At 44.0% G+C, this 144,179-nt stretch overlaps 2 protein-coding genes across 2 annotated transcripts; both read right to left on the bottom strand.

The window, feature by feature from the left end:
- Positions 1-49,410: 49,410 nt before the first annotated feature.
- On the bottom strand, positions 49,411-85,573 carry LOC141110426 (uncharacterized). The gene is made up of 5 exons (XM_073601771.1): positions 85,477-85,573; positions 67,507-67,626; positions 64,014-64,163; positions 57,527-57,667; positions 49,411-50,451 (listed from the first exon to the last, which is right to left on the bottom strand). The coding sequence occupies exons 1-5, from the start codon at positions 85,526-85,528 to the stop codon at positions 50,255-50,257; spliced, it is 660 nt and encodes a 219-aa protein (XP_073457872.1). The 5' UTR covers positions 85,529-85,573; the 3' UTR covers positions 49,411-50,254.
- A 17,690-nt stretch (positions 85,574-103,263) lies between these two features.
- Positions 103,264-116,312, bottom strand: LOC141110425 (uncharacterized). Its single transcript, XM_073601769.1, has 5 exons — positions 116,091-116,312; positions 111,812-111,928; positions 109,342-109,491; positions 106,894-107,034; positions 103,264-103,543 (listed from the first exon to the last, which is right to left on the bottom strand). Exons 1-5 carry the CDS (start codon positions 116,140-116,142, stop codon positions 103,341-103,343), a joined length of 663 nt encoding a protein of 220 aa, XP_073457870.1. The 5' UTR covers positions 116,143-116,312; the 3' UTR covers positions 103,264-103,340.
- Positions 116,313-144,179: the final 27,867 nt, after the last annotated feature.

The raw sequence follows: 144,179 nt of genomic DNA, 5'->3' as shown, positions 1-144,179 counted from the left end.
TCGGATCAACCACTACGGGGAAAGACTATTCTGTTAAACACTTTGTCACATGTTCTACGAGGTATATCGTGTATCTCATCACTTGCCCTTGTGGGAAGCAGTACGTGGGGAGGACCATTCGTACTTTTGCTATAAGGGTAAATGAACATATTAAATCTATTAAAAAAGGACGTACTAATCATAGTGTTCCTAACCATTATTTAGTTTGTCACAATCGAGATCCCACTGGCACCAAGTTCCAAATAATAGACAAATTTATCCCCCACTGGAGAGGGGAGTCATGTATAAGAGGAATATCAAAGCTTGAAACCTTTTGGATATACCAATTAAGATGTTTTACGCCACATGGGTTAAACGTTGAGTGGGACATCAATTCATTCATTAACCAATCTTGATTTTTCTTCCTATATTTTTTTCTTTTTTTTTTTTTTTTTTTCTTTTAGATTTACTCTTTATACTGGTTAATTAAAATTAGCTATATTGGTGCTAGATACTTTCGGGTTTTGCTTTTAATTAATAGTGTATGGTAGCTTTACACTTTTAGCGATTAGTTCCACATTCACTGATATGCTCATTTTACATATATGATTTATTTAATTTTATATAATTTACTTTTCATATTTATGAGAGACATGCTGTTAAATATGTATGAGTATTTTGTCTCCTTGTTTCTCTAGGGGGTAATTGCCTCCTATGTGCCATGATCTGACATGATTTAGATGGGTACTAAGGCATATAACTATTTTTTAGTACAAGAATGGTAGATGCCTTTTTAAATTTAAAATAATTTTTTCCAGTTCTATTGTTTATAATGTAACCTTAATGCCTGCTGACTTCCGGAATGTATATTGTAGTTTAATTAACAGGGTTATCTATTAGCATTCTAAACTTGGGTTTATATATCTATTCTGGGAGATTTTAATGATCACTATTTAGTTTAGATATATAATTTATCACTTCCTAATAGAAACCCTCAATGATCCATGTGGAACGCATTTGCGTTTCAATAGCCTCTGTGATGTGTGTTTCACTTCCGGTATAATACAATGATGTACACCTATCGGGATGTCAGACGCTGTCACATGATGAAGGTCGTGTGTACGTCGTGCGGCGTTGACTCTGATTGGGTGATTAACTGAGGAACGGACTCCTCCGTTCAAGGAGTGCGCACAACGTGACGAGATCCACATCGAGGCTTGGTGGATAGAGGCGGTGCTATTAGTTTGTTTCCCCATTGGCTAAGATGTTCACACGTGACTTCGTATGGAACGCACGCTTTGTATTCAGGAAGTCAGCGCGCACGACGCTGTAACAGCTGTGTGTAGGAAATCATTATTATGAATGTATATAAGCGTGGAGGTGGCGGGATGGCATATACCCCAGCCGAAGTCTTTTTAGACGAAACCGGTCGGGTTTCTTTGCTGTACCCAGCCACTTTTACCACGCTTACCAATTTTTATTCACCTTTTACTATTGGAATCGATTCTGCCTATTTTTAATTTCTATGGATTGCCTGATGATCTTGAGTGATCTAATAAATACCATTTGAATAATAATCTTTGGATTTACACCATGTGGAGGCTCCTTGTGTTTTCTTCATATATGGTCCATGCATGCTGAGAAAGACGGTGACTGTGCAGACCCTTTGGGGCAGGATCTTGGCCCCCCATCTGAAGAGGAACTCCTCCGGTGTATAAGTTGTCCCGACACTGTCATCCATCTTAAGACAGTACAAGCCTTACTGACTCACCGCTAACGGCCTGTGAGTCCACCCAAGTCGGTAAGAGTATTCCATCCCTTACTCAGATTCGGATTTGTAGTTGTGATGTTACCCGCCTGGGATTCAATTTGAGTCGATCACGCCATACATAATATGGACTAATGTATTATGTTTTTATGGTTCACTTGGGAGGCACATCTCCTCACTTGCACTGTGGACGTTTTTTTGATATTATATAATCTTTTCCACCACAGATGAGTTTTGATTGCTTATTAGTATATTTATGTTTTTCGTTTTTTGTGCTCTTTCTGACAAGATAGAGCTTTTTCATTTGGTCACAGGTGTGTTGTCATTGGATGTCATATCCTTATTCACTGCACCATTTAGCACACATACCTTTCAGGTTTGGGATCAGATAAGGTCATTTGCTTTTCCATTCAAAAAGATATCCTTTCTGTCCTATACCTTTACATTTATTTTTCCACTTTAGCGCTACACTTTTAATATACAGTTTACATGCACAAATCTAGTCGTTTTGTAGTGTTGGCTGCTGTTCTGACTTGTTGGATTGGCGCGGTATTTTCCTGATTTACTTATTGGGACGCCTGCCCTCACACACACATGAACTTTAATGGCATCCCAGTCTTAGCCTGTAGGGTTCAATATTGAGTTGGCCCACCCTTTGCAGCTATAACAGCTTCAACTTTTCTTGGAAGGCTGTCCAAAAGGTATGGGAGTGTTTGACCATTCTGCCAGAAGCACATTTTTGAGGTCAGGCACTGATGTTGGATGAGAAGGCCTGGCTCACAGTCTCCACTTTAATTCATCCCTGGTATCTGGTTGAGGTCAGGACTCTGTGCAGGCCAGTCAAGTTCCTCCACCCCAAACTCACTCATCCATGTCTTTATGGACCTTGCTTTGTGCACTGGTGCATAGTCATGTTGGAACAGGAAGGGGCCATCCCCAAACTGTTCCCACAAAGTTGGGAGCATGAAATTGTACAAAATGTCTTGATATGCTGACGCCTTAAGAGTTCCCTTCACTGGAACTAAGGGGCCAATCCAACCCCTGAAAAACAACCCCACACCATAATCCCCCCTCCACCAAATGATTTGGAGGGATGGCCCAACACTTTTGGCAACATATGGTGGGGATGAGCGAGTTTGGGGTGGAGGAACTTGACTGGACTACACAGAGTCCTGACCTTAATCCGATAGAACACCTTTTGGGATGAATTAGAGTGGAGACTGCGAGCCAGGCCTTCTCATCCACATCAGTGCCTGACCTCACAAATGCTCTTCTGGAAGAATGGTCAAACATTCCCATAGACACACTCCTAAACCTTGTGGACGGCCTTCTCAGAAGGGTTGAAGCTGTTATAGCTGCAAAGGGCGGGCCAACTCAATATTGAACCCTACGGACTAAGACTGGGATGCTATTAAATTTCATGTGTTTAAAGGCAGGTGTCCCAATACTTTTGGCAATGTAGTGTATCCATGGCCATTGGTACACCACTGGTTAACAAAAAAGAATGTGGGAAATGTCTTGAATCTAGATAACTTGATGGTTTAAATAGCTTCAGCAGTAGGGATGAGCTTCGTGTTCGAGTCAAACCCATGTTCGACTCGAACATCGGCTGTTCGATCGTTCGCCGAATTGCGAACGATATGGGCCGTTCGCGCCATATTCGTGTGGCGCGTCACGGCCCATAATTCACTGCGGCATTGCAGTGCATTGCTTGCTGATGATTGGCCAAGCATGCACTATGACCCGCATGCTTGGCCAATCACAGCGCCGCCTTAACAGAGAGCCATAATTGGCCAAAGCCAAGGAGGCTTTGGCCAATTATGGCTCAGGGGATTTAGTACACGCCCCACACTATATAAGGCCGCCTGCACAGCGGCCCTGTGCAGTGTGTTCCGGTGTGCTTAGAGAGAGAGAGAGAGAGAGAGAGACAGACAGTGTCATTTCATTTGAGTTAGCTAGATTAGGCAGGACAGTCAGTCAGTTAGCTGCACTTAAAGTGTATTGTGTATATATATGCATCCCAGGTGTTGCATATATATATATATATATACACTGTATTCAGTTTAGCTAGATCCGTTCCTGTTATCTTCTAGACTATTTACATTTAGTGCAGTGCGTCCTGCTCACAGTGTTCAGCTAGATCCGTTCCTGTTATAGTCCTACTGACAGGCAGGCTTGTCTTGTTACAGTATTTTGAAGAAAATTACTGGTGTTCTTTTGATCCTATTAGTACCACAGTCAGGCAGCTAGACTATTTACAGTTAGTGCAGTGCGTCCTGCCCACAGTGTTCTGCTAAACCTACAAGTTAGTGGGGTGCGTCCTGCTCACAGTGTTCAGCTAGATCCGTTTCTGTTATCTTCTTACTAACAGGCAGGCTTGTCTTGTTACAGTAAATACAGCTACCTGAAGAAAATTGCTGGTGTTCTTTTGATCCTATTAGTACCACAGTCAGGCAGCTAGACTATTTACAGTTAGTGCAGTGCGTCCTGCTCACAGTGTTCTGCTAAACCTACAAGTTAGTGGGGTGCGTCCTGCTCACAGTGTTCAGCTAAACCTACAAGTTAGTGGGGTGCGTCCACCTCACAGTGTTCAGCTAAACCTACAAGTTAGTGGGGTGCGTCCTGCTCACAGTGTTCAGCTAAACCTACAAGTTAGTGGGGTGCGTCCTGCTCACAGTGTTCAGCTAAACCTACAAGCTAGTGGGGTGCGTCCTGCTCACAGTGTTCAGCTAGATCCGTTCCTGTTATCTTCTTACTGACAGGCAGGCTTGTCTTGTTACAGTATTTTAAAGAAAATTGCTGGTGTTCTTTTGATCCTATTAGTACCACAGTCAGGCAGCTAGACTATTTACAGTTAGTGCAGTGCGTCCTGCTCACAGTGTTCTGCTAAACCTACAAGTTAGTGGGGTGCGCCCTGCTCACAGTGTTCAGCTAAACCTACAAGTTAGTGGGGTGCGTCCACCTCACAGTGTTCAGCTAAAGCTACCTGTAGAAGGTTGGTGGTGTTCTCATACTACAGGCAGGCAGTTGATTTTGCTAGCTGCAGTATCAGTACATATATATATATATATATATATATATATATATATATATATATATATCCCAGCTTAGTGCAGCTACAGGCCATTAGTATGTCTGGAAGGCCAAGAAGGAGAGGCAGACAGTCACAAGCCAATAAGAGAGGGCAAGCAGGCTCTGTGTCTAGTGCTGGTCGTGGAGACGGTGCATCCTCATCAGCACGTGGCCATGGGACACGCTTGGCCTTTTTTTCGGCAGCTGGCCATGTTGAGCCGCAACATGCGGAAGACTTGGTCGAGTGGATGACCAAGCCGTCCTCATCCTCCTCATCCTCTCACCCATGCCCAGGGTACTTTGTCTGGCAAAGCAGTGGCCTCTTCCCTTGGCTCAATGTCATCAGTGACTCCTTCCCTAGCCCCACCATGTCCTCCTGAGGAGTCCCTCGAACTGTTTGACCACAGTGTTGGGTACATGCTCCAGGAGGATGCCCAGCGTTTGGAAGGCTCTGATGATGATACTGAGCTCGATGAAGGCAGTAACACGAGCACGGACAGAGGGGGTGCCCAAGAAGGACAGCAATCTGGCAGTCATGCTCCCCCTGCTGCAGCATACTGCCAGGTTTGCTCCAGTGATGAGGAGGGAGGGGATGATGAGGTCACTGACTCAACGTGGGTGCCTGATAGGAGAGAGGAGGAGGAGGAGGAGGAGGAGGCGGCACATCACCAACGAGGCAGGATGCCCTCCAGGGGCCAGCCTAAGGGCAGCACATTGACTGCATCACACCCCAAAGCTCCACATGTGCAGGGCGCTGCAGTCTCTGCGCGTTATTCAAAAAGTTCTTTGGTGTGGGCCTTTTTTGAGACGAGTGCATCAGATCGCACCGCTGCTATTTGCAACATATGTCTCAAGCGTATCTCGCGTGGCCAAAACATCTCCCGCTTGGGTACCACATGCTTGACCAGACATATGTTGACCTGCCATGCAGTTCGTTGGCAAGCGTATCTAAAAGACCCACACCAAAGAACAAAGAGGACCTCTGCTTGCTCCTCATCAGCTGAGATTTCCAACCCCACTAGACCTTCAGTCCTCTCTGAGACCTGCACTGAGAGGAATGAAGGTGTAGAATTAGGTGTGTCACAGCCACGTACTTGTGGGCAATCTGATTTTGGTACACCGACGTCAGATTGTACCAGGCAAATTTCCCTGCCCCAGCTGCTGCACCGCCGAAAGAAGTTTGCTCCCAGCCATCCACATGCCCAACGGTTGAATGCTAGCTTGGCAAAATTGCTAGCACTTCAACTGCTGCCTTTTCAGTTGGTAGACTCTGCCCCCTTCCGTGAGTTTGTGGAATGTGCGGTTCCTCAGTGGCAGGTACCCAAACGCCACTTTTTCTCACGGAAGGCAATTCCGGCTCTCTACCAGCATGTGGAAGGCAATGTCCATGCCTCGCTGGACAGGGCGGTCAGCGGTAAGGTGCATATTACCGCTGACTCATGGTCCAGCAGGCATGGACAGGGACGTTACCTAAGTTTCACGGCGCATTGGGTGACTCTGCTGGCAGCTGGGAAGGATGCAGGACAAGGTGCAGTAGTGTTGGAGGTTGTTCCGCCACCACGCCTCCAAAATGCTAATGATTGTGACACACCTCTCTCCTCCACCCCCTCCTCTTCTTCTTCCTCCATGGCCTCTTCCTCGGAACCAGCGGTGCTCCGTAGTCATTCAAGGGGCTACGCAAGTACGCAGGCCAAAAGATGCCATGCGGTGCTTGAGCTGGTGTGCTTGGGGGACAGGAGCCACACTGGGGCAGAGGTTCTGTCAGCTCTGCAGGGGCAGGTTCAGAGGTGGTTGACGCCACGCCAACTTAAGGCAGGAATGGTGGTTTGCGACAATGGCACCAACCTCCTCTCTGCCCTCCGACAGGGACAAATGACCCATGTGCCCTGTTTGGCTCACGTCCTTAACTTGGTGGTGCAGCGGTTCTTGGGCAGGTACCCGGGCTTACAGGATGTCCTGAGGCAGGCCAGGAAAGTCTGTGTGCATTTCCGCCGGTCATATAATGCCAGTGCTCGGCTGACGGACCTCCAAAAGGAGTTTAACCTGCCCAAGAACCGCCTAATCTGTGACATGCCCACCAGGTGGAACTCAACGTTGGCCATGCTGCAGCGGCTGCACACGCAGCAGAGGGCCATCAATGAGTACCTGTGCGACTATGGCACCAGGACAGGGTCAGGGGAGCTTGGTTTTTTTTCCCCACGCCAGTGGGCCATGATCAGGGATGCATGCACTGTCCTGTCACCATTTGAGGAGGCCACGAGGATGGTGGGCAGTGACAGTGCATGCATCAGTGACACTGTCCCCCTTGTCCATCTGTTGGAGCACACGCTGCGTGGAATAATGGACAGGGCACTTGAGGCAGAACAGAGGCAGGAAGAGGAGGACTTCCTTAGCTCTCAAGGCCCCCTTTATCCAGACAGTGTTCCTGCGTGCCCGCCGATCACACAGGAAGAGGACGAGGAGGAAGAGGAGGAGGAGGAGGAGGAGGAAGATTGTGTCAGTATGGAGGTGGAGCTTGGCACTCAGCATCAGCAGCAGTCTTTAAGGGATCAGTCCCAAGAAACACATGGACTTGTACGTGGCTGGGAGGAGGTGGCTGCGGACCATGTCGTCCTTAGTGACCCAGAGGACTCCGGACCGAATGCCTCAGCAAACCTACGCTGCATGGCCTCCCTGATCCTGCAAAGCCTGCGTAAGGATCCTCGTATTCGTGGTATCAAGGAGAAGGACCAATACTGGCTGGCAACCCTCCTTGATCCACGTTACAAGGGTAAGGTTGCGGACCTTATCTTGCCATCGCAGAGGGAGCAGAGGATGAAACATCTTCGGGAGGCCTTGCAGAAAGGTCTGTGCAACGCGTTCCCAGAGACTGGGAGGTTACAAACTCCTGTTTCTGGACAACGTGTTGCTGAGGCTTCGGTCAGTCAAAGAAGGAGCGGTGGAGAAGGTGGCCGTCTGACCGATGCGTTCAGACAATTTTTTGGTCCGCAGCCCCAAGGTATGATCGGTTCCAGCAACCATCGCCAGCGTCTGTTTTACATGGTGCAGGAATACCTAGGGGCAAGATCAGACTTGGACACCTTTCCCACCGAAAATCCTCTGGGTTACTGGGTCTTGAGGATGGATCACTGGCCAGAGCTTGCACAGTATGCAATTGAGCTACTGGCCTGTCCTGCATCCAGCGTTCTTTCGGAACGCACATTCAGTGCTGCTGGAGGCGTGGTAACCGATCACAGGGTGCGTCTGTCCACTGACTCGGTCGATCGACTGACCTTCATAAAAATGAATGAGTCTTGGATCACCACCAGCTACCAAGCACCTGATGCTGATGTAACCGAATAATTTTTTTTGAAATCTCAGATCCCTTCAAAGACTGCCTATGCTGATGCTGAGTGACTATCCCTGAGTAATTATCCTCTTCCTCCTCAATCATCACGCTGATAGCTTGTAAGAACATTTTTGGTTCTGGGTGCCACCACCAGTGCCTAAGGCACAATTTTTCAGCCCCTGTTTAACAGGGGCGTGTAATTACGATTTTTGATGTAATACTTTGCAGCAGGGCTCGTTCCTGCATTCCAACTAGAGTGTCTGTGAGGGGTTGCAGTTTTGTGGCACCAGCACCAGTGCCTAAGGCCCAATTTTTCAGCCCTTGTTTAACAGGGGTGTGTAATTACAATTTTTGATGCAATACTTTGCAGCAGGGCTCGTTCCTGCATTCCAACTAGAGTGTCTGTGAGGGGTTGCAGTGTTGTGGCACCAGCACCAGTGCCTAAGGCCTAATTTTTCAGCTCCTGTTCAACAGGGGCATGTAATTACAATTCTTGATCTAATATTTCACAGCAGAGCCCTGTGAGGGCTTACAGTGTTGTGGCCACAGCAACACCTAAGGCCCAAATTTCTGCTGAGTATATCGGGCAGGACCCTACTTTCAAACAACTAACTTACAAACGACTCCTACTTGCAAACGGAAGGAGACAACAGGAAGTGAAATCTACCCCTAGGAAGGGAAATTCTCTCCTGTAAGAGTTAATATGGGAAAAACATTTCTCCTTTCCACTGATGCTTTCCAATCCATTGGGACAAAAAGTGAGGTGAAATCTTCTGAAGAGGAGGAAAGACAGCAAAACAAATGTCACAGGGGTGATAACCCTTCCCTATGTTTTCCAAAAAGCTTAAAAAAGATTTTTTGGCTGGAGCTAAACACGTTAAAAATGTACCCGTTCAAAATTACAAAGAGATTCTACTTAACAACAAACCTACAGCCTGTATACTGCTGTTCAGAGTATATAGGGCCTGGTGGCCCCACACCTTTCCTTATTTTAATTTGGGTGCGGGGTTCCCCTTAATATCCATACAAGACCCAAAGGGCCTGGTAATGGACTGGGGGGTACCCATGCCGTTTGTCTCACTGATTTTCATCCATATTGCCATGACCCGACATGACATTAAACCCGCAAGCAGTTTTAAATGAGATTTTTTCCTTTAAAAATGACATTTGGTGCAGGGACTGTTCTAAACATGGGAAACACGCGTCACTTTACAGGCATACTATAGACACCCCCCAGGTACGATATTTAAAGGAATATTTCACTTTTTTTTTTTTTTACTTTAAGCATCATTAAAATCACTGCTCCCGAAAAAACGGCCGTTTTTAAAAGTTTTTTTTGCATTGATACATGTCCCCTGGGGTAGGACCCGGGTCCCCAAACCCTTTTTAGGACAATACGATGCAAATTAGCCTTTAAAATGAGCACTTTTGATTTCGAACGTTGGAGTCCCATAGACGTCAATGGGGTTCTAACGTTCGTGCAAACTTTCGGTCCGTTCGCAGGTTCTGGTGCGAACCGAACTGGGGGGTGTTCGGCTCATCCCTATTCAGCAGGTTCAACAAACATAACAGGTTAAACAAGCCGTCCTAGAGATCCATTTTGTTTTATAAATAAGCTGACTTGCCCATTGTCGACTGTCTGAATTGTTCACATGGGTACATCTCCTACTTTTATTGGGAGCTGCTGTTTTTAAAGTTTGAGTCATTTCACACGGAGCAGTCCACCCGGCGGACTCAGCTTTGCTCACCGGGGGAGATCGATCTGTTGATCCCGGCAGAGCAGGCGGATGACAGGTCCATCTCCACCCACTACAGAGCGGAGACGGACAAAGTCCCGCTCTCCTCTATGGGGAGATCAGATGAAAACAGACCGCGTGTCCTATCAGACGGATAGAAAACGGGGTCACCATCCATCTGGTTTTCACGTATCGGATAGCAGCGGGTGTCAGTGGACGTGTCAGCGCTGACATTCCCCTCTCCATAGAGGTGAATGGAACATCCGATCTGGTCTGCCTGAAAAACTTGTGTGAACGGGGCCCAAGGAAGTCCAATTTATGTAAGAAATAGAAGCCTTGGGGAAAACTTGCTGCACAAGGGTGACTAGGATCAAAAAAATACAGAACCAAGTACTGTACAATTATGTATCCAAATTATTGTAACAAGCATAGTAAAAAAAATCCTCAGATGTCCATTAAGAAGTGCTCAATTCAACATCGGGGCAGCATCATGGCTAAGTGGTTAGCACTTCCACCTAGCAGCACCGGGGTCGTTGGTTCAAATCCCAACCATGGCACTACCTGCCGAGAGTTTGCATGTTCTCCCTGTGCCCTTCGTTGGTTTCCTCCCACACTGCATAGACATGCTGGAAGGTTAACTGGCTCCTGTCTAAATTAGTCCTAGTGTATGAATGTGAGATAGGGGGCCTTAGATTGTAAGCTCCTTGAGGGCAGGGACTGATGTGAATATACTGTATACATAAAGCACTGCATGAAATTATGGTGCTACTTGAGTACCTGTAATAAATAAATTTAAATAAAATCTTCTCAAAGCCTAAGTGCAGCCAAAGGTTAAAGAGGTAGTAAACTCCGCCTGGTTACTATTACCTGCAGGGAAGCTTATAATAGTGATTACCTGGAGGTAAAATGAATATCTCAATGTGCACTGTTTAGGAGACATTCACATGCACTGCATTTGAGGGTACAGTGAATGTGCCGACAACCCTGAGCTCTGTGCCGTGGCCGTGACTTCCACGTGCATGCCCGGGAGTGACGTCATCGAGGCTCCGCCATTCAAGCGGCTGGAGCCCGCGAACGAAGCCCAGGTGACAATGGAAGCCCTGACAGCGGTGACAACGCACTGCTGGAAGGCTTTATTTTCCAGGTTAGTCTTTCATAATTTGCAACGCATACTAGCACATTATGACATTACTTTGCAGGGGGGAATGTATGTATGTCCAAATACCACCAAAAGAGCTCTATTTTTGTGTGAAGCAAATGATAAATATTTTGTTTGCATGACTGCACAATTACCAGTTAAAATAGTAAAAAAAAAATGGCCTGGTCATGAAGGCAGTAAAACCTTCCACAGTTGAAGTGGTTAAAGGAAATCTGCTTTTTTTTTTTTCCCGGCTGGCCCCAACTGCAGGAGGCGGTGACATTGGGGCTCCAACCACTGAGCACAGGAATTCAGCACTCCCAGAAGTTTTCAGAGTCACCAAGATTTTCAATGGGTGTTTTCTAGCAGTCATTTTTAAATGTGTATTCTTATGGTAATAAGACATTTTAGATGTACTGTTTTAAAAAATACATTTGAGCTAATTTATCTTTTCTTTTTTTTTTTTTTAGGATTTTCACTCTCCTGCAATAAATGTATTACTTTTAGTAGCGCTAATTGCACAGGAAGCTTGGAGACCTGCCAGTGGGGATACAGTTGCGCTACCTCATTATCTGTGACAACATTAAGTATGTGAACTCAATTTATTAGCTTTTAATAGTATAATCTTGCTTTTTTTTTTTTTTCCCCCCCACACATGGCTAAAATGTAACTTTAGGACTGAAGATTAGTTAAAAACCCTATTTTATTTCTGAAAGCAGACACCCTGGAGAATAAAATGGAGATGGTCCAAATTTTTTAACCACATCCCCCCCAGCCTATAGTTAAATGCGGGGCGGGCGCTTTCCTATCCAGGCTGGACGCCCTGTCAGGAAGTGCCGATTACGGGGCCGCACCGCAGTACAATGTTACTGTGGTAAAATGATGTTGCTCTGCTTAATCCTAAAAAAAAAGTCACCGCCACACCAGTTATGACGCTGTACTGCACTGGTAAATGTACATTAATTTATTAATTTTGAAAATAACATGACAAAAAATTACAACTTCAAAAAACCAGCCATGCCTCTTACTAAATACCTTGGACTGTCTACTTTCAAAAATGGGTCATTTGGGGGTCTCTGTACTGTCCTGGCATTTGTGGGGCTTAATAAATAAGATGAGCCATTAGTACATCAGGATTGATCAATTTTCAGATATATCCGATAGTTTGTGGACTCTATAACTTTCCTACAGACTAAATAATATACACTGATTTGGGTTATTTTCACCAAAGACGTGTAGCAGAATATGTTTTTGGCTAAATTTATGAATTTGTGCGTGTATAGCAAAAATAAAAACCCCAGTGGTGATTAAATACCACCAAAAAGCTTTTGTGTGATCAAATTCAGGGGTCACAGAAAGCGACTGGGTCGATGTACAGTCGTCAGATTGCATTTCTTTGGAAAGCCAACGGTCAGCTTGCAGAGTGTGTAAAACCACCCACTACCATAAAATTGTACGGAGGTGGCAGTAAAAGGGTTAATGGTATTTCTTCCAGTGTGATTGCCAGCAGTTGGTTTGGCAGCATTTTAGGTAGGTGGATGTAGAGAAGGGTAATATATTACATGCCTAACAGTTCATGTAGAGGGCCAAGGGGAGGGGCAGAGGAGCTGGGCCAGCACTGAATTGAATTGGACACTCCCACGTGGGGAGAGGACAATGACCTTCAAAGAGGAAGAGGGGGGTGCTAGGGAATATAATCTTCTAAAGTTCGCAAGCAAGTTCAAAGGCACGTTGTACTGTAAGTAAAAAAAAAAAAAAAAAACTTGCTGTTACTGGCATTTTTTAGTCAGTGACAGGTTCTCTTTAAAATCAATATATGACTTTATGTGCAGTTTTTTTCTATCATGGGTGCATTGCTGACCGACTAATATTCACAAACTATTTGTATTCAGGTTCAGGCAGCGCGACTTCAACTCTCACTCGAGGATGCGCCCCCAACAACCAATGCAACATCACTGGAAGTCTAACCTTTACGGGCGGCAGAGTCGCAATCGCAACCGCGTGCTGTAACACCGACAACTGTGCGTCCGCCATACCGTCTGGTAAGTACATTCCTAAATTTTCTTTCTCTACCATAGATTGCATAGCTAGTAAGATTGAACAAAGACACCAGTCTAGCCAGTCTATCTACGCCCCATGAAATGCCAGTCTACAGCAAACTATTTTTTTTTTTTTTTTCCAGCATCGTGTATAATATATTTTTACAATTATTTTTTGGGTTTTTTTTTGCACCAAAACATAAAAACCCCAGTGGTGGTCAAATACCTCCAAAAAGCTCTATTTTTGGGAAAAATATTATAAATTTGTTTTGTGTACAGTGTTGCATGACCGCGCAATTGTCATTCAAAGAGTGACAGCGCTGAAAATTGGCCTGGGCAGAAAGTAAAAGTGCTCTGTATTGAAGGGGTTAAATTAAGTGTGTTTGTTTTTTTTCCTGCAGTGCCAGCAGTTAATAGTATCTTAAACAGTCTGAGCTGTAGTACCTGCGCCTCGAGTACAAGTGACTATTGTAGCTCCTCGAACACCCTGCAGTGCACCGGCCTTGAGACCCAATGTGGAGTAATGTCTACATCTCTTACAGGTACATTCTATGTTTTGTGACGTGCAGAAGCATGCCTTGGCTTCCAGGAGAATAATATGATGTTGTATAATGACATTGATGGGAATCTGTCTTCTGGGCACATGGGGCTGACCCTTCTTTAAATAAAAAATAAAAAAAAAGAAATCAAGTTGGATTTTAAAATAAGATTAAAAAAAAAGGTCAAAGATGGGGATTTTTCCACATGCCTGCCAACACAGCAGCAAGCTCATCAAGAATCTTGAAAGTCGGGACTTTTTCCAAACTCTTTTTTTTGGGGGGAAATTGGGAAATACTTTTATTTCATTAAAGTGTATTATATATACATATATATATATATATATATATATATATATATATATATATATATATATATATATATGTATATATATATATTTTTTGTTGCGCCGAGTCAATCGATATCTAACATTGATTGCATGCTTGTGGAATGGAGGCAAACTACAGTACTTAAAAATCTCCATAGGCAATGTTTTTAAGTTGGAGGAGGTCTAGTGCTATAATTACTCATTCTAACGTTCACAACGATACCTCCAGACATGTGGCACAAACTTTGTTTACATATGCGTACGCGACTTGCGTATGTGTTCGCTTCTGCACACAAGCATGGAAGGATGGGGGTGGGTGCTTTAATTTTTTATTTTTCTGTTTTACACTGTCCCCAATTTTTTTATTTATCCCTTTTACAAAGCATGTAAACATCCCTTGTAATAGAAATAAGGATGGCGGGTCCTCTTTATGGAGAGATCTGGGGTCAGAAAGACCCCAAATCTCCTCTTTACCTTTTTAAAAGCAAAAGATCCAAAAAATAGATCTTTTGCTTTTAAAAAAAAAAAAAAAAATTGTTTACTTCCACCCTAGACCAGAAATGACATCGCTCCAGTCCTCCAAGGCCATAGAGGCATTCAGAGGCCGCATGGTCAGATCGGTGAAAATGGTAAGCCCGAAAATGGTCGGTGAAAATGGTAAGCCCAAGAAACGCTAGTGAGCCACCGGGGGGGGGGTGGATTGGCGGCAATGTCCCTTCCCGCCGCTTTGGAAAGTGATCCATCGTCGAATGAGGCGCTCGCACTCCGTATTACTGAGAAAGCCAGCTGCCGGCTAAAAGATACTGGGTTTTGGTTGATGGCTTCAGCCATAACCCTGGTGAACCACTTGCAAACCCCAAAGTATTTATTTTATATGTAAACACATCCAAATACCAGCAAACAGCTAATATAAAGATATAAGTGAACAATCAAATGTATGGCAAAATACCTAACTACTGTATAATACAAGATATTCAAGATGAGGAACACGGGTCATAGGAAATACCAGAGATGTTAGGGATCCAGAACTGGGGTCAGGTACAAAGAGTAGAAATAAGGCAGAAGGGTGCAGGGTACAGAATGCAGGGCAAGAGCAAGTTCAGGAGCAGGATAAGTGGCAAGCAGCATCTGACTTGGCAAAACACTGACACAAAGTATACTAGCAGAGGAGAGAATAAATATCCTCCCAGCAACCAGCATCAGGTGGAGACTGATTACTAGAAACCGCTGGCTGCTGGGAGACACCCGCTGGTGGACACAAACTACAACTTTGTGCTCTGGGAAGCACTGTGCCACCAGCAGGTGACCCAGGTCCTGATGGTCTGTTTACTTACAATACCCACAACATATGAGGCCCACTAGATAGTCGCTGTTTGCCTGAGGAAGGGGGTGTTTAGGACCTCTCCAGACCAATTCTAGGTCACTGGAAGAATTTTTTTTTTGCAAGAGAATTGCTGAAAATATCAAGAATCCACCAGTTGCATAACTGTATCAACATTGAAATGGAACTGATGGAACAGCAAAATACACAGTTGTAATATATACACTATGGGGGTTATTTACTAAAGGCAAATCCACTTTGCACTAAAAGTACACTTGAAAGTGCAGTCGCTGTAGATCCGAGGGGGACATGCAAGGAAAATAAACAGCATTTTAGCTTGCTCATGATCAGATAATAAAATCAGCAGAGCTACCCCTCAGATTTACAGCGACTGCACTTTCAAGTGCACTTTTAGTGCAAAGTGGATTTGCCTTTCGTAAATAACCCCCTATATGACCAAATGTTCATGAATGCCTTACTATTCCATCAATATAAGCTTGTTGGATAGCCCATGTTGTATGATGACCTAGAAGGCCATCTGGATGTTTCTTCTGGGCACATGAAACTTGCATTGACCCCATTTTTAAAAAAAATTGAACCTTAAAATAGAACTAAAGGGGGGATTTGCCAGAGCAGCAGGCTCATTGAAAGTTCTTTATCTCAGAGATTCTCATGTGGTTGTCCTTATGGGGTCAGGGGGTACTTCTGCTTCTTGGTAAGTTCAAGTAAAAAAAAGTTTCAGCCAATACTGCCCTGTCCTTAGAGTCTGGGAGGCTGCTTGAGAGGAAAGTGGAGTGAGGACCTCCCTTGGAGGTCCTCTCACCTGGGACACCAAAAACCCGACCATCACACCGATATGAGCTTGTTGGACATCCCATTCTAAAACCATGATTAATATTATAGAGCTGGCCCCCTTTGCAGGTATAACATACCCCTTCTTATCTGGAAAGGCTTTCCACAGGATTAAGCAAAGTGTCTTTGGGAATCTTTGCCCATACACCCAAAAAGTATTGGTGAGGTCAGCTGCTGAGGTTGAACAGCCCTGACTCTCAATCAGTGTTCCAGTTCATCGCAAAGGTATTCAGTAGGGTTGAGGTCCGGGATTTGTACAGACCACTCTAGTTCCTTCACACCTAACGTGTCTAACCATCAACAGCTAATTTGGGTAACAGGCTGCATAGACAAGCCATATGGGGAAAAAGTCAAATATCTAATTATACATGTGAGTAATTTTATGTAAGTGGCATCTTTGTTGTAGCGTTATTGCCTTGCAAGTTTTTTTTTTTTTTACTTTTGTTTCATGTTTTTAACTCCACAGGATCATGGACATCAGCATCCACCATCCACGGCTGTGCCACGGCAAGTGTCTGTGACTTGCTCGGAAACCAGAAGGTGACATATGGAGATTATAATATAAACGCAGTCGTGACAACCTACTGCAGTAATGGCGGCTTCAACCTCCGCAGCTCATTTTATCTGCCCGCCTTCTTGGCTTTCTTCTTATTTAAATTCTTATTTTAAAGACTTTCTCGTGTCTATGCATACATATGGTAAAGGTAAATAGTTTAAAGTAAAAAACAATTGCTTAAAATACGGTATAACACTTCCCATTAAAGTGGAACTTTAGTTATAAAATGAAGTCCAGCTAGATCACTTCATGCTGGCCCCTTTTTGCAGGTATAGGTATGTAAAACAGAAGTGCCTCTACTGATTAAAATCTACTAATACACTGCCTTACCCTTCACTGCACATACTCAGTTGCCCTCTATTTTTCAGCACTGCCTTAACTTTAGAGGCCGGTCTGCTCACAGCCTAAAGATTTACTGCTGCTCAGGGGCTCTGGGCTTCAATAAATTGCAGCTTCAAGCAAGAAGAAACAGGAGCAATGCTGGAGGCAATTTACAGCATACACTAATGTTTGTAGCATTATTATTAATGTTCCTTGCTAAAGAACATTATTTTATCAAGTTCTTATGGAGAAAGTTCTGCTTTGAAGTCTAATTCAAGCCAAAATGTTGGAAAAAAATCTCTACAATGAGGACACAAAATAAAAATAAAAAGATGACAAAAGATGTTAATGGTAGAATAATCAACCATTTTTTGGAGAGAAAATGTACAGTGCTATATACCAAAAAGAACTATCCAAAACATGCTAAGGAATCAATAGGTTCCAACACTAGGAGACTTTAAAGGTTCTGTACCAGAGGTGAAAAAAACCAGGAAGTATAAAAATACAAATTTTCATTGATCACAATACATATTATAACAACCAATTGGAGTAATATACTTCCATGATTTCACAGGGCATCTTAAAATGGTGCACCAAAAGTGCTAAAAAGATGTGAACTTAGTCCATAGTGATATCATTTCGCATTCTTCAAGTTCCAAGTCCACCGTGTTTCAGAGCCTAAACGCTGCTTCTTCAGGGAAAGTCTGAACTCTTAACAGTAAGGTTTTATTAATACATGTGGAGTGTCACCCTGACATACTGTGGACCCCCATAAGGGAGCATTTGACGAGGATTGGTCTTATTGCTGGTTGATGTTTGCTTTGTTGCAGTCCCTGCTTTCCCTGTGTGTAGTCGTGGGAGAAAGATAGGGTCGTCCTTGCTGTTGGTGGCACTGTGATGCTAAGGGGCATTAATGAGACCTACTTGCTGTTAAGAGTTGAGACTTTCGCATTTGGTCCCTGAAGAAGCAGTATTTCAGCTGCGAAACACCATGGACTTGGAACTTGAAGAATGTGGAATAATATCACTATAGACTATGTTTAGATCTTTTTACCACTTATGGTGCACTATTTTAAATGTCATGTGAAATGGAAGAATATTAATTAATTTGGCATTTATTTTAACATATATTGTGATCAATTTTTTTTTTTTTTTTTCCGTACTTCTTAATTGTTGTTTTTGCCTCTGGTACAGATCCTTTAAAATCTTGTAGTGTTGGAACCTATTGGTTCCTTATAGTGTTTAGAAAGATTTTATCCCTTCTCAGCTCTGCCCAAAATAAAACCGTTTTGGCTGGAGTTCAGCTATTTTCGTAATGCAGTGTAAAATCTTTTATTATACCAAAACTAAGATTTATAGCAATATACATAAAGTGTAAAACATCTCCATACTTTGCATTTCGGGCTGTTTAAACCCTATCTTTGTTTCTCTAAAATTGTCTTTGACTGGTTTTGTGTTGATCAGTAAAGGGAATGTGTAGCGGTTTTTGTAAATGTATTTTTTATTTGTAATGCTCAGGGCTAAAACATAAAATGTTAAAGGTGTGTGTGGTGTGTTTAAATTTTTTTTTTTTTTTTTGCTTACACCTATTCTATGTGAGCTGCTGAAATCTAAGCTTTCCAGCCCTCTCAGAAGCGCCCCATTCTGTTAAAATTGAGCAAAATACCTGTGGGAGGGTCTACAGACTTTCATACAGTGTAATACTGACAATGGTCTGGCTCTGGAGTCTGGATCCTCCCACTTTCCTATCATTTTTGCTTGATTGATGTCCTCTGCTCGCTCCTGAGACTTCACAGAGTGTAGCTGCTCCGTCTTCCCTCCCCTTCTCCCCCGCAGCATGTTTCAATGGTCAGAAGAGTCGGCAGAGATAAGAGCACTTCAGTCAGTGACTAAGGTAGAAGAAGTCACTGATGGTGCTGTGTATGTAAATGTCCTCTACATAATACTATATTGATGTGACAGCACACAGGCATTCCATGCATTACTGGTATAGTAAAATAAAATCAGAGCTAACATCGTGACTGAATCCTTTTATTGACCATCTGTTTTTTTTTTTTTGAGACAATGAAACCTTCCATTCACATCTACTTGTATTTTCATACTAAAGCCCAGAGCTCCTCAGACATGGACAGAGCTTTGCTCCCCCATAATTAGTGTATTACCCAGTACCAATAATGTTCCCTTCATTGTAAATGGAGTATTACAGGATCACACATTCATTGCCGTATGGGGATGATGGGACTGTATAGGAGTACAGTGACAGAGGGCTGATTTGTATGTACAATAAAGGAGACATGGGGGGTCACTTAAGATATGGGGTTGTTAGTCTCCTCTCCTCTCCTATGTACTGTACACAGGTATGCTCTCTACACATAGCACTGTGTACATTTCAGAGAACAGACACAGGTCACTATGCTCCTCACCATGTCTCCTCTTCTGATATAACACAGTGCTATGTGTAGAGAGATTACCAGTGTTCATTTCTGGACATGAGAAGTGTTCAGTGCCTCTCCCCCCCTCCCCCCATTGGCTGGAGGAGACCCTGATACAGACTTTGAATGAGAAGGGGGAAGAATTCAGAGGACGCAGGAACATCAAAGCCCAGTGGAGAGGTGTTGGAGTCTTCCAGAGGAAAGCTTGCAGATAACAGCCAGGGAAAGGTGAGGATTTGCTTGTATCACACGGTCGCTCTGCTTCCGGGTTTTAGCTGGGGACACGCTGTCCTGGAAACTGAGGCATTGGAAGAACGTGCTCGTTCTAGATAGCAGCCTGGGTGTGCACCTCTTCACCAAACACACCCACATGTTCTCCAGAGGGAGGGATGAAGGAAGGGCTGGATTGTGGAGATGTTTGCACCCCCTGGAAACTTTTGAACTGAGAAAGAACCTTTAGAGGCTGATTCTGGGATCTTCAAAAGACTATTCTACAAAAACTAAAGGACTGGGGAAAGAAATGCAATGCAGGTATGAGAGTAGCATGTACTCCACTACTCAAATTTACACTAAATTTCTGTGTTCTTATAACCAGTCTAGGCTGGAGCCATTACAATTAAAGTGGTGGTAAACCCACACATATACCCAGTAAAGTGAATAGCCTCAGGTGATACAGAGATAACAAATCCTCCTACATAAGTTTTTTACTTGTTTATCTGAAGTCATCTTCTTTACCTTACACCTCTTCAAAAGGGCAGAAAAGTGTTAAAGGGGTAGTACAACACACCTTTAAAAAAAAAAAAAACACTTGCAAGGAAACAGCATAATGTTCTAGTATGCATCACATACTAGCATAAAATTATGAAATACTTGCCTTAGAACGAAGCCCTCTAGTGGCACGCTGACAGGGCTTCCAGCTTCACCTGGTCTTTCTTCTGGGTTTGTGCGCTCTGCGATGACGTCACTCTCTCTCATGCGCGGGAGTCACAGACCACGGCACGTATCTCTGAAGGGATGGTGTGGGTATGCTGTCCCTTCATAGTGCATGCGTCCGTCACACTACATATAGCCGGTGTTGTCACTCTCCTAAACAGTGCAAGTTTAGGAAATATTCACTGTACCTACAGTCAAGACTTATTATAGGCTTGCCTGTAGGTACAAATTTAATAAAAGAGTTTACTTTACATTTTAAAATTTTTCTGCATCTGGCAAGAGCAGAGAGGAGGGGGTTGGAGAGACTGCAGTAACAGTGTGTGAGAGCTGATTGGAGGAAAGGCACCCCCCCCACACACACACACACACACAGCAGAAGGACTGTGTTGTGAAAAGACAAGCTCCATTCTGAGCTCTTCCTCCCTCTCTTCTGACACAAATGTATCTCCTGTGTCAGGAAAACTTCTCAGAAGACGGAGTACCAGAGAGAAATGACACTTTGAGCTTTGGAAGGAGGTAAGTAAACACTACTGAAACATTTAAAATGACATGAATGTATTAAATCTTTTTAAAAAAAAAATATCTTAACAGAAGGATCACTGAGTGATCTTTTAATATCAAACTCTTCCTGTGGTAAGGTCACAAACGTTTCCCTATTGTGCTCCTGTGTTGCCACAGCAGTCTGTCTTATTTTTCAAGCTTAATTCTGGTCCTTTGGAAATGAGGACTTATGAGTTAAGTCCAAGGAGGTGCCTGACATCTCCTGGACTTAAGTCTATTGTTTAGATCTGACAGTTTCATTGCACTCCCAGAAGATGGCTATTGCTGTATTTCCAGGAGCATGAGGTGATCCTTCAGGTCTCAGCATCTTCAACATTAGAGTCAGTATGAGGAACAGAAATAAGGTGCAGATCTGGTGATCCTTATGGGGAAAACACACAACTATAAACAAGGCAATGAACACAGCAATAGTAAGCAAACAGTCCCTGCGTATTACTTTAGATAAAAAAGTTCATGTGTAACAAATGGAAAAAGTCTATCAAAGGCAATGTAGGGGGGAAGCCAGTCTATCACAAATGGCAGCCTCTGAGACAGACCTTGAAGTGGAATCAAATGGTAGTTCTATATACCTGACAAGACCAGCTAGGTATAATCATGGCAATTACCACACTCACAAGACCCTCTCTCAGTACTGAGGACAGTTCTCAGTACTTCTTGATGAACACAAAAGAGATGACTGCAAAGTCTAAATGTTCAAAGCTATCTGATTTAATTCTGGGCGGGTATACAAGTTATATACGTTATTATCAACCAATTATTGCATAGAACATGGGAGTGATTTGATACAGAGGTGTACATTTCACATCATTACATATCATTACATATAATAGTAATTATTTAGCCTTTTCATCATGTCAATACCCCCTTAGGTTCCCGAGGGGAACCATGCCCAGGTCATGTCCTTTTCCAAAAACACTGACCTGGCATAACGGTGTTTGAGGAGGCATTTAGGATGAACACTAGCCTTGAGCAAGTGACGTTCCTCACTGTCCCTGAAAACTCCCATTATCGGAACCAATGAGGCCAAGTAACACCATCTCTTGGGATCAATCAGAATCCATGGATGGCATGTTCTTCCACAACAAATGTACGTGCTGTTGCCCAAGGCCAGTGGCTGTCTGCCTAAGGACCAGTTGGGCACATTCAGAGACTCCTGCAAGGGCAAGCTGTGAGAATAGCCTAGCCATCTCAGTATGGGGGTCAGAGGCATGCATGAAGGTATATATAGTGTGATGTAGGGCACAATCTAAGGTGTCAAACACTGTGGAGTTCCCTCAGACCTTGAATACACATCCTAGCAGGTTCCAACTGGAGTTGTGAACAGAGATGGAGAGGCCCCTCTAAGTGTAGACTTAAAACATATTTATTGAGCACATCAATTAGCAACTCATGTTTTGTTAATGTAAAGCAGGCATATGGGAGGAGTGACATGAGGGGAGCCTTTAGTGATGTCTAGCATCCAGAAATGTCGGTAGCAGCCATGGTAGTACCGTATGTCCTTATTTCTGGAAGGCGGCCATACAATGAAAGGGATCCAGAAGGAAGGCTGAGGCACGTGTGGAGCATGGCGTAGGGTGTGATGACATCACTGGGCTTAATGTGACGCATTTCCTGAGCATTTGCACAGCATTTGTCACGGCAGCCGCGCTCCTTTCTCAAGCTTTTGACATGTTTTAAGTCTACACTTAGGCGCCTTTCACTCTCTGTTCACTACATTAGAGGCAATTCACCTGCTATGCCCATCCCTCCCTCCTCATTCACAAAATACAAAGGCTTCTCTGAATGGGCAGCAGAGAGGAGGGGAGGACATAACTGCTCTGTGTGCCTCTCTCCTTTCTTGAGTGTCAGTGTATGCTGCGGTAGAGCCATAAACCTGTCACATATAGATGATAGAGATGAGTTCAGGAGACGTCATGCACCTCCTTAGATTTAAAGTGGAGTTCCACCCAAAACTTAACTCTTAACCTGCTCCAGCCCCCCATTCCAAGCTTTATCTGTCTTACACTGTAAAGAAAATATCGCTATGCTTACCCATTCTGAAGCTGCTCTGGTCAGGTCTCCAGCGGCGGCTTCTGTATGCAGAGAGAAAACTGGCTGGAAAATGTACAGGAGATGACGTCACCCGTAGACTTACTATAGGGCATCCATTTCTGGCTGCCTCTGCTCTATACAGAAGCCAAAGCTGACAGCTCAGTGTGTCACCAGGGTGGCTTCAGAATAGGTAAGTACAGTATAGTGATCTTTTCTTGACAAGGTTAGATAGATTATGTTTAGAATGGGGGTGAGAATAGGTTTGAAGATAATTAGGTTTTGGGTGGAATTCCACTTTAACTCGTAGTGTACCTGCACATTTTACAAAGTGGCTGAATTCCTGGAATTCAGCTTTAAAAGTTTGTGCTTTGGTACGTTCCATTGTTTACAAAGAAAGCATCTCCAATGGGACTTTGTTGCAGCCAAAAAATATTATTTCAACCAATATATTTTAAAAGAAGGAATGTTTATTTGTACAAAAATTATTAAAAGTTTGGTCTATACATAAAACACTGGTCTTTAAACGCACAATGTCATCAACTTTTCCTCCCAACAAGGAATAATAATAACAAACACCATGCATAAGCAAAAAACTGTGTTGCCACCAATGTTTCAACGCGTTTCAATTGTAGACCATCATCTTCAGGGGATATCGAGTGGACCATGTATGAATAGTCCAGATCTGCAAAGTGCTGTGCTGCTACAGAGCATCTCAAGGGGGCCACATGTTAGGGTGGTACAGCCCTGTATCCCACAAGGGATCAGGAGGGATGGCCAGGTGGAGAAGACCCAATGTTTTATTGTTTTCCTCTCCTGTCTTCTACATTTTAGTATAGTTCTTAGAGAGACACTCCCAGTCTCGTCATGTTTTCTAGCTAGCTTCCGTTTTTTAGCGTTAAAGGTTCCTATACATTAAGCAGGCTTTTTTGTTGAAATGCTTTTTCACTTCTAAGAAAGGCAAGAAAAAATCCTCTTCAAAGCCTAAATAAAAATGTCTTTTTGATGGTTTGCATAGTTAGTCAGGTTGAAAAAAGACACACGTCCATCTAGTTGAACCAATTGACACGCCTGTGGATCTTGCTGAGCCAGCTCGTTACCAGTTAGTTGATAGTTTGCACAGAGCACGTCTCAGAAGGTATGTCTTTTGCATAAAGCCAGAAATGGTCCACCATTGTCACTATCAGGAAGCAATGACGTGCAGCCAATGCCATAGCTTACTCCATCACATCCCAGAATAGTTGTGTAGTCTGAAAACGTTGCACTCCACTTGAGTTGTTCATGCTGAGTGTAGACTAATACAGGTTCTTCTACTTGAAGGTATGGATATGCAAGTGACATGTCTTCCTACAGAACAAGCAGACATCACCAATATCATCATCATCAACCCACATCGTCAGGAGCTACCAAGCAAGAAACGTAATTGCCTATGACAACCACCACCACCTAAAGTGCTCTGTTAGCTAGCCTATCATCTTCATGCCTTCCAGGTAAAAGAGACACAGTATATTGGAAACTTCTGAATATATCTAAATTTTTTGTGTAGTGAATTTTTTTACTTTATTGACTTGGAGGTACATCAGTGGATTATTTTGAAAGGTCCATCAATGGTTGCTCACTGCTATTACTTTTGCTATGCTCTGGCACCTTCTACCACCACACAAAAACACCTATAAATAAAAAAAAAAATTATAATTATTAAGGGTATAAATCACACCTATATAGATGGATGTATTACAACAAAAAAATTAAAACTGAAATATGCAGTTAATCTACAAGCCACAAGAGGGAACTGTGGTATTCTGTGATTTTTTCCTTGTCAAAAGATTGTATTTAGTTCACAATAACAGGCATAACATACATGTTAATGAATATGTGATGACAGTTGGAATGAAGCTCATTATTACATGAGCAAATTAAAGTACAAAACGTAATATATTACTTTATAGAACCTGGAGTATTTGTGAAGAGATTTTAAGAGGGTACAATTTGAATAAAGATATTCAACCAATCCAACAGTAGTAGTTGCGGAGATTCTGTGGATGAAATACTTATACTGAAAAACAAAGAGCTTCAAAAATCATAAGAGGGACGGAAGAGAGAAGATGAGAAAAAAAGGGGAAGAAAAATGGAAAGAGAGGAGAGGGGAAGAGGGGAAGAGGGAAAGAGGGGAAGAATTTCACAATATTGATCCGAGTGCCAGTGTGTGGTAGAGTAAGGTCCTAAATCCATCAATTATAATCAACTACCATAGTAAGAGGACAGAGTCATCTAAGGATGATGGTAAGGAAAATGTACCCATGGGTGCCACGTGTTTTTGAATTTGGGGATTTGATTACAATCTATAGCTGCCATTAGGGATGAGCCAAACACCCCCCGGTTCGGTTCGCACCAGAACCCGCGAACGGACCGAAAGTTCGCACGAACGTTAGAACCCCATTGACGTCTATGGGACTCGAATGTTCGAAATCAAAAGTGCTCATTTTAAAGGCTAATTTGCATGGTATTGTCCTAAAAAGGGTTTGGGGACCCGGGTCCTACCCCAGGGGACATGTATCAATGCAAAAAAAACTTTTAAAAACGGCCGTTTTTTCAGGAGCAGTGATTTTAATGATGCTTAAAGTAAAAAAAAAAAAAAAGTGAAATATTCCTTTAAATATCGTACCTGGGGGGTGTCTATAGTATGCCTGTAAAGTGACGCGTGTTTCCCATGTTTAGAACAGTCCCTGCACCAAATGTCATTTTTAAAGGAAAAAATCTCATTTAAAACTGCTTGCGGGTTTAATGTCATGTCGGGTCATGGCAATATGGATGAAAATCAGTGAGACAAACGGCATGGGTACCCCCCAGTCCATTACCAGGCCCTTTGGGTCTTGTATGGATATTAAGGGGAACCCCGCACCCAAATTAAAATAAGGAAAGGTGTGGGGCCACCAGGCCCTATATACTCTGAACAGCAGTATACAGGCGGTGCAAACAAGACAGGGACTGTAGGTTTGTTGTTAAGTAGAATCTGTTTGTAATTTTGAACATTTTTAACGTGTTTAGCTCCAGCCAAAAAATCTTTTCTAAGCTTTTTGGAAAACATAGGGAAGGGTTATCACCCCTGTGACATTTGTTTTGCTGTCTTTCCTCCTCTTCAGAAGATTTCACCTCACTTTTTTGTCCCAATGAAAAATGTTTTTTGAAAATTTGGGTTTTTTTGTGGAACAAGGATTGGAAAGCATCAGTGGAAAGGAGAAATTGTTTTCCCATATTAACTCTTACAGGAGAGAATTTCCCTTCCTAGGGGTAGATTTCATCTCACTTCCTGTTGTCTCCTTCCGTTTGCAAGTAGGAGTCGTTTGTAAGTTAGATGTTTGAAAGTAGGGTCCTGCCCTATATACTCAGCAGAAATTTGGGCCTTAGGTGTTGCTGTGGCCACAACACTGTAAGCCCTCACAGGGCCCTGCTGTGAAATATTAGATCAAGAATTGTAATTACATGCCCCTGTTGAACAGGAGCTGAAAAATTAGGCCTTAGGCACTGGTGCTGGTGCCACAACACTGCAACCCCTCACAGACACTCTAGTTGGAACGCAGGAACGAGCCCTGCTGCAAAGTATTGCTTCAAAAATTGTAATTACACGCCCCTGTTAGACAGGGGCAGAAAAATTGGGCCTTAGGCACTGGTGCTGGTGCCACAACACTGCAACCCCTCACAGACACTCTAGTTGGAACGCAGGAACGAGCCCTGCTGCAAAGTATTGCATCAAAAATTGTAATTACACGCCCCTGTTAGACAGGGGCAGAAAAATTGGGCCTTAGGCACTGGTGCTGGTGCCACAACACTGCAACCCCTCACAGACACTCTAGTTGGAACGCAGGAACGAGCCCTGCTGCAAAGTATTGCATCAAAAATTGTAATTACACGCCCCTGTTAGACAGGGGCAGAAAAATTGGGCCTTAGGCACTGGTGCTGGTGCCACAACACTGCAACCCCTCACAGACACTCTAGTTGGAATGCAGGAACGAGCCCTGCTGCAAAGTATTACATCAAAAATTGTAATTACACGCCCCTGTTAAACAGGGGCTGAAAAATTGTGCCTTAGGCACTGGTGGTGGCGCCCAGAACCAAAAATGTTCTTACAAGCTATCAGCGTGATGATTGAGGAGGAAGAGGATAATTACTCAGGGATAGTCACTCAGCATCAGCATAGGCAGTCTTTGAAGGGATCTGAGATTTCAAAAAAAATTATTCGGTTACATCAGCATCAGGTGCTTGGTAGCTGGTGGTGATCCAAGACTCATTCATTTTTATGAAGGTCAGCCGATCGACCGAGTCGGTGGACAGACGCACCCTGTGATCGGTTACCACGCCTCCAGCAGCACTGAATGTGCGTTCCGAAAGAACGCTGGATGCAGGACAGGCCAGTAGCTCAATTGCATACTGTGCAAGCTCTGGCCAGTGATCCATCCTCAAGACCCAGTAACCCAGAGGATTTTCGGTGGGAAAGGTGTCCAAGTCTGATCTTGCCCCTAGGTATTCCTGCACCATGTAAAACAGACGCTGGCGATGGTTGCTGGAACCGATCATACCTTGGGGCTGCGGACCAAAAAATTGTCTGAACGCATCGGTCAGACGCCCACCTTCTCCACCGCTCCTTCTTTGACTGACCGAAGCCTCAGCAACACGTTGTCCAGAAACAGGAGTTTGTAACCTCCCAGTCTCTGGGAACGCGTTGCACAGACCTTTCTGCAAGGCCTCCCGAAGATGTTTCATCCTCTGCTCCCTCTGCGATGGCAAGATAAGGTCCGCAACCTTACCCTTGTAACGTGGATCAAGGAGGGTTGCCAGCCAGTATTGGTCCTTCTCCTTGATACCACGAATACGAGGATCCTTACGCAGGCTTTGCAGGATCAGGGAGGCCATGCAGCGTAGGTTTGCTGAGGCATTCGGTCCGGAGTCCTCTGGGTCACTAAGAACGACATGGTCCGCAGCCACCTCCTCCCAGCCACGTACAAGTCCATGTGTTTCTTGGGACTGATCCCTTAAAGACTGCTGCTGATGCTGAGTGCCAGGCTCCACCTCCATACTGACACAATCTTCCTCCTCCTCCTCTTCCTCCTCGTCCTCTTCCTGTGTGATCGGCGGGCACGCAGGAACACTGTCTGGATAAAGGGGGCCTTGAGAGCTAAGGAAGTCCTCCTCTTCCTGCCTCTGTTCTGCCTCAAGTGCCCTGTCCATTATTCCACGCAGCGTGTGCTCCAACAGGTGGACAAGGGGGACAGTGTCACTGATGCATGCACTGTCACTGCTCACCATCCTCGTGGCCTCCTCAAATGGTGACAGGACAGTGCATGCATCCCTGATCATGGCCCACTGGCGTGGGGAAAAAAAAACAAGCTCCCCTGACCCTGTCCTGGTGCCATAGTCGCACAGGTACTCATTTATGGCCCTCTGCTGCGTGTGCAGCCGCTGCAGCATGGCCAACGTTGAGTTCCACCTGGTGGGCATGTCACAGATTGGGCAGGTTAAACTCCTTTTGGAGGTCCGTCAGCCGAGCACTGGCATTATATGACCGGCGGAAATGCACACAGACTTTCCTGGCCTGCCTCAGGACATCCTGTAAGCCCGGGTACCTGCCCAAGAACCGCTGCACCACCAAGTTAAGGACGTGAGCCAAACAGGGCACATGGGTCATTTGTCCCTGTCGGAGGGCAGAGAGGAGGTTGGTGCCATTGTCGCAAACCACCATTCCTGCCTTAAGTTGGCGTGGCGTCAACCACCTCTGAACCTGCCCCTGCAGAGCTGACAGAACCTCTGCCCCAGTGTGGCTCCTGTCCCCCAAGCACACCAGCTCAAGCACCGCATGGCATCTTTTGGCCTGCGTACTTGCGTAGCCCCTTGAACGCCTACGGAGCACCGCTGGTTCCGAGGAAGAGGCCATGGAGGAAGAAGAAGAGGAGGGGGTGGAGGAGAGAGGTGTGTCACAATCATTAGCATTTTGGAGGCGTGGTGGCGGAACAACCTCCAACACTACTGCACCTTGTCCTGCATCCTTCCCAGCTGCCAGCAGAGTCACCCAATGCGCCGTGAAACTTAGGTAACGTCCCTGTCCATGCCTGCTGGACCATGAGTCAGCGGTAATATGCACCTTACCGCTGACCGCCCTGTCCAGCGAGGCATGGACATTGCCTTCCACATGCCGGTAGAGAGCCGGAATCGCCTTCCATGAGAAAAAGTGGCGTTTGGGTACCTGCCACTGAGGAACCGCACATTCCACAAACTCACGGAAGGGGGCAGAGTCTACCAACTGAAAAGGCAGCAGTTGAAGTGTTAGCAATTTTGCCAAGCTAGCATTCAACCGCTGGGCATGTGGATGGCTGGGAGCAAACTTCTTTCGGCGGTGCAGCAGCTGGGGCAGGGAAATTTGCCTGGTACAATCTGACGTCGGTGTACCAAAAGCAGATTGCCCACAAGTACTTGGCTGTGACACAATTCTACACCTTCATTCCTCTCACTGCAGGTCTCAGAGAGGACTGAAGGTCTAGTGGGGTTGGAAATCTCAGCTGATGAGGAGCAAGGAGAGATCCTCTTTGTTCTTTGGTGTGGGTCTTTTAGATACGCTTGCCAACGAACTGCATGGCAGGTCAACATATGTCTGGTCAAGCATGTGGTACCCAAGCGGGAGATGTTTTGGCCACGCGAGATACGCTTGAGACATATGTTGCAAATAGCAGCGGTGCGATCTGATGCACTCGTCTCAAAAAAGGCCCACACCAAAGAACTTTTTGAATAACGCGCAGAGACTGCAGCGCCCTGCACATGTGGAGCTTTGGGGTGTGATGCAGTCAATGTGCTGCCCTTAGGCTGGCCCCTGGAGGGCATCCTGCCTCGTTGGTGATGTGCCGCCGCCTCCTCCTCCTCCTCCTCCTCCTCCTCCTCTCTCCTATCAGGCACCCACGTTGAGTCAGTGACCTCATCATCCCCTCCCTCCTCATCACTGGAGCAAACCTGGCAGTATGCTGCAGCAGGGGGAGCATGACTGCCAGATTGCTGTCCTTCTTGGGCACCCCCTCTGTCCGTGCTCATGTTACTGCCTTCATCGAGCTCAGTATCGTCATCAGAGCCTTCCAAACGCTGGGCATCCTCCTGGAGCATGTACCCAACACTGTGGTCAAACAGTTCGAGGGAATCCTCATGAGGACATGGTGTAGCTAGGGAAGGAGTCACTGATGACATTGAGCTGAGGGAAGAGGCCGCTGCTTTGCCAGACAAAGCACCCTGGGCATGGGTGAGAGAGGATGAGGAGGATGAGGACGGCTTGGTCATCCACTCGACCAAGTCTTCCGCATGTTGCGGCTCAACACGGCCAGCTGCCGAAAAAAAGGCCAAGCGTGTCCCATGGCCACGTGCTGATGAGGATGCACCGTCTCCACGACCAGCACTAGACACAGAGCCTGCTTGCCCTCTCTTATTGGCTTGTGACTGTCTGCCTCTCCTTCTTGGCCTTCCAGACATACTAATGGCCTGTAGCTGCACTAAGCTGGGATAGAACACCTGTAATTTTCTTCAAGTAGCTTTATATACTGTAACCAGACAAGCCTGCCTGTCAGTAGGAAGATAACAGGAACGGATCTAGCTGAACACTGTGAGCAGGACGCACTGTACTAAATGTAAATAGTCTAGCTGCCTGACCGTGGTACTAATAGGATCAAATAGAACACCTGTAATTTTCTTCAGGTAGCTTTATATACTGTAACCAGACAAGCCTGCCTGTCAGTAGGAAGATAACAGGAACGGATCTAGCTGAACACTGTGAGCAGGACGCACTGTACTAAATGTAAATAGTCTAGCTGCCTGACCGTGGTACTAATAGGATCAAATAGAACACCTGTAATTTTCTTCAGGTAGCTTTATATACTGTAACCAGACAAGCCTGCCTGTCAGTAGGAATTTAACAGGAACGGATCTAGCTGAACACTGTGAGCAGGACGCACTGCACTAAATGTAAATAGTCTAGAAGATAACAGGAACGGATCTAGCTGAACACTGTGAGCAGGACGCACTGCACTAAATGTAAATAGTCTAGAAGATAACAGGAACGGATCTAGCTGAACACTGTGAGCAGGACGCACTGCACTAAATGTAAATAGTCTAGAAGATAACAGGAACGGATCTAGCTGAACACTGTGAGCAGGACGCACTGCACTAAATGTAAATAGCAGGAACGGATCTAGCTGAACACTGTGAGCAGGACGCACTGCACTAAATGTAAATAGTCTAGATAGAAGATAACAGGAACGGATCTAGCTAAACTGAATACAGTGTATATATATATATGCAACACCTGGGATGCATATATATACACAATACACTGTAAGTGCAGCTAACTGACTGACTGTTCTGCCTAATCTATCTAACTCAAATCAAATGACACTGTCTCTCTCTCTCTCTCTATCTCTCAGCACACCGGAACACACACTACACAGGGCCGCCGTGCAGGCGGCCTTATATAGTGTGGGGTGTGTACTAAATCCCCTGAGCCATAATTGGCCAAAGCCACCCTGGCTTTGGCCAATTACAGCTCTCTCTACTGACGGCGCTGTGATTGGCCAAGCATGCGGGTCATAGTGCATGCTTGGCCAATCATCAGCCAGCAATGCACTGCGATGCCGCAGTGAATTATGGGCCGTGACGCGCCACGCGAATTTAGCGCGAACGGCCCATAACGTTCGCAATTCGGCGAACGATCGAACAGCCGATGTTCGAGTCGAACATGGGTTCGACTCGAACACGAAGCTCATCCCTAGCTGCCATTTTAGGGTAAATCATGGAGTTATTCATTCTATGCAGTGTCTCAGCTACTACCAAAGAAGGGGATTTCCATGCTTTCTCCAGAGTTTGTTTAGCGGCTGTAAGGAGTTGGACAAAGAGCCTAAACTGTATATGAGTCAAATATACAGGCTTTAAGTTAAGTAATGGCGTAGTAGGGTCAGGTTGCATTGATATTTTGAACATTCTGGAGGCAATTGTAAATATTTCTTTCCAGAAGGTTTGGGCATTGGGGCAGGTCCACCAAACATGCATTTGCGTGCCCAAATCCGGACAACCTAGAAAACAAAGAGCTCAGCTGAGTAAGTTGCAATGTATTTAGTTAGCTATTCTAGAAGGTACAAGGTACCAATGGGTCAAAACTTTATAATTAGTTTCAACTGCTAAAATGTTAGGAGAGGTTGTTGCCAGCCAAATATCCGACCATTCTGTATCAATAAGTGTTTGCCCAAGGTCCTCCTTCTATTTCTGAGTGTAAGATGGTTTGTCTGAGTTGGGTTTAATTAGTAACTGGGAATAAAGAGAAGAGATTAGTCCTTTGGCATTTGGTTCTCTTTTTTCATGTGGCTTCGAAGCTTGTAACTTGATTTACAGGTGTGTCTGTGTTTTTATAAGGTGTGAAGAAGTTTTTGATTTGAAGGTATCGGAATATTTCCGATTGAGGTAATCCGAAAGTCTCGCGCAGATCCTGGAAAGGGATAATGTTTGAAGATGTGACAAATTTGTGTAATCTCAAAACTTCCAGTGAAGCCCATACTTTGAATGACTTGGGGGAGACCCTTGCTGGGTAAAAAGCAGGGTTTTTAAGGAAGGAGAGGAGAGGGTTTTGTGGGGATTGTAAGTGGTGCTTAAATTTAAGCTAGGGTTGTCCCGATACCGATACTAGTATCGGTATCGGCACCGATACCGAGCATTTGCCCAAGTACTTGTACTCGGGCAAATGCTCCCGATGCTTCCCCGATACCTAAAAGTCAGCTGTGATCGGCGCATGGGGGAGATACAAGCTTCTCCCCCAGCGGCTTTCAGCTGCTTTTAAGTGACACGGCGGTGATCGCTCACCGCTGACTGTCACTGCATTATCCTCTATGCCCCCTCCATTCCTCTGTGCCTCTCCGCTGTCCCCTCCGTTCTTCTCTCCTTTTCTGTCCCCCTCCGCTGTCCCCTTCGTTCCTCTTTCCTCCTCTGTGCCTCTCCGCTGTCCCCTCCGTTCTTCTCTCCTTTTCTGTCCCTCTCCGCTGTTCCCCTCCGTTCCTCTTTCCTTCCCTGTGCCTCTCCGCTGTCCCCTCCGTTCCCCCCTCCTTCTCTGTCCCCCTCCGTTCTCCCCCTCCGTTCCGCCGTCCTCCTCCTCCTTCCTTTGTGAATAGACAGAGTCAGCTGACTCTGTCCATTCTCATAACTGAAACATTGTAATCTCCTGTGATTACTATGTGTCAGTTTATGAATGGAGAGGAGCCGCTGTCTTCTCTCCATTAATTCTCAGTGCAGCTGAGGCTGCAGAGAAAGGGACTGGGGAATCTCTATCCTCTATCTCTTTCTCTGTCTCAAGGGGGAGATATCAGAGGTCTGTTAAGACCCCTGATATCTCACCAAAGCCCCCCAACAGGGCTGATTAAAAAAAAAACAAAAACAAAAAAAACACATATTGCAATAAAGAATAAAAAAAAAATTATTGTAAAAAATAAAAATTGTAAATTAAAAAAACAAAACAAAACACAACACACACACACACACACATACACCGTTCACCCCCCCCCAAAAAAAAAAAAAAAAAAAGCACTGTTAAAAAAAAAAATAAAAAGAAACACTGTCACGTGACATAAAAAAAAGTATCGGTATTCGGTATCGGCGAGTACTTGAAAAAAAGTATCGGTACTTGTACTCGGTCCTGAAAAAGTGGTATCGGGACAACCCTAATTTAAGCCTATCCCAAAGGGATATAAAGTGTTTAGTGATACGGTTACACAAACCAGGACGGTCTTTGGGGTGGAGCCATAGTAGATTTGAGACCGATAAGGGATCACAGTCAGTTGCTTCTATCATCACCCATAAGGGAGTTTCTTGGGTTGCATGATATTTGGGTAGGCTTGCAATATGAGCGGCTTTGTAGTATGATGCAAAGTTGGGAAAGCCAAGGCCACCTTTAGATTTGGGGAGTTTTAATGTGTGGAAAGGTATACGTGGTTTGGAGGATCTCCAAACAAATGTTGTCGCCCTTTTCTGAATTAGTCGTGTGAAGTAGGCAGGAATATAGATCGGTAGGACTCTGAACAAATATAGTAATTTGGGTAGGATCGACATTTTTATAGTATTAATTCTACCTATCCAAGATAGAGAAAGGTGTGACCATTGTTTCATTAAATTTGTTACGTTTTAGGGTAGATGGGTAGTTGGCTGAAAAGAGATCTGAAATGGAGGCTGTTAGGTGAATTCCTAGGTATGGGATTGTTTTCTCCGTCCAGGTAAAGGGAAGTGCTGATTTTACTGTCTCTATTTCTCTATCATATAGGGATATATTTAGTGCTAGGCACATTTTAGGATTGATTATTAGTCCTGAGATGTTGGCAAACTTGCTGAGGATAGGTAAGAGATTGGGGCCTGAGACCTGAGGAGATGATAAAAATAGTAAAATATCATCTGTAAGCAAAGTTTGTGGTGATAGCCTCCTAGTTCTATTCCAGTTATTGTTGGGTCCAATTTGATGTATTGAGCAAGTGGTTCTATTAAAAGGGCAAATAGGAGGGGGGGAGAGTGGGCATCCCTGAAGCGTGCCTCTTTCTATTTTAAAGGGGTCAGATTTGTAACCTGCGTATTTTATGTATGCTTGAGGTCTGTCATAGAGTGCAGCTATCCATTTAGTGAAGTGGGGGCCAAAACCCCATTTCTGAAGGGCGTGTTGCAAATAGGGCCAAGAAACAGAATCAAAAGCTTTCCTGATATCAGGGGAAAGGAAGCAAGAGGGGATGCGGCGAGTTTTGGCAATGTGCGCCAAAAGGACTGCTCAGCGCACCCGCTTGGCATGTAGGCATAAAGCCTACTTGATCCCGATGAACAAGATTGCCTATGATTTTGTTGAGGCGAATTGCCAGGATTTTTGCTAATATTTTTATGTCAAGGTTTAGAAGGAAAATGGGGCGATAATTCATTGTGTTTCTAAAGTACCTCTGATGAGGAACCTCTGAGGCTAAAGCAGGCGTCTGCATTGGTGGATACGTCGCGATTTACCTTTCTGCTTAACTGACACCTGTCATGGGTGGCCGATCAATCCGGTGAGTAGGATGTTTGCCTAAAACTGGTGGAAGACGGCACTTTCTATCTCCTGTCACTGAATTTATTCATCACTGTGCACTTGATTGAAGAATCGTCGGTGGTGGCTTATGGACTTTATTATTGAAAATGTATATTTATATTTGAACAATATTTGATTATATTATCGTTCTTTTGTTTGTTTTATTGTTCATATTACATTTGAGTGCGGTATGAGATGAATTAATAATTTAATGACTGTGTGTTGAGGTATTTTGAGGGGACAGCAAATTTACACTGTTATACAAGCGGTACACTCACTACTTTACATTGTAGGAAAGTGTCATTTCTTCAGTGTTGTCACATGAAAAGATATAATAAAATATTTATAAAAATGTGAAGGGTGTACTAACTTTTGTGAGATACTGTGTATATATATAGAGAGAGAGAGAGAGAGAGAGAGAGAGAGAGAGAGAGAGAGAGAGAGAGTTCAAATGGGATTGCTGCACAAAAATTCTTTTATTTAGAAAAAAAATCATCAAAAGGACATCAAAGAGACATCTGTATAATCAGGCAATCATGATAGAACAGTTTCAGGCTATTATAGATCACGCCCTTCTTCAGAAAATCATGCCTATACAATGATCACATATGTGACTGAATATATAGTTCACTAATAATTAATTAGAATGAACAAACAAGCTATCTGGAATCAATCAATCAATTAATGAATTCATTAAGACACCATTATGTAACATCAAGCTTGGATATACTGCGATCTTGGAATAAAAAGGTCACAGGCAGTAACGATAAACTCTCACACCATATGGGATATATCTATCATCAATCCTAAAAATAAATCAACAGATAATCAATTACCAAAAATGTGTCATAAAAACAATAAAAATATATACAGAGATGTCCAATGGTGTGATACAAATGTATATGCACGTCACTACGCATCAATAACCACCACTGTAGCATCACCTATGTGACAAATCGCATATGCAACTTCACGCTTACGATATGCAAAAAAATCACATATGCGACTGATGCCACAAATAAATAGTCAGTATGAATAATAAAAATAAAAATAAAATAAAGTGAGATGAAATGCCCTGAAGTTATTCAGAGATATAATCATCTGTTAATACTCAGAAATAAGAAATAAGTATAAGTCAAAGTCGGAATTTAACCCCTTCGGGATGAAGGGTGTCAAGCCGGTGTATCCAGCTAACCTCTCGCTTTCTTAATGCCAATTCCCTATTGCCCCCTCGTTTAGATTTGGGAATACCATCTACAGTGGAACCTCGGATTGCGAGTAACGCGGTTAACGGTCATTCGCAATACGAGCACTGTAGTTTTAAAAATAGTAACTTGGTTTGCGAGTGTTGTCTCGCAAAATGAACATGATTCAGGCCAAAGCGTGTGCAGTACCGCGTTTGGCCTGAGGTGGGGGGGCGCCAGAGCAGAGCGGTGCAATTCGCAGCCATTTGGAAATGCACGGAAAGGCCCGAGGACAGCTCGGCTGACCTTGTCAAACCTTGGGAACGGAGTCTTTCTGAGGTTTGCCGAGGTGTAGTCTGGCCTTTCCGGCCGTTTTTGAGAGGCTCTCCGGCACCCCCCCACCTCTGGCCACATGCGGTATTGCATGCCATTGAAGTCAATGCGGAACAAATTGTCTTAGTTTCCATTGACTTCAATGGGGAAAGTCGCTTTGATATGCGAGTACCTTGGATGACGAACATTCTCCTGGAACGGATTATGCTCGTAATCCGAGGTTCCACTGTATTACCATAAATCTAAGTTGTGATACTGTGTGTCCCTTTTCGATGAAATGTCAAGCCAAGGGACGCTTATCCAACTTGTCCCTAATTGAATATTTGTGTCTGGCTATACGGTCGTTAATTTTCTGTGTGGTCTTTCCTACATAAAGGAGACCACAGGGACATTTGATAATGTACACAACATAAGTCGATTGGCAGGTGTAATGATCTCTGATCGGTATATCATAACCTTTTTGGGGATGAGAGAAGCATTTACCTCTGATCATACTTGTACACTGTATGCAACAATGGCATGGAAATGAACTCGTATTTTTGGGACCTAAAAAGGTCACTCGTGAAATTGGTGCAGAATATTGGTCAGATTTCACTAGTTTATCGTAAATAGTCCCCCCCAATGGTATGAAGGTAGGAGGGGATTACAGAATTCAAGAACCAAAGGATAACTACTATGTAAAATAGACCAATGTTTCTTGATGATATTATTCATTTTATTGGAAAAAGGGTGAAATTGAGAAGTGAATTGCATTCTGTGACCCATATTTTTAATTGTAACATTATTATGTATAATAATACGTTCAGAATGAACTAAATCTGTGGGGTTACATAGTAGTTACATAGTTACATAGTAGGTGAGGTTGAAAAAAGACACAAGTCCATTAAGTCCAACCTGTGTGTGTGATTATGTGTCAGTATTACATTGTATATCCCTGTATGTTGCGGTCATTCAGGTGATTATCTAATAGTTTCTTGAAGCTATCAATGCTCCCCGCTGAGACCACCGCCTGTGGAAGGGAATTCCACATCCTTGCCGCTCTTACAGTAAAGAACCCTCTACGTAGTTTAAGGTTAAACCTCTTTTCCTCTAATTGTAATGAGTGGCCACGAGTCTTATTAAACTCTCTTCTGCGAAAAAGTTTTATCCCTATTGTGGGGTCACCAGTACAGTATTTGTAAATTGAAATCATATCCCCTCTCAAGCGTCTCTTCTCCAGAGAGAATAAGTTCAGTGCTTGCAACCTTTCCTCATAACTAAGATCCTCCAGACCCTTTATTAGCTTTGTTGCCCTTCTTTATACTCGCTCCATTTCCAGTACATCCTTCCTGAGGACTGGTGCCCAGAACTGGACAGCATGCTCCAGGTGCGGCCGGACCAGAGTCTTGTAGAGTGGGAGAATTATCGTTTTATCTCTTGCATTGATCCCCCTTTTAATGCCAATATTCTGTTTGCTTTATTAGCAGCAGCTTGGCATTGCATGCCATTGCTGAGCCTATCATCTACTAGGACCCCCAGGTCCTTTTCCATCCTAGATTCCCCCAGAGGTTCTCCCCCCAGTGTATAGATTGCATTCATATTTTTGCCACCCAAATGCATTATTTTACATTTTTCTACATTGAATCTCATTTGCCATGTAGTCGCCCACCCCATTAATTTGTTCAGGTCTTTTTGCAGGGTTTCCACATCCTGCGGAGAAGTTATTGCCCTGCTTAGCTTAGTATCGTCTGCAAATACAGAGATTGAACTGTTTATCCCATCCTCCAGGTCGTTTATAAACAAATTAAATAGGATTGGTCCCAGCACAGAACCCTGGGGAACCCCACTACCCACCCCTGACCATTCCGAGTACTCCCCATTTATCACCACCCTCTGAACTCGCCCTTGTAGCCAGTTTTCAATCCATGTACTCACCCTATGGTCCATGCCAGCGGACCTTATTTTGTACAGTAAACGTTTATGGGGAACTGTGTCAAATGCTTTTGCAAAATCCACATACACCACGTCTACGGGCCTTCCTTTATCTAGATGGCAACTCACCTCCTCATAGAAGGTTAATAGATTGGTTTGGCAAGAACGATTCTTCATGAATCCATGCTGATTACTGCTAATGATATCGTTCTTATTACTAAAATCTTGTATATAGTCCCTTATCATCCCCTCCAAGAGTTTACATACTATTGATGTTTTGCTAACTGGTCTGTAATTCCCAGGGATGTATTTTGGGCCCTTTTTAAATATTGGTGCTACATTGGCTTTTCTCCAATCAGCTGGTACCATTCCAGTCAGTAGACTGTCACTTGACTGAGTTCCCTAAGTACCCTCGGATGCAAGCCATCTGGTCCCGGTGATTTATTAATGTTAAGTTTCTCAAGTCTAATTTTAATTCTGTCCTCTGTTAACCATGGAGGTGCTTCCTGTGTTGTGTCATGAGGATAAACACTGCAGTTTTGGTTACTGAAGCCCCCCGATTCACTCGTGAAGACTGAGGAGAAGAATAAATTCAATACCTTTGCCATCTCCCCATCCTTTGTAACCAGATGTCCTTCCTCATTCTTTATGGGGCCAATATGGTCTGTCCTCCCTTTTTTACTGTTTACATACTTAAAGAATTTCTTGGGATTTTTTTTGCCCTCTTCCGCTATGTGTCTTTCATGTTCTATCTTAGCCGTCCTAATTGCACCCTTACATTTCTTATTGCATTCTTTATAAAGTCTGAATGCTGAGGATGATCCCTCAACCTTGTATTTTTTGAAGGCCTTCTCCTTTGCTTTTATATGCATTTTTACATTGGAGTTAAGTCATCCAGGATTTTTGTTCGCTCTTTTAAATTTATTACCCAATGGGATACATTGGCTAATGCTCTTATTTAATATGCTCTTAAAGCAAACCCATCTCTCCTCCGTATTCTTTGTTCCTAATATTTTATCCCAATTTATGCCTTTTAGCAAGGTTTGTAGTTTAGGGAAGTTGGCTCTTTTGAAATTCAGTGTCTTTGTGTTCCCTTCATGTTTCCTATTTGTGTGATTTATACTGAAACTAATTGACCTGTGATCGCTGTTACCTAAATTGCCCCGTATTTCCACATCTGTGATCAGGTCTGTATTGTTGGTAATCAGTAGATCCAGTAATGTTTTATTTCTAGTTGGTGCGTCTACCATCTGACCCATAAAATTGTCCTGCAAGACATTAAGGAACTGGCGAGCCTTAAATGAATGCGCGGTTCCCTCCGCCCAGTCTATGTCTGGATAATTAAAATCCCCCATTATGATAACACTTCCCATCCTTGCTGCTAATCCAGTTTGTGATAGGAGATCCGTCTCCACTTCCTCCCTCAGGTTAGGGGGCCTATAGCATACTCCCAGTAATTTTTTCCCCTTAGCTTCATCCCTTTGGAGCTCTACCCATAAGGATTCCACCTCCTCTCTAGCTCCTTCAGTGATGTCATCTCTCACATTCGCTTGTACATTATTCTTGATATATAGGCATACCCCTCCCCCTTTTTTACCCTCTCTATCCTTGCGGTATAGGGTATACCCTTGAATGTTTGCCAGCCAATCATGAGAGCTGTTGAACCAGGTCTCTGAAATTCCCACAAAATCCAAATCCTCCTTGTACAACAGTATCTCTAGTTCACCCATCTTGTCCGCCATGCTCCTGGCATTGGTGAACATGCCACATAGTTTAGACCGGTCGCATATTGTCCTCGTATTGGGCGTTTCAAGATTGCAACTAGGACTTGCTACTATACTCACCTTGTGTTTTTGTGCTTTGGTTAACCTACCACTAATGCCCCCAATACTACCCTCTGCCTGCACCTCTTTGTCTCCACCCGCCTCTGTGCTGGCCCCTGCCGGCACCTGCCGTGTACGTTCCTGGCTCTCCTTTAGTATGGAGGGACTTCTCAGTGCTGACAGTTGCTTCCCCAGATTCAGAACCTGGGCTTCCAGGGAAACAATGTGCTTACATTTTGCACAGCAGTATTCGCCCTCGATCGGATAATCAAGGAACGCATACATGCGGCAAGATGTACAAAGAGTCGCCTCTCCACACCCGCCGGGCATTGTACCTATTCAATTTAGTGAGGATTTGGGGATTTTACCCTGTCCAAATTACCTAACAGCTAGCTTCCTGGCACTAATACTCAAGACAATACACAGGTACACAACAAGACAATACACAGGTACTCACAGACCTACGTGCAATCGCAGAACAGTCGCAGACCTACGTGCACTCGCAATACTCAAGTATACAGTACACAATACACAAGTACTAACGATCCACACACACTACTCAGAAAACACTCAGGTACTCACACTGCACAGGTACTATGACCCCTGTTATAACCTCCTGTTTTAAACTCTGGTTTTTAACTCACCACTTATACCAGTTCCACTTACACAGAGTGCCACAGCCTCAGACTGAGCATGCTCAGACTGAGTCCTACACCCAGTTATATAGGCACCTGTGAGCAATTAACCACCCCCCTTAATTGATAGACTGAAGGAACCAGAGAAAAAAAAAAAAAAGCTATTTAAAAGGTGACAGAAAAGGTGATTGAAAAACTAAAAGGAAAAGCCCCAAAAATGCAACCCAGCAAACCCAGCAAACAAAAAGCAAGACTTGTTCACTCTCCCTCTGGTTTTTTATCACCACTTATACCAGTTCCACTTACACAGAGTGCCACAGCCTCAGACTGCGCACGCACAGACTGAGTCCTACACCCAGTTATATAGGCACCTGTGAGCAATTAACCACTCCCCTTAATTGATAGACTGAAGGAACCAGAGAAAAAAAAACAAAAAACAAAAACAAAAAAACAAAAAAAAAAACCTCGTTTTCACAGCCTGTCTTCCATCTCATTTAATCTAACATTGCAAGTATCTGTTTCACTGGTAATTCTAGTCACTCGTTTTAAGATTTAAATAGATAGATAGATTTAAAGACCCCTGGGGGATGAAAGCTAGAAAATAGCAATAATTGATTACGGTCGGTGGATTTCCTATAAAGATCACTGACAATATGTCCATCCTTAATAGATAAAGATGTATCCAAGAATGGAATAGTGTCAGTGTTAGTCGACATTTTAAACTTTAAACCTGGAATCAATAAATTCAAGTATGAATTGAATAAGGACAGTGAATTCAGGTCACTAGTCCATATAGCAAAGGCGTCATCAATGAACCTGTACCAAACTGTACAGTGTTCATTGACTAATGTACAGTGAAAAATAAAAGCTTGCTTAATCATATCCACGAACACCAGTGCTGAGACAAGGCCATCCGGCGCCCAGGGCGAAAATGGCAAACTGCGCCCTGGATTGGGCCAGTAGTGATTTAAGGTCTGTAATGTTTGTGACATGCACTGAAATAGTACTACCAGTGTTACACTCCAGCAACCTGGAGAGTTTAAAATTGGTGCACACATATCGGGTAGTGGTAGGTGGTGTCACTGGAAGGAAAGCTGTCCCAGCAGTGGTGGTGTTCCTGAGGAAAATTGTCCCTGCGTCTGTGGCGTCACTAGAAGAAAAAAATGTCCCTATGTTGATGGCATCACTGGGAAGGAAATATGTTGTTATGTTGTTGGTGCCAGTCTGGAGGGGAGGTGGACCCTGAGGGGTGCATGGTCCTAAAGGGATCTAGTGGGGCACTGAGGGGGTAAGGGGGGCTGAAAGGTCTCCAAGTGCTTGTTCAGACATGCGGCTATCATATTCGCAGATGATATTTTACTATTTTTATCATCTCCTCAGGTCTCGGCCCCAATCTCTTACCTATCCTCAGCAAGTTTGCCAACATCTCGTTACTAATAATCAATCCTAAAAAGTGCCTAGCACAAAATATATCCCTGTATGATAGAGAAATAGAGACAGTAAAATCAGCACTACCCTTTACCTGGGCAGAGAAAACAATCCCATACCTAGGAACTCACCTAACAGCCTCCATTTCAGATCTCTTTTCAGCCAACTACCCATCTACCCTATAACATGTAACAAATGTAATGAAACAATGGTCATACCTTCCTCTATCTTGGCTAGTTAGAATTAATACTATAAAACTGTCGATCCTACCCAAATTACTATATTTGTTCAGAGTCCTACCAATCCCTATTCCTGCCTACTTCACACGACTAATTCAGAAAAGGGCGACGACATTTGTTTGGAGAAAGCCGCTCCTATTGGAAGCTTACCCAAATATCATCCAACACAAGAAACTCCCTTATGGGTGATGATAGAAGCAACTGACTGTGATCCCTTATCGGTCACAAATCTACCATGGCTCCACCCCAAAGACCGTCCTGGTTTGCGTAACCCTATCACTAAACACTTTATATCCCTTTGGGATAGGCTTAAATTTAAGCACCATTTACAATCCCCCACACAACCCTCTCCTCTCCTTCCTTAGAAAACCCTGCTTTTTACCCAGCAAGGGTCTCCCCCAAGTCATTCAAAGTATGGGCTTCACTGGAAGTTTTGAGATTACACAAATTTGTCACATCTTCAAACATTATCCCTTTCCAGGATCTGCGCGAGACTTTCGGATTACCTCAATCGGAAATATTCCAATACCTTCAAATCAAAAACTTCTTCACACCTTATACAAACACAGACACACCTCTAAATCAAGTTACAAGCTTCGAAGCCACATGAAAAAAGAGAACCAAATGCCAAAGGACTAATCTCTTCTCTTTATTCCCAGTTACTAATTAAAACCAACTCAGACAAACCATCTTACACTCAGAAATAGAAGGAGGACCTTGGGCAAACACTTATTGATACAGAATGGTCGGATATTTGGCTGGCAACAACCTCTCCTAACATTTTAGCAGTTGAAACCAATTCTAAAGTTTTGACCCATTGGTACCTTGTACCTTCTAGAATAGCTAACTAAATACATTGCAACTTACTCAGCTCTTTGTTTTCGAGGTTGTCTGGATTTGGTCACGCAAATGCATGTTTGGTGGACCTGCCCCATAGCCCAAACCTTCTGGAAAGAAATATTTACAATTGCCTCCAGAATGTTCAAAATATCAATGCAACCTGACCCTACTACGGCATTACTTAACTTAAAACCTGTATATTTGACTCATATACATTTTAGGCTCTTTGTCCAACTCCTTACAGCCGCTAAACAAACTCTGGCGAAAGCATGGAAATCCCCTTCTTTGGTAGTAGCTGAGACACTGCATAGAATGAATAACTCCATGATTTACGCTAAAATGGCAGCTATAGATTGTAATCAAATCCCCAAATTCAAAAACATCCATAGATGACTCCGTCCTCCTGCCATGGTAGTTGATTATAATTGATGGATTTAGGACCTTACTCTACCACACACTGGCTCTCAGATCAACCTTGTGAACTTCTTCCCCTCTTTACTCCTCTCTTTCCCTTTTTCTTCCCTTTTTCTCATCTTCTCTCTCTCGTCCCTCTTATAATTTTTGAAGCTCTTTGTTTTTCAGTATAAGTATTTCATCCACAGAATCTCCGCAACTACTACTGTTGGATTGGTTGAATATCTTTATTCAAATTGTACCCTCTTACAATCCCTTCACAATACTCCAGGTTCTATAAAGTAATATTTTACATGTTTTGTACTTTAATTTGCTCATGTAATAACGAGCTTCATTCCAACTGTCATCACATATTCATTAACATGTATGTTATGCCTGTTATTGTGAACTAAATACAATCTTTTGACAAGGAAAAATTCACAGAATACCACAGCTCCCTCTGGTGGCTTGTAGTTTAACTGCATATTTCAGTTCTATTTTGGTTGTTGTAATACATCCATCTATATAGGTGTGATTTATACCCTTAATAATTATAATATTTTTTTATTTATAGGTGTTTTTGTGTGGTGGTAGACGGTGCCAGAGCATAGCAAAAGTAATAGCAGTGAGCAACCACTGATGGACCTTTCAAAATAATCCACTGATGTATCCACTGATGTACCTCCAAGTCAATAAAGTAAAAAAAAAAAAAAAAAAGAAAAATTCACTACACAAAAAATTTAGATATATTCAGAAGTTTCCAATATACTGAGTCTTTCAGCTGGAAGGCATGAAGATGATAGGCTAGCTAACAGAGCACTTTAGGTGGTGGTGGTTGTCATAGGCAATTACATTGCTTCCTTGGTAGTTCCTGACGTGGGTTGATGATGATGATATTGGTGATGTCTGTTTGTTCTGTAGGAAGACATGTCACTTGCATATCCATATCTGTATTAGTCTACACTCAGCATGAATATCTCAAGTGGAGTGCAACGTTTTCAGACTACACAACTATTCTGGTATGTGATGGAGTAAGCTATGGCATTGGCTGCACGTCATTGCTTCCTGATAGTGACAATGGTGGACCATTTCCGGCTTTATGCAGAAGACATACCTTCTGAGACCTGCTCTGTGCAAACTATCAACTAACTGGTAACTAGCTGGCTCAGCAAGATCCACAGGCGTGTCAATTGGTTGAACTAGATGGACGTGTGTCTTTTTTCAACCTGACTAACTATGCAACTCATCAAAAAGACGTTTTATTTAGGCATTGAAGAGGATTTTTTCTTGCCTTTCTTAGAAGTGAAAAAACATTTCAACCAAAAAGCCTGCTTAATGTATAGGAACCTTTAACACTAAAAACGAAAGCTAGCTAGAAAACATGATGAGACTGGGGGTGTCTCTCTAAAAACTATACTAACTTGTAGAAGACAGGAGAGGAAAACATTGGAACATTGGGTCTTCTCCGCCTGGCCATCCCTCCTGATCCCTTGTGGGATACAGGGCTGTACCGCCCTAACATGTGACCCCCCTTGAGATGCTCTGTAGCAGCACAGCACTTTGCATATCTGGACAATTTATACATGGTCCACTCGATATCCCCTGAAGATCATGGTCTACAATTGAAATGCGTTGGAACATTGGTTGCAACACAGTTTTTTGCTCATGCATGGTGTTTGTTATTATTATTCCTTGTTGGGAGGAAAAGTTGATGACTTGCACTGTTTAGGAGGTATTCACACTACATGCAGCCAGTAATTTCACTGACACATGCACTCAGAAGGGACAGCATACCTGCGCCGTCAGAGCTACGTGCCGTGGTCCGTGACTCCCGCACATGCATGAGTGGGAGCGACATCATCACAGCTCGGCCGGAGCAAACAAACCCGGAAGGATGACCAGGTGAAGTTGGAAGCCCTGTCAGCGCTCTGCTGGAGGGCTTTGTTCTAAAGCCTCGTAAACACGATCGGATTGTTGGCCAACAAAACTGTGGACTTTTGTCCGAAGGGCGTTGGCCCAAACTTGTCTTGCATAAAAAGGCAAGGAATTGTTGGCCAACAAATATGAACGTAGTGACGTAATGCGTTGTTTTTCAGCTCTTTAGTGCCACTCTTTGGGCTCCTTCTGCTAATTTTCGTGTTAGTAGAAGTTTGGTGAGTGTTGATTCACGCTTTTCAGTTAGTTTCTGAACAGCCGTTCATCAACCAGCCATGTTGTGGAATCTGAGGAGATAACCTTATTTATTATTGGCCTTGGAGTTATTGCTTTGACATTATCTTTTTGATTGAATAATGATTTGATTTGGTATATTTTTGGATACATAGAATGCACTTTTTGGTTAAGTTCTATTGGCAGGTAGCATGTCTAATTTTATTTGTTTTCTTTTCATGCACAATAAAAAAAAAAAAATAGTGGAGAATACTTGGCTATGCGTTTTACTTCAAATGGCAGTTTGGGAGTAGGCAGTTACATTTAAAAAAAAAAAATACAATGTAAAATTGACAAGGGACACCAACATAGTTGTATCTTTGAAAAACTACAGGATAATGGTGTTGTGATAAACCCCCCCCCCCCAAAAAAAAAGAGCCTTTGAAAATTCGTTTGCAATAACTCTATCAGTATCCCCAGCAAAGCAGCTTCATTATTCTCCCATTAAAGAAGAAAATTGTGCGCTGCATTTCGAGATTTCATAATTTGCCACGTCACGAATGTTAATTCTCCATTACGAACGCTAGTTTACAAGACCGACCGCTTCTGACTCGTCCTTGCTTCCGAGTATGCATGTTTGTACTTTGGACTTTTGTCTGACGGACTTGTGTACACACGCTCGGAAAATCTGACAGAAATTTGTCCGCGGAAAATTTTAAAACCTGCGATCCAACATTTGTCCGCGGAAAATTCGACAACAATTGTTCGATGGAGCGTACACACGGTCGGATTTACCGCCAACAGCCTGTCATCACACATTTCACGTCGGAAAATCAGATCGTGTGTACGAGACTTTAGACAAGTATTTCATAATTTTGTTCTAGTATGCATCACATACGAGCACATTATGCTGTTTCCTTGCAAGTTTTTTTTTTTTTAAAGGTGTGGTTTACTACCCCTTTAACACTTTTCTGAAGAAGTGTAAGGTAAAGAAGACGACTGCAGATAAACAAGTAAAAACTTATGTAGGAGGATTTGTCATCTCTGTGTATCACCTGAGGCTATTCACTTCACTGGGTATATATGTGAGGGTTTACCACCACTTTAATGGTAATGACTCCAGCCTAGACTGGTTATAAGAACACAGAAATTGTGTGTAAATTTCAGGGACGGAAGGGGGGGTAAGAAGGGGGGGAGGTTTAGAGAAACATTGGTTAGGTTGTAGCAAATGCAGAGACAATAGGGGTGATGGATCTTGACTTGAATTGCACAGCACAAAGGGAGAACACAAAAAATAAAGTAAACTTATGTAATATTAAAAGGAGAAGTATGGGAATGCAAAATTAGGTAGGACATGCTACCCTCATACCTGCATTGCATTTTTCACCAGTCCTTTAGTTTTTGTAGAATAACCCTGAATCAGCCTCTAACGGTTCTCTCAGTTCAAAAGTTTCCAGGGGGTGGAAACATCTCCACAATCCAGCCCCTTCTTCACTCCCTCCCTTTGGAGGACATGTGGGTGTGTTTGGTGCATATCTAGGATGAGCATGTTTTTTTTTTTTTTTTTCCCCCCAATTGGTTTTTATTGAAAAAAAAAATTCATATTACAATATATAAAGTACAAGTAGTACAAAAGTAAAAAGAAATAATAACATACAGATATACATTCAGCTGAATACAGTAGAGGGGTATTCTCAAGGTACAGATAATTGATTGCTCAACAGTAAGTAGATTAGACATAGTGGGGGCCAAATAGTCACCTTAATTGTCTCAACCTGAAAACAGGTGATCGTTGGCCCAAGAGGGTCTGTATTAAGGAATATTGTACTTAGAATGTCAATAGAGGAACAGCTGCACTCTGTGAAGTCTTAGGAGCGAGCAGAGAGAGGACATCAAGCAAAATGACAGGAAAGTGGGTGGATCAAGACTCCAGAGCCAGACCATTGTCGGTATTACACTGTATGAAATCTGTAGACCCTCCCACAGGTATTTAGCTCAATTTTTTTATTTATTTTTTTTTTAAACACCCCGCACACACCAACTTTAATATTTAATTTTTTTATTACAAATAATAATAAAAAAAAAAAAAAAAAATTTACAAAGCCGATACACATTCCCTTTACTGATCAACACAAAACCAGTCAAAGACAATTTTGGAGAAACAAAGATAGGCTTTATATAGCCCAAAATGCAAAGTATGGAGATGTTTAGCTACTTGTTTAGGTATATTGCTATAAATCTTAGTTTTGGTATATACTTTTTTTTTAGATTTTACACTGCATTAGGAAAATAGCTGAACTCCAGCCAAAACCGTTTCATTTTGGGCAGAGTTGAGAAGAGATAAAATCTTTCAAAACACTATAAGCAACCAATAGGTTTCAACACTAGAAGATTTTAAAGGATCTGTACCAGAGGCAAAAATAACACAATTAAGAAGTATGGAAAATAAAATAAAAGTATTGATCACAATATGTTAAAATAAAAGCCAAATTAATTAATATTCTTTCATGATTTCACATGACATGTAAAATAGCCCACCATGAGTGGTAAAAACATCTAAACATAGTCCACAGCAGTGGCGTCGGGGGGTGTTGTCGCCCCGAGTGTGCTACCAAAAAGCCTGGGTCTCAAAATCCCTAAGTGCATTGTTAGCCCTGAGCCGCAGCAACAGGGAACGATCTCCCGCCTGCGCGGCCGAGTGACGTACAAAAAGTCCCACCTCCGGGACCCGGCTCCTATGATGGACGTCACACTGGTCCAATGCTGAGACCGCGGGATGTGTGACATCCATCATAGGCACTGCTGTGTCCAGGAAGAGGCGGGAATGACACTGCGGCCGCACTGAGCACTGGGAGATCCCCACTGAGCCGCTCGCTCTGTGTAAATGGGTGGATGGCTCTGCTATCCTGGTGCCTGCAGGGCTGTCTGAGTGGTGGTGAATGCCGGGGGCCTGGGGTGAGTACTTGCACACTACCAGGTAAGGCTGAGAACCAACAATCTGTGTATGTCAGTCAGATCAGTGTATGTGTCAGGTAGATCAGTGCATGTATATCCCATGAATAAGTCTTGATGACGAAACATGTCGGGGTGTGGCTGTACAGCAACCATCTGTGACGCATGACATTTCACCGGATGTGACGTATCAATACTGACGAGTTAGCAAGTGAGGGTTAGATATAGAGGCTGCATTGTGTGTCCGCCGTGACCACAATACAGCAAGGATGACCCCATCTTTCTCCAAACAATAAGTAGGCAGGGGATGGCATAAGCACACGACTACACACAGGGGAAGCAGGGACTACAACAAAGCAAACATCAATCAGCAATAAGACCAATCCTCGTCAAATGCTCTCTTATGGGGGTCCACAGTATGTCAGGGTGACACGCCACATGTATTAAAAAAAAACCTTGCTGTTAAGAATTCTGAAGAAGCAGCGTTTAGGCTGTGAAACACGGTGGACTTTAAACTTGAGGAATGCAAAATTATATCACTGGACTAAGTTTATATCTTTTTAGCACATATGGTGCACCATTTTAAGATGCCCTGTGAAATCATGGAAGTATATTACTCCAATTGGTTGTTATAATATGTATTGTGATCAATGAAAATTTGTATTTTTATACTTCCTAACTGTTATTTTCGCCTCTGGTACAGAACCTTTAAAGTCTCCTAGCGTTGGAACCTATTGATTCCTTCCTTAGCATGTTTTGGATAAATAAATGGTTGATTATTCTACCATTAACATCTTTTGTCTTCTTTTATTTTGTGTCCTCATTGTAGAGATTTTTTCCAACATTTTGGCTTGCATTACACTTTAAAGCAGAACTTTCTCCATAACAACTTGATAAAATAATGTTCTTTAGCAAGGAACATACATTAATTATTATTATGCTACAAACATTGGTGTATGCTGTAAATTGCCTCCAGCATTGCTCCTGTTTCTTCTAGCTTGAAACTGCAATTTATTGAAGCACAGAGCCACCGAGCAGCAGTAAATCTTTAGGCTGTCAGCAGACCAGCCTCTAAAGTTAAGGCAGTGCTAAAAAATAGAGGGCAACTGTGCATTTACAGAGAAGGGTGAGGCAGTGTATTACTGGATTTTAATCAGTAGAGGCACTTCTGTTTTGCATAGCTATAACTGCAAAAGGGGCCAGCATGAAGTGATCTAGTGGGACTTCATTTTATAACTAAAGTTCCACTTTAATGGGAAGTGTTATACCGTATTTTAAGCAATTGGCTTTTACTGTAAACTATTTACCATATGTATGTGTAGACACAAGAAAGTCTTTAAAATAAAAATTTAAATAAGAAGAAAGCTAAGAAGGCGGGCAGATAAAATGAGCTGTGGAGGTTGAAGCCGCCATTACTGCAGTAGGTTGTCACAGCTATGTTTAGGTTTCCATATGCCACATTCTGGTTTCCGAGCAAGTTACAGACACTTGGCGTGGCACAGCCACGGCCGGTGGATGTTGATGTCATAGATCCTGTGAGGTTAAAAAGACAGTAAACAAAATGTAAAAATAAAAAAAAGCTTGCAAGGCAAAAACACTAAAAGATGCCACCTATATAAAATTACTCACATGTATAATTAGATATTTGACTTTTTCCCAATATGGCCTGTCTATGCAGCCTGTTACCCAAATTATCTGTTGATGGTTAGACACATTTGGTGTGAAGGAACTAGAGTGGTCTGCAGAAATCCCTGACCTCAACCCTACTGATCACCTTTGGGATGAATTGGAACACTGATTGAGAGAGTCAGGGCTGTTAATCCAACCTCAGCAGCTGACCTCACCAATGCATTTTTTGGGTGGATGGGCAAAGATTCCCAAAGACACTTTGCTAAATCCTGTGGAAAGCCTTTCCAGATAAGAAGGGGTATGTTATACCTGCAAAAGGGGGCCAGCTCTATAATATTAATCATGGTTTTAGACTGGGATGTCCAACAAGCTCATATCGGTGTGATGGTCGGGTTTTTGGTAGACTTGTGCAAAATGGAAAATTTTGTTTATTTTCGGTTCGTTGTCATTCGTAAAATACATAATTTTGTTCTGTTACGGTAATTTGTTTTCGGATAATTCGATATTTCTGTAGAGTGTCGTTATTCGTTATACTGAATCTCGATATTCATTCGTTATATCTGCTATAATTTCTTTCATATTAGTTTAAATTCGATACTTATGTATGTATATATATTCGTGATAATATCCTGGTATGTTATTTTTTACTTAACCGTCTGTAGACCTGTCCACATTACAATGCTTTAGTATCTCCCTTGTCTTACCCAAAATTATAGCCCGTTTAACTTTAGTGCCCTCTTGCTAGTCTGTTTCTGAATTAGGAATTTTGTCCTGTTAACCAGCCAAGCTTTATTACCTCCTGAGTGATAATTGAAATACACCCACACCCCACCCCACCCCTATCAGTATAAATATAAGCTTCTCTTGGGGGAAGCATTTGCAGGGGGCACACATTTGCAACTGGGCTCTTTCTCAAAGTGGCGATTTCTATAAGTAGAAGCACTTCTGACTCTGCACTTCAGCGAAGGGACACAAGATAAACACTTTGAAAAACACCACACAGACATCAGGTGACTTTGCTTACTCCTTTAGCTCTTTCTCCTTGTAACATGCACTCTCTACCACTCCTTTTGACAGCTCTGTTCTCTATCCTAAAACTACCTCTCCTTCACCCCTCTTCTCCCCCCCACAGCATATATGTATCACTCTCACTTCTGTCCCCTCCTTATTACTGCACCCACCAACTCCTGCTAATTCTAAATCCACACACACTAAAAATCTCCAAGACCCTGGGCCACGTCCCTTCATATAAATCTCACTCCCATATTACCTCCCTCACCCTCTTGCTTCTCCTAACCTCTGGAGATATATCCCCAAACCCTGGGCCTCCATCATTTAACTGTACCCCATGCACCCATCACCCTGCATGCTCTGGCAGCAGCCGCAATCAACACAATTTAGTTCCCATTTCTATTCTTCCCAAGACCAGACTCCCTTTCTCTTGTGCGCTTTGGAACTCCCGCTGTGTCTGCAACAAACTCACCTCTCCATGACCTCTTTATCGCCAACTCATTTAACCTACTCGCCATTACCGAAACCTGGCTCCATGAATCTGACACTGCGTCTTCTGCTGCCCTATCCCATGGTGGTCTTCTCTGGACTCACTCCCCCAGATCCAGTGGACGTAAGGGAGGAGGTGTCGGAATCCTTCTAGCTCCACATAGCACCTTTCAGGTACTTCAGCCACCTCTCTTTCTGTCACTCTCATCTTTTGAAGCACACTGTATTTGTCTTTTCACTCCAATTTCTCGAAGGATAGCCGTGATCTACAGGCCCCCTGGACCAGTATCAACCTTTCTTGATGACTTCTCTGCCTGGCTACCCTACTTTCTTTCCTCTGAAATCCCCACAATCATTCTCGGGGACTTCAACATCCTATTAATACTAATGCCCCGTACACACGGTCGGATTTTCCGATGGAAAATGTCCGATCGGAGCGTGTTGTCGGAAATTCCGACCATGTGTGGGCTCCATCGGACATTTTCCATCGGATTTTCCGACACACAAAGTTGGAGAGCAGGAGATAAAATTTTCCGACAACAAAATCCGTTGTCGGAAATTCCGATCGTGTGTACACAAATCCGACGGACAAAGTGCCACGCATGCTCAGAATAAATAAAGAGATGAAAGCTATTGGCCACTGCCCCGTTTATAGTCCCAACGTACGTGTTTTACGTCACCGCGTTCAGAACGATCGGATTTTCCGACAACTTTGTGTGACCGTGTTTATGCAAGACAAGTTTGAGCCAACATCCGTCGGAAAAAATCCTAGGATTTTGTTGTCGGAATGTCTGAACAAAGTCCGACCGTGTGTACGGGGCATAACACTCCTGCCCCTTCCAAACTTCTCAGCCAAACCTCCTCCTTTGACTTGAAGCAGTGGATACATGCTCCTACTCACTCCGAAGGCAATATCCTTGACCTCGTTTTCTCTCACCTTTGCACTCCATGCAACCTCTCTAACTATCCATTGCCTCTCTCTGATCACCACCTTATTAGTTTCACTCTCTCCCTTTCCTTCACCTCCTCTCCCTCCAACCGCCTTAAAGTTACCCGCAGAAATCTACATCATCTCAACCCTTCTCTTCTCTACTCTGCTATCGACAACCTCTACGACAAAATCTCACCTCTATCCTGCACCAACCTAGCCACTTCTGTCTACAACGCTTCACTTCTAGCCTCACTGGACTCACTGGCCACCCCCACTACACACAGAATCAAACCCCGACCCCTTCAACCCTGGCAAACAGATGATACTGGAAGTCTGAAAAAATGTAGTCGTGCTCTTGAGCGCCTGTGGCGTAAGATCAAGTCTCAGAGAGATTTCAACCAATATAAATCTGCCCTCCAAAAATACAATTCCAGCCTCCTCTCTGCCAAGCAGACCTATTTTACCACTCTCATTAGCAACTTATCATCCCGTCCCCATCAACTCTTCTCCACCTTCAACTCTCTACTTCGTCCTCCGCCGCCTCCACCCACCAACTCACTCACTGCCCAGGAGATCGCCAATCACTTCAAACAGAAGATTGATACTATTCGCGCGGAGATCTCCACTGTGCCGAAACCCTCCACGCTTTACACTTTACAGCCCGCTTTACAGCCCACAGGCACAATCATTACTTCCCTCTTACAACCCCACCACTACAGACGAAGTTGCTAAACTACTTGCTAATGTCCACCTTACCACCTGCCCTCTGGATCCTGTTCCCTCACAAATGCTACGTTCACCCTCTGGCCCTATGCTACACTCTCTAACCCACATCTTCAATCTCTCCCTCTCTTCTGGCATCTTCTCCAACTCTCTAAAACATGCACTTGTCAGACCCATACTTAAAAAGCCCTCATTGGACCCATCCAATCTTAACAACCTACACCCCATCTCCTTGCTCCCCTTCTTATCCAAACTCCTCGAATGTCTGGTCTACAACCGACTGAGCGTCCACCTCGCTGATAACCTTCTTGATCTCCTTCAGTCTGGATTTCATCCTCAACACTCCACAGAAACTGCTCTCCTAAAACTAACAAACGATCTACTAACGGCCAAAACCAATCAACACTATTCTGTGCTCCTACTCCTGGACCTCTCTGCTGCCTTTGATACGGTTGACCACCCCCTCCTCAAAAAAACGACACGCCTTTGGTCTCCGTGACTGTACACTTCGCTGGTTCTCTTCCTACTTATCCAACCGCACCTTTAGCGTTTCTTACAACTCTACTTCCTCCTCCCCTCTTCCTTTCTGTTGGGGTCCCCCAGGGTTCTGTTCTTGGATCTTTCCTATTTTCAATCTACACCGTCTCCCTGGGTCAATCTCTATCCAATACCACCTCTACGCTGACGACACCCAAATCTATTTCTCTACACTTCAGCTCACTCCCTCTGTCTCCTCACGTATCACTAATTTACTATCAGATATATCAGTCTGGATGTCACACCACTTCCTCAAACTCAATCTATCCAAAACCGAACTTATAATTTTTCCTCCCCCATATGCCCCTTCCCCCGATCTCTCTGTCAAAATCGGTGGCACAACTATAAGCCCATCCCCACATGCCAAGGTTCTAGGTGTAGTCCTAGACTCTGAACTCTCCTTCAAGCAACACATCCAATCACTGTCCAAATCCTGCCGCCTCAACCTCCGCAAAATCTCCAAAATACGCCCCTTTCTAACCAATGACACAACAAAGCTATTAATTCACTCATTCATTCAGTCATCTCTCGCCTCGACTACTGCAACTCCCTTTTTTATTGGCTTACCTCTACATAGTCTATCACCTCTTCACTCCATCATGAATGCCGCTGCCAGACTCATCCACCTTACCAATCGCTCTGTGTCTGCCACTCTTCTCTGTCAATCCCTCCACTGGCTTCCGTTCTAACAAATTCTAACAACTATGTACAAATCCATCCACAATTTCGCCCCCAGCTACATCACTATCTTAGTCTCTAAATACCAACCTACTCGTTCTTTGTTCCTCTCAAGGCCTCCTGCTCTCTAGCTCCTTCATCACCTCCTTTCATGCTTGCCTCCAGGACTTTTCCAAAGCCTCTCCAATCCTATGGAATGCTCTACCCCAATCTGTCCGCTTATCGCCTACTTTATTAGCTTTTAGACGATCCCTGAAAACCCTTCTCTTCAGAGAAGCCTACCCTACCCACACCTAACAACTGTATTTTCATTTTTTCCATCAGCTCATCTTTCACAGTTATTACCTTTTTGTTTCCACTTGACCCTCCCTTCTAGATTGTAAGCTCTAATGAGCAGGGCCCTCTGATCCCTTCTGTATAGATTTGTATTGTAAGTGTACTGTCTGCCCTCAAGTTGTAAAGCGTTGTGCAAACTGTTGGCGCTATATTAATCCTTTATAATAATAATAATAATAATAATAATAATAATAATTCATAGTTTGGAATGTTGTTTGTTGAATCTATTAACACACACAATGACAATATCTCTTCTCCTCTGCTCAAATACAACACCCTTCTCACTCAGTTCTCAGGAATGCACTGTCAGTAATCCAACCTCCATAACAAAATTAATCAGCTGATTGGACTGTAAGATTTACTTTGAGTTGACCTTTTGTTTCATTAGATCTTTAACGAACTACTGAATCATGTCAAATTCATTCGTTAGATTTGCTATAATTTCTTTCGTATTAGTTAAAATTCGTTAATTTTTTTTATCCGGATGCATCCGAATGAAGCAAAATTCCGCCGAATTTCGATTTGTTACGAAACGAATTGTACAAGTCTAGTTTTTGGTGTCCCAGGTGAGGACCTCCAGGAGCATATCTCCTCCTCAGTTCTCTTTAGTTTCATTTTAAAGTTCAACTTTTTTATAAAATGGGGTCAATGCAAGTTTCATGTGCCCAGAAGAAACCTCCAGGATGGCCTTCTAGGTCATCATACAACATGGGCTATCCAACAAGCTCATATTGATGGGATAGTAAGGTGTTCATGAACAGTTGGTCATATAGTGTATATATTACAACTGTGTACTTTGCTGTTCCATTTCAATGTTAAGGGTTTACAACTGGTGGATTCTTGATATTTTCATCAATTCTCTTGCAAAAAATGTTCTTCCAGTGACCTAGAATTGGTCTGAAGAGGTCCTAAACACCCCCTTCCTCAGGCAAACAGCGACTATCTAGTGGGCTACATATGTTTTGGGTATTGTAAGTAAACAGTCCATCAGAACCTGGGTCACCTGCTGGTGGCACAGTGCTTCCCAGAGCGGAAAGTTGTAGTTTGTGTCCACCAGCGGGTGTCTCTCAGCAGCCAGTGGTTTCTAGTAATCAGTCTCCACCTGATGCTGGTTGCTGGGAGGATGTTTATTCTCTCCTCTGCTAGTATACTTTGTGTCAGTGTTTTACCTAGCCAAGTCAGATGCCACTTGCCATTTACCCTCCTGCCTTATTTCTACTCTTTGTACCTGATCCCAGTCCTGGATCCCTAACATCTCTGGTATTTCCTGTGACTCGTGTTCCCCATCTTGAATATATGGTATTATAGTTAGGTACTGTATTTTGTCATATGTTTGATTGTTCTCTTATATCTTCATGTTAGCTGTTTGCTGGTGTTTGGATGTGTTTACCTATAAAATACATACTTTGGGGTTTGCAAGTGGTTTACCAGGGTTATGGCTAAAGCCATCAGCCAAAACCCAGTATCTTTTAGCCGGCAGCTGGCTTTCTCAGTAATACGGAGTGCAAGCGGCTCATTCACAGATGGATTGCTTTCCGAATTGGCAGTAAGGGACATGGCCGCCCCCCCGGCGGCTCACTAGTGTTTCTTGGGCTTACCATTTTCACCAGAGTGGCCTTGGAGGACTGGAGCAATGTAATTCCTGGTCTAGGGTGGAAGTAAACCATTTTTTTTTTTTTTTAAAGCAAAAGATCAATTTTTTGGATCTTTTGCTTTTTTTAAAAAAAAGGTAAAGCGGAGATTTGGGGTTTTTCTGACCCCAGATCTCTTCACAAAGAGGACCTGCCATCCTTATTTCTATTACAAGGGATGTTTACATTCTTTGTAATAGGGATAAAAAAAAAAAAAAATAAAAAATTGGGGACAGTGTAAAACAAAATAAAAAAAATGAAAGCACCCTCCCCCCCTTCCCCGCAGAAGCAAACACATACGCAAGTCGCGTACCCATATGTAAACGGAGTTTGTGCCACACATCTGAGGTATCGTCGTGAACGTTAGAATGAGTGTAATTATAGCGGAAAAAGTCCCAACTTTCAAGATTATTGATGAGCTTGCTGCTGTGTTGGCAGGCATTTGGAAAATCCCATCTTTGACCTTTTTTCTAATCTTATTTTAAAGCCCAACTTGATTATTTTGTTTTTTTATTTAAAGAGGGGTCAGCATCAGCCCCATGTGCCCAGAAGACAGATTCCCATCAATGTCATTATACAACATCATATTATTCTCCTGGAAGACAAGGCATGCTTCTGCACGTCACAAAAACATAAAATGTACCTGTAAGAGACGTAGACATTCGTCCGCATTGTGTCTCATTGCCTGTGCACTGCAGGGTGTTCGAGGAGCTACAATAGTCACTTGTAGTCGAGGAGCAGGTGCTACACGTCAGATTGTTTAAGGTACCAATAGCTGTTGGCACTGCAGAAAAAAAAATAAGAATTTGCAATGGTCAAAATTTGACTTTATGGTGACACAGAAGTTTTATTTCTAGTTTCACATTTGAAAAGTCTGATTTGGCTATAGATATTTAAAACTACGAATCAACTAAAATAGTCTGTTACCTGAGGCATCCATGAATTATAGCTAAAACCTACATATGCAAACAGGGCCGAGACAAGGGGTGGGCAGAAGGGGGGGCTGCCCTGGGCCCTGTGGTATCATGTGAGGTGGGGAGAGGGGTGCTGCCAAGAGATTTGCGTTGGGGAGGATTTGGGGGCAGCAGGAGGTAAGAATTGTTCTAGGAGGTAAAATGTGTTGGGATGGGGGGGGCATTTACTGTATCGGGCAGCACAGTGGTTAGCACATTCCCCTAGCAGCAATAGGGTCGCTGGTTCAAATCCAGATCACGACACCATCTGCCTGGAGTTTGCATGTTCTCCTTGTGCCTGTGTGGGTTTCCTCCGGTTTCCTCCCACACTCCAAAGACATGCAGGTAGGTTAATTAGATCCTGTCAAAAAATTGTCCAAATATGTGTATGTGTTGTAAGCGTGTCAGGACCCCATGGGGCAAAAGGACCTTGCTCTACTGCAGATGGACACTGGCAGCAAAAAAAAAAAAAAAGAGCCCTGAGGCGATTCAGTTTGCATAGGTAGCGCTATACAAGTCACTCATTCATTATGCTAGGAGGGTTGCGGACATAAAATGCTCATACATCTTGGGGGGGGGGGCACAGTTTGTTATGTTTGCCCTGGGCTGTAGATGACCTTGTCCCGGCACTGTATGAAAATGTTATATATTGCAGCTTACTGGTCCTTAGATGTGGCTTCATTATTATTCTTTTCTTTTTCATGCTAACAGCATTTTCCATAAATATTGAAAAATCCTGTGGATCCTGCAAGGGGTTGGTTTACTAAAAGGCCAATAGGCTGTTCACTTTGCATGGGAAATTGCACTTTGCAAAGGAATTGTCCCCAGAGCTTAGTAACTGGGTAATCTTTACAAAGTGAGATTTCACCACATGCAAAACCTGCAAAATAAAAAAGTGAAACTTACCATAAATTATATATGTTTGAGATATTTATGGTATGTTGCACGTTGCCGTTTTGCTTTGTCTTTTAATATTACTTTGCGATAAAGCATAAAAGCCTGTGCAGTATATTATTGTGCTAAACAAGAAAGCGTTACAAACTACTAACAACTTCAGGAAAATACACAACATACATAGTATTAAATAAATAAGCATACAATATACACAAGCTATCCTTCTCAGCAAATAAGCATTGAAAAAAAGAAAAAAAAAAAAAAAAAAAAAGTATGAAATAGACATACACTAAAAGCTAAAGTGTTACTAAACCCACAACAGTAAAATCAGTCTCTATATGCAGTAAAGCATGCTTGTGATACTCACTGTGGAACTTAAGATGTTAATCCTTTGCATTGTGTAAAAAAGCTGTTTGATCCTGTATGCACAGATCCCCCCCCCCCCCCCCTCTTGCATTGTCCCCAGGATAGGACAACGTTAGTGGAGTCAGCTTGCACATGCTCAGTTTGGTGTGTATTGCTAAAGAGTCTCTCTCCCCCCCCTTAGATTTTATAGATTTACTGTAATTGCACTTCCATGTACTGTGGGAGACCAGATATATACTGTGGGATATTTGAATCAGAAAAGGGCTGGCGACTTGGATGCTTTTGAATAAAACTCCTTTATTTGGTTACATGGGTACAGGCTAAGCTGACGCGTTTCGGCTAAGAAACCTTCATCAAAGCATCAGATATTTGGAAAATCATGGCTCAGGGGGACTAAGTCCACGCCCCACCCTAGATAAGGCTGCTTACACGGCGGCAGTGTGTAGTGTTGTTGGTGTGGACAGAGAGATAGCTTGATTTAGATTAGGCAGTTAGTGGCAGTGTAGTTGAAAAGATTATATATATATATGCATTCTAGGCATTAATGTGAAAAACCTCTTGTGCTGCAGCTGCCCCCCCCCCAGCCCCCGTTTTAACTTACCTGAACCCGATCTGTCCAGCGACAGAGAGGAGCACAGCAGCTTCAACTGCTGTCTCGGGCCCTCATTGGATAGGTTAATAGCAGCAGGAGCCATTGGCTCCCGCCGCTGTCAATCAAATCCAGTGACACGGGAGCCGAGGCCAACTCCTGCTGTCTGTGTCAATGGACTCAGCAGCAGGACTCGGGAGCACGCCCGCATGAGTGCCCCCAGGGAAAGCGGCTTTCAGAGGGAGCACAAAAAAAAAAAAAGTGATATATATATATATATATATATCTATCTTACCCAGAGGCGGCTCTCTAATTAGGCAGTCGCCTAAGGCCTCACCCTCCCAAGGGCCATCTAATTTGCCTAACGCGTGTAGGGTGTGTGGGGAATGTTCTCCGGTCGGTGTCCCCAGGGTCTTCTTTAACGTGGTGCCCCCAACTAGTTTTCCCTGGCCAGGGGTAGACTGACCACTACCCGGTCTCAGGGTCATTGGGTAGCTCCATGTACTCTCCTCCCCCGGCCCCTCCCCTTCTGCCACGCTCTGCGAATCACCTGCAATGTGCAGAGCGTGGATAATGCCAGCAGCGTCTGAGCAGCTCTCTGATCTCCTCTCCAGGATGGATGGTCTCTGAATGGGAGGATTTGCCAGAGCTGACGGATGACAGTCATCGAGGAGCCAGTCTGCCACAGCCTCAAGGTACTGTCTGACGGTCCTGCCTGACACTACAGCATCCTGTGATGTCACCTCCTGAGCGAAGGCGCCCCAAAAATCACTATTGCCAGCTCCCCCGACCTTATACACAGCCCTGATGATATGTATGCAATCTGGCATATGATCCCACCTACTGACGAGCTCCCTGTCATAATTATTATCCTCCTCATCATTCCCCTGTTCCTGGCATCCTACATCCAGTCATCATACTTCCTACCAACTTACCTCCTGTCATCATTTCTATTCTTATCATAATCCCCCTGTGCCTGGCATCCTACTACCCCACCCTTGTCATCTTCATCCCCCTGTACCCCACTGCCAGCTTCCTACCACCCCACCCCCTGTCATCTTCATCCCCTTATACCCCACTGCCAGCTTCCTACCATCCCCTGTCATCTTTATCCCCCTGTACCCCACTGCCAGCTTCCTACCACCCACCCCTGTCATCTTCACCCCCCTGTACCCCACTGCCAGCTTCTTACCACCCCACCCCCTGTACCCCACTGCCAGCTTCCTACCACCCCACCCGCTGTCATCTTCATCCCCCTGTACCCCACTGCCAGCTTCCTACCACCCCACCCCTGTCATCTTCATCCCCCTGTACCCCACTTCCAGCTTCCTACTACCCCACCCCCTGTCATCTTCATCCCCTGTACCCCACTGCCAGCTTCCTACCACCCCCTGTCATATTCATTCCCCTGTACCCCACTGCCAGCTTCCTACCACCCCACCCCCTGTCATCTTAATCCCCCTGTACCCCACTGCCAGTTTCCTACCACACACCCCCTGTCATCTTCATCCCCTGTACCAGTTTTCTACCACCCCACCCCCTGTCATCTTCATCCCCCTGTACCCCACTGCCAGTTTCCTACCACCCCCTGTCATCTTCATCCCCCTGTACCCCACTGCCAGCTTCCTACCACCCCCTGTACCCCACTGCCAGATTTCTACCACCCCACCCCTGTCATCTTCACCCCACTGCCAGCTTCCTACCAACCTCCCCACTGCCAGCTTCCTACCACCTCACCATCTTCAACCCCCCCGCCAACTTCCTACCACCCCACCCCCTGCCATCATCATCTCCCTTTGCTGACATCCTACCACCCCACACATTGTCATCAACATTCCCATCATCCCTCTATACCCCACCTCTGGCACCCTGCCACCCCACTCCCCGTCATCATCCTCCTGTACCCCACCTCTGGCATCCTACCACCCTGCCTCCTGTCATTATCATCCTCATCCCTCCTGTACACCACCTCTGGCATCCTATCACTCTACCCCCTATAATTATAGGGGAGATATGATATGATCTGAGCCTCTCACCCCAATGCTGCCACCATCACCCCAAACTGCATCCTGTCATCCAACCAGCTGTACCCTAACAGTTGAATCACACACCACAATACTGCCTGGCCACCCAGTGAGAGGTAATGATATGCTATAACCTCTGGCAAACAAGCAGTGAGCTATAATGATAAGCAGTAACCCATAGCAATCAGTGAGTGTGAACCAGATCTTTATGTATATATTATTAAAGTTTTTTTTTTAGATACTGTTAGTCTGTGTGGGTTTGTTTTTTGGGATGTTGAGGTGGAGAGTGAAATTGCTAGGGGTGGGGGGGCCCAGAAATTTTTTTCTCAGGGTCCAATCAGTATTAAAAAAGACGGCCCAGGGAGTCCCCAGGTTGGCAGGGTGAGTGGGCCGGCACATACTAGGGTAAAGCCATGGAGGTTTCAGCCAGCTGTAACACCCCCCTCACACGTAGAACATCTCATCAACTGCAACCAATAGCAGGCTCTACCGCTGTCCTAGCCTTCTCCCAAAGCCTGCACCACATAGCATGGCAGGATTTGCAGTTCTCCACACCACACACTAAACTTGGCCCGCAGTCTCATGTCTGCAGTCTCTGACCATCTCCTGTATCATGTCTGCACAGTCTCTGACCATCTCCTGTATTATGTCTGCACAGTCTCTGACCATCTCTTGTATCCTGTCTGCACAGTCTCGGACCATTGCTAGTATTATGTCTGCAGTCTCTGACCATCTCTTGTATAATATCTGCACAGTAACTGACCATTGCTTGTAATATAGCTGCACAGTCTGACCATCTCTTGTATCATATCTGCAGTCTCTGACCATCTCTTGTATCATGTCTGCAAGGCCAGTCTAAGGCTAATGATATTTGATTAAAGAGTAATTGGTTAGAGAAAGATTTAGAAACTGTGAAAATTCATAGTTCATAGGATTTAAGGCTCCTAATATATGCAATTCATACAGTTAATTTCCATCACTTGAATTATTTTTCCCATTGTGGAGGTGAGTGGGGCCTCATGTCTAAGATTTACCTAAGGCCTCAAAAGCCGCCTTTGCACTATATATATATATATATATATATATATATATATATATATATATATATATATATATATATATATATATATATATACATATACATATATATATATATATATATATATATATATATTACTCGAGTATAAGCCGAGTTTTTCAGCACATTTTTTTGTGCTGAAAGTGCCCCCCTCGGCTTATACTCGAATCAAGCACTTTTCTGGTGCAAAGAATGACATTTGGGGCCCCGTATCTCAGGGCCACTTGGTGGTAGGAACCTCAAATTTGGTGTGCAAACCCATTGAAACTAGCACTACAACATATCCAATGTTGGGATGCTGGGGTTCCTAGCATCAAGTGGCCCCGAGATATGGGGCCCCAAAGTCAGTTCAGAAAATGTCATTCTCTGCTGCAGAAAAGTGCTTGACATTTTCCGAACCGACTTTGGGGCCCCCGTATCCTGGGGGTCACTTGGTGCTAGGAACCCCAGCTTTGGATATGTTGTAGTACTAGCTCCACTGGGTTTGCACATCAAATTTGGGGTTCCTAGCACCAAGTGAACCCGAAATACAGGGCCCCAAAGTCGGTCAACTGTGTCCACCTGCAGCAATGTCATTTCGGGACCCTTTGGGTCCAAAGACCCCAAATTTTGGCTGCAGCTAGGGGGCATCTAGGAACCCTTAACTACCAAGTTTGAATTTGGGGGGACCTATGGCTGCAAATGGGCACAGTGAGGCTTCAAATGGCCATTGTTGACCCTCTTTTCCACTTACAGTAGCTGGGCATTACTCACCCTAAGCTTATACTCGAGTCAATAAGTTTTCCCAGTTTTTTGTGGTAAAATTAGGTGCCTCGGCTTATATTCGGGTCGGCTTATACTCAAGTATATACGGTAATTTAACCACTTCAATACAGAGCACTTTTACTTCCTTCCTGCCCAGGCCAATTTTCAGTCTTCATCGCTGTCACTCTTTGAATGACAATTGCGTGGTCATACTACACTGTACCCAAAATTACATTTATAATATATTATTTCAACCAAAAATAGAGCTTTCTTTTGGAGGTATTTGATCACCTCTGGGGTTTTTATTTTTTGCGCTACAAAAAAAATAAATAATTGTAGAAATATATTACACACACGATGCTGGAAAAAAAAATGTTTGCTGTAGACTGGCTTTTTATGGGGAGTAGGTAGACTGGCGTCTTTGTTCAACCTTACCAGCTATGCAACTATGACAGCGAAAGAAAATTTAGGAATGTACTTACCAGACGGTATGGCGGACGTACAGTTGTCAGTGTCACAGCACGCGGTTGCGATTGAGACATTGCCGCCTGTAAAGGTTAGACTTCCAGTGATGTTGCATTGGTTGTTGGGGACGCATCCTCGTGTGAGAGTTGAAGACACGCTGCCTGAAGCTGAATACAAATAGTTTGTGAATATTAGTCCGAGAGCAATGCACCCATGATAGAAAAAAACTGCACATAAGTTATATATTGACTTTAAAGAGACCGTCACTGACTAAAAAAATGCCAGTAACAGCACAGAAAAATCAAAATCAAGTGTTTTCTTTACTTACAGTACAATGTGCCTTTGAATTTGCTTGCAAACTTTAGAAGATTATATTCCCTAGCACCCCCCTCTTCCTCTTTGAATATCATTGTCCTCTCCCCACGTGGGAGTGTCTAATTCAGTGCTGGCCCAGCTCCTCTGCCCTTCCCCTTAGCCCTCTCCATGAACTGTTAGGCATGTAATATATTACCCTTCTCTACATCCACCTACCTAAAATGCTGCCAAACCAGCTGCTGGCAATCACACTGGAAGAAATACTATTAACCCTTTTACTGCCACCTCCATACATTGTATGGCTGTGGGTGGTTTTACACACTCTGCAAGCTGACCGTTGGCTTTCCAAAGAAATGCAATCTGGCGACTAAACATCGACCCAAGCGCTTTCTGTGACCCCTAAATTTGTTCACACAAATAGAGCTCTCTTTTGGTGGCATTTATTCACCACTGGGGTTTTTTTATTTTCTGCCATATCATACTTCCCAACTTTGAGATGGGAATGAGGGACACCTATCAGCAAAAGTATGCAGGCATAGGACACACCCCCTGCCACACCCCCTTAAAGGAGAATAGGACAAAAAAACAAGACTGGTTAAACCCACACATGCTTTTTTACCACTACTATTCCTTTTTTATTGGCTTTTGGAATTTACAAATGCAGCAATTTAGAAATCAGATGAAAAGTTTAGCGCTGAGAAACACTTTTTTGATAGATAAAAAGTGCATTTTATATACATCTATATAGATCAGACCAAAATGAGGGACAAATGAGGAGGAATGAGGGACAGAGGGACATTGCTCCAAATCAGGGACAGTTGAGAGCTATGCTATATAAACAAAAAAACAAACCCACACACATAAAATATTCATAAATTTAGCCAAAAATATATTCTGCTACGTGTCTTTGGTGGTAAATAACCCAAATCAGTGTATATTATTTAGTCTGTAGGAAAGTTTTAGAGTCCACAAACTATGGGATAGAACTGAAAATTGATCAATCCTGATGTACTAATGGCCTCTCTCATTTATTAAATCCCACAAATGCCAGGACAGTACAGATACCCCCCAAATGACCCCCTTTTTGAAAGTAGACAGTCCAAGGTATTTAGTAAGAGGCATGGCTGGTTTTTTGAAGTTGTAATTTTTTGTCATGTTATTTTCAAAATTAAGAAATTAATGTACATTCACCAGTGCAGTACAGCGTCATCATATAACTGGTGTGGCGGTGAGGAGGGACATTTCTTTAGGATTAACCAAAGCAATATACTTTTACTACAGTAACATTGTACTACGCTAGGGAAGTGATCAGAATTTTTTTTTTTTTTTTTTAACCACTTGCTGACCGGCCGCAGTACACATAATGCGGCCGGTCGGCTCTACTGTGCGACATATCAGTACATCATTTTGTGCAAAAGCCAGCGGAGGCAGGCACGGTGGTTATGACTAAGGCCTTATAGGCTGAAACGCGTCAACTGTTCTCATTTGCGTTTGGTCACTGTGGCTTGTCAATAAATATTACACTTTTTAAGAGCAATCACCGGAGTGCGGATCATCTTTTCCTCATTTCCCTACTCAGCCAGCGACTGTGGATCGAGCACCCGGGATCTCTGCTTTCTATGTGATGTATGGGTAGTAGCACTGACTTTTTTGTTTATATTACGCACGCTGATTGGCCAGAGGGGGAGCCAATCAGCGGGTCTGGAGGACACGATGTCCGCCGGCCACCACTCCCAGGAGAGACAGAACGGTGATCTGCAATGTAAACAAGGCAGATTGCCGTCAGGTATAAACAGAGATCTTGTGTTCCTGCTAAGCAGGAACACGGATCTCTGATCATACAGTCAGTCCTTCCCCCACAGTGAGCAAGCACCTCCTAGGGACAAGCTTAACCCTTTGATCACCCCTTCCCTGCTATTAGACAGTAACCGTGCAAATTTTTAGCACTGATCACTGTAATAATGTCACTGGTTCCCAAAAAAGTGTCAGCTAGGTGTCCGATCAGTCCACCGCAATCCCACAAAAAAAAAAAAAAAAAAAAAAGAAAAAACCTGGATTGCTGCCAATACTAGTTAAAAAAAAAAAAAAATATCTGCAATAAAAATATCGCTTATTGGGATTTTTTTTTACCAAAAGCATGTAGCAGAATACATATTGGCCTAAATTTATGAAGAAATTTGCTTTCCATTTTTTATTGGATATGTTTTATAGCAGAAAGAATTGTCGGCTTTTGTTTATAAAGCAAAAAAAAAAAAAAGGGAGGTACTCAAATACCACCAAAAGATTATTTGTGGGGGGAAGAAAAAAAGTATACAAAAACAATTTGGGTACAATGTCGCACGCCCGCACAACTGTCAGTTAAAGTAACACGGTGCCGTATTGGAAAAAATGGCCTGGTCATGATGGGGGGGGGGGGTAAATCCTTCTGGTCCTTAATTGGTTAACACATTATGTAATTTACGGCTATAAGCAAACATTTCTATAAGCAAGCACTTTACTCGGTCTTTTTTTGTGATTAGCAGTGATTGGTCTAAGCCAATCACATGGTACAGGTGGGCTGTGATTGGCCCTGTTTGTACCATGTGATCAAACCGACCAATCACAGCTAGCAACACAATTGTACCTAACGGCGGTCATATGGTACCGGCAGCAAGCCGATACACTGATCAGGCACCAGCGGACACAACCAGTAAGAGAGCGCTGTGCGGCCCCGTAATCGGCACTTTCTGACTGGATGTCCAGCCTGGATAGGAAAGCACCCGCCCCCCCGGCCATTTGACTATAGGCTTTGTGGGACGTGAATAAAAAATTTGGACTATCTCCATTTTATTCTCCAGGGGGTCTGCTTTCAGAAATAAAATAGGGTTTTTAACTAATCTTCAGTCCTAAATTTACATTTTAGCCATGTGTGGGGAAAAAAAAAAAATCTGGCAGTGAAAGGATTAAAGGGCCAGTTTACTTCTAGTCCATTCACAATGTTTTCAATCAAGCCTTGATGGAGAGGTTGTTTTTGGACCCCTGAAATGATTTGGATACTCTTTGGGTTGCCCCCTCCCCCGACTTAGCAGTGCTGTGGCTGTCTTATGTTGAAATGAATGACGTAATGACAGGAGACACACAGAAGGGAAACACAAATAAATACAAATTTAAAGCTCGATTATACTATTGAAAGATAATAAAATTGAGTTCACATACTTAATGTTGTCACAGATAATGAGGTAGCGCAACTGTATCCCGACTGGCAGGTCTCTGAGCTTCCTGTGCACATGGTGCTGCTAAAATTAATACATTTAATGCAGGAGGAGAGTGAAAACCCTGAAAAAAAAGAAATAAATACATTTTTAAGCTTAAATGTATTTTTTAAACCAGCACATCTAAATGTCTAATTACCATAAAAATGCACATTTAAAATGACTGCTAGAAAACACCCAACGAAAACTTCTGGGAGTGCTGAATTCCTGTGCTCAGTGGTTGGAGCCCCAATGTCACCTCCTCCTGTAGTTGGATACATACATACACAATCCCCCTGCAAAGTAATGTCATAATGTGCTAGTATGCGTTGCACATAATGAAAGACTACCCCGGAAAATGAAGCCTTCCAGCAGTGCGTTGTCACCGCTGTCAGGGCTTCCATCATCACTTGACCTTCCTTCCAGGTTGGCGGGCTCCGGTAGCTTGAATGGCGGAAACTCGATGACGTCACTCCCGGGCATGCACGTGGAAGTCACGGCCACGGCACAGAGCTCAGGGTTGTCGGCTCATTCACTGTACCCTGGAATGCAGTGCATGTGAATGTCTCCTAAACAGTGCAGGTTGAGGAGATATTCATTTTACCTCCAGGTAATCACTATTATAGTAACTGTAGGGAATAGTAACCAAGCAGAGTTTACTACCTCTTTAACCTTTGGCTGCACTTAGGCTTTGAGAAGATTTTATTTTATTTCAGGTACTCAAATAGCACCATAATTTCATGCAGTGCTTTATGTTTATAGTACATTCACATCAGTCCCTGCCCTCAAGGAGCTTACAATCTAAGGCCCCCTATCTCACATTTATACACTAGGACCAATTTAGACAGGAGCCAGTTAACCTTCCAGCATGTCTATGGAGTGTGGGAGGAACCCATGAAGGGCACAGGGAGAACATGCAAACTCTAGGCAGGAAGTGCCATGGTTGGGATTTGAACCGATGGCCCCAGAGCACTTCTTAATGGACATCTGAGGATTTATTTTACTATGCTTGTTACAATGATTTGGATTCATAATTGTACAGTACTTGTTTCTTTTGGTTCTGTATTTTTTCGATCCTAGTCACCCTTGTGCAGCAAGTTCTCCCCGAGGCTTCTATTTCTTACATAAATAGGACTTCCTTGGGCCCCTTTCACACAAGTTTTTCAGGTGGACCTGATCGGACGTTCCATTCACCTCTATTGAGAGGCGGATGTCAGAGGTGACATGTCCACCGACACCCGCTGCTATCTGATCCTTGAAATCCAGATGGATGGTGACCCCATTTTCCATCTGTCGGATCGGACAGGCGGTCTGTTTTTATCTGATCTCCCCATAGAGGAGAGTGGGAGAGCTGAGTCCACCAGGTGGACTGCTCCGTGTGAAAAGACTCAAACGTTGAAAACAGCAGCTCACAATAAAGGTAGGAGATGTGAACATGTGAACAATTCAGACCATTTATAAAACAAAATGGATCTCTAGGACGGCTTGTTTTACCTGTTAAGTTTGTTGAACCTGCTGAAGCTATTTAAACCATCAAGTTAGCTAGATTCAAGACATTTCCCACATTGTTTTTTGTTAACCAGTGGTGTACCAATGGCCATAGATACACTATTACCAAAAGTATTGGGACGCCTGCCTTTACATGCACATGAACTTTAATGGCATCCCAGTCTTAGTCCGTAGGGTTCAATATTGAGTTGGCCCACCCTTTGCAGCTATAACAGCTTGAACTCTTCTGGGAGAGCTATCCACAAGGTTTAGGAGTGTGTCTATGGGAATGTTTGACCATTCTCCTAGAAGAGCATTTGTGAGGTCAGGCACTGATGTGGACTAGAAGGACCGGCACGCAGTCTCCGCTCTAATTCATCCCAAAGGTGTTCTATCCATGTTATCTGCATGCCAGTCAAGTTCCTCTACCCCAAACTCACTCATCTACACTATATTGCCAAAAGTGTTGGGCCACCCCCCCCCCCAAATCATTTTGTAAAGGGGATATTATGCTGTGGGGTTGTTTCTCAGGGGTTGGGCTTGGCCCCTTCTAGTGAAGGGAACTCTTAAGGCATCAGCATACCAAGACATTTTGGACAATTCCATGCTCCCAACTTTGGGGGAACAGTTTGGGGATGGCCCCTTCCTGTTCCAACATGACTGCGCACCAGTGCACAAAGCAAGGTCCATAAAGACATGGACGGGCGAGTTTGGGGTGGAGGAACTTGACTGGCCTGCACCGAGTCCTGACCTCAACCCAATAGAACACCTTTGGGATGAATTAGAGCAGAGACTGTGAGCCAGACCTTCTCATCCAACAGCAGTGCCTGACCTCACGAATGTGCTTCTGGAAGAATGGTCAAACACTCCCATACCTTGTGGACAGCCTTCCAAGAGTTGAAGCTGTTAAAGCTACAAAGGGTGGGCCAACTCAATATTGAGCCCTACGGACTAAGACTGGGATGCCATTAAAGTTCATGTGCGTGTAAAGGCAGGCGTCCCAATACTTTTTGGTAATATAGTGTATATGCCAAAAGAATTCACGCCATAGGAATAAAATAGTGTTGGCTTCTCCACCGGTTCAGATGGGTCTTGGAGCAGCTAACAATGGCCATAGTAGCTAATGCAGCGGGGTGGAAGGGGGCCCATTAGGGAATCTGTTAAGGTAATTTAAATCTGGAAAAATCTGTGTCCATTTGAAGATAACAAATTCAGTACTGTATTATTATTAAAATGATATTTTAATCATGTTATACTTCACTGTTCTGTATAGTGGTTTTGCACAGAGCAGCCCCGATCCTCCTCTTGAGTCCTCCACCAGCCTTCCTGGCCCCTCCCTCCTGCCAGGTGCTCACAGAGCAAGCAGCTTGTAATAGGGGCACCCAAGCAGGCACGCTCCCAAGCTGTGGCTCTGTGTCCATTCACACAGAGCCATGGTTTGTCCCTGCCCCCTCTCCTCACTGGCTGTGATTGACAGCAGTGGGAGCCATTGGCTCCCACTGCTGTCTTAGCCAATGAAGAGGGAGTCCCCGGAGAGCTCTTGTGCACATCACTGGAGGAAGATCGGGCTCAGGTTAGTATTGGGGGCAATGCTGTATACTGGCCTAGGCCGACAAGGCCCAGGCCTAGGGCAGCACTTTGCAGGGGGGCAGCACAGACAGAGTCCCTGCCGCCTTGCGCTACACTGTTAGTGTAGCGCCAGTTTTATGGGGCGGACAGGGCTGAGAGGCAGATTAGTCTAGCTCCCCCATAAAGTGGCCACACTGCTTCTGGTATGCTGGCGGCCGGCATTCCACAACTGTGGGGGGGGTGCCGCTTCTAATTTTGTGTTATGTTTTTTTGCTGCACCATTGGCATGGTTGTATCTTCTTAGTCCTCTCCATAAAATTATCAGAAATTTGTGGTTAACCACTTGCCGCCCGCCATATAAGCAAAATGACGGCTGCAAAGTGGTTTCAATACCCTGACTGGACGTCAGGGGGTCGGGGGCGCACAGCGGCTTAATATCCTGACGTCCGAAGTAAACAGGAAGAGCCGTTGATTGGCTTTTCCTCACTCGAGTCTGACAGACGCGAGTAGAGGAGAGTCGATTGGCTGCTCTCCTGACGGGGGGGGGTCTGTGCTGATTGTTTATCAGTACAGCCCCCCCTTGGATCCCACCCAGGACCACCAGGGAAGCCACCCAGGACCACCACCACATGGACCACCAGGTATGCCCCCTAGACCCTCAGGGAAATACTAATCTGTGCCCAGGCAGCTGACAATCAGTGCCCACTCACAATGCCTACCACTGCCAGTGCCACCAGGGATGCCTATCAGTGCCGTGTATCAGTGCCCATCAGTGCCGCCTATCAGTGCCATCCATTAGAACCCATCTTTGCAGCCTTTCAGTGCCAGTGTCGCCTATCAGTGCCCACCAGTGCCACCCATGAGTGCCCATCAGTGCCGCCTATCAATGCCCAGTGCTGTATATCAGTGCCACCCATTAGTATGGTCTACCAGTGCCCATCAGTGCCGCATATCAGTGCCCGTCAGTGACCGCTCATTGGTGCCACCTCATCGGTGCCGCCTTATCAGTGCCCATCAGTGAAGGAGAAAACTTACTTATTTACAAAAATTTGTAACAGAAACAAAAAGCAAAACTTTTATTTTTTTCAAAATTTTCGGTCTTTTTTATTTGTTTAGCAAAAAATAAAAACTGCAGAGGTGATCAAATACCACCAAAAGAAAGCTCTATTTGTGGGAAGAAAATTCTAAAAAAAAATTTAGTTTGGGTACAGTGTTGTATGACCGCGCAATTGTCATTTAAACTGCGAGAGCGCTGAAAGCTGAAAATTGGTCTGGGCAGGAAGGTGTACAAGTGCCCTGTATTGAAGTGGTTAAAGTAGAACTATAGGCAACACTTTTTTCATTTTGGATTGAATAAGGGAGGGTTATAACCCCTGTCAGTTTACTTTTTACCATCCCTGTCCCATTGCAGAGATTTACCCTTCACTTCCTGCCCCATAGCCAAACAGGAAGTGAGAGAAAATCTATGCAAATTAAGGCAATCCTTTGCCGCCCCCCCAGGCCCCCACTAGAAATTTTTAGGCTTAAACAGCAAGGGGTGTGGCCTTGACAGGAAGGGGTGGGTCATATTTAAATTTTAGTCAGGCCTAGGGCAGCACAAAACCTAAATACACTACTGATTGGGGGGGGGGGGAGGGGAACTACTACACAGAAGGTTTATCTTCATGCATGAAGGTAAAAAAACATTAAGCCTTTACAACCACTTTAAGGACTACAGTAGTTGCTAATCACATTTCCAATCAAGAAAAGTCGGCATCACCTCTACAGGAGGAAACATCAGGATCATGACATTGTAGGACTTAAGCCCATTTACTTAATACCATCCTACCCATACATACCCTCCCTCCAAAAACATCAGGGATGACTCGGACTAGTTTTTGGAGTAAAATGGCCTTGCGGCCTTTTATTTAAAACATATAAATTAACATAAATATATAAATAACTGTATTTCCTTAACTAACTTGTTAAGGTAACTTACTCAGTAAGAACTGTGACTATGAACTAGGTCACTGGTACAACCTCGTTAATTTAAAACCTGCCAGTCGGAAACCCCGGACACGGCATTATAACCACATACCCCAGTGACCTAGCATATTAACTCCTGCAGGTTAACCCTTAGGGCCTGAAGGTACCAACTACAATCCCCATCCTTCCATGTATGGGTACCAGCAAAACTCCCATCATCTGGATGGGTACAATCAAACAACCCCCCATCCTTGGATGGGTACACATGTTACAACTTGTAACAGAACATTATCCTATTCCAGGAACAAACAACTACTGCCACAGCGCGAAAGGGGTAACCCCTTACCCTTGCGAGCACCTCCACACACTAAGCCCTCTTTGTATGCCTTCTTGCAAGCCCAAAGACCATAGGTCCGTGCCCACCTCATTGAGATGTACACCATCGCTGCGCAAATAACGCCATGTGTCAACCTCCAACTCCCTGTGACGGATGGCCAAGCCACCATTTCTTATAAAAAACCGACTCACTTCCTTATTAACCTTTATCCTGGCCCTATTCACTTTTTTATCTGATAGAGCCCAGCGCCACGATAGCCTGCCTACCATGTCAGACCACACCAAGATCATCTTGGGATAAGAGGCCTTTAAACGCAGGAAATCACACTTGATGTCCCTGATAAGGTCCCTCATGGATCTAGCTCCCATGTCATTACCACCCACGTGTAATAACAATACATCAGGGGCCCTGTCCAGGCGGGAGAATCTATACACTTCCCCCAGCACTCTATTCCACTGCATGCCCGGAACCCCAATCCACCTGATGAGGGCCTCTTGTCTGGGGATGCGAAGTTGTCTGCCGTTCGGCCGAACGTCCGCTCTCTTGGCCCCCCAAAACACGTAGGAATGACCGAGTATCCAAACCAGACATGCATCTTGACCTGTAGACAAATTGGATAATAATAATACAACCTCAGAACTTTAAACCCCAACGCCCACTCATCAACAACCCCAGCTAACATTACATTTGAACCATGTTAGGGCGGACATACAGTTTGAATCTGTCCGAATCCCATCTGCCAATACGTCTGATCACTTCCTGACTCAAACCTGCCCTGGCCGCCTCTGTGGCTGCCCCAATCCTAAAAGAATGTGATGAAAATTGTGAAGGGTCACATCCCACCCTGGCCACGCATTTCCTAAAAACCGTTACAAATTGATATTTTGAAAGACACAAACCGTCCACATGTATCAAGAAAGGGCCATTAACGGCAGGCCTAACCGTCATAAAAGCTCCCACAAGCCTGACCGGGCATATGTCCTGCTCTGCAATCTTCCCAAACTCCAGATATCTGCCTCTCCCTGCTTGATCCGTTTTTGACCTATGAATCCATATGCGGACTCTATCTACCAGTACTTCAACTTCCCCGTGGAAAAGACCGCCTGGAGCCGTCTTTGACGGGCTCACCAACTCACTTATTCTCAGTGCCCCAAAAAAGGCCAGCGCGAACGCTGCTTTGAATAATGCGCATTCGTACTTTGATCTGCTGACCCCTTCCAAACTAAGCATTAACTGCTTGAGCATTTCAAAAGAGACCGGGCACCTCCCATCCCTCTGTTTATAAGCTTTTCTATAGCCCTTGACTGCTTGCCGTAACCAAAATTCCTTCGTATGGTCCCGGGTTCCCTGCCATTTAAAAAGGAAGGCCAAACCTGCCAATTCACGATTGATGGCAGCTGCCGAGATACCATTTTCAAATTCCCTGATTATAAAATACAGCACTGCCTTGTCCACTTCCGGATCATCTGATCCCATGCCCAAGTCCTGCAGAAAGGCGAACCACTCCTTCCATACCTTAGAGTAGGCATTCCATGTAGCCGTACTCACGGAACGCTGAATCCAGTTTACTGCTGTTCCAAGGCAATGTTCCATATCCAGCTGGGACAGGCGACCCCCTGATGATCTGCCTCTGGTGCCAACCTCCGGAACCTGTCCCACTGAAAACGAGACAAAGCGTCAGCCAAGGTGTTCTCCGTCCCTGGTAGATGAACAGCATAAATGAACACATTCAGTTGTAAACAACAAAGTACTAGATGGCGCAAAAGCCTGACCACCGGCACTGATGCCGCGGTCAGCCGATTAACAACTTGCACCACCCCTAGATTGTCACAATTGAAACGAACCTTCCGGTTTCGCAACGACTCGCCCCATAGCTCCATGGCCACCACAATGGGGAACAGCTCTAAAAGTACCAGGTTCTTTAAGAACCCAGCCTCCCGCCAAGCCGCCGGCCACTTCTCCGCACACCAGTGGCCCTTACAAAAAGCACCAAACCCCGTTGACCCGGCGGCGTCAGTAAACAACTCTAGATCCCAGTTGCTAACTGGCCCAGACATCCATAAAGCCCTTCCATTGAAAGACTCCAAGAATACCTGCCACACCCGTAAATCCTCCCTGTGCTCTCTGGTCAGACTCACGAAATGTGTCGGCGCCCGGATCCCAGCAGTGGCGGCTGACAGCCGCCTGCAGAAAATTCGTCCCATAGGGATGATTCGGCAAGCGAAGTTTAGCTTACCTAGCAAAGATTGGAGTTGGCGAAGTTGCAATTTCCTAACTCCAATAGTCCCTCGAACTTCCTCTTTCAACTTCGACAGTTTGTCCTGCGGAATCCTGCATTCCATCCTCCCTGAATCAATCTCTATTCCGAGAAATGTGATGGTCGGCGTTGGACCTTCGGTTTTGTCCGGGGCTAGCGGTACTCCAAATCTTTCCGCTAGATACTGCAAAGTACCCAAAAGCACTGCACATATGTTGGAACCCGCTGGACCCACACATAAGAAGTCGTCCAAATAGTGGATGACTGAATTGATACCCGACACATCCCGTACCGCCCATTCCAAGAACGAGCTGAACGTTTCGAAAAGAGCACAGGATATTGAACATCCCATTGGAAGGCATCGATCTACATAGTAGGCCCCTTCCCATTTACAGCCTAGCCATCTGAAACTGTCGGGATGAACTGGCAACAGCCGAAAAGCCGATTCGATATCGGACTTGGCCATTAAAGACCCCTGCCCATATCTCCTCACCCATGAGACCGCTGCGTCAAAAGATGTGTACGTAACCGCACAATCTTCCGGGGCTATAGCATCATTCACCGACCCTCCCTTCGGGAAGGAAAGGTGATGTATGAGTCTAAACTTATTGGGCTCTCTCTTTGGTACCACACCCAAGGGAGAGACCACTAACCCTTGTAGAGGTCTTTCCTTAAAAGGACCCGCCATGCGTCCCAATGACACCTCTTTTTTCAATTTTTTAGAGACCACTGCTGCATGCAGCAAAGCTGACCTCAAATTCTTGGCCTCAGGCGGCACCTCCGCCAAGGCACAAGGGATGTGAAAACCCTCCCTAAAACCCGCCTCTATCGTGGCGGCCGCTGTTCGGTCCGGGTACCTACTGAGGAAAGGCAGCATCCTTTCCACCCGTACCGGAGTCCTCCCTCTTACCTGGAGTATCTCCGGCGCGTCCTTTTCCTTTTCTGAAGCATTTTGACAATGCATGGGATCCCCCGCAGCCGGAACACAAATGCTTGAAACGACAGTTGGCTCCAAATCTGCAAGTTCCTTCATTAAATTGCCAGCAATATCCCCATTTTTTCTCGGCCGGCTGTCCTGGGGTTGCTGAACCTCCGACCCCTGCCTGAAAAAACTGACTAGGGGCCCTCGCCGCTGTCATCAACCTCATCCACAAGCTGATGTCCTTGTGATCCCAGCGTAGATTCGGTCGCACCGCCATCCTCTGACGAAACTGCTCATCATAGCGTAGCCACGCCATGCCCCCGTATGTTCTGTGGGCCTCACTAATGGCCTCTAGGTACACAAACAGCGCGGAACAATGTTCTGGCGCTTTTTCACCTACCACGCTCGCCAAAATGGCGAACGCTTGTAGCCAGTTGGAGAACGTTCGCGGGATCAAGCGATGCCTACGCTTCTCCTCATCTTCCTTTTTTTCCTTCTACCGGTTTTAACCTATCCAGATTAAATTTTTCTAGCGGTAGTAACGTGAAAATTTCCACGTACTCGCCTTTCCATATTTTTTCCTTTACCTCAGCTTTTAAATGAGCCCCCAAAGGGCCCTCAAAGCAGACATATACCTCACTCCTTGCCGCATCCGCTAGTCTAACGGAATCGGCTTGTTTCTCTGTTGTCTTCACCTGGTCCCCCGAAGACGTAGCCACCGCGGTGCCAGAGGGGGGCACCCCGACCGCTGAAACCGCTGCCTCCGGCGAAACCTGAACCTCGCCCCCAACTGATGGGGTGGTCCCTGTCTGTGAGGTATTCCTCTCTGTTGACCACGCAGTCGCCGGTGTACTTCCTGTCCCTGCTTCCACGCGTGCTACCAGTTCTTTTAGGCCAGTTAACAACACCCGCAACCCCTCGTTCCCTACTTGGGTCGCCGCTGCGGACGGTGGAGTCGATACCGTCTCCCCCCCCCTTGGCCTGACTACGCCCCCCGACCGTGAATTACTCCTCTGCACATTTTTTCCCAATAAATTATGTAAAAGAATAGTAACATTATCGGAAGGATTGCACTCACCGGGCTGCACTGGACCGCGCCCAACAGCCGCCACTCCTGGAACCAGCGATGCTTGATGTCCTTGATTGTCGCCTCCGTCAGACCCGGACAGCTCTCCTTCCGACCGATCGTCCTGTTCGTTCGTCCCGCCAATTTCCCGATGCACCCCACTTGCGGATGCAGTGGTTGCCGAGGGCCTGCGGTGCTGTGTACGGCCACTCCTCCCTTGGGTACCGCTGGGCCCGCTGGATACCCCGGTGATGGACTCCTGCGTCTGCTGCTGCGCGGGGTGCGTGCCGACCGTCTATTACCTCCCCTCACGTTGGTATTGGCGTCCCTCTCTGACCCGCTATCCCCCTGCGGCGGACTACTGTCCATCTCGGGCGCCCGTGACCTTCCTCCACTTGCTGCGGTGCGTTCTTGTGCGTCCCGCGCCTTCCGTCCCTCTCCTGCTGACCTCTCAGGGGGCTGTAAGCATCTGCGCCTGGCTGGGGGGGGAAGAGCCGCGTGCGTTGCTAGGCACCCTTCCCCCAGTCCCTCCAACTTTCCTCCGATTCCCCCGGGCCTCTCCTCGTCCATCCCTCTGCCTGGCCTGTATGTTTGGTGTCTGCGCCTCTCCCGCCGCCATCCCCCGCTGTGCTGGTCTAGCTGAGCCCCTATCAGCCTCAGGGCTGTATCTCTCCGGTGGACGTGATCGCCTGGCCCTGGGAGTTGGGGACCCCCCCCCCCGCTCACCGTCGGCCCGCCGTCCATAATCAAGCGCAGCTGCTCCTGGAGCCAGTCCGCGCCGTTCGCGGTGACCGCCGCTCTCAGCTGCTCCACAAAATCCTCCCTCGCCGCCATGCTATGTAAAGGAAGGGGAAGGTGGAGAGCGGTGAGGTGTGCTACTAATCTCGTCCACCACCGCTCTCAAACTGACGTCACTTCCCCTTCCTAACTCTTCTAACTAAAACTTCCTGCAGCTCCTCCCCCTCTCCAAAAAGGAGAAGTGTAACCCTTTCAGGGACAGGCAGATGTGCAGTCCAGCACTGTCATGCCGTCCCTGCGCTTAGGGTCCCCCCTGGCTCCGTGACTCTCTTTATTCTTGCCAATTCCCTTTGCAGGATGTGCATTAAAAATTATTTGTTTAGCTGTGTCCAGTAGATTAACTTCTTCCGGACCGCCCCACGTACATTAACTACGGCAGAGCGTCCCGGCTCCGCAAAATCACGTACCTGTATATATAATCCCGTGCACGCGGTTTAAGGGGCGTGCATGCTACCGGCGCACCACTCCTTCTGTGATTGGACACAGTGGGAGCTAATCAGAGGGTGCGGCGGGCGCCGCGGCCCACCGATTGTTCACAGGAGAGAGACAGATCAGCCGTCTGCCTGAACGGCGGATCTGTCAGGAAGGGAAAGATATCGCAATTCAGCTAAGCTTTGATCGCCCCTGGACTTAACCCCTTCCCTGCCAGTGCCATTTATATAGTAATCCGTTTTTATAGCACCGATCACTGTATTGGTGTCATTGGTCCCCAAAAAAGTGTCACTCAGTGTCACATTTGTCCGCCGCAATCCCGCTAAAAATTGCAGATCGCCCACCATTACCAGAAAAAAAAAAAAAAAAAAAACCCTAAATCTATCCCGTAGTTTGTAGACGCAAATCAGTATAAGTTTATTGCCATTTTTTTTTACCAAAAACATGAAGCAGAATACATATTGGCCTAAAATTAAATGAAGAATTTTGTTAAATTTTATTTTTTTTTATTTATTTTTTTTTTGGGGGGGGGGGGGTATTATAGCAGAAAGTTACAAAAATAATTCTTCAAAATTGTTGGCTTTTTTTTTTTTAATTGCAAAGGCGATCAAATACCACCAAAAGAAATCTCTATTTGTGGGGAAAAATTAAAAAAAAAAAAAATTTGGGTACAGCGTCACAGGACCGCGCAATTGTCAGTTAAAACGATGCAGTGACGTGTCGCAAAAAATGGCCTGGTCAGGAAGTGGGTAGAACCTTCCGGAGCTGAAGTGGTTAAGACCTGTTGTGAATGCACCCTGTGTCCAGGGCATGGATGGGGGGCAGTCTGTGTCCAGGGCATGGATGGGGGGCAGTCTGTGTCCAGGGCATGGATGGGGGGCAGTCTGTGTCCAGGGCATGGATGGGGGGCAGTCTGTGTCCAGGGCATGGATGGGGGGCAGTCTGTGTCCAGGGCATGGATGGGGCGCAGTCTGTGTCCAGGGCATGGATGGGGCGCAGTCTGTGTCCAGGGCATGGATGGGGCGCAGTCTGTGTCCAGGGCATGGATGGGGCGCAGTCTGTGTCCAGGGCATGGATGGGGCGCAGTCTGTGTCCAGGGCATGGATGGGGCGCAGTCTGTGTCCAGGGCATGGATGGGGCGCAGTCTGTGTCCAGGGCATGGATGGGGCGCAGTCTGTGTCCAGGGCATGGATGGGGCGCAGTCTGTGTCCAGGGCATGGATGGGGCGCAGTCTGTGTCCAGGGCATGGAGGGGGGCAGTCTGTGTCCAGGGCATGGAGGGGGGCAGTCTGTGTCCAGGGCATGGAGGGGGGCAGTCTGTGTCCAGGGCATGGATGGGGCGCAGTCTGTGTCCAGGGCATGGATGGGGCGCAGTCTGTGTCCAGGGCATGGATGGGGCGCAGTCTGTGTCCAGGGCATGGATGGGGCGCAGTCTGTGTCCAGGGCATGGATGGGGCGCAGTCTGTGTCCAGGGCATGGATGGGGCGCAGTCTGTGTCCAGGGCATGGATGGGCGCAGTCTGTGTCCAGGGCATGGATGGGGCGCAGTCTGTGTCCAGGGCATGGATGGGGCGCAGTCTGTGTCCAGGGCATGGATGGGGCGCAGTCTGTGTCCAGGGCATGGATGGGGCGCAGTCTGTGTCCAGGGCATGGATGGGGCGCAGTCTGTGTCCAGGGCATGGATGGGGGGCAGTCTGTGTCCAGGGCATGGATGGGGCGCAGTCTGTGTCCAGGGCATGGATGGGGGCAGTCTGTGTCCAGGGCATGGATGGGGGGCAGTCTGTGTCCAGGGCATGGATGGGGGGCAGTCTATGTCCAGGGCATGGATGGGGGCAGTCTGTGTCCAGGGCATGGATGGGGGCAGTCTGTGTCCAGGGCATGGATGGGGGCAGTCTGTGTCCAGGGCTATTCACGTGATGAAAGCATGAAAAGATTGCGTGCAAGTAGGCATTATTAGCAGTGAGAGGCGGCAGCTTCTCTTTGCTTCCAATGGGGCCACCTATTCATAGCTATTCGCTGAAGTTCTCACATGTAATCCCTTAAAGACCCCTAATGGCCAAAGATTTTAGGCATCCCAGCCAGCACTGAAATTAACTGCCTGTGGACAGCCCATCAAACATTTACTGCGGCAGGGCGGCCGCTCTGCACCAGATCACATACCTAGTAGGTAATCTGACACTTACAAGTCTGGGGCACTCTGCCGCCGACCAGCTCCCGCTGATTATACACAGCGGCGGGTACCACAGGCTCGATGTCCGCCGGCACCCCCTGATTACACAGCAAGAAAGACAACCTGCCTATGTAAACAAGGCTGATTGTCATTCTGTCAGAGGGGAAGGTATTGATCCTGTGTTTCTGCAAAGCAGGAACACGAATCTTTGCCATCCCTTAGGCTGGGTTCACACTGGTGCGCTGTTCAATATCGCATGTGTTTCGCACCGTAGTGCAAATCTCATGTGATGCGATTTCAGCCATACAGACAGTATGGCTGAATTTAGTATGGCTGAATTTGCATCACATTCAGACCAAACTCGCACAGGACATTTTTTGGTCCACACCAGAATCAGATCGCATGGGATCCAATTGATGTCCGAACTGACAGTTCGCACTGCGATATGTGAACCGCTCTGGGGGGTCGTTAACTTTGTATTGACACTCCCAGCAGTTCGCATAAGGAAGTGTGAACTGCCTTGCGAGTCAGGTGTCATGCGGGAACCCGCAGTGAATTTGCAAGGTTCTCACAACGCACCAGTGAACCGAGTCTTAGGCAAAGCAGTGAGTAAGCACAACTTTGCAGTAACTTTGTTCATTCCTGATGTTAACCCCTTCCCAGCCAGTCTCATTAGTACAGTGACTAAAAAGGGTCAGTTGAAATGCGATATTGTGGCAGACAAAGCAGACACCTCATTGACACACATACAGTATCTTACAAAAGTGAGTACACCCCTCACATTTTTGTAAATCTTTTCTTCTATCTTTTCATGTGACAACACTGAAGAAATGACACTTTGCTACAATGTAAAGTAGTGAGTGTACAGCTTGTATAACAGTGTAAATTTGCTGTCCCCTCAAAATAACTCAACACACAGTCATTAATGTCTAAACCGCTGGCAACAATAGTGAGTACACCCCTAAGTGAAAATGTCCAAATGGGGCCCAATTAGCCATTTTCCCTCCCTGGTGTCATGTGACTCGTTGGTGTTACAAGGTCTCAGGTGTGAATGGGGAGCAGGTGTGTTAAATTTGGTGTTATCGCTCTCACTCTCTCATACTGGTCACTGGAAGTTCAACATGACACCGCAGAACTCTGAAAAAAAAAAAAAAAAAAAAAGAATTGTTGCTCTACATAAAGATGGCCTAGGCTATAAGAAGAGTGCCAAGACCCTGAATCTCAGCTGCAGCACCGTGGCCAAAGACCATACAGCGGTTTACCAGGACAGGTTCCACTCAGAACAGGCCTCGCCATGGTTGACCAAAGAAGTTGAGTGCACATGCTCAGCGTCATACCCAGAGGTTGTCTTTGGGAAATAGACGTATGAGTGCTTCCAGCATTGCTGCAGAGGTTGTAGGGGTGGGGGGGGTCAGCCTGTCAGTACTCAGACCATACGCCGCACACTGCATCAAATTGGTCTGCATGGCTGTCGTCCCAGAAGGAAGCCTCTTCTAAAGATGCACAAGAAAGCCCGCAAACAGTTTGCTGAAGACTTATTTGGTTCAGATGTGGTGTCAAGGGTGTGTGGCTGCAACCAGGTGAGGAGTACAAAGACAAGTGTGTCTTGCCTACAGTCAAGCATGGTGGTGGGAGTGTCATGGTCTGGGGCTGCACGAGTGCTGCCGACACTGGGGAGCTACAGATCATTGACAGAACCATGAATGCCAACATGTACTGTGACGTACTGAAGCAGAGCATGATCCCCTCCCTTCGGAGACTGGGCCGCAGGGCAGTATTCCAACATAACGACCCAAAACACATCTCCAAGACGACCACTGCCTTGCTAAAGAAGCTGAGGGTAAAGGTGATGGACTGGCCAAGCATGTCTCCAGACCTAAACCCTATTGAGTATCTGTGGGACATCCTCAAAACGGAAGGTGGAGGAGCGCAAGGTCTCTTAACATCCACCAGCTCTGCGATGTCGTCATGGAGGAGTGGAAGAGGACTTCAGTGACAACCTGTGAAGCTCTGGTGAACTCCATGCCCAAGAGGGTTAAGGCAGTGCTGGAAAATAATGGTGGCCTCAAAATATTGACACTTTGGGCCCAATTTGGACATTTTCACTTAGGGGTGTACTCACTTTTGTTGCCAGCGGTTTAGACATTAATGGCTGTGTGTTGAGTTATTTTGAGGGGACAGCAAATTTAGGGCTCTTCACATGGGCGGATCCCGGGAGGATCCGTTTTTGGACATCCGCTTGCTCAGCGGGGGATCGCTCTGTTGATCCCTGCTGAGCCGGCAGATGACTATTCCGTCTCTGCTTTCCTCTATGGGGGGGGGGGGGGGGGTAGGTCCGTTTTCATCCGATCCGCAGACGGATGGAAAAATAGGATTTTCCACTGTCATCAGAAACGGAGCATAGCGGAGACTGATATCATCGGATGTCAGCGGTTGTTCATCCGCTATCTCATAGGGATACATGTATGTCCATTTTTCATCCGAAAACGGATGGATGAAAAACGGACCTACGGTCCGCCCGTGTGAAAGGGGCCTTACACTGTTATACAAGCTGTACACTCACTACTTTACATTGCACCAAAGTGTCATTTCTTCAGTGTTGTGACATACATTTTTTTTTTTTTTTTTTTTTTCTACATTTATCTGACAAACAAGCAAACAGGTTTGTCAACTGCAACTTGTTATGCTTGACTAAAGGCATACAGATAATATATGTACAAAGCCATTACATATTTCCTGTCTAAAATGAAGAAACAATCAGCTCAGCGAGTGGTTAAGTTGCTCAATGAAATTGGTTTAGTTTATTAGCACCAATAGAAAACATTTTTTAAAAACAGCTAAGTAAAGCCACTATGGGGGAGATTTACTAAAACTTGAGTGCAAAAATCGGGTGCAGCTCTGCATAGAAACCAATCAGCTTCCAGGTTTAAGCCCCCCGTTCACATCGTTACAATTTGATAGGTCAAATTGCATTTTAAATCGCAGAAAATTTCCATTTGTAAAATACATCATTTTGTTCTTTTACGTCAATTCGTTATTTCTGTAGAGTTTCAATAGTTGTTACACCGATTCGGTATGTATGTATGTTCGCGATAACGATTTGTAGTTTGGAAAGTAATTTGCTTACTGAATCCATTAAACAATGACTACATCTCTTCTCCTCTGCTCAAATGCAAATACAACACCCTTCTCAGGAATACACGTCATCAGCAATCCAACCTCCGGCACAAAATGAATCAGATGATCGAAGTAAATCTTACAGTCCAAGTCGACCTTTTGTTTCTTTAACCAATGTATGAATCATGTTGAATTCATTCGTTCCTTTTTGCTATAATTTCTTTCATATCAGTTGAAACTTTTTTTTTTTTTTCTTTCGGACATTCGGATGCATCCAAATGTCCAAAAGATGCAAAATTAAGCCCAATTTTGATTAGCTACGAAACTAAGTGCACTAAATCAGTGCGACCAGGGGCGGAATGACAACTCATGGGGCCCCCGGGCAATAGGAGATTATGGGGCCCCCGGGCAATAGGAGAAGATTATGGGGCCCCCGGGCAATAGGAGAAGATTATGGGGCCCCCGGGCAATAGATTATGGGGCCACACAGTATACACACACACATACAGTATACTCACACAGACAAGGTACTGGAGAGGCGGGGCAGCTATAATCTTGGGATTTAAAAAAAAAAAAAACAGATTTTTGCATACTGTCCCTGGTTTTATTGAGGCTGGCAACCCTGATGGGGCCCCTTAGTGGCACGAGGCCCTTGGGCAGTGCCCGAGTGCCCATATGGTCAGTCCGCCCCTGAGTGCGACGCCAACTTTGCGGCGCCGCACCGATTTCCAAAAGTATACCCCCCCACAGGTGTCTTTCCAGTCACCCCCGAAGTCAGACTGAAATGCGGCTTTGAAATTGTGCGAGGGCTTATTGTTAAAGCTTAAAGGGGTGTTCCAGCTGTAAATTTTTTTTTTTTTTTTAAAGTCAGCTGCTACAAACACTGTAGCTGCTGACTTTTAATATGGACACTTACCTGTCCAGGGCGCCCGCGATGTCGCCCCCCCCCCCCCAAGGCCGATCCGTCCCTCGTATCGGGTGCCAGCGCCGCCATCCTCACTAAGGGAAACAGGCAGTAGAGCCTCCCGGCGATTTCTAAATGGGCAGCTGTCTTCTATGACACACACAGGTCCCAGAAGACACCGCACCCAAATTTCCCAATTTTAGGGTGGACCTCCGCTTTAATTGAACAAGCTGAAGTTGGAAGCGGATTGGTTACCATTATTTCAGGTACTTATATAGCGCTGTCAATTTACGCAGCGCTTTACATACAAACTTTTGTTTTTTGTGCCACTTCCGTGTGTGTGTGTGTGTGTGTGTGTGTGTGTGTGTGTGTGTGTGTAAGAAATGTATTTTTGTTTACATACATTCTTGTTTTAAAAAAATAAAATGTATGTAAACAAGAAATAAATACATTTCTTACACACACACGGAAGTGGCACAAAAAAAAAAAGGGTCATAAAAATAAATAAAATATAAAATACACTGAAACATTTTCACAGCATGCTTATGAATTAAAAAAAATAAGTAAATTAAAAAAATAAAAACAAAAAACGTTATCAGATGGTTTGTGTCACAAATTGCTACCAACAGGAAGTTAGATTGTTGAACAAAATATGTACATTGGACAAAAAAAAAAAGGGTTAAATAACTGATAGCTTATTGATTAAAATCAATTCAAACAAAAGGCAAATATACAGAGAAAATTGTTTTTCAGCATGTATATAGAGTGTTTGAAAAATGTACAACGTATGTGATGGTTTATACCACAAATCACTACACAAAGGAATCAAATCGATTAAAAAAATGAATGCATTGGAAAAAAAAATGAATACACGTTTGCCGATTGAAAGTTCAAAATGATTGGATTCCTTACCTGAAGGTACGAGAGCAAAGAGAACCAGCAGACCTACTAAAGCCATTGTCATGATGGAAGGATATTGGATTTCATCCAGTGCAGGACAGTTTCCAAAACCTCTTCTTATATACTACACCGAGGGTGGGGTGGGGGGAGGCGTCAAGATCCATCATTAACATAAATGACATACTATACTTCTGTGTACTTTGCAGAGTCATTTTTTTTCCAGTCTAGTTACAAACACGTCATGATCGTGTGTCTTGTCTGTGACAAAACAATTCTTATGTAGAGACAAACCCTTTTTCCAGTTTTGCTTATTTACACAAAAACTGGCTGTGCGGTCACGCCTTAAGAGTTGCTGTGGCGTAGATACTATTTTGTTTTTTCAAGATCTGTGGTCCTCAAGACCCCTGAGCATAAGCAACAGTATAGAAAAAAAAATACAAATACTGATAGTACTGTAATGTATATTAAACAAAGAAAAAAATAAAATAAAAAAAACAAGAGGGACTTTTTAGGTGCACATATACAACAGACAATTGAACATTTGTATAAAACGTTTTAATTTGTGTTAAAAATATCCCTAAAACTGTATCTGAGCACCACAAACTGAAAGTGCTATTTGAGTTATTTTTAACCACTTCAGCTCCAGAACATTTACAAAACCCCCACCCCCACGATGACCAGTCCATTTTTTTGTGATACGGCACTGCGATACACCCCTTTCACACTGAGGCGCTTTTCAGGCGCTTTCACGCTAAAAAAAAAAAGCGCCTGAAAAGCTCATGAACACCTATTTCCATTAAAATCAATGAAAAATGATAAATACTTGTGCGCACACCAAAAAAACAATAAGCAGGCTAAAAAGAGTTAAAGGATGTAGCTGCCAACATAAGGGTGTTCCCACACCAATCAAGGACAGGAAAAGACAATCTTCCAATATGTGAAATAAGGTGGTAATTTCTATAAAATAGTAAGTTCAAAAGAGCACACTACTAAAGTACACAGATGACTAAAACCAATGTGCAAATAAATACGTGCAACATAAAAGTGTAAAAGTATAATAACTTAAAATTAATTAATCCACTAAAAATGTGTATAACAAGTGCAAATTAGCAATCAGTGCAACATCAATTCAGCCTTCATCGGTAAAGAGCATTTTCTAAAACGCAACACTCTACAAAAAGTGTATTCCAAAATAAATAGATGAATATTGAAAATAATAAATACCTAAAAATATTTGTGCAAAACAGCAATCAGTGCGGCATCAATTAAGCCTTGATAAGTATACAGTAATGAAAAATGATTTGCACCGATTGCTGATTTGCACATTTTTAGTGGATTAATTAATTTTAAGCTATTATACTTTTTACACTTTTATGTTGCACGTATTTATTTGCACATTGGTTTTAGTCATCTGTGTACTTTAGTAGTGCGCTCTTTTGAACTTACTATTTTATAGAATTTACCACCTTATTTCACATATTGGAAGATTGACTTTCCTACCCTTGGATATTACTACAATATTTTAGGCTTTATTACCAGTCAGTCTGGAAGTGGGTTTATTGTTATTCATTTTTTGATGTAACAATGGTTTATTATAACCTTTGGTTACATAATGTAATGGAAGATCAATTCCAAACAAGGGCGTAACTAGAAATATCAGGGCCCCATAGCAAAATGTTGTATGGGGCCCCCCTGCAAACGGCCCCCCCCCCCCCCCAGCTGCCCTAGTGTCAATGCAGCGTGACCTGTGCCACATACAGCCCCACCTATGCAGAGGAAGAAGCAAGCCACCCGGATCAGCAGAGAGCGGGATTGCCCGCTGTAATAGCTTTCATTTGAATTTCCTGTCTTCCCGGGGCTCATTGTCACATGGCCCCACCTCTTGGCCCGACGCCTTTGATGACGTCACATGTCCCGCATTGGATTGGCGTTCTGTCTATCAAAGGCACCGGGCCAAAAGGTGGAGCTATGTGACGTGAGACCCAGGAACACTGGAAGTTCTAATGAAAGCTCTTACATCGGGCAATTCAGCTCTCTGCTGATACGGACAGCTCGCCTCTTCCTTTCCTCTCTCTTCCCCTGGCTGGGAGACTGTGCCGGCGGTGCTCTTATCCTCACTGGGCCCCACTCGGCTGTGGGCCCCATAGCGCCCGCATGGGTCGCTATGGTGGTAGTTACGCCCCTGATTCCAAGATACTATTATTACTTGGAATTCCCGTCATGAATCTCCTGGTATAGTTTGTTTGTTTTATATATTTTAGTATACATATTTTTTTCGTGTTAACATTTTAGTTAAAAATATTTGTCTGATTACAGTAAGCGCCGCATATTTTATATCATTAAAATCAATGAATGCTTTCACACTGGGGCAGTGGGCTAGCAGGGTGGTGAAAAAACGCCCCTCTCCATTGAAATTAATGGAAAGCTCTTCAAAAGTTCCTGAAAAGCTCTTCAAAGGCACTCAAATGTTTTACTGGCGGTTTAAAAGCGCCTCAGTGTGAAAGGGGCCTTACTTTAAATTACTATTGCGCGGTCGTGCGACTCTATGCCCAAATAAAATGCATGTCCTTTTTTTCCCACAAATAGAGCTTTCTTTTGGTGGTATTTGATCACCTCTGCGTTTTTTTATTTTTGCGCTATAAACAACAAAAAAGGCAGACAATTAAAAAAAATATATAGGTATATATATTTTTTTGCTATAAAACACATCCAATAAAAACATTGAAAACATCGAATTTCTTCATCAGTTTAGGCCAATATGTATTCTACTACATATTTTTGGTAAAAAAAAAAAAATCTCAATAAGAGTATATTGGTTTGCACAAAAGTTATAGCGTCTACAAACTATGGGATATTTTTACTTTTTTATTTATTTTTTTACTAGCAATGGTGGTGATCAGCGACTTATAGCAGGACTGCGGTATTGCGGCGGACATATCGGACGCCTAACTGACAGTTTTGACACTTTTTAGGGAACCAGTGACACTAATACAGTGATCAGTGCACTGTCACTGTACTTATGGCACTGGCAGGGAAGGGGTTAACATCAGGAGCGATCAAGGAGTTAAATGGGTTCCTTGGGAGTGCTTACTAACTGTGTGGGAGATGCTTTGACTGGGGGGGAGGTAGGGAGGTAAAGATCTGTGTTCCTGCTGTCAGAAACACAGGATCAGTACATTCCCCTCTGCAAGAGCCCAAGACCTACTACGCATGCACCAATGATGCGTTGCCGCAAGAGGAAATCCGTGCCAACTGAGCATGCGTCAAAGACGCCTCAGTGCGCCAACCCACACCTGCGCAGAAGAACAGATGGAAAAAGGCAGGAAAATGCCCAGGAGCCGCACAGGAAGTGACCTCAAACTTCCCTATATAAGCCCAGACACTGCCAAATTGCTGGATTATCTTCAGTCCCCCCTTGTTCCTGTGCTAGTGTGTGATCTGTCTAAACTTGTTGTGACCTGGAATCCTATTTGACTACTCTTGATTGCTGCTTGCCATTGACCACTGATTTGTACCTTGACCATTCTACTTCTTTGCCCCTTTTGTATTCAGCTGCCAGATTGGAACCGACCCCAGCTTGGATCTCGACCATTTTTCTTCTGATTAACCCTTTTATACTTCGTTGCCAAACTGGACTTGACCTCGACTCAGATCTCGAACTAGGGCTTGCAAAGTGCTCCGCACCCCTGGCACCCATGCCACTTGGTGTCAACCAAGTCTCTGATTCCATCTCCAGAGGCTTCAGGGACCCGAGGTGCAAGGGAGGCCTCCCCACTACTTCGGTCTCATCTCAAGTACGTGGTCCGCATGACAGAATAATCCAGCCATGTCTGAAACTAAGGGGAGTGCTTCCGCCTTCGAGGCCCTGTGCAAACAAGTGGCCTCTGTGTCTCAGGCCCTGACGTCCATACAAGAGGGTAGAGGGGTACTTTTACCTGGAAGGTCGGCTGACTGCGATGGCCAATACCTCAGTTTTGAGCCCTGCGGAAACACCTGTTATGGCTATGGAGCAGCCCATCTCTATTGCAGCTCCTGAACCATGGGTTCTTATGCCGGAATGCTTTTCAGGGGTTCGCCACAAGTTCCGGTCGGGTTCGTAGTACCCTTACTTAAAGAAGAACCTCAGGCATGGGCTCATCAGCTATTGGAAAGGGAGAGTCCTATACTGCACTCACTGTCTTCTTTATTCGATGCCATGGCAACGCTCTAAGATGACCCACAACTAACCACCATGGCTGAAACAGTGTTGACCTCTCTACAACAGGGGAAATGCCCTGTTGAGGACTACGTAACGGAACTCCGCAAGTGGGCTGCAGACACTGCATGGAACAACACTGCCTTGCACCATTAGTTTCGCTTGAGCCTGTCCGAACCCCTCAAAGATGAATTAGCAAGAGTGGGAACCTATATTGGAACCTACCATTCAGTTGGCCATCCAGCTTGATCGCAGACTCAGGAAATGTCGCAGGGAACGATCCGGTATGGACCGTCACACATGGATGCTCCCACAAGTACTCATGGTTCCACACCTGAGAACCCCTGAGACCCACGCATCAACCCCAATCCATGACGCAGAACCAATGCAACTCGGCTTAGTTTGTGCACCCCTCACACCCGAAGAGCGACAATGCCGTCGCCTGAACAATCTATGCCTGTATTGTGTTGGAGCGGGTCACTTTCTTCAGGGATGTCCCATTAGGCTGAGTAAGTGGAGCGAACCCCCATCTGTTTCACCGTACATTGTTAAATCCTTGCATCTCACTCTCTGCCTCTCTTTGCAGATACCGGGAAGGATAATCCGAGTAGCAGCTATTATTAACTCTGGAGCTTGCAGCTGCTTTATTGATATCAACTTCTCCAAAAAGTATGGAATCCCACTATGCAAGAAGCCCCAGCCATTTACCGTTCATTTGGCAGATGGCTCCACACCAACCTCGGGTCCAATAACCCATGAGACCACCTTCATATTGGCCACCACCGAAGCAGACCATCGGGAATATCTTCGGCTGGATGTGATTTCTTCCCCCATTTTTCCAGTTATTTTGGGGTTACCGTGGCTTTGACAGCACCAGCCACAGATTGGTCCACTGAAGTTGTGGCTTTCGGCTCATCCTTTTGCTTACACCACTGTTTCCCACACGAGCCTGTTTGACGGTTCAAGCCCTTTCCACAGATGACAACACTCTTCTCCCCCAGGTTTACAGAGACTTCCTGGATGTCTTCGACAAGGAGGGGGCTGAATCCCTACCGCCTCACCGGCCATGTGATTGCCCCATTGAGCTTCTTCCTGGTTCTGCAATACCATTTGGGAGGATCTTCCCACTCTCTGAGCCTGAATTAGAAGTCCTCCGAAAATACATTGATGACAATCTTAGGAAAGGGTTCATCCGGGCCTCTACCTCTCCTTCTGGTGCTGGACTCTTTGTGGAAAACAAGGACCGTTCTTTAAGACCATGTATCGACTACAGAGAATTGAACAGTATCATAATCAAGAATCCATACCCGTTGCCTCTAGTCCCTGAGCTCGTTCAGAGGTTCCGCACCACCAAGGTCTTCTCAAAATTGGACATACGGGGGGTCTACAACTTAATACAGATAAGAGAGGGCGATGAATGGAAAACGGCCTTTCATACAAGGTTTGGCCATTTTGAGTATCTAGTCATGCCATTTGGTCTGTGTAACGCCCCAGCAACTTTCCAACACTTGGTGAACAACTTATTTCGGGATTTTCTTGACCTCTTCTTGATAGTGTACTTAGATGACATCCTTGTTTTTTCACCTTCCCTCGAGGCACTTCACGTCCAAATGCGAAAAGTCCTTTTTTTTGCCTCCGAGCCCATAAACTCTGCACCAAGCTTGAAAAATGTGAGTTTGAGACAGATACCATATAATTCCTTGGCCACATTATTTCGACTTCTGGCATATCCATGGACCACCAGAAGATAACTGCAGGGTTCGTGAGATTCGCCAATTTTTATAGACGACCCATCAAAGGCTTCTCGTCAATAATTTTACCTATCGCACAACTTACCTAGTAAAACAGCCATTTTCTGTGGTCCCCCTCAGTACAAACGGCTTTTGACAAACTCAAGAAGCAATTCACCTTTGCCCAGGTCCTTCGTCATCACGACCCAGCCCTGCCTTACGCGTTGGAGGTCGATGCTTCAGAGATTGCAGTTGGGGAAGTCCTTTCTCAGCGCCACAAAACCACAGCCATGTCGCACCCTGTTGCCTTCTTTTCCAGGAAGCTGTCCCCAGCCGAAAAGAACTATGATGTAGGGGACCGGGAACTCCTTGCTATTAAACTGGCCCTGGAAGAATGGCGATATCTATTGGAATTTGAAATACCTCAGTACAGCTAAACGTCTCAGACCTAGACAAGCCAGATGGGCTCTCTTCTTCACCTGATTTCAAATGCAAATCACGTACCGTCCGGGATCCAAGAATTGTAAACCTGAAGCTCTATCCCGCATGTATCCCACATCAGATAACTCGCCAATGACGGACGCGATACTCCCTGCCTATAATTTTTCCTACTTACGGATGACCTCTTGTCCAGGATTAAACTGGCTTCCTCTCTAGACCAACTGCCCTCAGGAGAACATCTGCAAGAAAAGGAGGGACTTTTCTTCCATGACCATGCTGTGTTTGTGCCCTTCAACTGAGAGTTCCTGTGCTCAAACTCTGCCATGACAGCAAGTTAGCAGGGCATTTTGGGGTGACCAAAATCACCGATCTGCTTTTGCATACCTTTTGGTGGCCTACCCTCAAGGCAGACTGCCACCCTCAATTCCTGAACGGTATGCAATCACAGCAAAACGGAAAAGAATAAATCATGGGGTCTCCTACGCCCCCTGCCCTTTCCCTTCAGAACCTGGGAACAGATCAGCATGGATTACATAGTGGAGCTACCACCCTCTGATGGGTTTACATCCATATTTGTTGTTGTGGACCGCCTTACAAAAAAGGCTCATTTTATTCCTATGATTGCCACTCCTTCCGCCCCAGAAACAGCTCAGGCTTTTATCAAGGAGGTCATACGCCTCCATGGGGTCCCCAGCAATATTGTATCGGATCGTGGGGTCCAATTCACCTCTAAATTCTGGAAGAAGCTCTGTCTTACTCTAGACATCAAGAACCACTACTCTTCGGCCTACCACCCTCAGACCAATGGACAAACGGAACGCAGGAACCAAACTCTTGAAAAGTACCTTAGTTGTTTCTCCACTTTTGTCAAAGACAATTGGGCTTCCCTACTTCCTTGCGCAGAATTTGCATACAACAACGCAATACATTCTACCACTAAGCAGTCACTGAAGTGGTTAAACAGATAACCTGTAAAAAAAATTTAAAGCGTCACCTATGGATATTTTTAGGTATCTAGTTTTTCGCCATTACATGAGCGCGCACAATTTTAAAGCGTGACATGTTAGGTATCTATTTACTCTATGTAACATCATCATGCACATTATATCAAAAAAAAATTGGGCTACCTTTACTGTTATGTTTTTTTTTTTAATTCATAAGTGTATTTTTTCCAGAAAAATGGCATTTGGAAGACCATTGCGCAAATACCGTGTGACATAAAATATTGCAATAACCGCCATTTTATTCTCTAGGGTCTCTGCTAAAAAAAAAAATATATAATGTTTGGGGGTTCTGCGTAATTTTCTAGCAAAAAATACTGATTTTAACTTGTAAGCAAAAAATGACAGAAAAAGGCCTGGTCTGTGTGGATTGTATCGTGTGGTGTATCAAGTGGTTGAATTGTATCGTTGATAATTCCAACCCTGGGGTGAGGGAGTGGTAATCTTGGACACATAGCATCATATTATGTAGAAATGATCATGATGTTTTAGGAGTTTAATCCCATACTATGTAACGTTCATGTGGAGCTAAACTATTTTTTTAAACTAATTATTTTTATCCTTATGCTGCTAATATAAGTAAATGGGAAGATATACTATATTAACTTGCTTTAACCACTTAAGGACCGAGCCTATTTTTCAAACTTGTTGTTTACAAGTTAAAATCAGTTTTTTTTTTTTTTGCTAGAAAATTACTTAGAACCACCAAACATTCTATATTTTTTTCAGACACTCTAGAGAATAAAATGGCAATTGTTGAAATACTTTATGTCACACCGTATTTGCTCAGCGGTCTTACAAACGCAATTTTTTGGGAAAAAATTGATTTTTTGAATAGAAAAATAAGAAAACAGTAAATTTAGCCCAATTTTTTTTTATATTGTGAAAGATAATGTTACGCTGAGTAAATTGATACCCAACATGTCATGCTTCAAAATTGCGCCCGCTTGTGGAATGGCAACAAACTTTGACCCTTAAAAACCTCCATAAGCGACGGTTAAAATTTTCTACAGATTACCAGTTTTGAGTTACAGAGGAGGTCTTTTGCTAGAATTATTACTCTCACTCTAACGATTGTGGTGTTACCTCACATGTGTGGTTTGAATACATTTACATATGCATCGCTTTTGCGCGCAAGCACAGCGAGACAGGGGCGTTTAAAAAATTTTACTTATTTTTTCTTATTTATTTTACTTTTTATTTTTTATTTTTACACTGTCCCTTTAAAAAAAATGGATCACTTTTATTCCTATTACAAAAAATGTAAACATCCCTTGTAATAGACAAAAAAAGCATGACAGGACCTCTTTAATGTGAGATCTGGGGTCAAAAAGACCTCAGATCTTACATTTACACTTAAATGCAATAAAAAAAAAAATGCCTTTTTTTTTCTAACAACAATTTTTTTCCCCTTTAAGGCCGTTGGGCGGAAGTGATGTTTGACGTCGCTTCCATCATCCAACGCCATTGAGTGAAGTGGGGGCCATCATTCCTTCACTCAACTCAGGGAAAAGGATTGGATAGTCTCCGCCGCTACTGACGGCTCCGGTAAGTGGCGGAGACCACCGGTACGTGGCGGGAGGTGGGTGGGCACCTCTCCCGCCGCCCATAAAAGTGATCTCGTGGCAAATCTACTTTTTTCCTAAAGAGGACCACCCACCGTTTCAGAAAATAGTATACCAGGGTTATGGCAGCTATCTGCTGCCATAACCCCCGGTATTCTACAAAAGGACCCACGTACAGCTACGGTGGTTTGCGGGTTAAGTAGTTAACAGTTTGTTTTTTTTTTACTTTTTTCAGTTGCTTCCTTGTTTCTGGCCCAGGTCAAAACAAAGTTATACACCCCCATTTGGACTTCTGGAGCAGTCTTCAGCTGCGGAATTTACTGCGTAAGTGCCTACACTCATCAGGTATTCCTCACCAGCTCATGGAAATAGAACACATATGCCATAGGCAAGAGCCGACCCGTCACTGTCTCTCGTTGATTTATGCCTCCCTGATCCGGCCGGAGGCAGGGCATGTTCCCAGGTTCCTCTCTAAATGGGAAGTGGATCTTGAAACCCAATTCACAGACCAGCAGAGGGAGAAGATTCTTCACTTTGCTCAGAAGTCTTCCTTGGCCACTAGAGACCGGCTACAAAATTTTGACCTGATGGTACAGGGTGCCCACTACTCTACACCGCTTTTTTCGCAGGTCCCTATTTCATGTTGGCGGTGTGGCACTGCAGAGGGAACGATGCCCCATATCTTTTAGGATTGTACCAAACTTAGGCCCTATTGGTGGGGGTGGGGGGGATCGATACTGTCAAACACCTGACCAATGTTGACCTGGAGGTGAACCCTGCGGCCCTCCTGTTGCATCTTTCGAACCGTCCTATTAAGAAATATACTGAATGCGGCAAAAGGCTTGCATCCCCCTGTGCTGGAGATCTGAGAATCCGCCATAAAAATCCTTGTGGTTTTCCAAAGTGAATGAGCTTAGGGACATGGAGGACTTCACAGCTACTTTGCACAACCGCGAGGAGACCTTCCGTGACACCCGGAGACCGTGGTAACACTTTGTGTACACGGATGCTTATCTTCGAGAGGTCTCGCAACCTGGCTGACACCCTGGACTTAGTCCTCTTCCCTGGGTGAGAGGCTATATCTTTCTCTTTTTAAAACCTGTTGTTCTGCTTCTGTACAAAGAAAGTTTTATCCACTACTTGTACACTTCATGACTACCTCCTATTCTTCTCCCTCCCCCTTCCTCTCCATTCTACTTCCCACGCCATTTACCTGACTCAGTTCGAGGCGCTATTTTTTCTACAGATATGTGAATATCCTGATATGCATTAGCTCAATCTCTCTGCCCTCATTCTGGGTCCAATTGGCCACCAGGAGGCACATTTCCCTGTACAAATGTATAATTTTGATGAAATATAGTTGCATAGTTTCAAACACACGAGTTTATGTTACTGGTTTCTCTTACTACTACTCTATCTGCCAAAGAGACTGTGTACATTGCGGCCATTTTCATATTTAATTTGCTTTATTTGACCATTTATATTATGCATGTAAAGATCACCAGGCACAGTGTCCTGTAGTTAGATTCAGTTCACACCAGAATGTAGTGCCAGAAAGGCATGTTCCATGTGTGTTTCCTGCACTGTGTTCAAAACGCACTGTCTTTGTGATCTAATGTAGATCGCAAACGCAATGTGTGACGAGAGTCACTTTGGGCGAAGGGCTTGTGGAACTCAGCTTACCTTAGAGAGCTCTGGAAACTCCTTGTCTAGCTCCCCCGGCCCCTCCTATGTGTAAGTTACCCTGAGTTTATTAGGGGCACAGGGTGCCCGAAAACCCCAGTCTGATCTGCACTAATCAGGCTCACCGTAAAACCACACCGGACTCAGCATTTCGCGTTACCCCTGTTATTGGGGGTTCTATATGTGTGGTTTGTGTTGAAAGAATGAAGGTGCTCTTTCACTTTGGACAGTAATGTTTCTCAACAATATCCCTGAAGAAATATATGAAGATGAATGAATTCCACCTTTCCAACTGCTGGAATATTGTATGAGCTTGGTCTCATAAACTGTTGTAGAGTTTTTACTAAATTGTTTGAGGTGTGGCTGTACCCTATTGTTCTATTGTTTGTCTGCCTTGGGAGCAACCTATTGTGGCATGTATATGTGTTTCTGGCATGTAGAACCGGGGCAGGGTGGAGGGAGGGGGGAATTCCTCCAACAGCCCTCCCTGCTGATAAGACAGTTTACTGCTGGTATGTTGAATACACCTGTGTGTCTCTTGTTACTAAATGTAGTTTACCCCACCCTGTGTCATTATGCAAAGCAGGGGGGTTGTCCTCTGAGCGTATATCTCTTTGTGCCTGTGTTTGAATAAACTCTTATGCTTCCCTACCCTACACTGCTGTCTCGACAAGTGAATGGGTGGGCTAAGGATCTTGGATCGTGCTGGTACAGGACAAAGCAACATGGACATAATCCTGTTGAGGATGGGGGTCCATGACACAGAGGACAAAAAAAAAATATTACAAGAGAGTGCAGGGTTCAGGAGTGCATTACGCTCAGAATGCAGGGTTCAGGAGTGCGTTACGCTCAGAATGCAGGGTTCAGGAGTGCGTTACACTCAGAATACAGGGTTGAAGAGTGCATTACTCTCAGAATGCAGGGTTTAGGAGCATGTTACGCTCAGAATTCAGACCCAAAGGGCCTGGTATGGAGTGGGGGGGGGACCACACGCCGTATTTTTTTAATAGTTTTTGTAAAAAATATTACAAGAGAATGCAGGATTCAGGAGTGCATAACATTTAGAGTGTAGGGTTCAGGAGTGCATTACGCTCAGAATGCAGGGTTTAGGAGCATGTTATGCTCAGAATTCAGACCCAAAGGGCCTGGTATGGAGTGGGGGGGACCCCGCGCCGTATTTTTTAAATAATTTTTGTATTGCCGGCAATTTAAATGTTTTCTTTATACTGTAAATGTCAGTTTTGCTGCAGCAGGTTCTATACATGGTACAAATGCGCCACTTTACAGGCAGACTAAGAGGACCCCCAGGCACTATATTTAAAGGTATTTTTCATTTTTATTGTTTCACTTTAAGCATTATTAAAATCACTGCTTTGGTACAAGTCCCCAGTTAGTACCCGGGCCCCCAAACCTTTTTTATGACCAAAACTTGCATATAAGCCTTCAAAATGGGGACTTTCGATTTTTCAAGTTCGGGTTCCATTGACTTCAATGATGTTCGTGGTTCGGGTCCCAACTTTTGCGATGTTTGAGAGTTTTGGCGTGAACCAAACCGGGGGGGTGTTCGGCCCATCTCTAGTCATAAGCATACCGTATGTGGTTGATGACGTCAGCCAGAATCTCTGGCTAGTTTGTTGACAGCTGTCATTTGCAATGGGAGTATTGGTTTGTAGAGGATATTCACGATCTAGGTCGTCGTTCCCATGGTTAGTTGGGGTGTCACTCACTATGACTGGCGATGGATCCAAATAACTGTTGGACATGACTTTTGCTGAGGTGTCCCTACGGGCCTCCTTATTCTAAAGGGGAATTTCCAGATTCTGATAAGTTCCCTCTGTAGACCTACACATTTGCTAGGCCAGGTATGTAGGGATAGAGTTCTTGTCCCCATCGGTATTGGGGCAGGGTGGCTTGCCAAGGAGAACCACCATGACAAGGGACACTCCCAATATTGAGGACATGTGGCCTAGTATGATTGAGGAGGGAGGGCGAGAACTAGTCTGTGTTGACAGCTAAATGACTCAACAGGAGTCACAGGCACCTCCTTAGGAAGACTCAGAGTAAAATCCAGTGTAGTTTATTACACGTTTTACAGATTGAGATGGTATTTTTTTTTTGTCCTTCTTAGAAATAAAATAAAAAAATACAAGGCTGGGAGTGTTTTACTAAGAAATAAACTAAGTTGTAGCAAACAGTAGGCCCCAGTTCACACAGGGGCGGCACGACTTGCAGGTCGCCTCACCGAGGCGACCTGCACATGACTTCCACGGCGACTTGCAAAACGACTTCTGTATAGAAGTCTATGCAAGTCGCCTCAAGTCGCCCCCAAAGTAGTACAGGAACCTTTTTCTAAGTCGGGACTTGCGTCGCTCCTATTAGAACGGTTCCATTGTACAGAACGGGAGGCGACTTGTCAGGCGGCTAGGTCGCCTGACAAGTCGCCCCTGTGTGAACCGGCACTAAGGGAAACAGTGGAATATACCAAAACATGAACATTTAATAATAAAACAGGCTGCTGTGGCAGTAAAGGAGCCCAAAGTATCTGTCACCTCGGTCATGGCAGGATCACCAGGTGATCTTTTAATAAGAGAGGTATACAGTATATAAAAAGATTGAAACAGCTTTTAAAATTAAATTAACGTGTTAAAAATGATATGAGGATTTATATGAGATTTTAGTAATTGGGATTGGGAGTCATTTAGATTTGCTTTAAAATGAATGACTCCAGCCTAGCCTTGTTTCTTGAAAATCTTTTTCAAAATTGTTCAGCAGGTGCAGAAAGAGACAAAATGGTTGTTGAACTTGAATGCCTTCACATAGCACAGACACATAAGGATAACACAAAGATGCAATATTTGGCTAAAAACAAACAAAAAATAAAAAATATATTTTAACATTTTATTTTTTATTTCTATGCATTATAAGTAATGAATATATTTACAAAACTCCTACACATTTCCTTTAATTAGGAAAACAAAATGAGTCAAAGACCTGATCGCTGTGATAGCCTGTGATTGTACAGCCCACTCCTGTGGGGTTTTTGTTCTCCTCTTGAATGGAGAAAATGATACATTGCATCTTTTTCTCCTTGGTAAATGAGGATAATGAAAACAGAGAACAGTGTGTAAAAATTGGAGTATAGCCTCATGTAATGAAAGGTGAAGGGTCTTAAATACGTACCATCATCCAAATTAATATGAAGAAACAAGGGGGGGAAAGGGGGGGGGGGAGAGAATGGGTAAGGTGGGAAGGGGGGAAAGAGACCAAGGGAGGAGGGGGGAAGAAAGGAAGGGGAGGAGACGGGAGCTAGGAGAAAGGGGGGGCAAGGGGAGAAACCAAGGGGGGGTTTAAGGAGAGGAAAAGGGGGGGGGAAGGAACAAGGGGGAAACCAAAGGGGGGAAAGGGGAGAGGAGGGGAAAGAGGCAGGGGACGGGAAGGGGGGGAAAGGGTAAGTGAGCACCCTAATAATTAGTGTTGGGCAAGGTATCGCCACAAGGTGTAACTCACCGTTGCAGGTGTATCAAATCCCCCCCCCCTTTCCCCCCCCCCTTCCCCCCTCTTTCCTATACTCCCTTCCTCCCTCCTTTCCCTTTCTATCTATTTAGAGGAATTCCACACAATCCCCCTTGTTCGCCGGGGGGGGGGAATTTAGTGGGGCGGCCTGGTGCCACACATGATCACCTAACTATAGGGTAAGCTAGTTCTCTATATTATAATTTGGTTATTCTTTCCTTTTTTCGCTGTATTACGATTATTGTACTTTTTTTACACTTTTTTACGCTTGTGTTTTTATTATATTATCTGTTTCATAGATTAGTCCTCCTGAAGAAGCGGAAATCCCCCAAAACTAGTCGAGACCCAGACCATTCTATATGTTATAACAACAGATATCTCTTGGGGAAAACCCGAGCTTCCGTTTTCAATTTTAATAAGTATACTATGTATTTCCTGTTTTGTAAATAAAACTTCTTTTATATAATTTATGTATTGTTGTCTATCAGTACCGAGATAGTCCAGCTACTTCAGGGTGGGAATGTTATGGGGTCAACATCAGCCACTGTCCCCTGTTCCCACTCCATTTTGTTTCAACAGTGTGTAAAAAAATAAAATAAATAAATAATAATAAAAAAATATTAATAATAATAATAATATGAGTCAAAGGTCGGGGGTGAAAGGTTGAGGTCAAAGGTCAGGGTCAGTGTATTTTAGGGATAATGACTAAGAGCATGTGAAGTGTGCGAAACGCGTCTACCCAGCATTCTGATTCCTATAGTTTTTGGGATGTCCAAATAAAAAGAATTTTGATCTACAGTGGTGTGCGGCCATTTCTTCGAAATTCAGTGTTTTTTAGGCAGGGCTTGTTTTCTCAGAGAATAGGTGCAGGTACTGCCCCCTTCTGAGTTGCCCCTTGCGACATCCCCCACCCACCTACCTCCGAGCACCATCTCTGGGTTCCACCACCTACACACCTCTCAGTACCGCCCCTTTTAGAGAATACAGAACCGAGTATAATTTTGAAATGCTAAGTAATGTGTATGGAATTTCCTAATGATAACAAGAAAAGCAGCAAAATAGATCCCCTCCAGCCAGCAGCAATATATCCCCCCAACAACAATAGATCCACCCAGCAACAATATACAACTCCCAGCAAATATATATCCCCCAGTAAATATAGATCCCAGCAACAAGATATTCCCCCAGCAACAATATACCCCCCAGCAACAGTAGATCCTCCCAGCAACAACAGCCCAAAACCAAGTTTGGAGACCCCTCCACTAAGTAGTTGTGATAATATGTACAGTTTTACTTAGGGTTGCAACAATACCGATACTAGTATCGGTATCGGTGCCCATACTAAGCATTTGCACGAGTACTCGTGCAAATGCTCCGATACCTGAAACCGATATCTTTGCGGTGCGATTTAAGCACATACAAAATGAATGGGCTCAAATCACACTGCAAAAGATTCAATTGGTAGATCTATGGACCCCATTATAACCAACTGCAACTTTGAGGTAGTAATGGAGTCCATAGACCTACCAATTGATTCTTGCAATATAAATATTATTATGGAACATGTTAATGGTGGTACATTGTGCCCTATTACATATACCTCATATATTATTATTTATGAAATCCCCTATTTTTGCAGTACACTATGTAGGACTCACTCCCTTATCTGAGACCATCTTTTTTCTGGCGGCCTGATGGGACACATCTCAGCCCCTTTTTGGATCCATTCTCCCCATGATGTTGCGAATGCGGGCTGTAATGCCTTGTTGTTTTTACTAAATAACCTATTCATCTACAATAGGCATTATATATATATATTTGTGAATATGAGTGGTTGTAGACCCAAGAAAAAAAAAAAACCTGCATAGCATACTAGCTCATTATAAATTACTTACCTGAGATCGAAGCCCCCGCTACCGTCCTTGTACACCGCTCCGACGGCCGACATTGCTTCCGGACTTACTTCCGCGTATCACGAGCTCCAGCACTGTGATTGGCCGCGATGACTTCACTCCCGCGCATGCGCGTGGGAGTCGCCGGTAATGGCACACTCACTGAAGCAACGGCACGTACGTGCCATTGCTTCAGTTTGCTTAAGTGCGCATGTGCCGATGACGGGGGATATCTCCTAAACTGTTCAGGGTTAGGAGATATCCAGGATAGCTGCAGGTAAGCCTTATTATAGGCTTACCTGTAGCAAAAAGTGTGCTGTAAGGGTTTACAACCACTTTAATGATGGTAGTTGCACCTTTTGTCAATTCCTCCTCTTTTGTTTTTTACATTTTTTTTTATATGAATTTTCTTATAATTTTAGAGATTTACTGGTATTGCTCGTCTTCCTGATGAAGCGGGCCTCTGACCAGTGAAACACGTTGAAGAAATTGCAAGCAAACCATCACCCTATTTCCAATATGGATGATGACGGGAATACTATGTAACAATTGTAGGAGATGATCATTGTATCTTTAATAGGTCACTATACGTGTTTGTGATTTTAAACACTCTGAATAATTTATTTTTTAATCGTGGAGAAGGTGTAGGATTAAATAAGTATGTACTTCTTCCCACTCCTTTTCAGAAATGTAAACACATTTTTTACTTTTTGTAGGTTTTTTTTTCTTCTTCTCTTGTAACTATTTGTTTTGTGATTGTCTACTATTGAATGATTACTTCTTTTAAATATTTTTTTTTCTTTTATATTTTTTGAAATAAACTAAAACTAACTAAGCAACATCATTTTTAACATTTGTAGAAAAAAATTTTACATTTTATATACATTTTTTTTGTATGTTGGTACCGTTAAAGTCCTGATAGTTTTCACTATTTTTTTAATTTTTTTTTGGGCTCACACAGAAGTGGTGTGGGAAACCATATGCAATTGGAACAGAAACCGCACCACATTCCTGTTCAAATCGCATGCGATTTTTTTGCAGTGTGATTTGAAGCCCATTAATTTTGTATGGATTCAAATCGGACCACAAAGTTATCGGTACTCGGTATCGGCGAGTATATGACCCAAAGTATCGGTACTCGTATTCGCCGGTAAAAAAAAACCTTATGGGTACAACTCTTAATTTACTAGCACATGTCAAATTTGCAAAACTGTGAGGAGTATTTATCAAAACTGGAGAGTGCAAGATCTGGTACAACTCTGCATACTAACCAATTAGACTCCAGGTTTTTTTTTTCAACGCTTAATTGAACAAGCTGAAGTTAGAAGCTGATTGGCTACCATGCACCAGTTTTAGTAAACCTACTCCTGTGTGTTCAGGCATTAAGATTTGTTTTACCTTCTTCATGAAGAGGTTAAATGGAGTTGTGTAAAGGAAATTTGTAAATTCTGTATATCATTGTATTCTATTTTGTATGTATTGGACACTGCACTCACTGCGCGCATGGCACTAATAATGTTTTCATTACATATTTGCATTCTGATTAGAATTTAGCCTGCCTATGTTACGCCCCTTGTTACCATAAAAGTACAATTGTAATATTAATGTTTCATGTGTATGAAAACCTTCAATTGCATCAAATAAAACTGAACAGTTATTTTGGAAAGATGTGGAGTGTATCTTTTGTGTCTGTACCCTACTGCAGCAGGTATTATTAATTTGAAACCACAAATCAATATGAGGATAGGAGTTGCCTATCTATTACATTTCCAGATTAAGTTGTTATATTTTAAACAATTTATTATAACTATAAAATATACACATTACGAAATGTAAGTGTAGACGCAAGAACATCTTTAAAATAAGAATTTGAATAAGAAGAGAGCGATGAAGGCGGGCAGATAAAATGAGCTGTGGAGGTTGAAGCTTCCATTACTGCAGAAGGTTGCCACGACTGCGTTTACATTTACGTCTCCGTATGTCACCTGCTGGTTTCCGAGCAAGTTGCAGACACTTGGCGTGGCACAGCCGCGAATAACGGATGTAGATGTTACAGATCCTGTGGGATTAAAAACAACATGAAAAAAAGCAAAAGAAAAAAAAAATGGAAAATACAAGGGCTTGCAAGGCAATGCCTCTAAAACTGAGATACCACCTATATAAAATTACTTACATGTACTGTATATTTAGATATTTGATTTCACCACGCGACCTGACTATGCAGCTTATTGCCTATATTAGCGGCTGTTGATGGTCAGACACATTTGGTTGAGAGGAACTTGAGTGGTCTGCACAGAGCCCTGACCTTAACCCTACTGAACACCTTTGGGATGAATTGGAATGCTGATTGTTAGCCAAGTGTTCTCATCCAAAATCATTACCTGACCTCCAGGGCTGCCATTAGAAATCACAGGGCCCTGTATAGCCTACCAGACAGGGCTCCAACCCACCCAGAATTGCAAATTTTTTTTCTCAATTTTTAACCCTTTGGAGTCGGTGCCTCCTGGCCCTTTAAGGGATTTAGGATTCCAGGAGGTGGGGTGGGGTTAATGATCATGTGATGGCCCTGATTGGTGGTCATGGTGGTCACATGATTGGAAATCTCCCAATTGCTATTTGCGATTGGGAGATTTCCAATCATGTGACCACCATGACCACCAATCAGGGCCGTCACATGATCATTAACCCCATTAACCCCACCCCACCTTTCCATTAGCAGCAGGCAACTGTCCTGGGGGGTGCGCTCTGGTGATCTGGGGGGGGTTCCCAAGGAATTCCCCTAATTTGCCAGGATTTCTGTTTGGCTATAGGGCAGGAAGTGAAGAGAAAAGCTCCGCAATGGGAAACAGATGGCAAAAAAAAACCTGACAGGGGTTAAAACCCTTCCTTGCTCTATCCAAATGAAAAAAAAAGTTTTGCCTATGGTTCTACTTTAAACTTTTGGGTTCTGAGCAGGTAGTAATTTATTTTAAGTTTTCACATCTCCCGCCTAGCTAGCCTGCCACAGCGCTCTGTCCTGCCACTGCAGCGTGACAGCAGGACAGAGAAGTAGACACTGGGCAGGCTGGCGCGTTGGGCTCTCTCCTCATGGTGGGCACCCCAAACTGGCCCCTGTAAATGATGCGGTCAATGCCGAGGCACCGATCCGTGCTCTGTCACGGATAGGGGTGACACCATCGGCATTGGATATCACTTCCTTCTTGATGGTATGACCCCTCTGGCAGGTGTCATGCGGGTGCGGTCCGCACCCTCCGCAACCCCATAGCGACGTCACTGGCAGACATCCCGAGAGAGCCTCACTCCCCTTTTACCTCAAGCAGCTTCCCAGACACTAAGGACGGGGCAGTATTGGCTGAAACATTGGTGAACTTACTGTAAAAAGCAAAAATACCACGTGAACTCACTGGAAGAACCACATGAGGTCCAAGTAGCAGCTTTTAAGTGTCTTGATGAGCCTGCTGTTGCTGTGCTGGTGGGCTTTAGCAAATCCCAACTTTGATCCTCTTTTTAATTCTATTGTAACGCACCCCCTAAGGAGCCAAAGTAGAATAGGATTCCCCACCCTACACAGCCAGGCACACCAAATTTCCACAGGCACTCAGTCAGAGAACAGTCCAGTACTTTGTTTTTTGTGTAATTGAGGCACAATACCTTGGATAGGGATTGGAGGTTGTGGGATGCCCACTTGATTTCAAACAACTTCAGGGACAACTTTTCCTATAGACATTCCATCTTCTTCCACCAGTACACTCTTGCTTGCAGAAACCCAGCTATGTCCCTTTTAAAAGGATTTATAGCAATGGACCATTACAGACAGGGACTCGCATTCCTTATGCTTGGTCCTGTGGTCTTCAGGCACTGCCAGCCCACCTGGCTGCAGCTGTCCCTTTCACCAGCCCTCCAGGCTAACTTCTCCACAGTTCTCCCAGACTGAACACTCACCAGCCCACCTGGCTGACTTCTCAGGAGATCTCCCAGACGTGCTGACCTGCTTCTGCTGTCCTTTCACTACCTCCCGTGCCTCCAGGAAAGGATTACTCCATGTGATATAGAGGGTTCCTCCAGCCCCCGAGCCCCAGGCCTGAAGTCACCCCCCCCCCCAGACTAAGGGGCTCCCTTAAGGGCCACCAACAGCCTCCTCAGCACTCCATCTCCATCTTCCACCCGACTGCCCCTACTGGCATGACTCATGACTATTTATGAAGTGGCCTGCCCCTTCCAGCCCCTTTCTGCTGGGGATCGGTTGGGGCCCTCATAAATATTCCAAAAAGCCTCTCAAAGCTTTCACCACTGCATCTGAAAGCTTCTCCAAGGTTCCAGAAAACAGGGGGAGGCACCAGAAGAGCTGTCTGCTGAGTCATCCAGTTTCCCTGAGTCACTCAACCCTGACCCAGATTCAACCCATTCCTGGCCTTCAGCCAAACCAATTTTCCTACACTAACAAACCTATTTACATTTAGCACACTAGGGAGTGCTACATTGTTTTAAAGTGAAACTTGCTTTTTATTTATTATTTATTTATGCCCAGGTGCCCAGAAGTAAAACCTAGTACACACTATCAGTTTTATTTTTCATTCAACCCAGTGGGCTAAACGAAAAAAAAAACTGAAGAGCTTGGGAGGAGATCCTGTACTAACTATCCAACATTAGCACAGCGATCTCCCTGCTGAGCTATTGTGTTCTCACAGAGGGGACGGCCCCCCACCAGAGCTCACTGGTCAGCACTCTTAAGCCTTGTACACACGGTCAGATTATTGGACAAATTTTCGTCAGTTTTTTGTTGGATGCTAGTCTCAAATCGAAAGTGAAGAGGGTACTAACCATCAGAAAATTTTCGGACGACAGAATTCAACGTCAGAAGTGACGTAATGTGTTGAATTGTTTTGTTTGTTTTCTTTCATTTCTGAGCATGCCTAGTCTCGCTCTTCACATTTTTTTTTTTTTTTTCTTGTCAGAAAACCGTACTAATGAAAAGAAAAATCGGACGTTGTGGTCACATCAGACAAAAAATTTGGAGCCTGCACATCCAGTTTTTGTCTGCCGAAAATTCTTAATCGGCTGTCAAAAGCAGCCACCTAACGATCAGAAAATCTGCAGGTCGTTCATCGGATGAAATTTAACTTCAGATTTTCTAACCGTGTATACGGGCCTTTAGCCATTGGTTGAGAGCACTGATCAGATGCTGATCAGACCTTAGCCGGTCATGCCCCTTCGACAGAACCCAGACCTTTTGCTTCTGTTGGACCAGCTGTCATACACACGGGCCAAATGCGGGCCAGTTTCTATTGAACCTGCCTGGGTGTATGGCCATTAAGGCGCTGATTCCCTTCAATGTCATCCTACATCAACAGTAGCAAACCAATCTCCCAGGAGCCAAGGCTTCTGGAAGTCACAAAACAGAAGATGTACCTGTAGTAGTCGTAGACAATCGTCCACATTGTGTCTCAAGGCCCGTACACTGCAGGGTGTTAGAAGAACTACAAAAGTCACTTGTACCTGAGGCACAGGTGCTGCACGTCAGATTGTTTAAGGAACTCGTAGCTGATGGCACTGCGGAAAAAGAAGAATTATTAGTTTGACATGATCACAATTCGACCTTTTTTTTATGGGGACAAGGAAGTCAAAATGTAGCTTTATTACCGGTTTCGCATTTGAAAACCCTGATTTAGCTATAGATACTGAAAACTCCCCCCTCCTCAGGGCTAATGTGCAAAAGATCAATAAAAAGTGAAGCACATCATAAATATCTCATACAAATTATAGTTTTGAGATATTTATGGTATGTTTCACTTTGTTTTATGTTTGTTTGTTTGCACAATAACCCTGAGGGAGGGGGAGGCCTTATATATATATCTATATATATATATATATATGTGTGTGTGTGTATATATATATATATATATATATATATATATATATATATATATATATACAGTGTCTCACAAAAGTGAGTACACCCCTCACATTTTTGTAAATTTTTTTTATACCTTTTCATGTGACAACACTAAAGAAATGACACTTTGCTACAATGTAAAGTAGTGAGTGTACAGCTTGTATAACAGTGTAAATTTGCTGTCCCCTCAAAATAACTCAACACACAGCCATTAATGTCTAAACCGCTGGCAACAAAAGTGAGTACACCCCTAAGTGAAAATGTCCAAATTGGGCCCAAAGTGTCAATATTTTGTGTGGCCACCATTATTTTCCAGCACTGCCTTAACCCTCTTGGGTATGGAGTTCACCAGAGCTTCACAGGTTGCCACTGGAGTCTTCTTCCACTCCTCTATGACAACATCGCGACAGAGACGACAGAGCTGGTGGATGTTAGAGACCTTGCGCTCCTCCACCTTCCATTTAAGGATGCCCCACAGATGCTCAATAGGGTTTAGGTCTGGAGACATGCTTGGCCAGTCCATCACCTTTACCCTCAGCTTCTTTAGCAAGGCAGTGGTCGTCTTGGAGGTTTGTTTGGAGTCGTTATGTTGGAATACTGCCCTGCGGTCCAGTCTGTGAAGGGAGGGATCATGCTCTGCTTCAGTATGTCACAGTACATGTTGGCATTCATGGTTCCCTCAATGAACTGTAGCTCCCCAGTGCCGGCAGCTCTCATGCAGCCCCAGACCCTGACACTCCCACCACCATGCTAGATTGTAGGCAAGACACGTTTCTCTTTGTACTCCTCACCTGGTTGCCGCCACACATGCTTGACACCATCTGAACCAAATAAGTTTATCTTGGTCTCATCAGACCACAGGACATGGTTCCAGTAATTCATGCCCTTAGTCTGCTTGCCTTCAGCAAACTGTTTGTGGGCTTTCTTGTGCATCATCTTTAGAAGAGGCTTCCTTCTGGGACCACAGCCATGCAGACCAATTTGATGCAGTGTGCGGCGTATGGTCTGAGCACTGACAGGCTGACCCCCCACCCCTTCAACCTCTGCAGCAATGCTGGCAGCACTCATACGTCTATTTCTCAAAGACAACCTCTGGATATGACGCTGAGCACGTGCACTCAACTTCTTTGGTGGACCATGGCGAGGCCTGTTCTGAGTGGAACCTGTCCTGTTAAACCGCTGTATGGTCTTGGCCACCGTGCTGCAGCTCAGTTTCAGGGTCTTGGCAATCTTCTTATAGCCTAGGCCAGTGATGGTGAACCGTGGTACCCCAGATGTTTTGGAACTACATTTCCCATGATGCTCATGTACTCTGCAGTGTAGTTGAGCATTATGGAAAATGTAGTTCCAAAACATCTGGGGTGCCAAGGTTCGCCATCACTGGCCTAGGCCATCTTTATGTAGAGCAACCATTCTTTTCAGATCCTCAGAGAGTTCTTTACCATGAGGTGCCATGTTGAACTTCCAGTGACCAGTTTGAGAGAGTGAGAGCGATAACACCAAATTTAACACACCTGCTCCCCATTCACACCTGAGACCTTGTAACACTAACAAGTCACATGACACCGGGGAGGGAAAATGGCTAACTGGGCCCAATTTGGAAATTTTTCCTTAGGGGTGTACTCACTTTTGTTGTCAGCGGTTTAGACATTAATGGCTGTGTGTTGAGATAATTTGAGGGGACAGCAAATTTACACTGTTATGTAAAAACTGGCGTTTCATGTGTATCGATTGTTGCATTTAGACTGTTAGTAAATAAAAAATAAATAAAAAAAAAGGTTGCTATGGAAGGGGTTATATACTAGAACTAGTAAGAGATATGAGCAACCTGACATAAATAAACTTAAACAAATACACACCCTCTGGTTGAACCTCTATAGACTGGTATCTTTGTTTAACCTTACCAGCTATGTAACTACGACATCTATGGTAGAGACAGGAAGGGATGTTCCCAATGTACTCACAGGTCGGTATGGCGGACGCACAGTTGTCGGTGTCGCAGCACACGGTTGCGATTGCGACCCTTCCGCCTGTAAAGGTTAAGCTTCCAGTGATGTTGCATTGGTTGTTGGGGGCGCATCCTCGTGTGAGAGTTGAAGTCGGGCTGCCTGAAGCTGAAATACAAATAGTTTGTGAATATTAGTCGGTCAGCAATGCACCCATGATAGAAAAGATACACAATTTATCTATTGGCTTTAACCGCTTCCGGACCGCCCCATCCATATGTACTGCGGCAGGGCGGCCCTTCAGTGCGAAATCACGTACCCGTACGTGACTCGATTTACGGGTCTGGGGCGCACGCGTGCACCACCGGAAACCATCTGGGCTTGGACACAGCAGCAACCAATCAGCGGGACCCAGCGATCATTTCCAAGGCAGACAGCACGGCGGTCTCGCTATGTAAACAAGGCAGATTGCCGTTCTGTGACAGGAGAAGACAGAGATCTTATGTTTCTGCTAAGCTAGAAACACAGATCTCTGTCTTCCCACAGTACAAGCACCTCCCCCACAGTTAGAAAGCACTCCCTAGGGACACATTTAACCCTTTGATCGCCCCTGATGTTAACCCCTTTCCTGCCAGTGTCTTTAGTACAGTGACAGTGCATATTATTTAGCACTGATCACTGTATTGGTGTCACTGGTCCCCAAAAAAACTGTCAAAAGTGTACGATTTGTCCGCCGCAATGTCGCAGTCCAGCTATAAGTCGCTGATCGCCGTCATTACTAAATAAATAATTAAAAATTCCATAAAAATATCCCATCGTGTGTTGATGCTATAACTTTTCTGCAAACCAATCAATATCTGCTTATTGGGATCTTTTTTTTCCAAAAATATGTAGCAGAATATATAGCCGCCAGTGGTAATCAATGTGTTCTTCCGGCAGGGAAGGCTCCCCACCTTGTGCTGCTGGTGGGATTCCCCCATTAACACTAATAAGACATGTGTGGTTTGTTTCATTCTGAATCGAAATTCGGACACATTTTTTTGTTATTTGGATGTATCCGAATTTCTGAATTACAATAGTAACGCATTAAAACGAATCCACAATAACAAAATGAAATTCGGCTGGATTTAGAATTTTAATTGAATTCTAAAATGTATTTGAATTTAAAATATAATTAGAAAACAAGAATAAAATAAAATAGAATAGAAAATAATAGAATAGAATAAAAAAAGGATAGAATAGAGTAAAACAGAACAGAATAGAAAATAAAATAATATAATAAAATAGAATAAAAAATAAAGGAATATAATAGAATGAAATAGAAGATAATAGAAAATAATAGAAGATAAAATAATAAATAGAATAAAATAGAAAAAACATGAATAGCATAGAAAAGAATAGTATAGAATAGAAAATAAAATAATAGAACAGAAAATAATAGAATAGAAAGAATATAACAACCTTCAGAAATTTGAATTTTGAATAGAATAGATTGAAATATAATATATTAAAAAAAATAGAATAAAATAAAAAAGAATAGAATAGAAAAGAATAGTATAGAGTAGAAAATAAAAGAATAGAATAGAAAGAATAAAACTACCTTCTGAAATTTGAATTTCGAATAGAATAAATTCTGTTTCTAATAGATAAGATTAGAATAGAATGTAATAGAGTAGAATAGAATAGAATAAAATAGACAATAGAATAAAATACAAAAGAAAGAATATAACTATATTACAAAATTTTAATTTTGAATTTGAATAGATTGAAAGAATAGAAAAAAAAGAATAAAAAAGAAGAGAATAGAGTAGAAAAAAACAATAGCCCAAAATAGAATAGAATGAAATATAAAGAATATAACCGTCTTCTGAAATTCTAATTTCAAATAGAATAAATTTGAATTCAAATAGAATAGATTAGAAAAGAATACAATAAAATTAAAAACAATAGATTAGAATAAAAGAGAAAGAATATAACTATATTTCGAAATTCGAATTTTGAGTAAAAAAGATTAGAATAGAATAGAAAAGAATAGAATAGAAAATAAGAAAATAGAATAGAAAAAACAGTAGACTAAAATAGAATAGAATTAACTAGAAAGAATATAACTGTCTTCCGAAATTCAAATTTTGAATAGAATAAATTTGAATAGAATAAATTAGAAAAGAATATAATTAAAAAAATATATAATAGAAAAAATATTTGAAAACAAATAAAGGAATCGAATTCCGAGAAGAAGTAAATGAATTTAACGAATTTAACTAAACAAAATTATTTAAATAACAAATCGAAACAAATGTTTTCGTTCTGCACATGTCTAACACTGATTGAATCGTTCGGGGATCCGAGTGATTTTCTTTCTCTCCACCCATGGTGGAAGGAACGGGAATTGCCTAATCTATGGACTGCTTCAGATCGGAGTGCGGCTGATACAATTTTTCCTAAAAATAATAATCCTGAGGTTTATCAGTAAATACAATTCACGTACCTAAAGTTGTCGTAGATAATGAGGTGACACAACTGTATCCTGACGTGCAGGTCTCCGCACTGCCTGTGCAGACTGTTCCACTAAAATTGATACATTTAATGCAGGAGAGTGAAAACCCTATAAAAAAAATTACAAAGGAGACAAATGTAGGTATAATATACATTATGCACTAGTAAAGCCCTGTTCCCACCAGAGAGATTTTTTGCTTAGACCCCCCCCAAAAAAAAGCTTCCCGGTTACCAATAAGGTCTGATCCGTGGCTGGGCAGGATGGCCCCCACTCCACTCTGCTCTCCTCGCTCGCTATGCACTTATCACAGGTAAGGCTGAGCTGATTGGCACTGAACAGATTGGGCTGCTGGGCATTGAGCAGGTTGCATTGATCGGCACTGAACAGGCTGCATTGATGGGCACTGAACAGGTTGCATTGGTGGGCACTGAACAGCCTGCATTGATAGGCACTGAACAGGCTGAGCTGCTGGGCACTGAACAGGTTGCATTGGTGGGCACTGAACAGCCTACATTGATGGGCACTGAACAGGCTGAGCTGCTGGGCACTGAACAGGCTGAGCTGATGGGCAGTTAACCGGCTGAGCTGATGGGCACTGAACAGGCTGCATTGATGGGCACTGAACAGGCTGAGCTGATGGGCACTGAACAGGCTGAGCTGATGGGCACTGAACAGGCTGAGCTGATGGGCACTGAACAGGCTGCATTGATGGGCACTGAACAAGCTTAATTTATGGGCACTGAACAGACTGAGCTGATGGGCACTGAACAGGCTGCATTGATGGGCACTGAAAAGGCTGCATTGATGGAAACTTGTGAGACTGCAGTGATGGACACTGGTGAGGCTGAACTGATGGGCACTGATGAGGCTGTATTGATGGACACTGATCAGGGTGCATTGATGGACACTGGTGAGGCTGCATTGATGGGCACTGGTGAAGCTAAACTGATGGGCACTGGTGAGGCTGCATTGATGAGCACTGGTGAGGCTGAATTGATGGGCACTGGTGAGGTTGCATTTTATGGGCACTGGTAATGCTGCATTGAAGGACACTGGTGAGGCTGCATTGATGGACACTGGTGAGGTTGCATTTGATGGGCACTGGTAATACTGCATTGATGGACACTGGTGAGGCTGCATTGATGGACACTGGTAAGGCTGCATTGATGGACACTGGTGAGGCTGCATTAATGGGCACTGACCAGGCTGCATTGAATGGCACTGGTGAAGCTGCATTGATGGGCACTGATGAGGCTGCATTGATTGGCACTGGTGAGGCTGCATTGATGGGCACTGGTGAGGTTGCATTGATGGGCTCTGGTGAGGCTGCATTGATTGGCACTGGTGAGGCTGCATTGATAGGCACTGGTGAGGCTGCATTGATTGGCACTGGTGAGGGTGCACTGATGAGGCTGGGCTGATGGGCACTGATGAGGCTGAATTGATGGACACTGGTAAGGCTGCATTGATGGGCACTGGTAAAGCTGAGCTGATGGGCACTGTTGAGTATAATATACTCTTCAATTGTGCATTAAAATGCATGGTTTTCCCATTTATGAACAAGAATATAATGACGTTATGTGGTTGGGCTGGTGTAATAATGCTATAGGGCTGGTATGAAATTATTTCCAGAAATAACGTATATACAGTATCTCGCAAAAGTGAGTACACCCCTCACATTTTTGTAAATATTTTATTCTATCTTTTCATGTGACAACACTGAAGAAATTACACTTTTTTTTTGCACTCAAGTTTTAGTAAATCAACCCCATGGTGGCTTTACTTTTTTTTTTTTTAAATTAAAAAATGTTTTCTACTGGTGCTAAACTTCACAATTTTATTGAGCAACTTAACCACTTGCTGACTGTTTCCTCATTTTAGACAGGAAATATGTAATGGTTTTGTACAAATATTATCTGTATGCAATTAGTTAAGCATAACAAGTTGCAGTTGACAAACATGTTTGCTTGTTTGTCAGATAAATGTAAAAAAAAAGTATGTATGTATCAACACTGAAGAAATGACACTTTGCTACAATGTAAAGTAGTGAGTATACAGCTTGTATAACAGTGTAAGTTTGCTGTCCCCTCAAAATAACTCAACACACAGCCATTAATGTCTAAACCACTGGCAACAAAAGTAAGTACACCCCTAAGTGAAAATGTCCAAATTGGGCCAATTAGCCATTTTCCCTCCCCGATGTCATGTGACTCGTTAGTGTTACAAGGTCTCAGGTGTGAATGGGGAGCAGGTGTGTTAAATTTGGTGTTATCACTCTCACTCTCTCATACTGGTCACTGGAAGTTCAACATGGTACCTCATGGCAAAGAACTCTCTGAGGTTCTGAAAAAAGAATTGTTGCTCTATATAAAGATGGTCTAGGTTATAAGAAGATTGCCAAGACCCTGAAACTGAGCTACAGCACGGTGGCCAAGACCATACAGCGGTTTAACAGGACAGGTTCCACTCAGAACAGGCCTCGCCATGGTCGACCAAAGAAGTTGTGCTCAGCGACATATCCAGAGGTTGTCTTTGGGAAATAGACGTATGAGTGCTGCCAGCATTGCTGCAGAGGTTGAAGGGGTGGGGGGTCAGCCTGTCAGTGCTCAGACCATACCCTGCACACTGCATCAAATTGGTCTGCATGGCTGTCGTCCCAGAAGGAAGCCTCTTCTAAAGATGATGCACAAGAAAGCCCACAAACAGTTTGCTGAAGACAAGCAGACTAAGGACATGGATTACTGGAACCATGTCCTGTGGTCTGATGAGACCAAGATAAACTTATTTGGTTCAGATGGTGACAAGTGTGTGTGGCGGCAACCAGATGAGGAGAACAAAGACAAGTGTGTCTTGCCTACAGTCAAGCATGTTGGTGGGAGTGTCATGGTCTGGGGCTGCATGAGTGCTGCCAGCACTGGGGAGCTACAGTTCATTGAGGGAACCATGAATGCCAACATGTACTGTGACATACTGAAGCAGAGCATGATCCCCTCCCTTCAGAGACTGGGCCGCAGGGCAGTATTCCAACATAACGACCCCAAACACCTCCAAGATGACCACTGCCATACTAAAGAAGCTGAGGGTAAAGGTGATGGACTGGCCAAGCATGTCTCCAGACCTAAACCCTATTGAGTATCTGTGGGGCATCCTCAAACGGAAGGTGGAGGAGCGCAAGGTCTCTAACATTCACCAGCTCCGTGATGTCGTCATGAAGGAGTGGAAGAGGACTCCAGTGGCAACCTGTGAAGCTCTGGTGAACTCCATCCCCAAGAGGGCTAAGGCAGTGCTGGAAAATAATGGTGGCCACACAAAATATTGACACTTTGGGACCTTTTCACTTAGGGGTGTACTCCCTTTTGTTGCCAGCGGTTTAGACATTAATGGCTGTGTGTTGAGTTATTTTGAGGGGACAGAAAATTTACACTGTTATACAAGCTGTACACTCACTACTTTACATTGTAGCAAAGTGTCATTTCTTCAGTGTTGTCACACAAAAATGTGAGGGGTGTACTCACTTTTGTGAGATGCTGTACCATACAATCATTACATAAACACATACCACATACACTGCATATATTATTTGAGGAAAATATGCTTATAAAATAGTTATATATATATATATATATATATATATATATATATATATATATATATATATATATATATATATATTAATATATATATATATATATATTTTAATATATATATATATAAAAGTGAAAAAAAATTCAAATTAAATTTTGCTTTTAAGAGTAGAAAAAAATCATCCCTTTATGGTAAGGTGACCAGATTTTTAAAATGAAATCCGGGGACGGATATATATATAAATATATATATATCCGTCCCGGATTTCATTTTAAAAATCTGGTCACCTTACCATAAAGGGATGATTTTTTTCTACTCTTAAAAGCAAAATTTAATTTGAATTTTTTTTTTTTCACTTTTAAAAGTAAATGAGAGATCTTAGCTCTTCTTGACCCCAGATCTCTCAAAAACGAGGACCTGTCATGCTTATTTCTATTACAAGTCAAAAGATAAGTTTTGCCTATAGTTCTACTTTAAATAAAATCATACAGTGAAAATATTTTTGCATCATGCTTATGAATTATTTGAATAAGATACCATGTTTTATATCACAAATTTGTATCTATAGGAAGTTAAGTTGTTGAAAAAAAAGTGTACATTGGACAAAATTAATTAACTTTGGATAAAAATATATATATATATATACGTTTGTTGATTCAATGTTCAAAAGCATTGGATTCCTTACCTGAAGGTACGAGAGCAAAGAGAACCAGCAGACCTACTAAAGCCATTGTCATGATGGAAGGATATTGGATTTTAGCCAGTGCAGGACAGTTTACAAAACCTCTTCTTATATACTACACCGAGGGTGGGAAGGTGAAATACTGTCTTTGTTCGCCTGTGTTGTTTCCATCATAGTTACAAACAGTTTATATATCAGGATCGTGTGCCTGTGAATGAAGAATTGTGCAACCGGTGAGACAAACTCAACCTTAAGCTTTGTTAATTGAAGACAATAGCTCGCTGTGTAGTTACAGTTGCTGCGTGAACCCACTATTATCCTTGTCTAGATCTCTGCTCCACCAGGCCCCTCAACACAAGCAACAGTCAAAAAAAAAAATATACAAAAAAACTATAGCATAGTAAAATACAGTAAAACCTTGGTTGGAGAGTAACTTGGTTTGAGAGAGTTTTGCAAGACAAGCAACATTTTTAAATACATTTTGACTTGATATACAAGTAGCGTCATGTCACAACTGAGTATAAAAGAGAAGAGAGGAGCCTCTAAGTGTAGCAATATGGTTACATTTAATGAAGGTCCAACATTTAGCAACATATTGCTACACTAATGCCCCGTACACACGGTCGGACTTTGTTCGGACATTCCGACAACAAAATCCTAGGATTTTTTCCGACGGATGTTGGCTCAAACTTGTCTTGCATACACACGGTCACACAAAGTTGTCGGAAAATCCGATCATTCTGAACGCGGTGACGTAAAACACGTACGACGGGACTATAAACGGGGCAGTGGCCAATAGCTTTCATCTCTTTATTTATTCTGAGCATGCGTGGCACTTTGTCCGTCGGATTTGTGTACACACGATCGGAATTTCCGACAACGGATTTTGTTGTCGGAAAATTTTATCTCCTGCTCTCCAACTTTGTGTGTCGGAAAATCCGATGGAAAATGTGTGATGGAGCCCACACACGGTCGGAATTTCCGACAACAAGGTCCTATGACACATTTTCCGTCGGAAAATCCGACCGTGTGTACGGGGCATTAGAGGCGCTTCTCTTCTCTTTAACCACTTCCCCCCCGGAAGAATTTACCCCCCTTCCTGACCAGTGCGTTTTTTGCGATTCGGCACTGCATCGCTTTAACTGACAATTGCGCGGTCGTGCGACGTGGCTTCCAAACAAAATTGACGTCCTTTTTTTCCCACAAATAGAGCTTTCTTTTGGTGGTATTTGATCACCTCTTCGGGGTTTTATTTTTTGCGCTATAAACAAAAAATATCAACAATTTTGAAAAAAAAACGCATTATATTTAACTTTTTGCTATAATAAATATCCCCAAAAAATATTTAAAAAAAACATTTTTTCTCCTCAGTTTAGGCCGATACGTATTCTTCTACATATTTTTGGTAAAAACCAGTTAATACTCTGTAGCTCGCGCTGGATTTTGCCTCTAATCCCCTTGTGGAGGCTTCCATTTGTGGATGGACATTTTATGGTTACACAACCGATCACATTGCTATAATCTTTTTATATGGACTATAAACTGAAGGACCTATGAATAAATGGTTGTGGAACGAATCATTTGAGTTTTCATTATTTCTTATTGGGAAATTTGCTTTGCTATACAAGTGCTTTGGATTAAAAGCATTTTTCTAGATCAATTTATGCTTGCAATCCAAGGATTTACTGTATACCCAACAAATTAAACATACACTATATTACCAAAAGTATTGAGACACCTACCTTTACACACACATGAACTTTAATGGCATCCCAGTCTTATGCCCTGTTCACACAGTCAGATTTTCCGACGGAAAATGTGTGATAGGACCTTGTTGTCGGAAATTCCGACCGTGTGTGGGCTCCATCAGACCTGTCTGGTAGAGCTCCATCACACAGAATTTCCGACACACAAAGTTTGAGAGCAGGCTATAAAATTTTCCGACAACAAAATCCGTTGTCGGAAGTTCCGATTGTGTGTACACAAATCCAACGCACAAAGTGCCACGCATGCTCAGAATAAATAAAGAGATAAAAGCTATTGGCTACTGCCCCGTTTATAGTCCCGACGTTCGTGTTTTATGTCACCGCGTTTAGAACGATCGGATTTTCCGACAATTTTGTGCGACCGTGTGTATGCAAGACAAGTTTGAGTCAACATCCTTTGGAAAAAATCCATGGATTTTGTTGTCGGAATGTCCGATCAATGTCCGATCGTGTGTACGGGGCATTAGTCTGTAGGGTTCAATATTGAGTTGGCCCACCCTTTGCAGCTATAACAGCTTCAACTCTTCTGGGAAGGCCGTCCACAAGGTTCAGAAGTGTGTCTATGGGAATGTTTGACCATTCTTCCAGAAGAGCATTTGTGAGGTCAGGCACACCTCACAAATGTACTTCGCATTCCTTATTGGGGAGCCCAGTAAGGAAGGCGACCGGCAGCATCAGCTTCTGGGCACACAGTGAGAGGAACTGATGTCGTTCCTCCCACTGTGTGACGTCACAAACCGGAAGCAACGAGGATGTTTGTCACTTCCGGTTTCAGTTTGAAGTAAAGAAGCCCTTACCGGCTTGTGAAAGCATCTGATCAAACCGATCTTGGTTAGATCAAATGCTCTGTAGGCCAGAAAATAGATATGGGGTGTTGTCTGGAGTCTGACTCCATATCTCTCCATAAAGAGGACCTGTCATGGCCTTTGCTATCACAAGGGATATTATTTATCCCTTGTGATAGAAAAAAAGATGATTAAAAAAAAGTAAAAGGATAATGTAATAAAACAATTAAACAAAATAGATTAAAAAAGAAAAACCTTAAAGCACCCCCGGCCCCCTGTGCTGACGCGCAAAGGTGAATGCCCATGTTGGTCCCGCGCGCATACGTAAACCGCGTTCGCAGGTATCACCCTGAACATCAAAGTGAGAGCAATAATTCTAGGACAAGACGTTCTGTGTAAGTCCAATCCAGTAACCTGTAAAGGCTTTTAAAGCCTTGGCTGTGGATAATTTATTGTACCGTAGTTTGTTGTCTTTCCACAGGCATGCTCAGCTTTAACCACTTCAGCCCCGGAAGATTTGGCTGCTGAATGACCGGACCATTTTTTTTGCGATTCGCCACTGCTTTGCTTTAACTGACAATTGCGCGGTCGTGCGACGTTGCACCCAAACAAAATTGGCGTCCTTTTTTTCTCACAAATAGAGCTTTATTTTGGTGGTATTTAATCACCTCTGTGTTTTTTATTTTTTGCGCTATAAACAAAAAAAGAGCGACAATTTTGAAAAAAATAAAAAATTTTTTTTTTGCTATAATAAATATCCCCCAAAAATATATAAAAAAAAGTTTTTTTTTTCCTCAGTTTAGGCCGATATATATTCTTCTATGTATTTTTGGTAAAAAAAAAAAAAAAAAAACGCAATAAGGGTATATTGATTGGTTTGTGCAAAAGTTATAGCGTCTACAAAATAGGGGATAGTTTTATGGCATTTTTGTTATTATCTTTTTTTTATTAGTAATGGCGGCGATCTGCGATTTTTATTGGGACTGTGACATTATGGCGGACAGATCGGACACTTTTGACACATTTTTGAGACCATTGGCATTAATACAGCGATCAGTGCTATAAAAATGTACTGATTACTGTAAAACTGTCACTAGCAGGGAAGGGGTTAACACTAGGGGGGCGATCAAGGTGTTAGGTGTGTTCCCTGTGTGTGTTTCTAACTGTAGGGGGAGGGGACTGACTAGAGGAAGTGACGGATCGTGGTTCCTCGCTAATAGGAAGTCACGCCTCTCAGAACAGAACAGGGTTTTGTGTGTTTACACACACTCGTCCCTGTTTTGCCTCTCGTGCCCGCGATCGCTCGTGGCCGGTGGTCATCACGAGCATCGGCATCCCCCACTGTGCAGCGGGCCCGGCTGCACGCCTGCTATCCCGATCTTGGGAGCTGAAGTATAGCTACGACGGCTCGCGGGGTCGTGCCGACCTCCCGCCGTGAAATGACGGCGGCTGGTCGGCAAGCACTTAATGTGAGACATGTTTGGTATCTTTTTACTCGGCGTTACATAAACTTTTATACTTTACCATAAATTGTGTATTATATTGTGTTTGTGTACACTAAAACTAATTAAAGTGTATTTTTTTTTTTTTTTTTTTCTTTGCATTTGAAAAACACTGCACTAATACCGAGCGGCATAAAAAATTGCAACACCCCTTTCATTCTGTAGAGCTTTAAAAAAAAATGATGTTTGGAGGTTCTAAGTATTTTTCTAGCAAAAAAAAAAAAATTGCAGATTGTTTGACAGAGTTGTTCGAATTGGCCTGGGTGTCAAGGGGTTAATATTAAAAGCAAACTTCCCCATGTCCATGTCTGCATGCTTTATTTTGTTGAGAAATCACTTCAAAAGACACCCCTCTAGCATTTCTGGCCATGGCCATCTTGAGTAAAGTCAGATGATTCATGTAGTCATGTTTCCTGGAATCCATCTACGCTTAGCTCAGACATGGAGGCAGGAGGGTGTGCTTAGCTGAGAAAACCACTTCTACTGTCTTTTTGGTTTATGTGCTAAAAAGAAGCATATTGATTGGAGGAAAGAAAGAGAGAGTGTTGAGCTCATCCCTGCGATGCTTCTCGTTCACAGACTGGGCAGTTCCATGACAGCCGGAGCTCCATGAAAGGGATGGAACGATTCTGGCAGTCAGACTGAAGACTTTGAGTGGTTGACAAGAAATGCCGATGAGGCAGCTCTGGATTGTAGGTGATTATTTAAACAAAAGCTGCTTTTTTATTTTAACTTTGAATGGAATATTCATTTTTATCTTCCTATTATTGACTGCAGTTCGCAAGTAAACTAGTTGCTTTTCAGATTACAGGTTCGCTTTAAAAATAAAATTATAGTACATTTTCAATCGATGAATGCACATACCACGTTTTGAGAAGTACTGGCTTACCATGCTTTGCAAATTGAAATTCAATCACTTAACCACTATTCTTCTCCGAAATTCAATTTGGATTCGTACGAAATACAAATTTTCGTCAGGTTCGTTAACTTTTCGTAACAATTACGAATGTTCATTATGATGAATTTATTATGAGGGGCTCCCACCATCCCTATGCTGTGCTGACTTCCTGTTTTTTTTAACTTCATCACAAAGAATAATCGTAATTAACTAACATTCTCGTTTCCGTTGTAACGGAATTTGGATCCGAAATTCGTAAACGAAATTTCGTATTTCGTACAAAATTCAGAAGCATAGCAATTCGTATTTCGGATCCTTCCGAATGTACGAATTTACGGAAATTCGTACAAATTTTCGATTCGTACGAAACTGATCGCACATATCTATTGCTCACATGCCAATACTTGTAGGCAAAGAGACAATAGATGTACTATTCCAGTTTATCGTGCTCGCATTTGTGCTCGCATTTATGCACGCACACGTACACATGCACATGCTCATGCGTGCTTGGTGCCCTGTTGCCTATTTAAACTGGCCTGTCACCATGAGCAGTCGCTCGATGGTCTTCAACTTGTTCCTGTATTCATGCGACATGATCCATTGAACCTGCTTACCCGTGTATGACCCGACTTTCTCCTGGACTTTGCCTATGTTCCTGCATTAACCTTGTTCACCCAATCTCTCTGACCTCCGCCTGTTTACTGGACTCATCTTTGCCTGCTGATGCTGTACTGCGCTGCCTGGCTGTTACTGACCTCGGCTTGTTTACTGGACTCATCTTTGCCTGCTGATTCTGTACTGCGCTGCCTGGCTGTTACTGACCTCGGCCTGTTTACTGGACTCATCTTTGCCTGCTGATTCTGTACTGCGCTGCCTGGCTGTTACTGACCCCGGCTTGTTTACTGGACTCATCCTTGCCTGCTGATTCTGTACTGCGCTGCAGGCTGTTACTGACCTCGGCTTGTTTACTGGACTCATCTTTGCCTGCTGATTCTGTACTGCGCTGCCTGGCTGTTACTGACCTTGGCCTGTGTACAGGACTCATCTTTGCCTGATGATTCTGTACTGCACTGCCTGGCTGTTACTGACCTCGGCCTATTTACAGGACTCATCTTTGCCTGCTGATTCTGTACTGCGCTGCCTGGCTGTTACTGACCTCGAACTGTTTACTTGACTCATCTTTGCCTGCTGATTCTGTACTGCGCTGCCTGGCTGTTACTGACCTCAGCCTGTTTACTGGACTTATCTTTGCCTGGTGATCCTGTACTGCGCTGCCTGGCTGTTACTGACCTTGGCCTGCTTCCTAGACTTGCTCTGCCTGCTGACTTGGTCCCTTGTTACCCGGCTGCTGCTGGTCGCTGCCTGCCTACTGGCTCTGCTACCATCTTCTGCTCTGGTACCAAGCTGTTTCAGTATCCTGTTCTTAGGACTCTAACCCTGAGCTTCATCCACCTAAGAGCAGAAATCACCAGCCAGCCACTCCGCCACTCGTGCCACACCTTGCCCTCACACCCTCTGTCTCCGCTTACAGGAGTGCAAAAGAGGCCTCCACAACATTCCAATCGTCACCAGGTACGTGATACAAACTGAGCTAAGTTTGGCTTCCTGCACATTTACTGAACCCAGCAGGAAATTTGAGAACCCTAGCGTTGTGTTCCCATAGTTTTGATTGACATTTTAAAAAGAATACAATGACAGTAGAGAAGTAAGGTATAATATGCTTTCCATCAGGTAACAATATACAACAGTGTAACTCTGGAAACAATCGTAAGAGGGAAACTGTGTATTGTGTGTCTCGGCGCAAAACAAACCATATAAACAATGAATAAAGAAAACCCTTACGCCTGGTTTGCTGCAGCTAAATTGACTTCCCTTAACTGGAGTGAAAGTGTAAAACAAAATATATATACAGTGCATCCTGAAGGTATTCACAGCGCTTCACTTTTTCCACGTTTTGTTATGTTACAGCCCTATTCAAAAATGGATTAAATTCTTTATTTTCCTTAAAATTCTACAAACAATACCCCATAATGACAACTTGAAAGAAGTTTGCTAGAAATCTTTGCAAATTTATTAAAAAGAAAATCACACATACAATAAGTATTCACAGCCTTTGCCTAATACTTTGTTGAAGCTCCTTTGGAACCAATTACAGCCTCAAGTCTTTTTGAGTATGATGCTACAAGCTTGGCACACCTATTTTTGGGCAGTTTCTCCCATTCTTCTTTGCAGGACCTCTCAAGCTCCATCAGGTTGGATGAGGAACGTCGGTGCACAGCCATTTCCAGATCTCTCCAGAGATGTTCAATCAGATTCATGTTTGGGCTCTGGCTGGGCCACTCAAGGACATTCACAAAGTTGTTCCATAGCCACTTCTTTGTTATATTGGCTGTGTGCTTAGGGTTGTTGTCCTTATAGAAGATGAACCTTCGCCCCAGTCTGAGGTCCAGAGAGCTCTGGAGCAGGTTTTCATCAAGGATGTCTCTGTACATTGCTGCATTTATCTTTCCCTCGATCCTGACTAGTCTCCCAGTTCCTGCCACTGAAAAACATCCCCACAGCATGATGCTGCCACCACCATGCTTCACTGTTGGGATGGTATTGGCCAGGTGATGAGCGGTGCCTGGTTTCCTCCAGACATGACGCTTGCCATTCAGGCCAAAGTGTTCAAACTTTGTTTCATCAGATCAGAGAATTTTGTTTCTCATGCCCGGAGAGTCCTTCAGGTGCCTTTTGGAAAACTCCAGGCGGGCTGTCATGTGCCTTTTACTGAGGAGTGGCTTCCACCTGGGCATTCTACCATACAGGCCTGATTGGTGGAGTGCTGCAGAGATAGTTGTTCTTCTGGAAGTTTCTCTTCTCTCTGCAGAGAAATGCTGGAGCTCAGTCAAAGTGACCATCGGGTTCTTGGTCCCCTCCCTGACTAAGGCCTTTCTCCCCTGATTGCTCAGTTTGGCTGGACGGCCCACTCTAGGAAGAGTCCTGGTGGTTCCAAACTTCTTCCATTTACAGACGATGGAGACCACTGTACTCATTGGGACCCTCAATGCTGCAGAAATGTTTCTGTACCCTTCCCCAGATCTGTGCCTCCATACAATCCTGTCACGGAGGTCTAAAGACAATTCCTTGGACTTCACGTCTTGGCTTGTGCTCTGAGACATGCACTGTTAACTGTGGAACCTTATATAGACTGGTGTGTAACTTTCCAATCGTGTACAATCAACTGAATTTACCATAGGTGGTCTCCAATCGAGTTGTAGAGACATCTCAAGGATGATCAGTGAAAACAGGATGCACCTGAGCTCAATTTTGAGTATCATGGCAAAGGCGGTGAGTACTTATATACTTGGAATTTTTTCGTTTTTTTTATTTTGAATAAATTTGCAAAGATTTCAAACAAACTTCTTTCACGTTGTCATTATGGGGTATTGTTTGTAGAGTTTTGAGGAAAATAATGAATTTAATCCATTTTCGAATAAGGCTGTAACATAAAAAAATGTGGAAAAGGTGAAGCGCTTACTTTCCGGATGCACTGTATGTAGCTGCGCTACCCCATAAACAAATATTTTAGATGCTCAAATCAATATGGTGCACAAAGTAAATAAATCAATAAATCGGATAGTAAATTGTCAGAACATCTGACCATCCAACACCACTGTGAAATGTGCCAGAAACCAGAATTTATATAGTCATAATATAAAGTCCATTGAGAGAAACCTCTCTGTGCCGGTGATGATTCCCTGGCTATGATTATGCTGTATGGTGATTCACCCAAATCAAATGTGATTGTTCCATCACCTTCAGAAATTCACACTCACTAAATAGCAGTATATTATGAACCTGATCAATACATGGGTCTTTTAGGTTACTCCTGTGATCCCCGACCTGTACAATGATATTCCTCCGTATTCTCTGTTGGCCCCACCAAACTCTCCTCTCCTGTGCTCCTATAATTAAATGAATAGCCATCATTGGGCAACATCTCAAATGTATTAAATTGTAAAAAAACAATATAGATTGCACTCACATTTAAAAGTGCCGTTAGACCGGCACTAAGTCTATCCAGCAATTCCTCTGCCTGTATATCCTGCTGCTCCGTCCTCTGGAGCCGGTGTACGGTCCAGGCCACAGTGTCAAAGTGAGTCAGGGGCTGGATGTGACGTTAGCGTTGCTCCACTAGCCTCAACACGTTTCACATTAGTTATGCGTCATCAGGAAGCTTCCTGATGACGCATAATTATTTCTGAAAAATCTTAAATGCTGTGTTTTCCCATATATACATGATAGGTGAGTATCACCATCATTGCATATTACTCCATAAGAATCCTATAAATGCCATTTCTTTAAATTATATCGGTTGCTGTATGCATCCCAAATTTGGAACACGTATGGTTACCAAATCTAAATCAATTAATACTAATTTGTTTGGTTTAGACATTTATGTCCTTATAATATTATAATAATGTTTTATATGTTGTGTTATTGTTCATATTTCTATTTTTCTATATCTTTTTATAGCCAATGTATGCCTCATCTCCTGAAGAAGCTTTCTGCGAAACATGTTGAGCCCACAGGCATTTATATAGCTCTATGTATTTTTGCAATTTTGTCTACTATCATGTTCTGAGTTGTGAACTTGGATCATTGTTTGCTCATTTGAACAAACTTTGGAATTTATTTTAAATGATTTTTCTACAACAAACACATTTTTATATAAACTGTTGTTTTTTTTATGTGGCACCACTAAAATCCCATTCTCTTCAATCCCCTATATATATTTCAGTGCCTTTGATCCATTGAAATGGTGTAAATATACAAATCTGTTTTGGCCCATATGTTAGCGTCCATTTCACCTGGTGGTGGAGACCTGTGGCATGTTTTGGGGATCCAGGAAATTCTTATGCACTATTTTCTTCTGTGAAGGAGGTTTACTGGAGTATTTTCTTTTGGATTTTTGGGATTCTTTTCTTCTTTTTTTAGTTTTTTGATTTTTACTTTTTTGCTTTTTATTTATATACCTGGTACGTTAATGTTAATTGAGTTTTATTGATTGAGGATTGATAACAGTTATTATTTTATTATTTGGGCAGCACAATCACCTACTGTTTATTTGTAATTCAGAGGATGGGAGATTTCATTTCCGTTGTTGGCTGGAAAAGGGCTTAATGATTCTCTTATGCCCCGTACACACGGTCGGATTTTTTCCGATGGAAAATGTGTGATAGGACCTTGTTGTCGGAAACTCCGACCGTGTGTGGGTTCCATCACACATTTTCTGTAGGAATTTCCAACACACAAAGTTTGAGAGCAGGCTATAAAATTTTCCAACAACAAAATCCGATCAGTTAAATTCCGATCGTGTGTACACAAATCCGGCGCACAAAGTGCCACGCATGCTCAGAATAAATAAAGAGATGAAAGCTATTGGCTACTGCCCTTTTATAGTCCCGACGTACGTGTTTTACGTCACCGCGTTCAGAACGATCGGATTTTCAGACAACTTTGTGTGACCGTGTGTATGCAAGACAAGTTTGACCCAACATCCGTCGGAAAAAATCCATGGTTTTTGTTGTCGGAATGTCCGATCAATGTCCGACCGTGTGTACAGGGCATTAGAGTAAAGGTCCTGGACATATCGGACACCAAGTCTAGAACATTGTGCCAAAGAAAAATCAGGGATAAGGTGATTTAGTAGTGTAAGTGGAATAGGGGGGAAGTTTCATGATGATGGAGGAGCACTCCCAGAGAGATATTTCCACATCTGAGCTGAGGCAAGAGAGAGGGGGAGAGAGAGAGCAGATGAGATATAAGCTCCTAGTGGTACCCCAAGAATCCAGGTTTGCAGGTTGGATCAAAAGATTAGGGATGATTCTATTTGTCCTCATAAAGTATTAGGGGTGGGTTGGAACCAGTCTTGTAATTGCGCTAACTCAGTGGCAAAGAAATAATCTGCAAAGTCAACATAACTGGATTCCCCAGCTTATCTGTGCTTGATGGGTTTGCAATGAGCACAGAGAGGCTTCTTACTTTGCCATATAAAAGGACTCAGAATGGTTTGGAAAGAACTGAAGTATTTACGGGGTATGGGGTTGGAAATTGTGCCCCATTGTTGGTGTCATTGGGAGGAATTGTACCCTATCCTTGGTGTCATTGGGAGGAATTGTGTCCCATCGTTGGTGTCATTGGGAGGAATTGTGCCCCATCGGTGTCATTGGCAGGAATTGTGCCCCATCGCTGGCGTCATTGGGAGAAATTGGGCCCCAGTGTTGTTGTCATTGGGAGGAATTTTGCCCCACCGTTGGTGTCATTGGGAGGAATTGTGTCCTGTCGTTGGTGTCATTGGGAGGAATTGTGCCCCATCGTTGGTGTCATTGGGAGGAATTGTGCCCCATCATTGGTGTCATTGGGAGGTATTGTGCCCCATTGTTGGTGTCATTGGGAGGAATTGTGCCCCACAGTTGGTGTCATTGGGAGGAGTTGTGCCCCATCATTGGCGTCATTGGGAGGAATTGTGCCCCACCGTTGGTGTCATTGGGAGGAATTGTGCCCCACCGTTGGTGTCATGGGGAGGAATTGTGCCCCACCGTTGGTGTCATTGGAAGGAATTGTGTCCTGTCGTTGGTGTCATTGGGAGGAAATGTTCCCTATCGTTGGTGTCATTGGGAGGAATTGTGCCCCATCGTTGGTGTCATTGGGAGGAATTGTGCCCAATCGTTGGTGTCATTGGGAGAAATTGTGCCCCAACGTTGGTGTCATTGGGAGGAATTGTGCCCCATCGATGGTGTCATTGGGAGGAATTGTGCCCCGTTGATGGTGTCATTGGGAGGAATTGTTCCCCATCGTTGGCGTCATTGGGAGAAATTGTGCCCCAACGTTGGTGTCATTGGGAGGAATTGTGCCCCGTTGATGGTGTCATTGGGAGGAATTGTTCCCCATCGTTGGCGTCATTGGGAGAAATTGTGCCCCAACGTTGGTGTCATTGGGAGGAATTGTGCCCCGTCGATGGTGTCATTGGGAGGAATTGTGCCCCGTTGATGGTGTCATTGGGAGGAATTGTTCCCCATCGTTGGCGTCATTGGGAGAAATTGTGCCCCAACATTGGTGTCATTGGGAGGTATTGAACCCTGTTGTTGGTGTCATTGGTAGTTATTGTGCCCCATTATTGGTGTCATTGGGAGGAATTGTGTCCTGTTGTTGGTGTCATTGGGAGGAATTGTGCCCCATCATTGGTGTACTTAGGAAGAATTGTGCCCCATCATTGGTGTCTTTGGTAGAAATTGCTTGCCATCATTGGAGCCATTGGGAGGAATTGAGCCCCTTCATTGGTGTCAATGGACGAAATAGTGCTCCAAGGGCCAGATAAAAGCAAGCAAAGGGCCTCATCCGGCCCCCCGGGCCGCAGTTTGGAGACCACTGCTCTATAGTGTCAATCTGTGTATCATGTACTATGTGTGATTAGCTACAATCTTTCGTCATACTTTTTTCCATCATCTTCTGCACAACATCTAAGCTTCATACCAGAAACAAAAGAGTCACATGTATTGCTCTGGTATGCCCGTATCATTGTTTGCTGCTGCACAACCGGCCTGACTTGTTGAACTGGAAAGCTCATTGATGAACCTTCAAGGAATCCTCCATCAGTGAGTCATTGTGGAATCCCCGGGGAGTGATTTATCGTAATACCTAGAGAAAAAAGCGGTAAGCGGAGTCTCTCTTTATAAACAATCTTGGCTGACACATAGTAGTGAACCAAGCCAGGGATTATTATAACACGCTAGAGAGGTTTACCTGGCAAACATGCCTGGCAGAATCAGAGCCTAGACAGCTGATTGGTTATTCTCTGGCTAGCTGAGAAAGTACACTGTAGATATTATCCACTTAAGCTCCGGGAGATTTACCCCCCTTCATGACCAGGGCATTTTTTTGCGATTCAGCACTGCGCCACTTTAACTGGCAAGTGCACGGTTATGGAACACTGTCCCAGATTACATTTATATCATATTAATTATATTTTCACACAAATAGAGCTTTCTTTTGGTGGTATTTGATCAGCACTGGGTTTTTTAATTATTTTTAATTTTTTATTATATAAACGAAAAAAAGACCAAAAATGTTCAAGTAAAAAACAATATTTTTTCGTTTCTTCTAAAGCACATATCCAATAAAAAAAATGAAAACGTTTTCTTAAAAAATTTAGGCCAAAATTTATTCTGCTACATGTCTTTGCTAAAAAACAAATCTTAATAAGTGTATATTAACCGCTTAACCACTTCAGCTCCGGAAGGTTTTAACCCCCCCCCCCCCACATGACCAGGACATTTTTTGCGATTTGGCACCGGGTTACTTTAACTGACAATTGCGCAGTCAAGCGACTCAAAATGCGACTCAATATGCGAGTGAAAGTTTACGTCCCCCCCACAAGTGTTTTTTTCTTTCAGTGGTATTTGATCACCTCTGCGTTTTTTTGTTTTTTTTTGCGCTATAAACAAAAAACCTAATATTTTTTACTTTCTGCTTTAAAACGTATCAGATAAAAAAAAAAAATGTAAAAAATCGAATTTATTCATCTATTTAGGTCAATATTTATTCTGCTACATATTTTTTGATAACAAAAAATCCCAATAAGCGTGCAAAAAGTGTGCAAAAGTTATAGCGTCTACAAGAGGGGGTCTCACACTGGTGGCCCTCCAGCTGTTGGAAAACTATATAAGTCTTTACGCACCGTCCACACAGCATTACAGCGGGAGAGAGCATCGTGTCAACATCGGAAGAAGAGAAGAGGGAAGAAGACAACGCAGAAGACCGGGCCACCGCTAGCAAAAGCGCGGCAGAAGATAGCGGAGGAGCCGGCAGAAGAACCGGACATCGGGAGAAGAGTCCGGAGAGAGCGGAGAAGTCGGAAGAAGACCCCCAAAGTCAGAAGAAGACCCCCGAAGTTAGAAGAAGACCCCCAAAGTCGGAAAAAGACCCCCGGAGCTGCCTAATAAATTACTTTAAAGAACTGTGTACTGTGTTTTTTTATTGACGCTTTTTTCCCCAGGTGAATGGGTAGGGGTACGATGTACCCCATACTCATTCACATAGGGTGGGGGGCCGGGATCTGGGGGCCCCCTTATTAAAGGGGGCTCCCGGATTCCGATAAGCCCTCCGCCCGCAGACCCTAACAACCAACGGCCAGGGTTGTCGGGAAGAGGCCCTTGTCCTCATCAACATGGGGACAAGGTGCTTTGAGGTGGGGGGGCCGCAGGTTGCCCCCCTCCCCCAAAGAACCCACCCCCCCATGTTGAGGGCATGTGGCCTGGTATGGTTTAGAAGGGGGGGGCTCGCTCGTCCCCACCCCCTTTCCTGACCGGCCGGGCTGCGTGCTCGGATAGGGGTCTGGATTTTGGGGGGACCCCACGCCGTTTTTTGGGCGTAGGGGGTTACCCTTAAAATCCATACCAGACCTAAGGGACATTGGTCCCCCCCCAGTGCTTGCTGCAATAGGAAAATGTGTTTTTTCTATTGCAGCGAGTGCGAGATGTAGCACCCAGTTGCCGAGAACCAGCGCAATAGGATCGCGTTGGAAACATTCTGGCGGGCAGGTGCTGTAGCTGCCCTTGCGTCGTATTTGGTCCGTCGGACCAGCATACAGACGAACAGGCTTTCTGATAGGAACTGAGTCTGGCGGTGTTCCGGCGGGAAGCTTTGAAGCAAGTTTAAAATCTAAAGTCCGTCGGATTTCTGACCGAAACGGTCCGTCGGAAGTCCGATGCAGCCCACACGCGGTCGGATTGTCCGCCGGATTCGGTCCGTCGGACCAGTCCGGTTGAAAAGTCCGCCTGTGTGTACGCGACCTTACAGCATCTACAAACTATGGGATATTTTTATGGAATTTTTATTTATTTATTTTTTTTACTAGTAGTGGCGGCAATTAGAGACTAATAGCGGGACTGCGCCATTGCGGCGGACACATCAGACACTTAGTGACACTTTTGATACTTTTTTGGGGACCAGTGACACTAATACAGTGATCAGTGCTAAAAAAAAAAATATGCACCATCACTGTACTAATGACACTGGCAGGGAAGGAGTTAACATCAGGGGATGATCAAAGGGTTAAATGTGTCCCTAGGGAGTGCTTACTAACTGTGTGGGGGGGAGGTGCTTTAACTGTGGGAAGACAGAGATTTGTGTTCTTGCTTCGCAGAAAACACAGGATCTCTGTCTTCCCTTGTCACAGAACGGTGATCTGCCTTGTTTACATAGGCAGACCACCATTCTGCCTCTGTTGGGAGCGATCGGCGGGCCCCCAATCACAGCGGTAGTGGGTTGCCATCGTCCGGAAGGGCAGGATCACATACAGGTACGTGATTTTGCGCACAGGAGCCGCCACCCCGCAGTATATGTACGTGGGACAGTCAGCAAGAGGTTAAAGAACACACCATATACGGGAATATGGGAAACCCTTTTAGACACTGACATACGTACACATAAACAGGTTGAACTGGATGGACTATTGTCCTTATTCAACTTTACCTATTATGTCTTACAGCTATTGCAGTCAGACGTGAACATTTAGCCCGGAGCTACTTATACAGGTACGTCAAGCTGCCCACAGTCTGCTTCCTGAATTCCAATCGCAGATCACTGCTCAGTTCTACTTATTGTTCTACTTATTGTCTAGTGCTGGTAAGTGTGGACAGTTGCCTAACAAGCCACCGGAGTCCTAACAAGCCACGGAGTCCTAACAAGCCACCGGAGTCCTAACAAGCCACGGAGTCTTAACAAGCCACCGGAGTCCTAACAAGCCACCAGAGTCCTAACAAGCCACTGGAGTCCTAACAAGCCACCAGAGTCCTAACAAGCCATCGGTGTCCTAACAAGCCACCAGAGTCCTAACAAGCCACCAGAGTCCTAACAAGCCACCGGTGTCCTAACAAGCCACCAGAGTCCTAACAAGCCACCGGAGTCCTAACAAGCCACCGGAGTCCTAACAAGCCACCAGAGTCCTAACAAGCCACCGGAGTCCTAACAAGCCACTGGAATCCTAACAAGCCACCAGAGTCCTAACAAGCCCCCGGAGTCCTAACAAGCCCCCGGAGTCCTAACAAGCCACCGGTGTCCTAACAAGCCACCAGAGTCCTTACAAGCCCCCAGAGTCCTAACAAGCCACCAGAGTCCTAGCAAGCCACCGGTGTCCTAACAAGCCACCAGAGTCCTAACAAGCCACCGGAGTCCTAACAAGCCACCGGAGTCCTAACAAGCCACCGGAGTCCTAACAAGCCACCGGAATCCTAACAAGCCACCAGAGTCCTAACAAGCCCCCGGATTCCTAACAAGCCCCCGGAGTCCTAACAAGCCACCGGAGTCCTGTCCTTATGGAGGCTCAGTGCAACCAGACTTCCCCTTCTGCTTGCTGCAAAAATGATAGGAGCTGTAGTCCACCAAAGTCCTCCTGCTGTTGAACCAAGTGCAGTGCAACACATTCCAAAAGGACTGTCTAGGAAAAGTGGATGAACGAGAACACTATACTAAAGGCTCTAGAGTCCAAAAAAAATAACAAGCCAACGCATTTCGGGGGCTGTAACCCTTTCATCAGGGATAAAATAGCAATATATACACTCGTCGTCAACTTTATTAATTTGTGCTTGCTTAGTAGCACAAATTGCTAATCAGCCAATCACATGGCAGCAACTCAATGCATTTAGGCATCTAGACGCGGTGAAGGAAACTTGCTGAAGTTCAAACTGAGAATCAGAATGGGGAAGAAAGGGGATTTAAGTGACTTTGAACCTGGCATGGTTGTTGGTGCCAGACGGGCCGGTCTGAGAATTTCAAAAACTGCTGGTCTACTGGGATTTTCACACACAGCCATCTCTCGGGTTTATAGAGAATGGTCCGAAAAAGAGAAATTATAGAGAATGGTCGGAAAAAGAGAAAATATCCAGTAAGCAGCATTTGTTTGGAAGAAAATGCCTCGTTGATGTCAGAGATCAGAGGAGAATGGGCAGACAGATGATAGAAAGGCAACAGTAACTCAAATAACCACTCGTTACACCCAAGGTAGGCAGAATACCATCTCTAAATGCACAACACACCCAACCTTGAAGCAGATGGGCTACAGCAGCAGAAGACCACACCAGGTGCCACTCCTGTCAGCTAAGAACAGGAAACTGAGGCTGCAATTCCCACAGGATCACCAAAATTTGACAATAGAAGATTGGAAAAACGTTGCCTGGTCTGATGAGTCTCAATTTCATCTGCGACATTCAAATGGTAGGGTTAGAATTTGGTGTAACCAACATGAAAGCATGGATCCATCCTGCTTTGTATCACCGGTTTAGACTAGTGGTGGTGTCATGGTGTGGGGGATATTTTCTTGGCACACTTTGGGCCCCTTAGTACCAATGGAGCATCGTTTAAACGCCACAACCTACCTGAGTATTGTTGCTGACCATGTCCACCCCTTTATGACTACAGTGTCCCCATCTTCTAATGGCCCCTTCCAACAGGATAATGCACCATGTCACAAAGCTTCAATCATCTCACCACTGGATAATGAGGTCACTGTACTCCAATGGCCTCCACAGTCACCAAATCTCAATCCAATAGAGCACCTTTGGGACGTGATGGAACAGGAGATTGGCATCATGGATGTGCAGCCGACAAATCGGCAGCAACAGTGTGATGCTATCATGTCACTATGGACCAAAATCTCTGAGGAACGTTTCCAACACCTTGGTTGAATCTATGCCATGAAGAATGAAGGCAAAAAGGGGTCCAACCCGGTACTAGCAAGGTGCAAGGCCATCTTAATAGCATTGTGGGCCCCTGGGCAAAGTAATGCACTGGGGCCCCCACAAGCCTGCACTACCGCTCACCAAACGCAATCCAATCCCAGGTAGCAACCAGGATCCCAAGAATGTATGTCCCTAATTTTAAAAACCTCCTGTCTCCATCCCTCTATCACCTCCTGTCTCCATCCCTCCTTCACCTCCTGTCTCCATCCCTCCATCATCTCCTGTCTCCATCCCTCCTTCACCTCCTGTCTCCATCCCTCCTTCACCTCCTGTCTCCATCCCTCCATCATCTCCTGTCTCCATCCCTCCTTCACCTCCTGTCTCCATCCCTCCATCACCTCCTGTCTCCATCCCTCCATCACCTCCTGTCTCCTTCATCTCCTGTCTCCATCCCTCCCTCCATCACCTCCTGTCTCCATCCCTCCATTACCTCCTGTCTCCATCCCTCCATCATCTCCTGTCTCCATCCCTCCATCACCTCCTGTCTCCATCCCTCCTTCACCCCCTGTCTCCTTCATCTCCTGTCTCCATCCCTCCCTCCATCACCTCCTGTCTCCATCCCTCCATCACCTCCTGTCTCCATCCCTCCATCATCTCCTGTCTCCATCCCTCCATCACCTCCTGTCTCCATCCCTCCATCACCTCCTGTCTCCATCCCTCCATCATCTCCTGTCTCCATCCCTCCATCACCTCCTGTCTCCATCCCTCCATCACCTCCTGTCTCCTTCATCTCCTGTCTCCATCCCTCCCTCCATCACCTCCTGTCTCCATCCCTCCATCACCTCCTGTCTCCATCCCTCCATCATCTCCTGTCTCCATCCCTCCATCACCTCCTGTCTCCATCCCTCCATCACCTCCTGTCTCCATCCCTCCATCACCTCCTGTCTCCATCCCTCCATCACCTCCTGTCTCCATCCCTCCATCACCTCCTGTCTCCATCCCTCCATCATCTCCTGTCTCCATCCCTCCATCACCTCCTGTCTCCATCCCTCCATCATCTCCTGTCTCCATCCCGCCCTCCATCATCTCCTGTCTCCATCCCGCCCTCCATCATCTCCTGTCTCCATCCCGCCCTCTGTTGCAGGTCCCTTCAACCTCTTCATCCTCCATCACTTCCATCCCTCCCTTCTTTTATTTTTCCACAACTCCATCCTTTTATCTTTTGCTCCATTCCTCCCTCCATCATACTGTCCATCCAACAATCCTCGTGCCTTATATCCCTCCACCTTTTCTATCCTCCATCACTTTCATCCCTCTATTATTCTGTCTCTCCCTCTTTCTTTCCATAACTACATCCCTCCACCTTTTGCTCCATCACTCCATTTCTCTGTCTCGCTCACATCCCCCCATGCCTTGCTCTATCCCATCATCCATCTCTCTGTCACCCAATCTATACCTCCATTCTTTAGGGCTCTTTCACACAGTAATGTCCGTTTTCACGGACTCCGCTTGCTCAGCAGGGATCGATCTGCTGAGCCTACAGGTCCGTCTCCGCTCACTGTGGAGAGATGGACCTGTCAGAGCTTCGCTCTCCTCTATGGGGGGATCAGATGAAAAAAGATCTGCCTATCCATTTTCATCCCATCTGCCAGAGGGATGGACAATAGCGTTTCCATCCGTCTGGATTAGCGGATTGGATGCCAGAGGGCAGGTCACCGCTGACATCCGTCACTCCATAGAGGTGAATGGAGTGTCCAAACAGGTCCGCCTGAAAAACTGACAGACAGACCTAAACGTGTGAACATCTGTTCCCCACATGGCTTCTCGCAAACTGAAAACAGGAATTCTTATGGCTTTCTTTCAACAATGTCTTTCTTCTTGTCACTCTTCCATAAAGGCCAGATTTGTGGAGAGCACGACTAATAGTTGTCCTGTGGACAGATTCTCCAACCTGAGTTGTGGATCTCTGCAGCTTCTCCAGAGTTACCATGGACCTCTTGGCTGCTTCTCTGATGAATGCTCTCCTTGCCTGGCCGGTCAGTTTAGGTGGATGGCCATGTCTTGGTAGGTTTGCAGTTGTGCCATACTCTTTCCATTTTCAGATGATGGATTGAACAGCGCTCCATGAGATGTTCAAAGCTTGGGATATCTTTTGTATAACCTAACCCTGCTTTAAAATTCTCCACAACTTTATCCCTGACCTGTGCGGTGTGTTCCTTGACTTTCATGATGCTGTTTGATCACTAAGGTTCTCTAACAGACATCTGAGGACTTCACAGAACAGCTGTATTTATGCTGAGATTTAATTACACAGGTGGACTCTATTTACTAATTTGGTGGCTTCTGAAGACAATTGGTTCCACTAGATTTTAGTTAGAGGTGTCAGCGTAAATGGGGCTGAATACAAATGCCCCCCAAACTTTTCAGATATTTATTTGTAAAAAATGATGAAAACCATTTATCATTGTCCTTCCACTTCACAATTATGTTCCACTTTGTTACAACCATAGAATGCTATAAGGTGAAAAACCATGAGGGTTTACAACCCCTTTAAAGTTTTTTTTTCTTTTTGTTTTTTTTTACCCGTATGCGTTTGTTGCTTACAGCTAACAATAAATGAAATCATGTTATGGTCACTGCTACTCAGATGTTCTTTTATATGAATATTGGTAATAAGCTCTGGTTAGCAGAGTGTCATTCCTAGTCGGGGCCTCAATAAACTGGGCCATAAAATTGTCTTGTAATAGGTTTATACATGTTTGCCCTTTAACTGTCCCAGCAGTGCCATTACTCCAATCAATTTCTGGGTAGTTAAAATCCCCCATTATTATCACTGTCCCAACCCTTGCAGCCCTTTCCATCTGTGCAAGGAGCTAAATCTCCTCACTAACACTTGGAAGTCTATAACAAATTCCAATGAAAACCTTGTCATTTATTTTTTTTATTTTCATGGAAAATCTCTCCAGTGGGTAGACAGAGTCAACAATTTTTTTTGGCAAATAAAATTTGCATGAAATCCTTGTCATTTCTTTTTTAGATCTTTATGGGAAATCTCTCGATTGGGAACACAAACTCAACAATTTTATTTTTTTATTTTTTTTTTGGGGGGGGGGGGGGTAGTAAAATTTGGATGAAATCTTTGTCATTTCTTTTTTATATATTCCTATGAGAAATCTCTCAATTGGGAACACAGACTCAACACAACTTTTTTTTTTTTTGGGGGGGGGGGAGGGGGGGCAAACAAATTTGGAAGAAATCTTTGTCCTTTCTTTTTTTACTTTTATGGGAAATCTCTCTAGTGGGAATGCAGACTCAACAAAACTTTTTTTTTTTTTTGGGGGGGGGGGGGGGGGGCAAACAAATTTGGAAGAAATCTTTTTGTCTTTTCTTTTTTTACTTTTATGGGAAATCCCTCTATGGGAAGTCTATGTTAACACAGACTCAACAAAACATTTGTTTTGTGGGGCAGATAAAATTTGCATGAAATTCTTTTTTTTATATTTCTATGAGAAATCTCTCAATTGGGAACACAGACTCAACAAAACTTTTTTTTTTTGAGCAGATGAAATTTGGATGAAATCTTTGTTATTTCTTTTTTATATTTTTATGAGAAACACAACTCTTTTTTTTTTTTTTTTTTTGGGGGGGGGCAAACAAATTTGGAAGAAATCTTTGTCCATTCTTTTTTTACTTTTATGGCAAATCTCTCTAGTGGGAACACGGACTCAACAAAACTTTTTTTTTTTTTTTTTTGAGCAGATGAAATTTGGATGAAATCTTTGTTAGTTCTTTTGATATTTTTATGGGAAATCTCTCCAGTGGGAAGACAGACTCAACAAAACATTTTTTTTTTTTTTTTTTTAATAAAAATGATAAGAAAAATGTTTTGGTTTGAATTGGGCTTTAAGACCCCTTTCACACTGGAGCGTTTTGCAGGCGCTATAGCATTAAAAATAGCGCCTGCAAACCGCCCTAAAACAGCTGCCCCATTCACTCCAGTGTGAAAGCCCGAGGGCCTTCACACTGGAGCGGTGCGCTGGCAGGGCGTCTGAAAAAGTCCTGCCAGCAGCTTCTTTGGAGCGGTGAACTCACCGCTCCTCCACCGCTGCTCCCCATTGAAATCAATGGGGCAGCGCTGCGATACCGCCGGCAAAACGCTGCTCCGGCGGCTTTTTGCGGGCGGATTTAACCCCTTTTCGGCCGCTAGCCAAATAGCATAGCTAAAACGATGGTAAAGCGGCGCTAAAAATAGCACCGCTTTACCGCTGACGCCGGTGGCGGCACAGCGTGAAAGGGGTCTTAAAGGAAATGTATTTTAGGTAAATGGTTTTGGCTGTAAAATATTCACCTTCCTGTATGTCTACATACACACAGAAACATCCTAAAATAAGAATTTAAAGGGGTTGTAAAGGTTCGCATTTTTTCACCTTAATGCATCCTTTGCATTAAGGTGAAAAAACATCCGATGATACCGACCCCCCCCAGCCCCCCCCCCCCGTTTTACTTACCTGAGCCCGCTCACCTGCTGCGCTCTCCCCCGATGTCCTCTTTGCCACTCAGCCTGGCCGTTTATTGGCTAGAGTGGATGGATTGAAAGCAGCGCAGTCATTGGCTCGCGCTGCTGTCAATCACATCCAATGACGTGGCGTGCCGGGGGGGCGGGGCCGAGTGATACATTGAGTGGCTATAGCCGCTGGCTGTATCACGGGAGCGCGTCCACAAGAACTAACCACCATGCGAGGGAGCTCACATGAAGATGGTTAGTTCTTGCAGGGAGGAGCTGAGACAGCCGCAGAGGGACCCCAGAAGAGCAGGTTCGGGGCCACTCTGTGCAAAACGAGCTGCACAGTGGAGGTAAGTATGTTTGTTTTTTTTTTTTGTTTTTTTTTTTAAATTGCCTTTACAACCCCTTTAAATAAGAAGAAAGTGATGACCGCTGGAAGCTAAAATGAGCTGTTGAAATTCCGTAAAGTAAGTTCTCCTGGAGGCACATATTTCATAGATACGTAGATATGACCTTCCTGAACTCTTTGCTCATGTGATTCATGTTGAGCTTTTGAATTGCATATGTTTCAGACATGCTAAACCTTGGTAAAAGGTTTTTATTTATTTATTTATTTTTTTATTTTTTTTATTTATTTAATCCCTTTTATTTTCATAGCCAATAACCAAATTGTGTATGTCCTCTTTTTCTTTGTTGTATTTTTTTGTAATTCTTTCTCTAAATTTGATGCACTGCCCATCATAAAATGAAAGTGTTTCTAAAGGCAGAAGTTTTTTTTTATCTTAAAGCACAGTTCCACCCAAAAATGGAACTTCCGCTTTAAGGGAAGGTGACCCCCTAACATGGCAAATTTGGCATGTCATTTTTTTTGGGGGGGGGGGGGGCAGAAACCCTCTTTTTAGAGGGTTCCAGCTCCCATTTCCTACTGGCACACCTGTGGCACCGGAAGGAAGATCGCCTCTCCCCCCTCCCTCTCGGCAATCATCTGGGACACGTCACAGGTCCCAGATGATTGCCCAGGGCAGTCACAGCGAAGTGCGGCTCGCGCGTGCGCAGTGCATGCCAAAACGAGGGGCAAATGAGGGGGGGAAGAGGGACAGAGGGACATTGCTCCAAATCAGGGACAGTCCCTCGAAATCAGGGACTGTTGGGAGCTATGCAAATGCCAAGGTCCTCTTGCTTACTTTGCTTGGTAAATTTAATTTTAGTCATTTAGATACGTGAGCACTTGTACTGTTCTGTCTAAGCATTAAAAGTGTGATTTGTATAACTAAATCATCCAGTTGTGGCGAGATAGCTCACAATTTCAGCAGCATTGGCAGACAGTGACTTTTTACAAATGACATCTTGAGACTGTAGAAGGCTTTAAAGTGGTTGTAAAGGCAAGAGGTTTTTTTTATCTTAATGCAATCTATGCATTTGGATAAAAAGCCTCCTGTATTCAACAGCCTTCCTAATACTTACCTGAGCCCCTTCTCGATCCAGCGATGTCGCACGAGAGACTCAGCTGTCCGGTGCTCTCCATCCTCATTGGCTGAAACTGCAGTGAGGCGCCATTGGCTCCCACTGCTGTCAATCGAATTCAGTGAGCCAATGAGGAGAGGGGGGGGGAGGGGCCAGGCCGCGGCTCCGTGTCTGAATGGACACTGGGAGCTGCGGCTCGTATCGGGTGCCCCCATAGCAAGCTGCTTGCTGTGGGAGCACTCAACAGGAGGGGCCAGGAGAGCCCAAGAGGGACACGAGAAGAGGAGGATCTGGGCTGCTCTGTGCAAAACTACTGCAAGAATAAAAAAAAATGAGACTTTAGTATCACTTTAATGCAAAACTTGTGCAGATCATAACATGTGAACATCAGGGCAAAACGTGACATAACATGAACAGCTTCATCAGTATACATGTGGTCAATGGAGGCTAATGGAACACTGAAAAGAAGGTAGGACTTAGTATACAGAGCATCCCCTAGCCATGAAGTAAGGTAAGTACAAAAATATTTGAAAGCAAAGAACAAACAATGATTAGTACCATTGCATAAGTATGGTCATATCGTTACACCAGATTCTGCCAGCAGATGGCAAGGCAGCTTAAAATGATAACTTCAGAGCTATGGTGGGAGGAGCTCCTTATTACTATGTCTGTATTGACATTTTCCATGGTTCCTTCTGACTAATTTTCCTACAAATTAGTAACTCCCACCAATAGATCATCGGTACAACTACTATGCACAATTATTTCTGGAAAGAAAGTTGTGATGCTTCTGACTTAACCTTTTATTTTCTCATAAGTTATAGTAATTAAGTGGAAGAACAATACCGCTAATTACCGGACGTATTGCCGAGACTGACTCATTATCTGGTATTCAGTTCTTTGTGTTCTTAATTGCCGCTTTGCACATCGGATTAAATGTATGTTTATACATTTCCGACATGTTTATTTTGAAAGGCTGTAAATGCAGATAGATGAAAAAAAAGTAATAAACATAAAAAGTAAAAAATAAAAACAAATTTGTATATACAAGGAGAATACGAGAGGTTGCAGTATAAAGAGCTTTTTATTGCTCAGTGCTAAACTGTATAGGCAAAATAAAAAATAACATAATGTATGTAGAACCACCCCCGAGGAGTCTGCTGCAGATTAGACATTCTCTTTACCAAAAGATTGCAGAGGCAGCCATGCACACAGCAAGATCCCATTCACTCGGGCTCAGTAAACAGTCCAGGGGATGTCTTTTTAGTATTTATTGGTGAAGAAACTTGTAACGGGGGGGGGGGGGGGGACAATGGCAGGGGCGTAACTATAGGGGTCTCAATTGTGACCCGGCCCCATGCTCCAGGGGGCCCATGCGGCTCCCCTTTGCACCTGGATAGGAGGGGCAGTGGGGGTGACAGTTCCTCTATATGGCAACCCCGCCACCCCTCCTATCCAGGCCCTGCAGCCAGGTCTATGCGCAGTGTCTAGCTCGCCACGCCCCTGCCTCAGGAACTTTTTCTGGTCCATACACCAGTCATGGGGGAAGGGGATCCAGAGAAGGCCGAACTACAAGTCCCTGGAGAGGGGGGAGGGGCAGAGGAGCCCATGAGGGCCAACAAAGTATTAATTACACCCAACCACCTACTATGACTGACCTGGGATCCTCTGCCCTTAGATAAAATAACAAATATAAAAACCACTGACACCAGTGGCAGAACTGCCAGGGCAGGAAAGGGCGCCCTTGCGACTGGGCCCCGGTGTTTTGCCACCGTGGGGCGGCCCCAAGACAGCAAGAAGGGGGCCCACTGCAGAACAAATGAGAGGATCCCACTATGGGACCGTAAAGAAGGGCCCTGCGACAGGAGTAAAGGGCCTCTGGATCAGAGGGAAGGGCCCCAGCTGGGGTTCAGGGGGGCCCTTCACGGTTTCTTGCACCGGGGCCCTGAAGGTTCTAGTTAAGCCTCTGGACAATGGAGGATGGGATATTCCAAAGAGCTGCCTGCTAGCAGTTTTTTTTTACAAGTTATGTTTAGTTCCACTTTAACCAATTGTTAACTGCCGACAGTACTTTTATTGCAGGCAGCATAGGCAACAAAAAAATCCCTGATCAACCTCTCATAGTAGTACAGTGTTACTGTTGTGAACTACTTTGATGAAAGTATGTAAAAAGATAATAAAAAAATGAAAAAAAAAAAGAAAAAAAAAAGAAATGCTGAATTTTAAAAATGTTGGGTTTTATTTGTTGTTTTTTTTTATTTGAGGGCTTCTAAATGACATTCTCACTGCCCATATAACTCAAATAAATCAAGGATTGTTTAAAGTCTAGCCAACTTTTCCAAGTCCTACAACATTTCAATTCCAAATCATTTTGTAAACATATTAATTCTTCCATTAGTCTAATTCTATCTACTTCCCTGAGCCAATCCTCTATTGTCGGTATTTTCTTTGACTTCCATTGCTCCGGGATTAATGCTTTCGCTGCTTAATTGCTGGTGTAATTGCTGCTCTATAAATTTTTTTGTTTTTGTTTTTAACATACTGTCACCAGTCAGTGTTCCTGATCACCGCCACACCAGTCATATGATGACGCTGCACTGCACTGGTGTATGTAAAAAAAAAAAAAAAAGAAAAGAGTAAATAAAAATGTAAAAATAAAAAATATTCAATTTCTTTATTTAAAAAAAAAAAATGTGACCAAAAAAAATTCAACTTCAAAAAACTCGCCATGCCTCTTACTAAATACCTCATTTCCAAAAAAGGGATCGTTTGAGGGATATCTGCGCTGTCCTGGCATTTTAAGAGCCTCAAGAAATGAGATCGGCAGTCAGTACATCAGGATTGATCAATTTTCAAATATACATACAGCATCTCACAAAAGTGAGTACACCCCTCACATTTGTGTAAATATTTTATCATATCTTTTCACATACCTCCCAACTTTTTGAGAGGGGAATGAGGGACACCTACCAGCAAAAGCTACCTATAGGTTGAAAAAGGAACCAATAGCATTTCCGAAACGCGTCCCTTTTTTGATGACTACATCCGTTCCACGCTGGTTACTGTCCCTCACTGCCGACGTCACTTCCTGGATCTTCGTTTTCCCTAGACTCGGATCGTGTGACCTCCACCGGCATCTCCAGGATCTTCCAACATCTGCTGGCAACTTCATTGGAGTCCCTGCCGCTACTTACCCACAGTCCTGGGAGTCTTACAACAAGCTGCGGACCCTCCTGATGCTGGATCGCTCTTACCATCAACGATGTTATGCTTATTCTACTTTCTGATCTTGTACGTGTTTTTATTCCCGCTGGGGATATTAAATATTTTATTCTTCTGCACTTAGAGGCGCCTTTTTTCTGCCTGTGTTTTTTAGAGTTTGCTTCCACTTTCAAAGCTGCTGCCCTTAGTGTTGAAGAACCACCATTACCACCACCGGACCCCTGCTCTTATATAAACATTGCCTGCTTAGTCCTGTTGTCCAGAGCGCCCTCAATTTTACATTGTACCTGGATATATATATATATATATATATATATATATATATATATATATATATGTTTTTTTTTTTGTTTTTTTTTTACTATTTTAGGCCAGTTTTGCTTTGACAATAAAAAAAAATCAGCCCAATTTGTACTAAAAAACAAAACAAAAAAAACCCTCATATAATCCACCGGGAGACACAAAGTAGTTGTGAATGTGATGATGTGTACAGTTTTACTAAGAGGTCAGAGTTGAAAAATTGTGTTCAGGCATTAGGATTTGCTTTACCCTCAGTCACTAAGGGGTTAAATATACTTTAATATATAACAGATATGTAGGTAACATGCTCAAGCAGATATGTACAGAACTGTTGCATGCTCAGGTGATAATAAAATGAGATCTGAGCAATTTTGCTGCATTTTGCCGCATCCTCTGATGTTCTCTGTAGTGTCGATCTCTGTATCATGTGCTATGTGTTATTGGATACAATCGTTTGTCATATTTTTCCATCATCTTCTGCATACCTTCTATAGAATGAAATAGTTCCAACCAGTAAACAATACAGTCGCATGTATTGCTCTGGTATGCCCGTATCATTGTTTGCTGCTGTACAACCGGTCTGACTGGTTGAAGTGGAAAATACATTGCCGAACCTTTGTGGAATCCCCGTGATCGAATCATCAAGGAATCACCGGTGATCGAGTCATCTTATCACCTGGAGGAAAAAAGTGGTAAGCAGGCTCTCTATATAAACAATCTTGGCTGACACACCTCTGTAGTGAACTATGCCAGGGATTATTATAACTCACTAGAAGGGTTTATCCAGGAAAATGCCAGTTGGAATCAAAGCCTCGATCATAACTACTCATACCCGCGATTACCCCTTCTGATGGAATGTTTTCAATTTTTTACACCCACGCTAACCAGGCCTATTTTTCAGACTCGTTGTTTACAAGTTAAAATCATTT

The sequence above is a fragment of the Aquarana catesbeiana genome, linkage group LG10 (assembly GCF_042186555.1).
Source record: "Aquarana catesbeiana isolate 2022-GZ linkage group LG10, ASM4218655v1, whole genome shotgun sequence".
Classification (NCBI taxonomy): Eukaryota; Metazoa; Chordata; class Amphibia; order Anura; family Ranidae; genus Aquarana; species Aquarana catesbeiana.
This window is presented reverse-complemented; position numbering and strand designations above follow the sequence as displayed.

What these genes read in the sequence shown, in the direction of transcription:
- LOC141110426 (XM_073601771.1), bottom strand. Translation starts at nt 85,528, where the DNA reads ATGACAATGGCTTTAGTAGGTCTGCTGGTTCTCTTTGCTCTCGTACCT. An exon ending in TACGTCCGCCATACCGTCTG is followed by an intron (nt 57,668 to 64,013) that starts GTAAGTACATTC and finishes TTTTTTCTGCAG; the next exon opens with TGCCAACAGCTATTGGTACC. An exon ending in AATGTCTACGTCTCTTACAG is followed by an intron (nt 50,452 to 57,526) that starts GTACATTTTATG and finishes TTAACCTCACAG; the next exon opens with GATCTATGACATCAACATCC.
- LOC141110425 (XM_073601769.1), bottom strand. Translation starts at nt 116,142, where the DNA reads ATGACAATGGCTTTAGTAGGTCTGCTGGTTCTCTTTGCTCTCGTACCT. An exon ending in CTTTGCTCTCGTACCTTCAG is followed by an intron (nt 111,929 to 116,090) that starts GTAAGGAATCCA and finishes TTTTTTTTATAG; the next exon opens with GGTTTTCACTCTCCTGCATT. An exon ending in ATTATCTACGACAACTTTAG is followed by an intron (nt 109,492 to 111,811) that starts GTACGTGAATTG and finishes TTTGTATTTCAG; the next exon opens with CTTCAGGCAGCCCGACTTCA.